The following is a 121,896-nucleotide window of genomic DNA, read 5'->3' on the forward strand; positions in this document are numbered from 1 at the left end:
AGGATTTAAAATATTAATTTTAAATGTTTGAGGCCTCTTGTTATTTTCTGTGCAAGCATCATGTCACTTTCCAGTTGTCTTCTTTCTAGTCTGAAGAGTCCCAGTTCACTTAGCCTTCCTTCGTACCTCAGCATTACCTACCTGTGGTCATCCTTGTTGCCCTTCTTACTTGTGAATAGTCACGGTCTGCTCAGATTCCATCCTTTTGTACATGAAGGTGGGATTTTTTTCCTGATGAGCATCACTTGACATCTGCAGTAAAAGTTAGTGCAGGCAAAAGAGACCAGCAGAAAAAAGCAACCATGAGAGTGGAAGAGTGAGATGCTGCCTTTTGGGGGCAGTATGCACTCGTGTAATAAAAATACCAAGCTGTATTTCTCAAGCACAGACTGTGGGTTTGTTGTTTCAAGAATACTTATACAGGAACTACCTCCCCGTCAGATGTGATCTGGTTCCTTACACCTCCTGTACTCATTAACAGTGGGGCCATTACTTCAGGCAATTAAGTAAATGTTTCTCTCACCACCTCCAGTTCCTAGAGTTGTCTCTCTTTTACTGTAGATTTCTTGTGAGTCATCTTTTTTTCTTTTGTCTCAACATATAAGCATGCTTACTTCTCCCTTATTACTCCTGCTAGTGGATAACTATTTGAAGAGACCCTATAGAGATGCTCTTAGTGGAGGTTAGGCTTTCAGCACAAGTTGTCTAGGCAAACTATTAAAAACAGTGGTTAGAGGTTCTCTTGCTCGTAGTGTGACACATGACAGAAGCAAGTGGCACCTTTAGCCTGGAAAACCTTAATTTAGCTCCTGGGAGCAAAAATATATGCTTTCTGGTCTTTGATTTCTGCCCTGTTACAGTGTACATACAAACAGAGAATTGAATCATTATTTTCTGAAAAACACAAGCAATTAATAATTGAGATAAGATGGTTAGTTGTTGTAGTAGATACCGATGCTTAGACTGTTTTTTTGCAGTAGGAGGTTTCTGAGATGCACAGGAAAAGAATGATTACCTCATAGCTGGCCCATCCTGATGTTAGACCTGCATTAATTTTCAAGAAAAATGCCTTAAATGAATTCTGATAGGATCATGGGATGTACTTCAACATTTTTCTTTTGTATTTCCCACCATCCTTTTTATGTGTAGTATTAAAAGACTGTTTTAAATAGATGATTAGAAATGAATTTTAATATATGCATTTAGCTATCTTGTGTAAATCTGTTGTTTTCCTCAAACATTTCATTGCCAGCTGACAATTTCCCTTCAAATAATTAAAAAATACACAGCTGCTGAGATAATTTCCTAACTGCCAAAAACCTCTTTAAGCTTAGAAAACTGAACGTAAATGATTATTTGTGATTTCTCCATTGAGGTAAATGACACAGAAAAGGGCAAGATCAATTTCTTCTCAGTCTTTTCTGTAATAAGTTTATTTATTTATTTATTTTTAATTTGATTAGTTCTGTTTCTGTAGTGATGTCCAGACATGACTTATTATTGCAACTCTTTTTCCTCTCCTTTTATTGCCATACATCACTGGAAAATCTTGCTGGCTTTTGTAAATAAGTAGCCCATCTCTAAAGGGCTCTGTCGACCTGAGAGAAGACATGATAGCAGGTCAGTAGAGGAAATGATTTATGATAAGAAGGCAGGGTCACCTGCTTCAAGTTCCTAATGTAAGGTTAGATTTAAACAAGGGCATGCAAGCAAATGAGCACAAAGAGGTTTTTTAAAAGCGGAGAGGACAACTAACACAGAAGTTGTAATGTCAAGAGCAGGACACACACATAGTTGAAGCTGACTTAAAGGAATATAGTTCTGCAATGTGGGTAATTCATAAACCCTTAAAGTGGAAGCATTTACTTAGCTAATTAAACCCCAGAGTTAAATACTGTAAAATAATCATTGTGGATGTGGTTTGAATCCTCCGGCAGTCTAGAGATCTTGGCAGCCAGGGTCTTTACACCTGGGAATGATTTATGTGTGCAGTTATTCAGCTTTAGCCGGAGTTGCACATCAGCTAAATATTGCAGTGAGTGTTTGCCGTAGGCGTTCACTTTCAAGCTCTGCAGCGGTTCTGCAGCAAGGTTTGCTGCTGCCGCTAGATGGCTCTCGGCGACGCTTTCTTGAGCACTGCTGAGCATCTCAGATGGTCAGCCGGTGATCCAAACTGTGCCAGGGCGGCACGCAATTTAGCCACAGCAATCCTCGTTTGCACTAATTTTTTGTCTGATTTTTTCTTCCTTGACATAAGGAACAGATGGACCATCTGTCATAATTTTGCAAACTATGATCTTCCAATGATGATCTGTTTTAGTGCTGTCTGTAGGACTAGAGAGCATGCAATGCTGATGCTTGTTTTATAAATGCCAAGTTTCATTGGCAGTGAATTGCAGCTTCTCCTACTGGCCTCTTTTTTTGAGTCAGTAGTAGCAGGACAGTTCCTGTAGGCACTGACTATTTCACTTCCCCCACCTTCCACTTAGATGTTACCAGTCTGTTTTAACTGCAGATAGCTTGTATATTTTTAGTGCTACTTGTTAAATCCTTCCCAAACAGCACGTGCTTCCAAGCCGTGCTGAAAGGTGCAGACAGGTCCTGAAGGTTGCCTGTCCTCTGCTCCTCAGCTCCAGAATCAGCTTGTGTGGGCAGGGTGGGACACAAGTCCAGTGCGGGGTTGGGGGGGCGTTGCTGCCAGTCAGCCTGTGCTGGCACCTTGGAGAAGTTACACTGGAAACGTGAATTCTGCATGTTGCTGTCGCAGGGCCTTGTGCTTGTACTGGTGTAGCCATAAGGCCCCAGCACCCGGTGCTGTGCGCTGCGTATAAACGTTATGCTGAGATGGTGGGGTGGTAGATGCCTGGCAACCAGCAGCCATGGGGAGTAAGTGTTCTTTTCACTTCATACCTCACTTGCTACTGTTCCATCTATAAGCCTTGTAGCTGACAAAGTTTTGGCTGGGAGAAAGGAGTGGGAGGTGCAGAAGGCCAGACCCTCATCTCTGGCAGCCAGATAACCTCCCGCAAGGTTTGCCTGTTAGCAGAGGGACTGAGGCAAATGGGCACAGATGAGTTTACTGCATGGTTTCTATAAGAAGTCTACATCTCTAAATCAGCTATACGGGAGTCGTAGTTCAAACCTGTGTCTATCACAGTGTTTCCTGTACAGAAAGGAACAGATGTTACCAGAGTTTGGACAGTCATGTGTGCCCCACGGACCGGTGCTCTAGTTGGTCACCTTTTCACTTGAAGATAAAATAATGCTTTGTCACTCTTTCTCTGACGCACCCCCCAGTCTATCTTTGCTGTAGGGAGCTGACTCTGCTCACTGCCGTTGTCTCTGGATCCTTGCCCTCCACACATTCTGACATTTTTTGTGTGGGAATATGTATGTAAAATTGCCTTTTGTCTGTCCCTGCACAGTTTGCAGTCACTCTTTGCTTGGGGTAACAGCTAAGGGGCTGTAGTGCATGTGTACACAGGGGCTGTGCACCATCCAGCTGCATGTACACATGCACACCTCGAACATGAGTCACCTTGTCCACATCATCACGGCTGGAAATGCAGCTCTGCCTCCTGCATTCACACGCACTGCTGGGATTTGCAAGTATTCAGGAAAGAAACAGCCACAAACCAGAATCTTATTCTGCTGCTATGATGGGTGTTTGCTCATACTTTTGTGATGTGACATGAGGACATTAAACACAGGAATAAACCCTTCCTCTGCAGCACAGAAATTCCTTAAAGTTTTTGAGGACTTGTGAATGTGCAAATATTTGTGTTTCCACAAAGTCAGGTGTATTTGCCTTCTGCCCTTCAGAGGCAGGAAGTCTGTGTCACTGCAGCCTCACGGTGGTGGATTCTTAATGGGGATCCCAACCCAAACTGACAGATCGTGGATGTATTTTTTTAACCTGTCAAGAACCATCTTTTTTTCTTTTTCATTTTACTTTTATTAACAAGATACAAAGAGTGAAGTACACTCAGAAGCAGCAGCAATAAAATTTGCAGCCACTCCACATAAAAGTGTCGCAGGAGCATAACAAAGGCTTAGTGAGTTTTTAATCGTAAGTGGCACTCCATGCTGAAGGCATAGTTTGGGGGAGAAATCTGGCGAGAGCTGCACATTTAACTCACAGTGGTGCCCAAAATTGAGATCGGTGGGGAACTGCCTGTGTCTGTCCGTGCTGGGGGAGCACCCTGGGTTCTGCCCTGCCCTCGGCCACTGCATGCCTGCGGGGTCATGCGAGAGGCACCGTCCCTCTCTGCCTCATTTCACCCTTTGTGAAACGTGATTTACTTTGCTTATTCCCACAGGTTTCATGGCTGTAAGTGGGGAGTGTAAATCACCGCCTTACTGTTGCTCTGGCTGGGGCCTCAGGCCCATCTTTCTCACTGCATGCTTTCTAACATACAGGGAGATCTGAACCTTGGAGAAAATGGAGAGGCCAGCTACTGGGTGGAGGCTTTGCTGCGGTTCCCAGATACCCTTTTGCTGCATTTGTTGGCTCGGGCTGTGTTTGTAAACACTCACAGGCCCTCTCGTTTGGATTGTTCTTTGGAGCCAGATTTTCTTTTGATGTTAAACAGGATGTGTGTGTTAATTAATTTACTTTACTCAGGGTAGGAAATTGCTGCCAATGTTCTTTGAAGAGTCCTGTGAGCCATCTCTCCCCTCACATAAACATTCAGGCAATTTTGGTTAAAGTGTTTATTTTTTTTAACTATGCATAAATGCTAATCTGGCTGTTTTACAGCAGAGAGGCTTTACAGGCTCCTTTAAAAATGTCAAGGTCATGTTTAAACAGTTACTGTTTAAACTGAGGAGATGAAGCACTGGACCAAGAGGATTCAGAGATAAAAAAAAACGAAAACCAGTATTTTATGTTAACAGGTGTTACTTGAGAGTGTAGCGCTCGTGAAAGTGATGGTGAAATACTTTGGAGGCTGGCTGCTTCTGCATCTGTTCATTTGTGCTTACACCGTAGACATTGCTAATGAACATACACCCTTCCTGCCTTAGTCCTGAGTTGAAAGGACTTCTGCCTGGTGATGACAGGAAAGCACAGACTCTCTAAATGTTGACTTCCTGAGAGGGCCAGGAGGGGCCAGTTCATGCTGATTTCGGCAGTGACGTCTGTGATGTGGATGTATACTGCTTCGTGCTTCACAGTGGTCAAGGAGGCTCAGATGATTAAAAGTTGCTTGTGAGGCCTCTCCTAGTACTCTTATTCCAGGACAATAATCTAGAGCCATTTAAATCCAGACCTAATGGAGAATTTCATGGAAAAAATTTAGAATCTCCCCAAGGACAGTGCCATAAATACAACTGAGATGACAAGAGGAAGGAATTACAAGATTGATAGTATGAGATATATGCAGTTTATCTTTGAGTTGAGTTCAAACAGCTAGTAATGGCCAAGTGGGATGATGACTTTGCTGGTGAGAGTTAAATGGAAAGTTGTTTTCGCAGTGATCTGCTCTCCGTTTTAAAAAGCAAAGAAACAAAATGTGTTGTAGCTGGCACTGAATGGAAGCCTTTTAGCAGTAGCAATAGAAGGCAATGATGGACTGATCCACAGAAACCACACTGCTCATTTCTCATTCCTTTTGGTTATGGGTGACCCACAGCAATGAGGGAGTTGCTTGTGCATATTCTTCTCAACACTCTGAAAGACAGCATTCAGCTCATCAGGACTGTCCATCCATCATCTTTTTTGCAGGATTACCCCCCCCCCCCCCCCCGGACAGATAACTATTTAAAAAAAAGAGGTAGATCCCACCACAGCACAGGGCATTAGTATCCAGTATTCATTCAGTAATCAGCGCCATTCAGTACGTCGCATGTATAATGCCATACGGTGTTTTAAGTTGGGGGAGATATCTGGGATATAGGGAGAATCCGTGTTCATCCTTTACGTAAGAGTCACGCAATCCTGTTTAAACAAACAGTGTGAATCTTAAAATAGCCCCTGGACATTCCATGGCGATGGCCATATTCAAATGAATGTTCAAGATGTTTCCCCACTATCGTATACCAATGCTGTAACCCTTCAGTGACAGCAGAGCCTTCTAGGCAGTATTAAGCTACACTGAGCACTGGAAACACAGATCTGGTCATTTGCTCTGATAAAGCAGCAAAATCTGTTTCTCTGTCGTCTGCTCACCAAGGGAGACAGCAGGCGTGGAACATTTTGAGGCTAAGGCCATCTGAGGGAGATTTTAACCATTACAGTTACTGATAATTATTAGAGCAATTCATAGAACGTGACCGTGTTGCCATGTAAATGGTGGGGCATCCTGCTCTGCACCTGATGAACAATTGACATTGGCCAGTATAAAGAAGATAGGGATGAAAACTTGAAATTCTTTCAATGTAGCATTATTAATGTTGCCGTAGATAGACGTAGAGGAAATCATTCTTGTTGCTCAGAACATTTGTCTAATACCTGTAATTCTCACTGGAGTTTTTTATAAAGTTCTATTCATACATTTCAAAGAATAGTTAAAAATGATAAAAGCATAAATATTTTGTAAAAGCGATCAGTTAAGAAAGCAGCCAGTGGACACTGCAGCTCAGGATTCAGACATGGTTTTATGGTGTCTCTCTAGCAAAGGGAGCTTTAAAGAGGAGGCCAGAAAGGCTTCTCTTGTGTAGCTCACGCTTTCTAACATAGAGTAGTAGATGGAATAGTATTGGATGGACTTGGACTTCCATGAGAAACATAAAATGAGGCTGCTATTGCCCCTTCTGCATGGGTCTGTGGATGAAGTACTCAGGTCTTCAAGACTGTCCACGTGTGCTCTTCTCCATGAGGCTTTGTCCAGGTGTCCTGTGTCCTTGTGCAGGAATCCAGAACAGACTGTGAAATCAGCCAATAAACTTGGCATTGATCAGAGATCAGCAAAGGTAGGATAAGGCTCCAGAGTCAAGACTGTGTGGAGTGAGCTTACGGCAGATAAAAGAGCTGTACATATACTGAATGCTTCCTTTTCATAGATGGAAACCTAAAGCATGCTGTTGAAATCCAAAGTGTCAAGTACTTCAAGCTGAGACCTAAAACAGCTTGTCTAGGTGGCTTGCAAAAGTCCTAATGAGAGGCGTGTGTCCCTGTGAGTTTCTGGGGGAGGTGGGGGACCAGAGGCAGGCCACCAGCAGGTACATGCAGCCTGCTGGGGGGCACCCCAACACACAGAGCCTGCCAGCCCACTGCTGCCCCCTCCTTTGCCTGAACCCCCTGGGGGCAGAGGCCCGTGGCACGGAGGAGCGGAGATGTGCAGAACACAGTGGCCATTTGGACATACCTACTGACCCTGCCTCGTAACAGGAGAGAGCACTCTGTGACATTAAAATAGAACAATTTCGCAGTGCTATCAGGTTATATGTTTTATGAGCCATATAATTAACATGCGACACTCAGTGCCATGGGATATTATTGACTTAAATAGCTTAGTAAGAATCAAAAAGGATTAGGCATTGACATGAAACAGAATAGCATATGTACTGACACAAGCTAGGATCAAAATTACAAGGGCTACCAATCCTTGAGCTTCAGGGCATATTTTGATCATCAGCTTGGGGTCAGGAGGAGAGCTGTGCTCTGAGTAGTGTGCAGTATGCAGGTGGGTCGTACCGATCTCTTTATTGGCTTGTTTTGATTCCTTTCCCTTCTCCTTCTCTGTCTTCCTCTCATCCCCTCCTGTTCTCCAGCCCTCACATTTATCATCTGGAATAGGTCACTGCTGAAGACAAGACACTAAACTAGATGAATGGCTGAATGGTCTGTACTAATAGGCTAATTTAATGTTTGTATCTTTCCAGAACTCTAGAATCTAATGTTTATTTCAAATATAAATTTTATATTCATTGGCTAAAAAGTTCATCTCTTTCCATCCTTCCTTCTATGCGTGCTACTTTTTGTCAGCTACACCTACAAATCCACTTGGACTCATTTGATTCATGATTTTTCAGAGGCAGCAAATGAACCTGATTTTGAAGGAAGGAACAGAACAACCAGACACATTAAAGGAACCTGTTTTTTATGGAAGATACTCAGCAAATGCTTAAGACAGGGCTTATTTTGAGAGAGAGATCTTGTATTGTATAGCCAACATTAATAATCACCTACAAAAATAAGTTATTTTTTTCTGTATATGTGACAGTGAGTCCATTGTCAGTCACAGTAGTATTATGTTTCATTGACGTAACACTCTGCATTCTGTAGAGTCAGAAGCAAACTAGTTGTTATGAATTTTAGCACTATTTTCCCTTTCACCTGCTAAAAACGCTCATTTTAAGATGATACAATATTTTATAAAATTCTTGGGGTGTCGGTGTTTTGTTTTGTATTTTCAGTTGTTACTATATCGTAGTAGCACCAGGAAGCTCATGTAAGAGCAGGGCAGGTTGAGTTGCATGTCCTGTAGGTGCCCTGTGAGCAATAAAACCTACCCTGGAATTACTCACTCTCAATGGACAGCAGAGGTACAGGGACTAGAAATGGCTTGATTCCTCGAGGGACCCCCAGTTAATGACAGAAAACCAGAGGATGCATGTTTTAAAAATATGCCTACTCATTCCAGTTGTTGTTGGTTTTTTTTCCTTCTTGCTTTCAGTCTCCCAGACTCTCTCTAACTCCACCCATTCTTACCCTTCCCAGGTCCTTTATTTTTGCTAACGCCCTCTCTTCATATCTGGCACCAGCCAGCACTGCTCCGCTTGGCTGGCTGATACAAGCTGCCCTTTGGCTCATTTAGCGTTGCTGGAAAGGCGCTATCGTGCAGCTTCTCCAGCAGGTCGACGTTGTACTTCCCATTTTCCACAGCAGGTTGAATTGCAGTTAGCTTCTGTGAACTCATTTTGTAGCCCTTCACTCTGCTTCCCTGAAGACCAAGGCTTTTGTGTTGTTGCCTTCCCACGGACAGTCTTTAACATGCCAAAGCTGACCTTAGGCTCCGTGGACAGATGGGGCCTGATCCAAAATCCATTAACATCAGAGGAAATGTCCATTTATGCCCATCAGCTTTGCATCAAATCCTTTGTATTTTACTTACTTTCTTTAGTGCCTCTTACTCAGCTCCGGTTATTAAAATCAGATTAATCTCTGACATATCCCTGACAGTTCAGCGCACTGTATAAGCAAGGCAGTGCTACTTTAAAAGATAGAGACCAAAACCGCTATTCCACTAATGTGAAATCTGAAGCTGGCCCACTAAAAGCAAGGCATTACTTCCAGATTTCATTCCGGCATAACTGAGGTCAGAATCTCTCTTACTATTCATTAGCTGAATCTCCTGTTACTAGCGCAGAGGCTCTCTCAAGAATGTTTCTTGCTGTTCAAATATATATTTCCTGGTCTCTGCAACGTTGCTCTGCCCTGGCATCATTGAAGATTCACCCGTTTGCAGTTTTATTCTCAGTATGAGTAGAGTGCTATGTCAGCCAGAACATCAATATTTCTTCCTGTTGACACAATACGCTCTCATCCATATTGCCACCCCTCCTCCTGCTTCATTTTGTCTACATTCCTTTTGAAAACTCTACTCCCGTAATTTAGTCTCCCACTCAATACTTGGTTTAATCAAGTCTGTCACTCAATTTATATCCCACTTCTCGCTTCACACAAGTTTCTCAGTTAGCAATCTGTTCTATAGCGCTTGCTATGCATAACACATGGTTAGCTTTTCTTTCCACTCTTGCTTCTCTGTTCCCTTTCTTATCTCCAGACTTCACTTTTCCTTGTAACACTTCAAGATTAGAGACTTCCTCTTCTGTCTCCCTCTTTTTATGTTCTACGTGTTTTTATGAGACCTCTGCATTCGGGGCTTCTCAAATACCATGGGGTGCCTTCTCCCCAGAACAGTCTTTGGGTCCGGTTAAACAGTTTTCAAGTTTAAAAACAAAATCATACCCAAAGAGTCCTCTAGGGCAGGAGCTGCCTTTAGCTGAGCCTCTGGTAAAGTGCATAGATAATAACGTCGTCAAACTTCTTTAGAGTCCTTCAGTGGGTGGCACTGAAACATTCTTTGAAGCAACTTAAGCATCTAACACTTTTTTATTTCTGTTTCTCCATGTCCCACCCACCCTGGGTTTTTATTTTTTCTGTTATGCATCCCCTCTTGTCTCCCATTGTAACCGCCTCATCTGCTATTTGTTTTAGCAGGTCCCAGTTAAATCCTAAGAATTACAAATCTTCCTGCTTCCATGCGTTTCTTTCATCATGAGTCAACAAGACACATGCGGCCTTTTCTGGTGGTGAATGTCTTCCTCCCTGCCTACTGCCCGCACTGTTTAGAGTGTATGCTCGGACTACCAGTCTCCCTTGTGTTCATGCATATCTTTAGGCAAACTTCTCCTGTTGCTGTACTTCTTTGTGGTGCCTTGTGCCCCCTCCCATCTTCATCATCTTTCCTTAGTTTGTAGGAACACGGGACAAACACACAAAAGCTTACATTCTCTCCCTCTGGCTGCTCTGTGCTAAAATCTGGTCTTAAATGTCCACCCCTCAATTTCTGTGGGTAGGAATAGCCAAGGAGCGGAGTACAGTCCTGTTCCAGGTGCATCCACACAGTTTTACATCAGGGACTTGGTTGCATGTCCGACTACATTGCTTGGTGCAACCACATCACAAACTTACCAGCTCGCCTTTCCTGCCCAGCAAACAGAATTGAATTGTGGGCAGTGGAGGCGCGCTGCAGGTTGTGCATCAGCGACACTGGCCGCCACCACCGCCTGTAGGATCTCCCACTTGGGATTTGTGCTTCCAGCTGATTGCTCCCATAAGGAGAGGAGTGTGGCTGAGTCAGACTGCCTTCCTCCTCATCCGCAGCTCTTCTCTGAGAAACTGGTGGGCCACTGAATGAGGCTGTGGGAGCAGCTTTAGCTCAGCACATTTATACCCAGCAGTTGGCACCTGTTGCTTGGGTCATTTGTTGGTCCCTGACTTATTCTGCTGGGTCAGCAGGTTTCCAGGTTTAAGTGCCGGCATGGCGTAAGACACAGAGCGCTCCTGTTTCATAATCTCCTTCTGGAAGTGCTTTGTTGTAGCACTGCTGCTGTACTGCCCTACTTCTGCTCTCTCCTTTCTGCACAGGCTGCTCGGGTTTGGACCCGCCGCATCGCTCAGGTGCGGGCTTTGCCTTTAACCTGGAGGCTGAGGGCGAGGGGGGCGATGCCGACAGATGCCGCCGCCGCTTTTTGTGATTGAGTAACACGACGATTTCGCAGTCCAGTTGCAGAGCGGTAATGCATGGCACTGACACGGTACTTTTCATCTGCAGATCAGTTTAATGCTGCTCCTGGCTTACGGCACGCTCATCTGTCCCTGGCCGGAGCAGAGCCTGCGCTCCGGGGCGCAGCGGAGGCCGGAGCCGTCCTTCCCTCTCGCCTGGCCCGGCGGCTGCCCTACAGAAACCTGCACAAGAAGCACATTTGGCGAGCGTTCAGCCCGAGCCGGGCTCGCTCGAACGAGAGGCGAAAACAAAGTTGCTCGGGAAGGCGCTGCGGGCAGCACTGCGCCCCGGGGGCTGCTCGGCTCCCTGCCGCGGCTGCGGGCTGCAGCTTTGGGGCTGCCCCCGTGTGTCCCGCCGCCCTCCCCACCCCGCTCCGGCCGCCCCCCGGGCCTCGACCCTTGGCTTCCCCTTCCCCCGGGGGGCAAGGGCTGCCTGGGGCTGCCCGGCGCTGCCTTCCTCCCTCTCCTCCTCCTCCTCCCTGCAGCAGGCAGCAGCACCCCTGCCCTGCCGCCGCATGCAGCAAGTTTCCCGGCCGCGGCCCCCCCGGGGCTGGGCGAGGAGGGGGCTGCCCCCGGGCCCCCCCCAAGCCCCGCTCCCCCCGGCCGGGCGGTGCCGCCCCGGAGCGCCCCCGGCGGCCACACCCCGGGGCCGGGGCCGGGGCCGGGGCCGGGGCCGAGAGGGGCGGAGGGAAGGGAAGGGAAGGGAGGGAAGGAGGGGGCCGGCGCGGGGTGTCTCCGAGCCAGTTCTCGCGGTGCTGGCCAGGCTCAGCCTCCTTCCCCTCCCCGGCGAGCGGTGACTGTGCACGGCGGAGCGGGGAGCGCCCAGCCGGCAGCGGGGGGAGCCCGCGGCGCCCCGCACGGCCGGCAGGGACAGGGGGCTGCCGAGCGGCGGGCACGGCACGGCTCGGCACGGCCCGGCCCGGCCGCCCTGCCCCATGCCCCAGCGGCGCTGAGCCTCCCGCAGCCCGAACATGGCCACCACGGCAACGTGCACCCGCTTCACCGACGAGTACCAGCTCTACGAGGAGCTCGGCAAGTACGGAGCCCGCTGCGCGCCCGGCCCCGGGGCCGCGTCCCGGCTGCAGGAGGACGAGGAGGAGGAGGAGGAGGAGGCGGAGGAAGGGGATGAGCCGCCGAGCTCCGCTGCTGCTCCCCGAGCCCCCCGGCTGCAGGGGAAGGTGTCCCCGCAGCCTGCCCCGGCTGCGCGCTCCTGTTGCAGCCCGGGACTTCCTCTCTTCCCCCTCGCCCTCCCCGGGCCCGGCTGCCCCCTTCTCCTCCCCTTACTGCCTCTCCCCTCCGCCGCACGGTGCCCTTCCTTCCCTTCGGCCGGGACGCGGTACTCGGCTGCCGCTCCGCGATGCTTCGGTCCCCACTTCCTCGTCCCTGTGAAAGGACCAGGTGCTGCTGCACCGCGCTTCGCCCTCCCTCCGCCCTCCCTTCCTCCCTCCGCACTTGTCTCTGCATTGGCAGAGCCGCTGCGCCCTCGGACGGGGCTCTGCAGGGGGACCCGGAGGGGCAGCAGAGCAGCGCAGCGGCCGCCAGGCTGGGATTACGGGGACGGTGCCTCCCTGGGTGCCGCCGCTCCCCCCCCTTCCTGCACCAAGCGCCGGGCTCTGCTGCATCTCCGCTCCCCGGTGTCCCCATCCGTCCCCACGCTGCCGCAGCTGTGTGTCGCCAAGCCCGGGCCCCGTGCTCTCGGCGCCGCTTGTTGGTTTGTAGGCAGAGGTTGAGGAAGGGGAGAGAAAGGCAGGACTCCGCAGTGCCGGGAGGGCTCGAGCTATTGCAGGCGGTCTGTAGGGCGAGCTGGCTTCTGGGGCCCGCGAGCAGCTTCAGTGCCCGCTCCTCACGGTGTCACTACGTGCGTTTGTCCATGGACGTGGGCTCACGTTCCTGTTCTAAAAGAACTTGCAGTTTTCTGCCGGCTGTCTTTTATTTGTCCTTTTCCCCATTCCAAGCCTTTCCTGTAAAGCCAGTTGTTACTCTTTTTCCCACCTTTTTTTTTTTTTTTTCCCCCTGTTCTTTTGAAAGAAGGGACCGCTTTCAAGCACTCATCTGTTTAATCCTGTAGATTTTGAGTCCCTATCTTTTCACCTTGGTCTCTGTTGTATTATCTCTTTTTTTCCTCACAGAAATCCTTCTTCCCTCTCTCTCAGACCTCTTCTCCGAGTGGCTCTTTGGAGTAGTTGTAATAATATCAATAGTTCCAGCTTGAGAAAATGTACGAAGCCTCGTAGCTTCCTACTCACTTCATTACTAGGTACATGCTTATCCCCATTTTGCAAGTGGGTAGACAGCTGTAAGAGTAGTAACTTCTGCCAAGTGTTGCAGGGATTTTGTGGCAGAGCTAGCGCTTGAACATGGGCGAGATGAGTCCGAGTTGTCTGATGTACCCGCGGGGGATGCTGTCTTTGGGAGATGGACTCGCGGCTGGTGTTTGCGGCGTCGTTCTGGGCTGCTTGTCTTCCGTTCATCCGTCCCCTCGTGTTCTGTCTCTGTGCCCGTATGGTCCCCTCCCTGTTCCCGCTGGTCTGTCCGTGAGGGGGCTTGAGGGGGCTTCAGGTGGGCGTTGGAGTACTGCATATACGAGGGTTTATTTGCTGAACAGGCAGCATGCACTGTCCATCGGATTCCCGTGTGTCATTTCCCTCCTCTGTATGTCTTCTGTGCTGTCCTTAATCTAGTCCATTCTGGGGATAGAAACTGCTGCTGTTGCATTCTTATTTTCAGTTTCATAGCGCCTATCCTCTTTATTTTTCTTTTAGGGGAGCCTTCTCTGTGGTCCGCAGATGTGTAAAGAAAAATTCGTCACAGGAATATGCTGCAAAAATCATCAACACCAAAAAGCTGTCAGCCAGAGGTTAGTGTCTAAATCTACTCTTGTTCTTTTTATTAATAGAAAATGCTTCGCTGCAGTTGAAGCTGTAATAAGTTTAAGGGATCTGGAGTTGTTTGTCTGGGTCACTGTTTGTTTCTTACAAAGCAATTGAGTTATGTGGCAAATACCAGATTAAAAGGAGGTTAGCATAGGAGGATAGAAAAATTCCTGTGTCTGGAAGTGGGTACTTTGTGAAGTCACGTTGTCTTTTCTTTTGGGGATCTTTCTCCTGCAAGCTGGGCTAGAGGTAGGTTTATAGCAAGCTTATCTTGGTGTGCATGTGTTCTGATCACTTGAGATAGAGACAAGTGTTCTGGAGTGATTTTGCTGGATGCTTTTTCTACATAGGAGATCTGTCTTACCTGAACAGATGTGTGGTTTTGTTGGTTGTTGTTTTTTTTTTTTTTTTTTCTTTCTTTCTTTATGAATGCTACGTAGCTTGCTCCTGTCATGTTGTAGTTAAATGTGGTGGGTTTGGGAATTAACGAGTTTGCCTTCAAAGGCAGAATTTGGCTGGCTGGGTAAATGCCAATTTTTTCTTGCAAATTTGACTTCTCAGTGAAGTAAAACAAGTACTGCTTGCTTTCCTCAAGGCCAGGGTTTCCTAAAGCTGAAAAAGCTGACTGTATTTTTGAGAAGAGAGAAAAAATCTTAACTTTTTCCCCATGCTGTTGGACCTCTGATTTCTGGGAACGTGCGTATGTGCAAAGGGTACTGTATGCTCTAATGTGTAGGGAGTGTGTGTCTTCAAGTGCAGAGGGAATCCTTTGCAGGGGTTAAAGTTGCTTTGGGGCTAGGCAGCCTAATGGAGAGAATGAGAGAAATCGAATTGCAGTAAAAGATGCTGAAAGCAGAGTGCAACAAGTTGAGATGCCAGAGGAGACTGTTTCTAGAAGGTTGCGGTCCTTAGAGGCCTTTCAGATTTGACAAAATTGATGTGTTAGGCCTTGTCTGCCTTGCTAGCCGAATAGATGGATTATCAGGGGGGTTGGCTGAGAAATGAAAATAAGGCAGGAGGAGGAGGCGAGTGATCTTTATAAATGGTGTAGAAGTGGAGAATATTCTGCTCGATCCCTACAAAAGAAGAAAAATAGGATATGCCTTCTACCTCTTGCCAGAATACGAGATGTGATGATAAGAGTGTAAGATGGCTTGGAGAATGGTGAAGAATTTTTGTTTACTCTATTTACATGGAGTGTCAGGAGTACAGGGTGCTGTGATGAGAGAGCTGATTCTTTTTTTCCCACCCCTCGTCCCTGTGACTCGTGGAGGTACAAATACATGACAGTCTTCGGTGTGTCGCCTGAATTTTGGGATCCAACCGGTGTAGCCGTGGATCGTTTAGGAAGTAGCAGCAGATCCCATGTGCATTGGTGTCCCCTTCCTGGTCAGGTGAAGCCACTATTGTCGTAGGTGGGATATCCCATCTTTTGAGCTCAGAATTAATTCAGCTTGGTCTGGGAGAGGTTTGGGGGGTGGTTTTGCTTTGTTGGTGGCTTGATAAACTGATTGCAAAGTAGAAGCTGTTTTCCTGCAAAGGAGGCGATGTTGAAACTAACTCTGGAGATAAGAGAACTGTGGAAAGCTGCAGGTTTAATAGAGTTGAAACAATTCAGAAACATACTAGCACAAACCCCAAAGTAGCAGAACTGATTGAGAAAACTTGTGTTTGAGCACCCAAAGAGTTACAGAGGGAGCAATATATAGATCCTGATTGTTTTTTTGTGGTAAGTTGATAACAGTTTTATGATCCAGGAAGTAGGAAAAGTAAGTGTGGATGAATACAGAATATGTTTTGATCTCCTACTTGCTTTCTATATCTCATACCTTCCTGTAAATGAAATACATTGAGGATGCTAATCTGGTCCTCAGCTTCTTAACTTGGGGCAGTTGGCAATGATTTCCTTAGGAAGGTATTGGTTAGTTAGAGTGCAGGCATGGGGCGAGCCAAGAAATGAACTGGATGTTTCTGGTAATACAGAAGAATAATGTCAGAAACAAGAAGTATTTGATCAGGTTTCCTTCAAGTCTAAGTGAGGAGTAAAGAATCTGTTTACAATGAGAAGCGGCCGGTGACTTGGGGTGAATGTATGGTTTCCTCAGTTACTCCAGCTGTGCTCACTGATGCCACGAGAGGTTACTACAAGAAGGAACCCAATGCTTTGATAGCAACTTAGTGAGTTCACCTTGGAGTAGGGCTTTAAAGGACTGATGGAAAAATGCGTGCTGTTTGGACGTTGCAGCTGTAAATCAGTGATTAGAGAGATTCGATTCAGCAGCCTGGAAATGAAAGTCTCGAGGACTGGCATTTTAGAAAGCTGTCTGCCACAGGGAGAGTTACGGCGTTAATTCTGCAGTACCCTGGCTATACGTCGCCTGATGCTTCCTTGCCCAGAGCTGGCACCTCTCCCCGGGGAGGCTCCGTCTCTGCCTGGCAGGACACACGCGCGGGGCTCCCTGCGTGCCCAGCCTGTCTGCTGCGTGCCTTAACCCACCCCCCGACCTGCCTCCTGCAGAAGGGTTTTCTCCTGGGTTTGGTCACGGTGCCAGAATATTCCCTTGTGTGGGGGGACGCTGTCCCTCTGCAACTTAGGCATTGCTAAATCTACGATTTTGTGCCCTCTCTGGCAAAAACTGAATCTACTTGACGTAGTAACTGCTGCTCCAAGGGCCAGAGCCTTGCTGCTGCTGAGGAGTACGGCCCGTTGTGGCCTCGTGGAAGCGTTGCTACTGCCGTGCCTCTCTTGATTGTCCAGGGAAATGGTAACAAAGCCTCCATCTCCTTTCACAGTACTTGTTACCTTTAGTTTTCAAGGCTCTTGGTGAAGAAATAATAGCGGACTGGGAAATGCTGAATAGCTCGGTGCATGTAGCTGAAAAGGAGGAAGAGGAACACTTGAGGATGAATTGTGTGTATTTGGAGGGCTCTGTATTACCTGGCATGTTTGTCACTGTTCCTCAAAGCAGTGAGGAGCTGAAGAGGCTTGGTGTTGTTACAGGGCATGTGCCTGAAAGCAAGGAGGATGAATGCAGTGCCCCTCTCTGTGAGGGGTGGTTCTAACGACTTCAGTCTAGTAAAAGCTTTTGTAAGGTAGGAAAACACGAAGTCAGATGTTGAGAGGAGAATCTCTCATTTCTTTTTTGTCAATGATTTTCGGATGTCTGTTCTCTCTTTTATTAAATCATGTTAATCAGAGCTGGTCTAGATTAAAATTCATACTTGGGCTTTAATGAAGTATTTGGTATTATTCCTACTGTGTTGATGCTTCAGACTGTCTGGTGAAGAGTATGCCAAGAACTTTAACAGTAAATAGGGGCCAAATGCTTGTGGAAAGGGAGAGGAAGCAGACTTTACCTTAGTCAGCATTCAATTGACGTATAAGAGCAGTGGTTATTACACATGGGGGAAATACAATGCCGCAGTCATCTGAAATTCCTGCGGGACTGAACGCCCGGGCTTTCACCAGAGCTGTGGGCAGACAGAAGTAGTATCAGTAATTTTTTGGAAGTTTTGAGAATGAAAATCTGTAGCAAACAAAGCTTTGGTTTGTGGGCAGCAATGAACTTCAGATCAGCTAAGGTACTTGCAATGGTCAAAAGAAGGATGAAGAGAGGAGCAGTAGCTTCAGTAGCAGCTGGGAAATGTCTGGGATCTGACTCTCCAGTGTTAGTGTCTTGGGTATGGAGGAAGTTTCTTGGGGTTGGTGATGGAAACCCCAGTTATCACTCACCTTGAGAGCAAGCATCCTAAATGTATTTCATGGGATTGTCCTGCACTGGAAGGATGTAGGCAGAGTTCTCTCCTGTGGTAATTCCTAGGACGGTGTTTATACCAAACTGCACGTAGTGAGCCTACAGCAGGTGTAGGGCGACAGCATTTGTGGCCCCTTTTTGTAGGAAGTGGGGGGAGAATTCTTGGTGTGTTACCTCAATTGTTAAATTTTCTTCACTGCTAAAAATCTGTCTTTCAACTCCTGGAAGTGATACCTTTTGAAGAAAAAATTAAAAGCAGCTGCTCTGGAAGTTAGACCTCTTCCCTGCTTTCTCCCTGCTGTGTCTTTGCTCTTGCCTGTGGAATAAAGGGGTGGAATCTCGCCCTGCTTTAAGTCTTTACAAATTTGTAAGTGAGATCAAAATTTGCAGTCTACTCAGTTATTTTTTGTTGTTCCTCTAGGAGATTATGTGGATTGTGGGAGGAGCAGGGAATTACTTCTGTATATCAAATCTCACCAGGAAAAAGCGCTCTTTACAGCTTTAATTCAGCCTTTTTTTTTTTTTTTTTTTTTTTTTTTTCCCATGCAGCTCTCTTGTCCTGGGCTTTCAGACCCAGAGTGGTTGTTGACCTGGGCTTTGTAGTGTGTTTTGTTGGAGATGTCAGTGGTGGCTTCCCTGGCTGCTGAAACACTGAGCTTGCTGCTGCAAAGAAAGTTGAGCAGCATCAGTCGCCAGCCTCTGCTTTGATGTGCTCTGTAGACGCTCTTGCCTGCACTGGGGTTAGGACTCCGGAGCTGCTCCTGTGACCAGCAGCTTTCAAGCCCCTGTGGCCACAGCACTGCTGCACTGCAGGCTGCCACGCCGGCTCCGTGCGGCAGAGCGGGGAGCCCAGTGGGGAGCCCGGCACGGTGATCACGGGCAGCCCGAGCACAAAATCCAACTCGGGTGCAAGCGTCCTGCAAGAGGTGTCCTCTGGCTGCGCCTGTTTGTAGGTTGGGGACAAATGCCCTTTCTTGCAGAGGGCAGCAAATCAAGCTGTGTCCTCTGCGCTGTATTTGCTGAGCAGCCAAATCAGGTCTGGTCATTCAGCGTGGAAGGGGAGCTGCCCTTCCTACGGGGGGCCTTAGACCGAGCAGGGAGTGCTTCGCTGTGCCCCCGCTCCTCCTCCTCTTCCTCCTGCGAGCAGGCTGGGGGATGCTGTGCTTGGGGAGCACGTAGCAGAGGAGCTGCTGTGATGGATGGGGATTTTTGTGGAGGTGCCTCCTGCGATGGGGGCTGTGTGAGGCTGGGGGCAAGGGGCAGAGCGCTGCTGAGAGGGGTGCCGAGGGGTGATCGCTGCATCGGGGGGACACACGGAGAGCAGGCGGCCGAACTGCTGTGCTGGGAGCTGCAGTACACATGCGTGGGGCGGCAGGCTGGCAGCGGGGAGGAGGGGGCTGCCATGCTGCTGTCGTAAGCTGCAGCCCTGGACCTCCCCCTGCAGCGAGCAGCACTGCCTGGGAGAGGAGAGGGGCTCAGGCAGCAGGCGCTGGGGGACATTTCCCTTGAGGCGTGCTTGGAGAACGGGAGGGACCCTGACCTTGGGCTGGAAACGGGGGGACACTGAGGGTCTGCCTGGCTCCTCACCTGCCCCAGCGTGGCAAACGGTGTGGGAGAGCACCCGGGCTTTTGCTGGGGCTCGCTGTGGCCAGAAGCTGGCTTCCTCCCTCTGTGGATTTCAGTGATGGCTGGGGTTACCCCAGGTTGCCTCTCAGTTTACGCTGTATATTTTATAAAGGAGCTGGAACAGAGCAGACAGGATTTCAGCTCGTGTCTGTCTTCTGTGTGGTCACATTGAGTATTAAATTTCCAGCATTAACAATGGGGGGGGGGGGCAGCGGGTACCCAGATTGGGCAGGAGGTCCTAGAGCCGCAGTGAGGTTGGGGAAAGGGGCTTGGCGAGAGAGTCAGGTTTCTTGTTTTCCCAATATAACCTGGATTTGCGTGAGGCAGAGAAGTGATTAGACTAAGTCCTGCACGTGTCCCGAAGCCCTCGGCTCTAGAGCATTTATCCTGCTCAGCGAGCCATGATGGAAATATTTCCAGGTGTCCTGTGAGTGAAGAGCAGGGCGCTGAAGCACCGGAGGAATTTGGGGCAGGGAGAGCTGCCTGAATCCCTTGTAAGCAGGGCCCAGTGCAAGAGATTGTTGTTGTTATTGCCTTTGGAGTATAGCATGGAAATCTCACAGCCTCCCCGAATCCTTCTCTGGGCAGTGCTAAAACCATTGCCACCAGAGAGGACCCGTCCATGGATCATACAGAAATTGCTGCTTTTTTATCCCCTAGGTCTCCACAAAATGGCAGGCTATTTACCCAGCTGTTTTCAAGAGAGGACTGTGGCAACCGTGTCCATTGCAGTCCCCTGAACAATTATTTTGACCCTGTAAATTGGGTGAAGACCATTTTTAAAAGGGAGGCTTGCTCATATAGGATAGAATCTCTCTCCACTCTTTGAGCACCATCTGTTTGCCTTGCTACCCTTAAAACCCAGGCATCGCCCCCCTTTAGTTAATACCTGCATGTCACCTGTTTTGGAGTTCCAGATGTGGTGTTTTTTTTTCCCTCCTCTCCTCTGTTCTTGAAACCTCCAAGTTTTCACCAAGATGCCAGGCTTTACCAAAACCCATGTTAATTTGCCAGTGTCAAAGAAATTGGGAGTATTTCACCGTGCCGTATTCACCTCCAGCAGTCCTTAGAGCAGCAATCTTGGGGGAAGCAGAGGTGGGTGCAGGCATGGTGGTTGCTTTCTGGTGAGCCAATAGGTACTGAATTCTGAGGTGTCACAGGATCTATTTTAATATATGAAGGAAACATCAAGCTGTAACGTCAACAACTGTTGTTGCTGCTGACCCTTAGGGCAATAAGCTTAATGCTCCAAATGCTCCAAAACATGGAGTCCTGCGAGCTAGGCTGCTGGCAGGTTCCTTTTATTTACCTTCTTAAATTTACTGTCTATTTAAATGTCACTACGTGCTGCTGCTACGGCTGCCCAAGCCTTGTGGTGTGGCTGCCTACAGGATTTCTGGAGAAGAGTGGCAGGATGCTACTGAAGAAGTGGGCTGGCAGCATCTTAGAAATCAACATTCACACCACTGAGGGTAGCTGAAGATCAGTGGGATGCAGGTTTAGCCTTCTGGGGAAAAAGGAGTTTGAAGATTTGGATTCTCAGTAACTTTTTCGACCTGTTCACTCCAGTTCTCTTTTCGTTTCTGTTTCAATTTTCCACTTTCTTTGAATGCTCAGTTTGCTGACAGGGATCAATTAACAGTAGTTCTGGCAATCCATGAGGCTTTGATTGGAGACACACCTTCAGTGATGCTGCTTTCTCCTCGTCCTTCCCTCCCGGCTTATACTGCAGGATCCTGGTCGCTCTCACCTTTTAGATCAGTGGACGGGGGAAGCTGCTGGCTGCTGGAAGTGACGTGTTCCTGGCACGTCCGAGGGTAGCTGAGGGGTGTCAGCAGGGCTGGTTGCTGCACCTTGCCTGTTCACCACGGGGTCAGGAGAGGAGGAGACGTGTGCCTTTGCTCCGTGTGTCGGAGGCTGTCTCGCTGTGCTCTGGCAGAGGCAGGGGGAGAATTCCCCGTCCGTGAGACGAGTTGAGTAAATACAGTGACCTTTCTGAGAACGCGCGTGTGCGTGTGGATGTGATACCGTGCTCTCAGCACTTTCGCGTTGTGTTCCTGAGCATGAGTTTTATCGCTCGGGAGCGCTGACCCGCTGCTCTGCTGCTTCCGTCCCAAGCTCCCACCTCGAGCTCGCCGCCTTCCAGGCACCCGCTGCCCCGGGCTGTCCTATCTGCCCCGTGGCTGGGGATGCTGGGACGGGGCTGGGTTCATGTCATGCTCCTGAGAAAGGGGCTGGCCAACCTCTTCTCCTGCTGGAAGCCAGAGGTGCTTGGGCTGCTAAACACGCACTCCTTTTTGCCGGGGTAGCTTCTCCTTTGGAAATGCGATTGTGGACGGGAATCTGTCAGAGGCCCAGAAATTGCACTGAGAGGGAGCAGGCGTTGTGGGAATGAAGACGAAGTTAATTTGAAAGAAAAACAAAAACAATGCAAATGCATCTCTGGGGAAGGAAGGTGCCCGCAAAGATGAGGCTGGGAGCGGGCAGAGCCCTCGGCAGGCCCGCGGAGCCGGGCGCTCGGTGGCAGCCAGGCCTGGGAGCGGCAGTGTGCCTGCTGGGGCAGAGCTGCTGCCGGATCTCTGGGGGCTGTTGCCATGATGACAGTGGCAAACAGGGACTGAAAAATTCACCAGATGCATGTGAGCCAAAGGATTAAACTTTCTCATAGGAGGGGAGGGAGGGGAGGAGGGCGGGTGATGCAGTATTAACAAAGGACAGCATCCTGGTGAGAAATACCAGGCTCGCTGCCCTCGAGCCGCCGGGATGGCAGGGAGGGGACGAGTGCTGACACCGCTCCTGCAGTCCCTGCCCCTGAGCGTGCAGCTAAACTCTGGGTAACGCTACTCAGACAGATTCCCTCGTTGAAGCGGGTGTGAACACATCCTGCTTTACTGGGTGAATTGGCAGGATTTGTATTCTTTTGGCAGATGAAAAGTAAGAAGTGGGAAAAGTCTTTCTTTTTTTTTTTTTTTTTTTTTTTTTTTTTTTCTTTTATCAGCCTCTTTTCACATTCCCTTGCACTAACAAACAGCTCTGTTTGACAACCTCGTGCCCGGAGCTTTTCCGCGGCAGGGCTGGTGCAAGTCATCGGGTTTTGTTGTTGCCTGCAGGTTTCAGGCTATTGAACGTGAAGCCTGCACGAGTGGTATTGGAAATGCAAGGCTGCTGTCACCGAAAGTGTGTGGTGCAAAAGCATGTCAGCACGGTCAGTGCCGTGCTCTTGACCCTGCATGCTGGCTTGTCCGCGCTGTGTGACCGCTGTACGGACTGGTCCTGGCCGTGTCAGGGTTGGTTGGGGAGCAAGGAGCTGGTGATGGAGGTGTCTGCCCACGGCTCCCAAAATCTCAGTGCCCCGTGGCTCAGAAGGTGTTACCGCGTGGTAGGTGGCAATACTGCAAATTAGTGGGGTGCCTTGCTGCAGTCTGCTTTGGGAGAGACCGACCTGGTCTTGCTCCATGAACCTCTGGTCACTCTTACAAGCCTAAAATGTTTGCCTGCAGCATTGCAGTAATGAAAGCTAGTTTCTCTCCAGAAGGGCTTTTTCAGCTTACCTTAAAATGTTTGCTTATGAAAGAAGAAATTATTTTTTATCAAAATTAATTGTATGGGTCTTGCCCACTAGCCCAGGTGTCAGTGGGTTTTTGAAGCCCTTGAGAATTAGGGCTGTGAGAGAGCAAGGATGTAAGGCTCCCAAAGGCCTGTGGAAGGGATGCTTTCCCCTTCCCTCGCTAGCAGTTCCCTTGCAGGCTTGTGAGTTAGCTGGGGTAGGCTGCAGCTGGCCTGGTGCTGGAACTCAGCATCTGGAGGGGCTTTGTCTTCTGCACCACCTCCAGCGGGCCAGCTGGGAGGTGACAGCCATGAGGAGAGAGCTGTCATTTCTTGGTGATGAGGACAAGGCTCCTTTGAAGGGTGGGCTTTTCTCAGTCCCCGGGGAGCAGTGAGAGAAGAAGAAGGAGAAGAGTGAGAAGGAGAAGCGCATACGGTAGCTCAGAGGGTGAGTTTCACTGCAACTTCTCTCTCGAAGCAGATAATTTCCTGAAACTGCTGCTTTGCTCCAAATGTGCCGGGTGTCCCGGAGCAGTGTGCGGTTGGTCTTGCTTCTGGGTGGGGGTCTCCCAGCAGAATACAGCCGGCGTGTGAAGCTCCTGCTGATCTGGGAGGTGTGTGGGACTTGGTGGAGTGCTCGCTGCTGGGGGCCTGGTGTCATACACCTGCCTTGAAATGCGACTTCCCAGGGGACAGCCCCTTCCTCTGGGCCGCCCGCACTAGATGCACACGTGAAATAGCATGGGTGCCCTGGAAGCTCTTGCAGGGAAGCCAGCCTGTTAGACCTCGTCTTGTATCGGTCCCAGCGCCTGCCAAATATACTTAGCATTTCTACTGTAGTGGTGCAGCTGCCATCCTGAAAATGTGTACGTGTCTCTCTTTTTTTTCCACTCCCCTTGTATCGAAGTGTATAACATTTCATGGGTGGTGGGCCAAGAGATCACCCAGGATGGCTGGAGAAAAAATAGATGTGGAAGAGGGAAGCTGTCTCCGGTGCCCCGTAACCCAGAGGGACTTGCTGGAGGGCTCTTGGAGGCCGATGCCGAGTCCAGCCCGGTGATGCCAAGCAGGGCTTCCTCCTGCTCTTTGCCCAAAGAGGTGGTATGCTGTTAAGTTTTATTTTGCCTGCCTCGGGGCCTTTCCATGTAAGCTCTGGGTATCAAATGTCCCCTGTTGCGATTGTGTCGGAGAGATTACGCGTGTTGAAGCTGCACGGCTTTGGTTTAGAGCTAGTGCCAGCGCAGGGAGAGCTGGTGCGTGATGGATGTGCTTCTTCAGTGCAAGTCCAAGTAGTGATTCATAGATCTTGTGTTACTTTAAATATTCCTCTTTTTTGGACTGCAGCATTGGAAAGTGGCTTCCAGCTCTGCCCATCTTTGTCTGATTTGACCGGCATCTGGGATGGATTTGGCCAACTCTGCAGATGAGGATATTGTGTTGCGCCTACTGCTTGTTAGGAAGTTGCCCAGTTTACAATTTTCAGCGTTGCCTGATGAGTGCTGAGCAATGATCCACCCCCTCGCTGCGTCTGCATTAGTCTCGCACTTAGCACGGATGAGGAAGAGCAGCGAAGCGTTGGTCAGCGCCTCTGCGTGTGGGGGCACTCCCACGGCAGCCGCCTGGGAGCCAAGCTCTCGGCGCACTTGTCTTCTCCAGACAGTCGAGTTCAGCATCAGGGATGAAAAAAGAGGAACGAGGTAGTTTGCTATTTTGATAATCATTATCAAATACTGCTGACAAGTGCTGGTGACTCTGGCTGCTGCTGGCAGTTTGTGTTCCTGCAGAGCTGGTTCCCCAGCTCTGAGCAAGCGTTGTGCCTCCTTAACTCTTTGTGGCTGTGGATGCCTGGCTTCCTCAGGAGGCCTGAAGCACAGCTATAAAAGCTTTCCCTCCCACCACCCTACAAATGATCAAGAAGTTTCTTGGCTTTCACAGGCTTTGCAGCCTGCTCTCCTCCCTGGTGAAATGTAAGTGTTAATAGTGGAAGTTTTTCTCATGAAAAACACCTGAAACTCCTTCTCCGTATTGGAAACAGAACTTGTGAAGTTACCTTATCTGAGGGGGCACTGGGGGATGAAATGGGAGCAAGGAAGTATGCAGCTCCATTGAGCCCGAGGAATTTGCATTCTCCCTCCTGCATCCCTGTATTCCTGGATCCTGCATTGCAGTGACCGGGTGCTGCTGAGACCTGCTGCCCTCGGCTGCCAACCAGCTGCAGTCGGACTGGCGCTGAGCGAGCGGCTCCATCCAAGGCACCAGCACCCGATGTGGTCAGGTGGTGGGAGAAGAAAAGAGCTCCTGGCCAGAACTGAGCTCCCTCGGTGGGGTTTCCCTTTGCTAAGCTGTGTGCTTTCAGACCCTCTGCGTGGCAGGCTGGAGGCAGAGGGGCTGGAGCTCCTACGCAGCTCTCAGTCACCCTCTGGAGAGGGCACCCGTGTGGCCGGAGTGGCTCCGTGGCCCCTGTCTCCCTCACGGCATGTCCACTTTAAGAGGGTTCATCTGCAATGCAGCTGTTAGCGGGGAAGTTGTGTAAATCAAGAGGCAGTGAGCGCAGGCGAGCCCGCTGCCTGCCGTTGTGGCTGGGTCCTCCTCACAGCCCAGGGCAACTTGCTGAGAAAGGCTTGCAGGAGGAGGAAGGGGCGGCAGCAGCACGGTGCAGATGCAGGGGCCCCTCCTGCTCGTGTCCCTGCCTGTTCAGGGGCTGGAAGAGGTGAACAAGCACAATGGGCAGCAGCCCCGGAACTGGAAAATCCTGTCCTGCTTTTTGCCTCCTTGCTCCCTTGCCACGGAGCCTAACCAGGTGTTTGCTTAGGGCCGATCCTGTCGGAGGGCTTTATTGCACACTCCCTTCTCACACAGGATGTCCTGTTACCCTTCGAGCCGGTGAGTTCTGCACGTGACTCCGCAAGGCGCAGGGGCCTGGCAGCCGCGGCTGCGCTGCTCTGCTCTCCTCCGCTCGCTGCCCACCTGCGGGGAGGCTGCGCTGCTGCCCCTGGCAGGCTGAGAGACCCACCGGGAGGAGGAGGAAGAGCAGGGCCAAGTGCTGCGGTAGCCCTGCTGCAAGAGGGTCACATGTGTTGGGGGTTGCAGCCCCTCAGGCTCATTGTGGGGTTTTGAGCACGTGGTGAGGAGCAGGGGGCTTGCTCTTCTGCTCCTCCCCTGCCCCTGGGCTTCCCCAGTGTGCAAAGGCCCTGTAAAGAGAGCCTGGGGAATGCCTGTGGGGTTGCCTGCGGCTCCCTGGCCATGAATTTCTGAGGATGTTCCTGTGGATCAAGTCCTCTGTGGTTTCTGCAGCGAGGTGGCCAGGAAGCAGGGTGTCTTCACAGCGACCTCCCTGGAGCCCCGTGGGCCAGAGCTGGGAAGTGCCCCTGGCCCCATCCCTGAAGGCAGCAGGAGATCCCTGCTGCTTCTAATGCCAGTGCTTCACAGCCAAGGCTCCCTCTTTTGCTGCGCTTAAAATCTGGGTGGATTTTGCCATGGCTTTCTGCTTGGGTTCCTTAATTTCCACCTGGGAAAGCAGCTCCAGCCGTTGGTGATGCGGGAGAAATAGCTGTACAACTCGCCACCTGCTTTTTCTCCTCTTTGTTTCCCCTCTCTGCTGTTTGGACATTCATTGTCCCTGTTGTAATAACTGAATTGTGCTAACCATGCATAAGCAATGTGCCCTCCCCTTTTGCCGGGGGACTGGCTGACTTGTTGTAAGAAGTTATTTTTAGGGTTTGCTTCCTGGGATATTCTACCCGTGGCCAGTTATGGTGATGAAAATGTCACTGAGACGCATAAAGGACTCCCAGCTCATTGCTGGCATGCCTGCTCTTTCTGTTGTAAGGGTGCTCGTGGGGGAGAGGAGTCCCCCCGCACCGCATCACCTGCGGCCAGGGCACAGCCCCGGTGGCCCTGCAGCGTGGCTCCCTGTGAAAAGCACACTGAGCGCCCGCGGTAAGGGGGGCGTGTTGCTACTGAGTTGACCCAGGGGGAAAAAAAAAAAAAAGAAAAGGGAAAAAGTTAAAAAGTGAGAGCACAAAAAGGCTCGCCTTGGATGCACTGGAGTTTTTCTGTTTTTTTTTATTATTATGATTTTGGACATAGGGATGTGAGTGCTGCAGAGCCGTGTGTGGCTGCACAGGGCCGACCCTAACAGGCAGTTTGCTCCTTGTACAGCTGTATTAGGTTGCACTGGGGCACTGCCAAATGCCTGGCCCGGACCAGAGGAGGTGTGTGCTTTTTCCTCTGAAGCACCTCTCCCACCTCCCGCCCCAGGCCTGCTGCTCCAGCCCCTGAAGGCAGTGGGTTTTATGGCAGCTCCCAGCAGCTGGCAGAGCCGGGCACGTTACAGCGCCCAGCCCAAGCTGACAACTGTGCCGTGGCTGCACAAGGGCTGGGGGATGCCGCTCCCTGACAAGGTGGCGCCTGTCAAGTTAGTGGAGCTTAGAAACAGGTTTGTGTGTGTTTTTTTTTAGGTGATCCTTACGTTTAAACTTGCTTTACCCAGTGGCAACTTCTTCTGTTAAAGTCTTCTTGCTATCCTGTTCCTGGGCAGCAGCTGGAAGTACCCTGTGCACGTTGTGTGTGCAGGGACAGGTTTCTGGACTCCTCAGGAGCCACAGGCAGCTTTCTTTTTATCCCCCCCTCTATGTTCCTGACTGCTGGGTGGGCTTACTGACACGTGGTGCGTTTCACCCTTTGGTACAAGTGTCTGGGGGCTCAGCTATGCATGGTACTGATGTGGCACATGGATGCATTTCAAGTCCTCTCTCACTCAGGTTTCTTGGTAGCCTGTTCTGTAGTTACAGCTTTCTCTGCTGAATTTAAAATTATCCTAGTATCGGGAAGGGAACTTAGTCTTAAAATAGATGGCTTGGCCTTTTTCTTTAATTATTCTAATCCGCTGAGATGCGGTTTTTCTTCTTGCTGCCAGAGGAGCCTGTTGGACAGGTGTTGTCTCTTCTGGAGAGGAGTCACTCAGCGCTTGGGTGCAGAGCCACTCAGCTGTGCCTTCAAGAGGGCTTCGTGTTTAGTTGGCTCCTCTAGCTCCTGTCCCTCCAGTACAGACCAGGCAGCATTTCCAGCGTCCCTCCCTCTCCCCACTGGTTGGAAAGGCTGAAAGGGAAGCAATGGGTGCCAGCTTGCAGTCCCGCAGACACGGGCCCCACCATGTCTCGTGCAGTGAGGGAAGGCTTTCTGCTTAATGCTCGTGGTAGGAGCATGCAGATGTGCTCCTCTGCACCACTAGGGAAGTGTTCCTGAAGCTTTTTTTGTTTCTTTTACCATGTACCCTCAGTCTTGCTCTGCTGTTCCCCTCACCATCGACCTCATGAATCAGTAGCTGTCATGGAGTGATTTGTGATCTGACACCCTCTTCCTCCCCGTCCCGCTGTTGGGCAGGCAGCTGTTAGCACTGGGTTGCACTTGGAAAAACTGAGGGCGACGCAGAATTTAAGGTGCTTTCCAGAACACTTGACAATGAGCCATGACGAGTTAGGAAGAGGATCCAGGTCTTATTCTCTGCTGTAGCAGTGATACACAGAGCATAGGTAGAAAATGGACTGTGGGCATTTGGGAGGGAGTAATGTGAACTAAAACATACAGTGTGAAGAGGAGTTGTCATCTAGTCTGCTGGGTATTGGAGTAAAGTTTGGGCATATTCCCTATGCTACTTTTCCCTCTGATCTGCCTGTTGTTCATGGAACACATGCTGATGTATGTTGTGTCAGGCAGGCCATGCCAGTGAGCTTGGATTCGCCACCACTCTTATTTTTCCAGCTGAGAAGAGTCAGTTTGGAAGCTAGAGGTAATTGCATTTTGTACAGGAGACTTTTACAGGTGACAGTAGACTGAATGTGTTTGTGAAGACCAAATAGAAAAGTCAAGGAAAGCGCCTAGGCAGAGAGCTGTGTCCTTGTGACTGTGTCGGTGCCAGCTGCGGGAGCTGGGGCGGTAACTTTTGTGCTGGGTTGCTCTCTGAAAGGGTAAAAGGAAGATGGCAAAGGTGAGAAGGTGGAGCCCAGGGATCCAGAGGAGTTGCATTACCCAAAATGTACAACTTGTACCTGAAACCAGCAGCTGTACCTGAGAGAAAATAACATCAGTCTTAGGATGAGAATTCAGATAAACGCTCAAATTGGCTTTGATTCAGGATCTAAGTCATTGAGGCAGTTGCGAAAACATAGATCATGGGATGCTGTTCCCCTTCCCTACTCACCTTGTCCCCAGCTAAGGAATCAGTCTGTGCAATGGTTTCCTGCCTCCCGGAGAACTTGTAAACATTTGAGCTAATGTATGGTTGAGGCATTTGAAGTCTTTCCAAAAGAAACAGCTGTGGATGTACAAGGTATACTGCTGCAAGCCCTCCTGATCATATGATAATGTCAAGCTGGTATGAAGTCTTCAGGAGTGGAACATCCTTTGCCACCCAGGGAGGAATAAAATCTTGGATGGGTTTAAGAAGATTACTGTTAGCTCGTCAGCAGGAATAATTAGAAGTTATGGGACAGAGCTGATGAGCTGTCATTAATTGAAAACTGGTTCAGGGTAGGGAATAAAAAATGGGAGGGAGTGACCGGAAAGCCATTCTGTGCTTCATAATGCGTGTGCCAGGGATAATGCCCTCTTTTCCAACAGCAGGACTCGAGTTTTCTTCAGAAGGCAGTTAGCAGGCCTGCTGCAGAGGTGTGGGGAGGAGTGTCCATGTGGGGGGAGCCGAGGGACAAGGAAAATCCTAGGGAGGGGTGGGATGTGATAAAGGTTAATTAAAGCGTGCTGCAAAAACTGGTTAGATATTCGTGTGTGCCCTTTCTGTAATAAGAGACAAATTTGGTTATGCAACAAATTGAAAATTTATCTTTTCAATAATTCATTTCAAACTTGCTGCCTTGAGACACATATCACAGATTGGAAAAAAGGATGAGGATCTTGTGTGTAATTAAAGTCAGCATATGTGGAGAGGAATTCTTTTTAGGAAGGAAAGGGCTTAAGGACTTATTTCTTCAGGTTATTTATGTTTGGCACTGGGAGATTAATCCCTTTTCCCCTTTATGTGAGGTGACTGGGACAGCCCTGAAACACAGATCCCTGCCTCTGGTATTTGCAGTTGCTCTGTCCCCAGCTTCAGAGACGAAGACAAGATTGCCCCTGTCTCCAGCCTCCCTCTGGAGACGTCCCCTCTCCTGGCACTGCAGCAGGAGAGTGCAAGGTGAGGGGAGGGGTGCAGGTTTGACTCCAGCACTGACAGCAATCTGTCCCACAGCTTGATAGGAAAACAAGAAAATCAAGAAGGACATCCAGTCAGCAGCAGCCTTTTTCAGTCGATCTTTTCTGCCATCTGGCTGTCCTAACACTCCAGCCTGTTGTAGGCTGAAATGTTTCTGCTCTACCTGAGAGAGCAGGCTCCAGCCACTGTCGGTCAGGGAATGCGAGACAAAACGAGCTGGTGATCTGGCACCGAGTATGTATTAAATGCAACAGCTCACAGCGCTGACGATTGCGGTTTGACTTCATCTGCTTTTTGAAATGGTTTTTGTCCTTGCTTGCATCTTAGCTCTGTTTTCTGCACCTTTAGCATGTTAGTGCAATGTAATGCTACCAAGGGCTGCTGTGCACGCCCATGCTAACACTATTGCATGTAACCTCTTAGCCTCCAGGTTACAAGGAACTTTTCAGTGGGATAGCAGTGTGTTTGTTTGGTTTTTCATTTATTTTTAGTCCTGTGGGCTGCTGCATGTGGCGAGTGCTTGGGAAGAACTTCTTGCTCTGGAGCTGTGAACATCGTGCTGCTTCTCAGGGGTGTTACACCGGTCTCCCCCTAAAAGGGGCTTCTGCTCATGACTAGATGTAAGCCGCACTTGAATGGAAAGCACGAAGAGTAAAACTTCACACCTTCTCTGTGGCGAATGATGCTACGGGTTATTAGCTGATTCAGTGCACCAGGCTCAGGAATGCAGGCTGTGCAAGGACCCGGGAACCGCGGTGATTCTGCGGGTTCTGTGGAGCAAGCTGAAGCATGGGAACAAATTGGGCAGGGCCCTCTCTGGCTTTGCGGGTGGGTTTGAACTCCTGTCTAGGCTGCGTGCCAGCAAGGAGCGTGCCAGCTCCTGTGCTCAGCCGCTCTGCAGCTCCGGGGGAGTGGAAGGCAGCTCGGGCAGCCTCCCCTTCCCTTCCAGGAGCACATGGAGGCTTTCAGCTGAAGTTCGCTATCCTGAGTCTGGCTCTTTGGAGAGGGGGATACTTACTGTTCTTTCTAGTTGCCTGTGTGCCTGTAATTTAAGGATGTGGTTGCATATCAGAGGTGAAGATCTGTGTAAGTCCACAAAGCATTTGCTGACCCCCAGTAGCTGTTAGAGTTTGTCTCAAGCAAAAAAGAGTTGTTTTATTTTGTTTCCAGTTGTTGTGTTACAAAATGAAGCGTTGTTCATTTTTAAGTCCCGAGGCGTACCTTAATTGCAAACCGGAGAACTTAAAGCCATCCCTCTCTTAAACTATCAGCTCATTTGGAATAACTGAGAACCCAAATGAAGGGCGAATAGTGCTTGGTTTTGAATTATTGGTGTTGATGGAAAGGCAAACCGTTTCCTTCCCTCCCGCCCTTGCCACAATAAAGGTATTGCTGTTGTGCGATGTAAACTGCATTTAGTAATGGTCTTGTGCTTAAGAGCTTCTTGTTAATGAGGCCTATTAACAATAATGAAAAATGGCAGCCTTAAAGTGCAGAGCTAGTCAGAAAAATGATTGCCCAAGAATGACGGGATGGCTGCGTACTCTTTCTTGGCTTATTTAATTTAGAGGGTGGGGGAGGAGCACCGTCTCGGCTCTGAAACTAATTATTCTCCTACAAATGTGCCCGCGATCTGCAGCTCCCACGGGGGACTTGTGGGGCTGGGGCTCCTCGAGGAGCCGAGCCTGGCGTGCTCTGGCCTTCGCCTTCCCCAGCCTCGGCAGGGCTGGCAGCAGCAAACCCGGCTTCTCGCCTTAGGAAGGAGCAGATCTGACTCAGCACCGTGGAGTTGTTGTGTGGAGTAGGAAAGTGATGTTTTCACATAATTATTCATGGGGCTGTGTTTGTGTTTTAGTGCGTTGCCACCTCCACATCATGTGCTGTTTTAGTTGGGAAGGATGTGCATTGCTTTGCAGCGCGTGAATAATTCTGCTTAAGGAAACGGGAGGACTGGCAGTGACTATATTGGATTAAAAATACAAAACAAGTCCCCACCACATTCCTGCGTAGGAACTGATATGAGAAGACTGCGTGGATGATGCCTTACTGCTTATTCATATGAATAGACATTACAGGGCAAGTCTGGAGAAGTGGAAGCTCCCTTTATCTGTTTGCCTTAGCATCCTCCCACTCTGTGCTATAGCCACACGTCCACGCTAATAATTTCCTTTTGAGATAGGGCAGCCTGTCATGCCACGCTGCAGGCTTGGAATAGCTTCCCCTAATATGGGACCAGCTTGTCCATCCTCATTGAAAAGGATTTCTCCGCTTGTTCTCTTACACTCCTGTTTGTGCCGTGTTCTCCTTAAGAAACAGGAGGATTGGGATTTATAGGGATTGTGTATCTTCGGAGCATTTTCATGCAGTGCAAGGGTTTTATGGCGGAGGAGGGATTGTTTCATATGAAGGGGATATTTCTTCGCCCATTTTGGAGGCAGCATGGTTTGCTGGAGAAGGTTGGAGGGAGATGGGATTTCTTCCCTCTATCCCCTGGCTGCCACCTTGGTCTAAGGGTATCAGGCCCTTCAGCATTTTAATTGGACTTCATCTTCTGGTGAGACACCCTTAAGGCCTCTTACCTACCCTCTGTGGCAGGACTGTGTGCCTGGAGCCCGGTGGTCCTCGCTGGGCAGCTCAGTGCAGGTTCCTGTGTTCCCTCTTTGCAGGGTTTGCTCCCCAAGCAGCCTTTTCTGGGCTGTCACAAAAGCATCTCACACCGCCTTGCCCTTGTCTCTAGCAGCCACATCATCCACATGGAGGTAGAGAGGCTGGGGGGGCTGGTGGAACTTTTCGGGGTGCGTTACCTGCTTGCACACTTGCCCTTGGCAGGAGATGGGGTTGGCACGGTTGCTGCAAAGCACCCCAACCCTACCGTGGGCACTGCTGAGCTCTCCGCGGGAGACGCTCACCTGCTTGGAAGAAAGCTGCTGGCTGGGGCCGTTCACACAGGGGAAGGGGGAACCGGAGGCGTGCGGGAGCGCTGGTGAGCAGCCTGGCTTAGAGCAGAGCCGAGGACAGGACGGTGCGCCCCGAGGAGCGGCGAGGCCGCGAGCTCGTGCGGCGGAAGCGGGGCTGGCGCCTGGTGCAGGAAGTGGCGGGGAGCGGGCTGCTGGCGGGGCAGTCCGAGCGCTGCTCCGAGGGGAGGGAAGTCAGCTCTGGGTGCAAAACCCCTGGTGGGCTGGCAGCCAGAAACACGCGGCGATGCCAGGTTTGTGGCCGTGCTGCTTGGCTGGGTTTTCTCTTCCAGGTCTTGCTGCTGCTGTAGGTTGCCGCAAGGCCAAGGTTGGGGAGTTGGACCCAGAACTGCAGGAGGTGCCGTGCCCCGTTCGCTCAGCCTGCTGCGTTGGCAAAGGTGGGGGTTCTTACTGAGAAATCAACCTCGTGAAGGCTCCCCCAGGCTGCACTGTGCTCTAACACAGCATTGATACAAGGAGGGGAAAAGGCAGTCGCAAAACTGAACCTGGTGCTGTGAGCATGTGCTGCAGCTCAGGCCTTGCGAATATCACTCACTCTTCAGGCTCCTCAGCTCCTGTTTTAGAGGTGGCTGCGCTGAGCATCCATGCTCCTGCTGGGTGTAATTTGCCTTAGCATATCCAGTGTTGCTGAACATCCAGTCTGTGGGTACCCCTCGCAATCAGGTACGGCATCGTGTGTTTGGTAATCACATCAGTGGGGTGGTGGCACTGCCAGCTGGCATAGGCAACACTGATTCTGCTATTCCTTAAAGTGTTTTCCAAAGCCATCTTTTGGGTGTAGAACTGAAGTATTACTTTTCAAATTTTATTTTACATGTGTTATGCCTACAGCACCTAGATAAATATTGTTTTTTTTTTCCTCTGCCTGTTCATTCAGTGCTGCAGCCCCGAGTTGCATTACTCACACTCCTGACTTGACTGTGTTGGCCGGTGCAGAAGGAAGGCTTTTACCTCTGTGAATCCTTCACTAAGGGATGATGTCTTTTGCAGTAGCTGCCACTTCATCTCCTTTTTCTCTCTCTTACTGTGGCTCTTGAAAAGTGTGTAGAAAAGCCTGGGGAAGACATGGCAGGGTATGACAAATGGTGTCTTACGAGGTGCCTAGAACGTCTTCTGACCAGAATGGGTCAATAAGAGCATAAATGGCTGGGTGCCGCTTCAAGATGCCTTTCAAGTGTGGATGTCAGCCCTTTGTGAGTAGCTTGTGTTGAAGAGGAGGTACCATTTGTAGGAAAAAAGTGCCCTTTGTTGGAAGTGCCTGTATCAAATAGGCATCTGAGGCAGTATCAGCCTCTCCCTCGCAAGAGGGTTGTGGATGGTGAGATACACATTGTTTGATCCTGACTTACTCACAGCTTGTGTGGCAATAAGCAAGTAATTGCATTCAGCTGGTTGTTCAGCCTTGGTGTTACGCTTGGACAGAAAAACCCTCTTTTTTTCTTCCCTTTTCGTATCTCCATTCCCTTTTCAGAAGTAGCCGAAGTCTAACCAAAGCGTGTCAGATTGCTGGGCAGGCAGCAGCTATGGAAAGCAGAGTGATGTTGGGCCTCAAAGTGGACCATTTGGAGCTTCTGACTGTGTTTCTGCAAAACAGCACATTCTCCCTTTTGTGCTACTGGTTCTATTCAGCTAAATTCATTACCATTAAAAGCACTTGAAAATGCAGTGCTGTAGGGTGTGGGAAATGCTAGGTGTTCTTGCAGCCTGTACTAGCAACCTGGACCTGTGTTATCTGAAGGGCATTTCAAGTCATTTTTTGGTGCTTAGTCATAACTTGTCTATGTGCTGTTGTGCGTTTACTCTATGATAAACGGTGACTTCAGCAATTTACGGGCAAAGTGGAAGTCTTTTTACCGTAGCACGTGTAAAATATTTGCTAATAAGCTATCAAGGCTTTGGTCATTCCAGTGTGTACTGAGGTAGATGATTAGAAATAGCTTAATGATGCCCTCAGAGCTTTACTAACCGGAATCTTATGAACTAAATCAGGAGCAAATATTTTATCTGTGTAATAAGATCTCATATGTTGAGGGCTCTCAAAGCAAACATCCCGAGGTGACTGCGCTAACAGGACCCCTGAATTGCGGTCTGGGGGTGGGGAATCATGGACCAAGGGCGTTTCTCAAGTTGGAGTTGAGCCTGAGGGTTTCTATTGACTGACTCGGACATGAGGCAGTCAGCGTGTTGGGAATATGATGCTTCAGCATAAAATCAGGAGAAATAATAGAACTTCCTTTTTTGTTGTTGCTCTTTTAATAGTGTGAGAAACTAAGGGAATCAGCTGGGCTTAACTTCCACTGATGAACACAGGAAGATGCAAAATAAATATCTGGGGTCTCTACTAGGCTGTATTTCTGCCCAAATATGACTCATTGTTTCTTTTCCAAATTATGTTCCTGAGAGCATTTGATCACCACAGAGCTACAAACTGATTTTGCCCAGTGGTTAAGACTCAAGAATGCATCTTAGTATCACAAAGGCACGTCCCTGAAGACAGCCTCTCAGAACAGCTGCCTTGGACAGGGTGAAACAGATTGGAGCTTGGCAGGAAGCAGACAGCACTGCAGAAATACCTTGGAGCTGCAGCTCTTGAGTTTTCTGAGAGGCACTGCCCTCTTCTTCCCATGATCTGCCCCAGCTCCTTCTACATGGAGAACCTGCTCATTTGGGAAAATAAAACCACCCCCTCCAAACTCTGGCTGAGTCTTTCCCCGATAATCTGGATGCTCTTCCTTTCTGGATTGAATGCTTGCAATGCCTTCGCTGTGCTGCTGACCAGAGAGGCCAAACCTGGCCTGTGTTAGTCCATGGTACTGCAGGCTGCCTCCAGCGTGATGCTGGCAGTGCCTCCTGCCAGCCTGGGGTCTTGCTCTGGTCTCCTGGATCTCTTCTCAAACTCTTGCCTCCCATGTTTACTGTGGCAGTGTGAGCATTGCCTTCCCCAGACCTGTCTTCACTTTCTGTGTTCCTCTGGTGCCATCTCTGCAATTTTTTTCTTTGTGGAGTTTTCCATACTGTGTAGTAAATAAGTCCTTTCCTTGAGCAGACAGTAATGTGTTTTTCTAGATCTGCTACTCACCACGTTTTTGTACCCTTAAAGCTTCCATTAATTTTCGTCACGGAGCCAAGTGTACCAGCATTTCAATACTCAAATCGTTCTCGATGTGTGGTCTCCATTCTGTCCTTGTAGGGCAAACTGGGAGCCTTAACAGTCTCCACTTTCAACTTCAGATCACACAAATTTTTCAGTGCTCCTGCCTGCTGGCTCCCTTGCCAGCTAGAGCAGGAGAGGGAGTTGCTGTGTGTGATCACAGACGCAGGAGGGGATGCTGCTCACTGCGTCTGGGAGTTGGTGTACTCGGGTTTTGGCTATGCCTCTTAAAGAGCAGTAGCACCCTGGTGGGTATGAGGCACTGGCTGTTTTTCTCCCTGGTGAGCTCCTTGGTTCTGCCTGTCCATAGCCAGCTGCATAATTGCTTTTTGGGAACTCAGCGCGTTTCACTAGCTGCTGAACAGCCAGTGCTAAAGCAGTGCTGTCTCAATAGCCATGTCGTATTTGTGTTGTTATAATCCGGGTCTCCTGGCATTACATTATTGAGTTATGCTTCTTTCTTTTAGGTGTGGGATCTCTAGGGTTGCTCGAGTTGCAGTCCAGGCTGTACTGCTGACTCCTTGGGATTTTCAAATAGATTGGCTTTATTTTCACTTCTGTTTTTAATCTGCAAACTTGGATATTTTTCTTCAGTATGCGATGAGGGGATGGTGAAGATCCATCTTCATTCTGTTCCTATAAAAACGATGACCTCTTACCTGAATGCCAGGAATTACAAAGGGAGAAACCTGAGGGAGCTCTGAACAGTCGTCTCCTGTGATGAATCGAAAATTAGAGGCAGGTTACTTCAGTCAGAAGACGAGAACATCATATGGGCTGACATAAGCCTCTTGTGGGCACTAATTATTGGAGTGTTGTAGCGAGGACAGTGAAGTCACACCATAGCTGCCTGAGCAGTTGCAGGCGGTGAGAGCCGCGTGCTGCTGCTGAAAGTGGCCGCCTTTCTCCTGGCCAGTTGTTCCCTCCTCGCACTAGCACAAATTCTTTATATAGTTCCGTGGTGAACCAGGTTAATGATGGATCAGTTCAGCTCTCCACTTCAGTGCTCTGCTGCACAAATGCTTGCGACAGCATCAGGAGCAAAGAGGATGCAGGGCCATTAGGAAGAAGGGCAGGGGAAGGATGGCACTGCAGTGCCTGGCAGCATGAGAGCACAGGAGCCTCCTGCACCTACCTGCTGGAGCACTCATCTGCACCACGGGCAGTGCCAGAGGAGTGACCTTTCTCAATAGAGATATTAAAAAAATAAAATAAACAACAAAACAACAACAAAAAAAAACCACCACCCCAAACAACAGGATTTGTCTTGGCTCTGGCCTTTTGGAGAAGAGGGGGATGTTCAGCTCATGCAGCTGCACTGCTGAAATCCTTGGTTCCAGCAGCCTGGCTTGGGAACTGGAGGCGCCGGTGCATTTCTGCATGGCTGAGTTACTGAAACGGCGTCTGAAGGCTAGGATGGCTCTTCGGTGGTTCTTCAGTCTGTGGTGTCTTGTTGTGGTGCTGGCTTTGCTGCTGTGTATTTGTCTTTGCTGAAAGAGCTGTTCTGATGAGGTGTGCAGGAATTGCTGTGCCTGTGAAATGTGTCTTCAGGGAGGCGTGATCCAGGCAGCAAGGAGGACCAGCAGCAGTTAGCATCGCCTCTAGCAGGGAGTTCTCAAGGTTTGGAAATGGGGACTCAATGCCATGGTGTTGTCTCGCCCCTCTCATGCAAGCCTCAGTTTTCCTCTGAGGCACAGGTACCGAACCTGAAGTTTGGGGCTGAGTCTGGTCGGGTTATCTATCGAAAGCCATCGTGTGGTGGAGGAGGATGTCTTACAGTCAAATGAGGAGATCTCAGCGGTGTCTCCCTTGCCTTGTCTTTCTGGGGACTCATTGCCTGCGGCTGGAGGAAGGGCTAAGCTCCCGGGTGGGAGCAGGTTTGTGTGTGATCCCCGGTGGTGTCATTGCCCACACGGTGAGTCACTGGTAATGCCTGAGTTCTTATTTTTAGTCCTGTTGCTGCCATCAGGCTGAAGCCATTGGCCAGTAAGAGACTTAAGCGGGGAGATAAACACGTTAATCTCCCTAGGCCTTCCCCCTCAGCTGCCGCCTCTGTGCTTTTGTGCATCTCAAGGCGCAGCTTTTCCTGGGCCAGCACCAGGGCCCTGTCCCCTGCGTGCCCTGGCAGGACGTCACTCGGATCTTGCCACTGCCGGGTGCTGGAGCTGGGAGGAATGCCTCTCCGTGCACGTGGCTGTGCGTGCACACACAGGCAGCGTGCTTTCCCTGCAAGGAAGGCAAGCAGGGCACACCGCTGCTTCCCACCCTGGCACCTTTGCCATCGGGACCTCAGGAAGCTTCTGATCTTCCCACAGGTCCTGGCACCATGCAGCCTTTCCCTCTCTTCCCTCAGGAAGAGTCCTGAAATAAAAACCTAACGTGTTTTTGTTTTCTGTGAGCTTTCTGTACCAATTGAGACAGTGTGCCCCCTCTGAACTTTTAAAGCATCCTGTTGAATTCACAGGCAAGATCCCTGACCTCTCTCGAGGATTCTGCAGGGCTCTAGTAGCAGTTTGTGCATTCGCTCTTACACCTGGTTTCATTGCTTTGCTTTCCTGGCGTGGCAAAGGTGTGAATACGGGAGCAGTGCTGCGTGCTTTCCTTTGCCTGGTGGTGGGCTGGTGGCAGTACCGGCTGAGCAGGACGTTTTCTTCTGCCCCTTCCTTCTCGTTCCCTATTTCCCAGCTACCTCACGTCCTGAGAGGGAACTGTTCACAGGTCCCAGGACTGCAGCTCTTTGCTCTCTGCTGTTTCTATTAGCACGTGCACCTGCAATTTCATGGAGATTTTTTGCACAGATTTACACCGTCTGAATTTTAAAGGCACAAAGGACTGTGATCAGCTGTTCACTACTTTTGTAACAGGAGAGGTTATTTGTGAGGTTATTTATTTTTAAGGTTTTGTTTGTGGAAGAGAAATGAAGGAAAGACTTAATAATCTGGGGGATGATGGGGATTTGCTTTTCCGGCAGCATTACGCTGGAGCCCTCGTGAACCTTGTTTGCCCTCATTGTTCCCGAAGTCTCAAACCACACGTCCAAAGCTGGCAGCAACGTGATTGTGACTGATCTGCTTCTCCATGGCCTCGGCTCCGTGGCCTCAGGTAGCCAGGCGCAGCTCGTGGTTGGAGTTATGCTCAGGCTCCTGAGCTCTTGGCAGTGTGCTGGCAGCGCAGCAAGCTCGTGCTTCACTCGGATGGAGCTCAGTGCCATTGCTTACGGCTGAGCCGGGGTCATTCTTCTGACCTTTCTGGCTGAAATCCTGCAGTTCTGTGCCCTCGTTCTTGTTCCCGCATATTTTAGCGTGGCCCAATCTCTACAAAATTCAGAGGCTGATTTTTGCAAACCTCTTTCTGATACCCTGAGTTTGGAGGGGAACAGATGAAGTCCTGGGTGCTGGAGGCCCCCTGTTTTTCTTCACCATCTCTTGTGGAATTTGAAAGCATTTGGAAAGGTGGCTCTGAGGGATGGTTCGCTCTGCCTAGCTCTCTGCTAAGTGGAGAGCTGAGGCCTGAGCTGATCCCAGTGGCTGCGGGAATCACCCTGTCTGCCTGGCAGTGTGCTGTGAGCATGCAGCTGGAAGGTGGCTGCAGGTTTTGGTGCTCCTGTCGGCATGCTGATAGGGGACCGCTCTGTGGTCCAGGCAAGCGAGTCCTGCGTGTGACCGAGCGTTCCTGGCTCTGCTCCAGGGTGCTGGCTTTAAAGCTGCTGTTTGCTTCCTCCCCTGTAGTGCCGGTTTTGAAACACGGAGCTGGAGCAGGGTGCCTGTGGCTGCCCGGAGTCGTGCGCAGGGACGGCTGTGATGCGAAATGCTGCAAGCAGGTTCATCAGTCTGGGCACTGGCCGAGCTGGGGGTTGGTACCTAGCGCTGCTCAGCTGTGCACTGAGAATGGAGTTGGCTGCAGGCAGCGTAGTTGAGATGTGAGGTGTTAGCACCTCACCCACGCGTGCTGTGGGTACCAGGAGCTGCTCTTCATATGGCTTTCCCTCTTCGTACGCCTCTTGGTTTGGTTACTTTTCGTCTGTAGAACGTGTTTCTGGATGTGTTACGAGTTGGAGTGGAAGATGTACAGGCCTGGGCAAACTAAGCTTAATCAGAAATGTTCCCATGTATGTGTCTGGTTTCCTGCTCTTCCTCGTAGCCCTCCTCTCCCAGTCTGTGGAAGCACTGAGCACCTGAAGCTGACGCCCAGAGTGCTCGGTGTCTGTGCTGACAGTGCAGCAGCATGCTGGCAGCATGAAGGCTGCACCTCCCGAACTTCATGCTCAGCAGTGTGGAGGTGACAGCACTGAAGTCACGGCGGTGTAGGTTTAGGTGTGTGCTAGCAGCTTGGGCACATGTGCAGGTCCCCAGCAGGGCTGTACCACTTGTGCTTGAGTCCCTGAATCCTGCTATTACTCTTCCTGCTAGTGAGTACAGTGCGAACATGACTTTGCCTGTTCATGCTGCGATGAAACCTTTGATTGCAGGGTAGACATCCCCACAAAGCTTTGAGGCTCTCTTGCAAGGACAGAAGGTGCCCAGCAGGAGCAGTACCCGAAGCTGGGTGTCTGTCTCCTGCTTGCGAGTGCCAGCTCCAGAGGAAATTGTTAGGCAGCTTGCTTAGCACTTCGCTTTTACTCCAGCTCTCTCTGCTGCTGCACTTTTCAAGTGGAGGTCTTGGCTTCCCAGAGAACAGCTGCTTCTGGTATCCCCTTGCACGGGGTCTCGTTCACTCAAGCCCGGCCTCCTGGAACTTTTCCAGCACATAACCCTACGGAGGGGAAAAAAACCCTGTGACCACTCGAGGTGTTACAGGCAACAGCTTGCCCACAGTGCCGCATGTGTCATCGTTGGTTCATGGGGACGGTGATTTCTGTCCCCTCTCTTAGGGGTGAGGAGACAGCCGGGCTGGAGGTGCTGCGGGGAGCCGCGCATCCCTTCAGGGCAGCGGAGAGGGGGCAGTGGCAGGCCTGGGGGCTTGGTGGCCTGCGGTGCGTTAGGGACCCTGTGTTCCCAGTGCCCTGAGGGTCAAGGAAATTAGTGCTGTGGTGCTGGTGTGCGTGGGGAGTTGCTGGGACTTTCACAGCTCCTGGAACATGGGGAAAGAGGATGTGAAAGCGCAGTAACCCCCGCGTGCTGCAGCAGGCTGTGCTTCGCTCCTCCACGCGCGATCGCTGCCAGAGCAGCAGCAGTGCAGCTGGGGCGGGCGCGTTCCTACCCGCAGACACGCCGCAGGAAACGGGGGAGCTGCAGCAAAGCTGGTCTCCAAGTCCCAGCAGCTGCCCGGTGCTTTGTCAGGGGGTTGGTTAGGGCAGGTCCTGGTTTTCCAACTCTCTGGAGCCGTGGTTGTTGGGAAGGAGACCGCTCTGCTCTGTGCATGGGCCGGCCCTGCGGCTCCCTGGAGCCTGCAGAGGTTAGGGGAGGACTGGGGACGGCAGGGCCAAGCGCGGGACCGCCTTTGGTCTGATTCCTGGAAGCAGTAACAGATACCTGCTGCTGACGGCGGACAGGTGCTGACAGCTGCGCCTCGCTGCTGCTCCACTCCTGCCATGGGGCTCCCCGGCAGGGCTGGCTGCCGCGATGGCCGTGCAGAAATTACCTCCTGGCCCTGCCAGAAGCCTTCTCCTGCCACCTTCTGTGCCTGCAGTCTCCTTCCTCTGGTTTTGGAGCAAGCTTGAGAGGAGATCTGTGGAGGTATTCCAGCAGTTGGCCTCAGTGACCCAGTAAATCCTCATCACCCACCTTCTGGGTGGCCGCCCAGTTTCCCCAGTTGCTCTGAGCCCCACGGGATTTGTTCCCCAGCTCTGGGCACCCCCTGGGTCTCTCCAGGCTGCTCCTGGCAGCTCTGTTCTCGGGCTCCCTGAAGGCGGGGGGTGGGCAGGGACAGCAGCCTGTCCTCTCTGGGTGTGACTGCCCTGTCCCCACGGTGTGGCCAAGTGATGTCAGTGACATTCTCGCTGACCTGTTTTGCAGCACTCGTGCAGCCTTTCTCTGCGGGTCAAAGGGAACCTTCTGCAGCAGCTGAGATCAGCCTGCATGCACACTGATGCAGCTCCTTTGCTCCAGCATCGGCTCCAGTTGAGCTGCTTCTCCCGCTGGGTCCCATCCCTCGTGGTGCAGACCCCTCTCCCCCTTACTCCTCCACAGCTGCACATCTCCCAGCGCTCTGCTCTGTCCCCTCTGGGGGCCTCCTCTCCGAGCCTTTGGTTCCCATTGTGTCCCTGCCCGTGTTGCAGTCCTGCAGGGGAGCTGCTCCTGCTTCTGTCTGTGTGCCCGTGAAGCTGCCCAGCAGGAGAGAATCCCCCCGGCTGCTGACGGGGGCTGTGGCCAGGAGGGAGCTGGGCGCTGACGTCCGGATGGGGGCCGGTGAGCGCACAGCATCCCGGGCGCCGCGCTGGCAGAGGTTAAGCAGGTCGGGATGGCAAGGCAGCATCTGCGTAATCCCGTGGCTGGTCTGCGTGGAGATGAATGAGTCGCTCTGGGGGTGGGGACAGGCAGCAGGATCACTGTGAAGAGAGCAGACGTGAGAGTGGCTACAGGTTGGATCTGATTTGCTTTTGAACAGGAATGAGTAGCCGTGTAGGACTGCAGCAGTAAAACCTGCATGAAGCTGGCAGCCCTCGGGGCTTGGAGAACTTCTCAAGTTTCCCGGCTGAGCTGAACTGAGATTCCCCGCAGCTCAGAGGCTCCCCAGCAGCTCGTGGCAGAGCACTGGTGGGGACAGCATTTTTGTGCTGGGAGCAGTCTTGTCCTCCGCAGCCTGCCTGCCCCTGGCTCCCCAGCACACAAACCTCTCTGCAGGTGCTGGTCCAAGCACAGCTGCTGTTTCCTTGGTGCTCTCGGCGTGCCGAGGAGCAAGTCCTGCCTGTTCCCTCCTTTCAGGATGCCCGTAGCTGGCACATGGGGGAGGTGTGCTGGGGGTAATGCCTGTTTGGAGAGCTGGGGCGTGCAGGGAAGCCCCACTGGGGTCAAGTAGGGTGTAGTCCAGGCACACCAAACCGCCTGGTCGGTGTAGGATCTCCATGCGTTTTTAGGCTTCCTGCAGCGTGCTGTGACTTCAGGGAGGGCAAGAGGAGCAGCAGTCCTTGCAGTGCCTCTAAGTGCTCGCCTTGCAGTCCCACCTCCCTCTGTGGATGAGTTTTGCTGTGGGCAGTGACAGCTTCTGGCAGCACTGCAGCCTCAGTGTTTCCCTGCGCCCTCCTCCCAGCGCAGCTCGCCGTGCCGCCGCGGGGCAGGAGGCAGGAGGCCGTGCTTCCAGCAGCACTGTGAGGGAGCAGGAGGCAGGGAGGGGCTGGCTGCGGGGCGCCCAGCCCGTGCTGCAGCCCTGCATTTTCTGGAGCGGAGCGTGCAGGAGCAGCGGCTGCGCTTTTGGGCACGGAGGCCTCGTCTCCAGTGCAAGCCAGGAAGACAGAGCCCTCCTCTGCTCCCTCTGGAACAAAACCAGGGGATGACTAATGCACTCATTGTAAATACAACTTATCCTATCAGTGACTAATGAAGGCTTTTTTTTTCCCTCCCCCACCCCCTTCTGTCTCACTAAAATAAAAGCCGTTGCTCGGAGCAAGGCTGCTGATGGCATCTCTTTGCTCTTGTTTCATTTCACTCGTAGCGGTGCCCCTTTTCCTTATGCGAAATGTAATTCCAGATGGTCATTTGTGCATTTGTTTTGTTAGGGTCACAGCACACTTGGAGAGGTCTTCTCTTCCATATGGTGGTGTTTTCTTCTCAGACTGGAACCTGAGTCGTTGCTGCAGATCCAGGTGCTGTAGGAGAACCAAACCTCCCTTTACCTTGTTTCGTTGAATATTGAGTTAGGTGAAACTTCTGTCAGCATGCTGGCAGTCCTGCGTGTTGGGCCGTGCTTAGGATGCCTTCTCCTGGCGGTGTGTCTGGTCCTAGGAGAAGGAGCATCCCTCTTAGGCCTTTTTTGTCCTGGTGCTACCAATAGCCAGCCTCCAGCCCACAGGTGAGGATGCACGTGGGCTTGCTAAAAGCTCTTGGAGAAAGCTTACTGCTTCTGGTGCTGTGCTGCCTGTCCCTCCCAAAGCAGGCAGTATGGTCACAAGCCACCCAGAAGAACCTGAAACAATATTCACCAAGACGTGTGTGGAGATAGTCCTGAGTTGGTAAGGGTGCGATCAAGAAACAGGACTTGCAATTCAATAGGAAGCCGAGCTCTGGATGGAAATGGTGTATCAAATTGGGAATTTGTAGCAGAAGTTCTCCAGGCCCTGCTCTGTGAACTGTTTCCGTGGTCCCAAAGGTTAATCATGGGCTGAGACAGATCTGTGGCAGACCTGAGCAGGACTGCTCTTGAGCGCTGTCTTGGATCTGGCAAGCGGATTCCCTAAAAGCCTGTCTGAGCTTGTCACATTGACCTTTACTGAAAAGAAATCTAGAATACTGCTTGCAAGCCTGGTCTGCTTGTTCTGCCCCTCAAATGTTGCTGTTTTCAAGGCAGCAAGGGCAGAAGGGTGCTGTCCTTCCAGCTCTGCCTTGTGGAACCTGCTGAAGGGAATGAAGCAGAGCAGTGCTTGAGCCCTGCATCCTCCTTGGGGGATGCCAAGTGCATCGTCCTCCTTCCCTCTCTGTGCAAACCCACCTCTGTCTTATTCACCTGCCATTTCTGTGGCTGCTGGAGCAGTAGTTCACATGTCATCGTGATGCTGCAAAAGGGAATTTTCAATAAATTCTTTTTTTTAATTTATTTATTTGTCCAGTCCGTTGGCAGGAGCGTGCCTCATTGTGTCCCCTGCTCTGCTCCCCCCGTCCTGCCCTTCTCCCCAGCCACGCGGTGCCCCGGTCGCTGCAGTCACGTTCCCTGCTGTCCTGCTGTGACCCCAGCTCTCCACCCCGCTCTCCCCCCCTGGATGTCCAGCTCGGAGCTGCCCTTGGCTGCTGCTCCCCTGGCAGGGCTCTGCTGGCTCCTGCTCCACTTGCCCTCACGAGTCCGCTGGGTGCCCGCCGCAGCGCGTAGCCCCGTGTCATGTGTCCGCAGGGCTTCTGTGGCCACCGGTGGCTCTCAGCTGTCTTTTGGGTGCCTTCTGAATTGAGAGGTGTGTGCAGTTACTTGCTGACTTTATTACGAAGAGCTGAAGTGTGCATTTTCTTCTGTAGGCCTTTTCCATTAGTTATATCTGCTTTGAAATGATGCTGATTTAGGAAGAACGCCCATCAGTCACAGTGCGAAGTAGGAAAGTCCCCAAGCAGGTAGAGATGGGAGGAGCATGAGAGGGAAATGGACCTCAGAGGCACGAGACCTGCACTGGAATTAGACGTGAAATCAAGCTCTGGTCCCAAAAGGGAAACATTCACCACCTCTGTTAGCATAAGCTGCTGGTGGCAGAACAGCATTGGCCCCCCAGGACAACGCAGCCGTGCTGCGGGCGCTGCAACCCAGCGGCTTTCTCCCAGAGCCCCTCTGGCTTTGCGTTCCTGTGCTCCCAGGCAGTTCGATGAGCACTCCCTTGCCCCAGCTCCCAGCATTTGGCAAAAGTGATGCCAAAATGCTTCAAATATGACAACTGGTGATTGATTGCCTGAGCAGGACCAGAGCCAGTTGATGGAAATCTGCCTCCAACCCAGATGTATGAGCGCGGGGGCATGTGACGTGCGCTCAGTGCTCAGCAGCCAGATGCTCGGGGAAGTTAAGCAGAGATTACACTGCAGCAGTGGTGGATTGACCAAGTTGACCCATCGAGGGAAATAAAGACGTTTTTCCAGGTCTCTGAGGCCAGTGGTTGAGCTGTCCCTTGCTGCGTTTCCATGTGCTGTTTTGGAGCGCAGCAGAACCGGGAGTTTTTGCCCTCTGGCTCCGCATAGCTCACTGAGTCCCTGGGCCACATCTCAGGGCAGGGATTTGCTGTGTTTGGGAGTTTGCTGGAGCTGGGCAGGAGACAGGCCTTGTAAGGCAGGGCATCTTTGTGTTGGCTTTCCAGGAGACTTCAGAGGCCTCCGTTTCTTGGTGGGAGCTACGTTGACCTGAACACTGCAGAAATGTTCCTCTCTTTGCATTTTAGTATTATGGTACATGGGATCAGGTGTGTTTGATCCCCTGTTTCCTTAGGGAAGCCTGCTCTCAAACCATTCGAGCAATGATGCCTGTCCAAGGTGCTGTGGGAGGAGCGTACAAGTGGTATCGAGCTGTTGACTTTCCCTCATAGCGCTGCTGCCTCACCTTGCCCTGTTGATATTCCTTGATCCTGAACATAGCAGTGACCCTGCCTGGCGTGTCCGTGTGTCCGGCGGGATTTGCTGTCACCGCTCGGGTGGCCGAGCCAGGTGCCCTGAGCAGCACCTCGCCTTCTGCCTCGGGCGGCTCTTTGTGCGTGCTCCGTGCCTTTAGACGTGTGTGGCAGCGCGCTGCGATCCGTCCGCGTATCTCGTGTCCTAAAACGTGTAACCAAGGAAGCTTTGCACTCGCATCTGAAGTGGTTATGGTTTTTGTTTATTTTTATTTATTTATTTATTTATTTTGTGGCAGGGTGTAAAGTAAATCTTCAAACCCAGAAAAGCCCTACAGAAATCAATGGGCTAGGTGAAGGAGAAGCTGCTGGTTTATTTCTTTGCATTCCCGCAAATACTTCTGATACAGCCTGGAAGAGTTAGAGGTGTCTCAGGTGGTTATAACCGAGTGTGAGCACAGCCATATGTTACACAGGTCCTCTGTGGTTTGTCACTTTGTGACAAGGGGAATTAAGGGGTGAGGGAAGTCTTTCAGACCTGAGTGGTGTCAAAGGCAAACTTTACAAATTGGTGTGCCACACCGTTAGCTTGAAACCCAGCGTTGTGGCCTGACCCTCTCTTTTTGCCGTCACTCTCAGCACAGCCAGCTTCTGCTGCAGTCCTCAGCACCCAGCGGCGTGCCACTGTTGCAGACGCAGCAAACAAAACCTTCCTGGGCTTTCAGGGTTCCTTTCCTTTTCCCTCCCCTGTTCCTCCTGGTGTGTTTGTACACCGGTGAAACTGGGGGAAGGCAATCTGTGGCATATTCAGTGGGTGAGGACAGTTAACTTTTAATAGCTTTCCCATGGTGACTGCAGTATGCACTTATTTAATACCCTCTGTTCTCAAAACACCGAATGACTTTACAGCGGGACGTACAGCTGTGGGGCCTCAGCATTTCACCACTTAAGGCTTGCTTTTGTGTTGCAGGGATGTAAGTAGCTGCACTGGCAGTTTCAAACCCGTTCCCTGTCCTTGGTGCGTCTGTAGTGGAAATTTGCTCTTAATTCTCATGCATTTTCTGCTCTGGGGTAGTTCGCAGGCTTGCTGCTGCCCTCTTTCTGAAGCCCATCGCTGAGGCAGGGCAGCCCTGATGTGCTCCATCAGAGCTCGTTCCTCGGGTGGTGCAAGTGGGCAGCCAGTGCTGCAAACAAAGCAGTGTCAGCGCAGGGATGGGCAGCAGCTTCGTGCACAGAGCCTTCATCACTGTAATTTTACTTTGCTTTCACGTTTTTGCAGCCTTTTCCTCTTCTAAAAGGGAGCTTTATGGTGCGTCCCCACCTGCCACAGACCCCAGCCCTTGAGGGGGACATCTGCCAGCAGGCAAAAGGACGAGGAGAGGTCTCTGGTACCACGAAGGGAGCCAGGAGCCCTCCTGCTGTGAGCCCCTCTCCTGCTCGTGCACCCACACAGCGACTGCGGCGCTCAGGGCGGGCTCCGTGCCCGCCGGGGGCTGAGCAGCAGGGATGCTGTGGGCTTAAGGCTTGGTGTGCGGCACCCATCGCCGGCTGGCAGCGGCGCTTATCTAGGCCAGCAGGGATGCAGGGAGCGAGTGACTCATTCAAGGATTCATGCGCGCTCTCCCCCTCGCCTCCCCCCGGCACAGCTGTGGCTTGGTCATCAGCCATTTGGGAACTAGCAGCTTTATTTGGTTGCTGTTTGCAGTGGGCAGTTTCTGTTAAGGCTGTTAATTTTATCAGCTGCCTTCGAAGCTCAGCTGCCTTCAGGGTAGACTTAAAATTGTCTTTTCTGCCTCTTTTTTGTCTTTTCTGCCCTCCCTGCTCCCAGGGCTGCCACCCAAGCAGCTGATCTGGCACTGCACTCGGCTGAGGAGGTGAGAACAAGCAGATGGGCTGGAGGCAGAAACTTCCTAAGCTGATCAGCCAACACCACAGTCGCTGCTCTGGATGTTGGCTGCTGCTCGGAGGCTGAATTTCCCTCTGTGGGCACCTCCTCGGCCGTGGTGATGGGCAGCTCGGATGGCTTTGCCCCAGCTGAACCGAGAGAAAGACATCTCTTGGCGTGGTGGAGGATGAGTGTGGGGGCAGCGAGCAGTGCAGGAACTCCTTGAAATAGTGGTTAAAAAGGACAACTGATGGCCCTCTGTGACAGCAGTTGTGCCCTCGGCAGAGGCTGCCAGGCTCGCTCTCTGTGGAGCTGTGGGTGACGCGGTCAGCGGGGCCGGGGCAGGAGGAAGGCCTCCCCAGGCAGGCACCGGGCTGCCCTCCGCTCCCCTTTGCCGAGGCTGGCAAATCTCATCTGAGCCAGGCTTTCTCTTCCCATGTAATCCTGTTTTCCGTGCACTGCTCTCTCCTTCCCCTGCTCTGTTCTTTCTCTCCTGGCTTTGGCGTCCCTTTAGACACCTCCTGAGTCCTCCTTGTTGCCTCCCGCCCGTGTTCCTGGCTCGGTGTGCCCTTAATGTTTATCTTCCAGAGGCACATCTCCTGCTGGTATTTACTAGCGCCCTGAGGACACGCTTTCTAGGCCTCCCTGCCCTTCGGCGGCTGTCTTGTCGGATCGTGCTCGTCAGATGTAAGCAGCTCAGGGGATGCTCTGTGCTGGGGCTGCAGCGCTCCCTGGGCACGGCACGCAGCACTCAGGCTGCTCTGCTGCCTGCTGCCGGGCCCCAGCAGCCAGGGACGCTGCCTGGAGAGGGGACCAAGAGGGGAGAGGCTGAAGGAGGGGGACGGTGGTGTTGGTGATGAGATGGGCAGGGTCCCGAGCCTCATTGGCTCAGAAGCAGGTGGCAAAAAGGGAGCACGAGGAGCTGCTTTCACCTTGCTGCTCGCTGGAAGCGGTGGCTGCTGGGGAGCCTCTTGTAATAGGGGTGCTGCGGGCTGGGTCCTGGCCTCGTGCAGCACCTGTGGGACTGTGGAAGGCTGCTTGGGCTCTGCTGGTGGGAGAGCTGAGGCTGTCTGGTGGGCAGTGTGGGAGCAGCTTGCTTTCTGCTACTCCTCATTCGTGTGTTCTGGAGAAAAAAGAGGATTTAGTCTTCAGACGTGTTGGCTCAGCTTCGTCCCTAGCGCCACCCCCAAAATGAAAACTCAGCCTCAGGAGAGGAAGTAGCTGTGTAGTACTGATGTTAGCACTTGGGTAATTGATTCACAGCATTGTCTTTTTTCCTCCTGACTCCGCCTTCCTTTTCCCCTCTCTTTTTTTGGTTGAGATAGGCAGCAACATAAGATCTGCGTGCTTTGGGATCCCACGAGAGCTGTGGCCCCATCCCCAAGACCTCAGTCAGCCCGTGCTGCTGGGCAGTGTGCAGGGTGGACTTCATCAGCGGGGACAGCTCTTCATGGGCTGCTGTCTGTCTGTCAGTCGCAGAATTTATCCGTCCCTTGAGGTTTGGTCAGTGTCAGTCGTCTTGGTGTGGTGCGGTGGGATTGGGTGCCAGAACGTACCACGTAACTGAGATCCTAACGACAGCAGAGGACTTTTTGGGGAAGAAGCTGCAGGAGGCCGTACAATTAGTATTACAGTAAAGTCGCAGTGTTAAATGCCCCCAGACAAACAAGATCTGAATCTTCTAGCCAGAAGCATTAAACATTCATCACAACAAGAAATTAACTTAGCCAGGCAATACATCAGAAGCGGAGCACAGCAGCTGCTTTTTTGGAGAAGAGGTGCATCAAGAGCCTCTTTCCCTGGAACTGTGCAAGCAGGCACGGTGACGCGCGGCGTGACGCCTTCCAGCCCGCTCCGTGCCACGCCAGGGCCCTCTTGCCCAGCACAAAGCAGCCTTGGTTGGGCGGCAGTTCCACCCAAACAGGGTAAATGTTGGGCTTTATTTAATTATTTGCACTTCTGCCGAGCACCGGGCCTCGTAACAAAGCTTGGCTAGGTCCTAGCATGGCAGTGAGGTGGGGTTTGGTGCTTCCCGGGGGGAGAGGGGGTGAGGTATTGCAGCAGTGGTAATGCTGCTCCTGTCACTTCGTGCTCTGAGAAACAGCTCCAAATCCACGAGATGTGAGCTGCCTTGGTTCTGTCCTCATCTCTCTTTCTGCAGAAGGGTGAAAAATCTGGTAGCGAGGGCCTGCAGTTCCAAAGATCTGAGCTTGTTCACGGATTTGTCGCTGACATGGGCTCTGGCTTCAGTACCTCTGCTTTGGTTTCCTCCATCCCTTTAAAGACGGGAAAAACCCCTGTGCTGTGGGGCTTGTCGGGCTGCGTGGTAAATGGTACGTGCCTGGAGGTTCCCTGACCAGAAGTGGCTGGTCTCCTATGGGAACTTCTTGTCCGCTTGTTTCCCAAGATGACTTTTCCCCCATGTAAATATCTGTCTTCCAGAACTTCATCGAAACTTCAATTTCCCAAAATCTCTGCTTGTGGTCTGTAGGCCTAGGGACAATGGGAGAGAGCTGCAAAGGGCAGCTAAGGAAAACATTGCCTGGTGCTGTGTGAGCTGAGAGGCTGCTGCGTGTGTTCGGCTCCCCAGCTCCTTGCAGAAAGTGCACGGGACTCCTCGAATGCATCATCTGTTCATTTCACGAATCAGTTTTCCTTTCTCAAACCCTGCAGAAAACCCTGTTGGGTTGCCATTGACTTAACCACGTGCTGTATAGCCGGCCTGCCCGCTCTCAGGCAGTGCCTCCCCAGCTTTCTGACCAAAAACATAGCTCGGTGTGTGCAAGTTGGTGGTGCAGCTGCAGCCTCCTGCCTCCTTGGGCCTCAAGCCCCCGTCTCTGCCTCCTGCTGGGCACGGGGCCGTGACATGGAGACAAATGGCCCCAGACCCTTTGCCCGGAGGAGCCGTGGTGGGACATCAGCCGTGGTTTGTGCTGCAGCATTTCAGGGGGCTCTCCAGCTTCCAGCCGGGTAGGAGAAACCACCCCAGCACTTGTGGAGGACCAGAGCACGTTCCTCCCCTCTGTCTTACTGTTAATACTGGATTTTATCTCCTACTACCAAGCGAGAGCATCTGGGGGGTAGGGAGTGTGAGGGCCAAGTTCTGCTCTTGCTCTCAGCGAGGCTGCTGGGGAGCTGGGCACATGAAACAAAAACTACACCAGCTCCCCTCCCCCATGCACTGGAGTGTTTCTTGGCTCTGCACCCAAACTAGCGGCCGAGCACGTGATTTACTTGCAAAATGCAGCTTAAGAAGCTGGTGCCATTGCGGGTGGGGACCTGGGGTGGGAGGGCTCGACCGGGGCTGCCCTGTGTGCAGCTGGGTCTGGGGACCGGGAGGGGACGGCTGCCCCATGGGTTAGGGGAAGCTGGGGGTGCCCGGAGACGTGGGGCTGGGGGAACGCGTGCTGCAGGATGTGGGGCTGCAGAGGAAAGCGCGAGCTGCAGGAGGCAAAGCGCGGGGGAACGGCTGAACCGCAGCCCCACGGCACGCTGCGAGGGGCGGGGGGAAAGGGATGGGTCTGGGGCAGCGCTGGGGGGCAGCCCGTGGAGGGGGGCACGTTACGACAGCTGGGCTGGACACACTCTGAGCCCAAGGATGTGGGATGGCCTTGGGGGATACGGGGTCGGAGGTGACCATGCACTCATTTTTGCTCTGTTGGTGCAAGGGGGAAATTGTGTGCCTGGCCGTGGAGCTCAGCATCTTCTGGGCTGAAAACTCCATTTCTTTTGCTAGTTGCATTCAGGCTGTGGCAGATGGAAGGAGATGAGAGAATTCCTGCCCTTTGCTGAGCTTTTACCTGCCTGGCTGTGTCTGTGGGCTCTGACCTCAGGCCCAGCAGGACAGGAGGAAGGTGGCTGTGTGTTGGAGGCACGCTGCTGCAGGGAGGTGCTGGGATGTGCTGCTGCAGGATGGCTCCCGGAGCGCCCCGCTGCAGGGCAGGCCTTCCTCCCATCTCATCCTGGAGGACGAGGCAGGAGGAAGCAAGGAGGCGTCTCTCTGCAAGGAGACGTCTTGCAGAAACACGAAGTGGCTCTTGGGCCAGTGCAGCAGGTGGAGGTGGAATGGTAAGGGCAGGTTGGTGGTAGGACTCCTGGGCACAGCAGCGGGCTGGGGTACTGACCTCTGCGGCCAGAGCTGGTAACTCGGCACAGGACGGTAACCTCAGCAGTGAACTGCTGGGAACCAAAATCCTGCTCGGAGTGCCGCAGCAAGCTCAGGAACAGCTCCGTTGCCCAGGTTGTGTTGTTCTGAGTCAGTCTCAGAGCTATACCTACAGTGGATCACCACAGTGGATCACTCGGCTGCTTGCCCATTCCCTTTCTGTATGTTGGTGCACACGAGTAGGTTCAGCCTTCACGTTGCTTGGCAGTGCTGGTGTTGGTGGCACCATGGGGTCTGCTGCAGGCAGCAACTTCAGCTGAGTGATGGGAGTTAGAGCACGCCGAGGGGGCTCGCTCTGTTGATGCCATTTTCAAGTTCTCCAGTGTAGCCCATTTAGAGGTGCCCGTGGGTGGTGTCAGACACAGGTCCCCTCTGCCTCCCTGGAGCCGGAGGGCTGTTGGCAGCTGTTTGTGGTGCCGTGGCATGCGGTGGGTGCTGCTGAACCACAAACGCCCCAGAAGCGCTCAGAAACCCTTGGCCAGAGCATGTGTGAAGGGTCACCTGGTAAAATCGCTGGAGGAGACAAACAATACAGATCAGACCCGTGAGGGAGAGGCAGTGCAATTGCAGTTTGGCTTGATCTGCGCCTTGGTAGGCAGGGGTGGCACGGCAGGCCTGACCCCCGAGGTGCCACCTCAGCAGCAGTGGCTGGGGCAACTCGCCTGTAGGCGCGGCGCTGAGTCAGGGATGGGGCCGCCTGCGACTCGTGAAGTTCCTGGAAAGTTGCTGTGTGTGTGTGTGACCGAGCTCCCCACTTCCTCCTGCTGCACGCCCCGGGCTGCTCTGCCTTTGCTTTGTGAGGCAGACAGGAGCCCGTGCCCGGGGAGCGTTCCTCTGAGAAGCAGAGGATGGGAACTCCTCTGCCCACCCGTCCGCCTGCTGGGTAACCCCGAGGTTATCCGTGTCGGATGGGCTGTGCTGGTCAACGGCAAAACGTGCGTGTGAAAATGAAAGGAAGCCTTGAAGGACAGCAAGCAGAGAAATTGCAATGACAAGGATGGAGATTGTCTTTTTTGATTAAAGATCCATCTATTTTTAATATGTTTAATTTTTTTCCTTTTGCCACTGTTGTACCTATGCTCCTATCTGCCTTCAGTCAAATTCTTTGCTAAGTACAATGTAAAGGAATGCAGGAGAAGAGGCTGAGTTTACCTGGGCGCTCCTCAGGGCACTGGTCAGGGATGCCCACGATGACTTAAACCATCGCGTCTTCTGCTGTGTGCTGTGGGTAACCTGATTGCTGCATTCTTTGAGCAAAAAGAAGTGGTAGCACGTCCAAGTTCATGCCATTTGTTCCTTCCATTTCTTGCTTTGTTTTCCCAGAACAGCAGTACCGGGGGGTTTCCAGTTGCTGCTGTGTGGAGAAGCAGTGTTAGTGTTTGCTCTCTGCTTCTTTCGCGGCTCTTGCAGGGCTGCCGCAGCACGGGGCTTCCCGGTGGGAGCGGGGAGGTGCTGGGTGCCCGCGCCCTTGGGACGTGGTGCTGCCGGGGTCCTCCTGCACTCGGGGGGGGGTAAAAACTGCCCTTGGATTTCAGTACTGTTGTCTGGAAGGAGGGCAGTGCGCTGCCATGGATTTACTCCTGAGAGCTGGTCTGTGAGCTGGGGTCCCAGCAGTACGAGCAGTCCTAAGCTGCAGAGAGCTGGAGGGAGGGCGTGTTTGGGAAGGGCTGTTCCATGCTTGCTGTCCTTACATTTTCCTTTAGGCAGCTGCTGTTAGCAATTGTCAGAAAGAATACACCGAGTGTACTCGGGCCTCTGGTCATACTTAGGGGCTGGTATCATCTGCTTCCTTCTCACGGCTCTTTCAGAAGGGTGGATGGAGGTGCCTGGAGACCTGCTGGTATTTGGGTTTGGGCAGGCGGTGCTGCACGGCTCGCTGCCTCCTGCCTGCCTGACCCCGCTGCTGAGCCCTCAGCGGTGCTGGGGGAAGGCAGAGGCTGAGCTAAGCCTGTGGCCTGAGCTCCAGGAACAGGGAGCTCGCTCCTTCTGCTGGGAATGTCTCGGGAAGCACGACCTTAGCCAAGCACACGGAAGCGTGAAGCAACCTGAGGGCTCAGGCTGGTCTCGTGCTACACAAAGCATCTGATGCAAATTTGATTTCTGTCTTGAAGCGACCCGCAAGATACCACAGCAGCTGGCACCAATTGACTCTCCCGGAATTGGCATGATGACAGCAATCAAACGGGATTTATTGTCTTGGGTTTGATTCCTCTTCCGGCCTCTTCCCCTTCTGAGAAATGCACCCCGGAGCGCATTCCCGCAGGAATGCTGTCTGCAGGCCTCCCTCGGCTGCAGGGGGACAGCGAGGTCCTGGTGTGGGGTGAGGGCAGGTGGGCTGTGTTCCCGAGCAGCCCACGCAACGGGGGCCGGTTGGGAGCAGCAAGGTTACTTCCTGGCAAAGAGAGAGGCAGGGGTTTTCTTCCTAGCACAGTTTTTCATTAAATACAGAAGATCTAAGTGTGAGTTTTCTTCTTTTTCCTGTGCTTGGGGAAGAATCTGCCCTCCCATTGGGGTGCCTAAACTTTTAGATAGCTTGGGAAACCGCCTTTGCTTTCTTTCTTTTTCTCTTTTGAGGCAGGTGTGCTAAATAAAGGGCGAGCTTTGGCCACATGACCTCGGTGTAGTTGTTGTTGGGTAAAGTGAGCAAATAAATAGAGCAGTGGGTGTGCTCCTCAGTGTCTGGGACCATTGCCGAGCAGTGCTGGTTGTGGTGCTGGTTGAAGAAATGATGGTAGAGTTCACTTTTTCCACCATGTTTTCGGGTAGGTGTGAAATTAATTGTTTTCTCTAATAACATGGTGTTTGGCTTTATTTCTGTAACTGTTTTGTCCGCTCTTTCAAGTACTTCTCAATGCTGTCTTTTGCTTGCCAGGAGCAGGAGCGACCTGAAACAGGCACAGTTTTGCTGATGTGTGCTCCTGGAGCAAACCAGGCTGCTCCAGGACAGGGTGAACAAAAGGCAGGGCTCCTAAAACTCTTTGCTCACAGCTCCTTTGGGGAGCTTGCAGCAGGAGGCTGGCTGGGCGCTGTGTTTGTATCGCAGCCAAAACACATCCATCCATCCATCCATCCATCCATCCATCCATCCATCCATCCATCCATCCATCCATCCATCCATCCATCCATCCCCCTCTGCAGCTCTGGGGAGCGTCAGGGCATCAGAGCTTCACCCAGTGATGCTGGGACCTGTGCTAGCAGCATGTGCAGGGTGGCAGCGTCGGCACCAGCCACCTCGCTGCCTTCCCCAGCTCACATTCAGCCCAAACCCTGCTTGCCTGGGACTTGTATCGCTCCTGGCTTGGTTGCAGGTGGCTTTTTCTGGACCCAGCCTTCTGTAAGTGCCTCGCAGCTCCATGCAGACGCGTTTCCCTCTGCTTCCCCTGCAGCCCCCCCCGCTTCCTAACAGGCTGCTGAAGCGCGGTGACCTTTTTCTTCATCTTTTTTTTGGTGGTGTTATATAAATGTTCTCACTTGACAGCTCTAGGCTGCGGCAATTTGTAGGTGTCCTGTGCCCTGTCTGTGTGGCTGAAAATGTTCTTCCCCAGGCCTCTGCTACCCTTGGAGGAGAAGGAACTGGTGAGGAGTAAACGTGCCGAGCAGCAGGGCTTGTAGACAGATGCTAGAGCAGAAAATTGAGAACTGATTGCCTTGAGTAGAACGGAGCCCAGAAGCTGGGGTTTTTCGTTCTCCACCCATCTCTGCCACAGCATCTTTGTGGTAACAGACGGAGGTGGCCAGACACTGAAAGGATTTTCTTACAGAAGAGTCAGAAACGCTCTTTTGTTTCACAACCAGTCATGCTCCCCGCCCTGCTGGAGATCCTCAGTTTGTTGTGAGGGAAAGCCACCTGCCTTTTGCTTTCCATTTCTGTTTGGGGCACCTCTGTTTTACATCACTTCCTATTTTCCTGCTGAAGTCCGACGCATTTATACTATACGGGCTGAATTACCGGGATTTGGGTTTGGTGTCTCTTGATCTTGGGCTGGGTTTTGGATTTCCCCAGCTCTGTTAGTGATGGTTACAGCCGGGACGTGGGCTGAGCACCGCCACTGCTGCCCAGCTGCTGCGTGGGGGCCGCGCAGCTGCAGGGGCTGCGTGCTCACATCACAAGGTGCGGTTTCACTTTTGCAGGTCCTTCACTTGGACCAAGGCTGCAGACAATATTCTTGTTCGCTGTTCAAGCAAACCCCAGACAGGTCGGAACCCAAACCTCAGAAATCCCGGTTCTCTGAGCAGCTCGTTTCTTATCAGGTGTCTTCTGAGGAACTGTGGTGTTACTGGAATGGGGCTGGAGTAACGGTGCACATCCCAGAGCAGTGTTTGCAGAGCAATGAAATGAGATACTCGGCTACATGTAGTTCCAGCTGTTGGACACAAATGCAGAAATCTTACCCCTACAAAGGCCTGATAACCGGGCATAAACATTCGCACCTTAGTTTGCGTGTCCAACGTGGGACACATTGGTGCATGCTGCTTTTAAGCACCATCTCCTGAAGCATTTATGTTTTAAATTTTGCTACAAGATAGCCTGCATAAACTGCGCTCCTCTGTGCAGGTGGATAGTCACCGGTTCAGATGCAGATAGAAGGGCTGTCCAAACAGCAGGAGCCTCTTTTTTGGCTGGAAAGCATGAAATGAATATTAGATGAGTGCTTGTAATATCCTGTACTTAAGTTTTAAGCATCAGCTATTGTTCAGGGCTAGACGGCTCTGGAGCTTAGCAGGAAAAGAGCCTAATGAAATCCAATATTTGGAAACAGAAGATGGGTGAATGCAGACTTGGAACGGCAGCGCAGAGTTCTGACAGGAAGGGTAACTAACGCTTGGAGTAACTCCTGTGGATATATGGCCTTTTTTACCACTTGAAGTCTTGGTTCTGTTTTCTAAAGGATGTTTCAGGCAAGGTGTGGAGGTTGCTGGTGGAAGTTGTGTGGTTGGTGAGAAGCAGGAGCTGGGCCTGGTGCCCCAGGCAGGGGATCCTGCAGTGGCTCGGGGTGTGCTGCTGCACTCACCTGCTTCCACCTTCGCTCCGCAGGTGGCTTGCAGAAATCATCTTGGTCTTTTGGGGAGAGGGAGGAGAAACGGCTAGCTTTGCAAGCTCTTGATGAGGCAGGGATCTGAACCTGCATCTTCTCCTCATCCTTCTCCTAATGCAGTCAAGGAGAGCTGTGGTTCTGGGAGCCACTGCAGAACGTGTCCTCGAGCCCAACCTTCTGCTCTACTGGGCTGGCAGTTTTTTCTGTTTCCTATTGTGAATAACAGCTGTCAGAGCAGAGGGAGAGAGAGAAGAAAGACTTCAACTCTTGCTTATTGCTCAAGTACGTAGGTACCGGGTTGCTTGCCCCAAGCACTGCCTTGACTCTGCCACTGATGCCGGGAAGGGGAGCGCAGTGCCCGTGCTGCCCCGAAGGCTCCGCAGGGGATGCAGGGGCTCTCCTGGGCCATGGGGGCTGTTGGGCAGGTCCCGAGCTGGGCCGTGATGCGGCGCTGCCTGGGAGGGGTGATGCTGCAGGCAGGCGAGGAGCCCAGCCCAGGCTGACCTTTCGCTGCGGGGCTGGCGCTGCTGCGCTGGTGCTGCCGGGCTGGCGCGGCCGCGCGCCGGGGAGCGTGCTTGCTCTCCACGAGCTGTGCTTGAGCTGGCCTGTTTTGTTGCCCTGGAGACAGAGCAGTGTGGTATGCTTTCCCCCGACCAGAAATAGTTTCCTGTACCTTGTGACCAGGGCGCTGTACTCCTCTGCTGGTGCGCGGCCAGGCCGTGCGGTGCTGGAGGGCCGGGGAGCGGGGTGCTGACCTCCTGTCACAAGTTGTGCCGCGCCTGCTGCCCGTGATCGCTGCCGGCCCTGCCCGCTCCCCTCCCTCTGCAAGCGGGTGTAGGGTTGCAGGGGAGCAATTGCTCTTGATTTACATCTCCGGTGGCATTTTGATGGTTATGTCATTTTGTTTGAGCCTCGCTCCGTCAGCTGTCCGTCCTGGCTGTCAGGGCTCGGTGGCTGAGGAGCACGTGATGAGGCCTTACCTCTCCTTCCCCCTTTGCTCAGCTGTTTTTGCCGTCTGCTTCCCCGTGTCCTTGTGCTCGGGAACAGATTCCCTGCGAGTGTAACTGTGCACGAAGGCAACGTGATCTGGGTGGGCAAAGGATCCCCTCCTGTAGGGCTTCCAAGTGGAGCTGGGAGGGTAAGCGGGGAATTTGCGAGCCCCGGGCGTGCGCGCGGGTTCCAAATACCTCGTCTGAAACCGGGGTCCTGCTGCGAGAGCGTGGCCTGGCTGCGGGGTGCTAGCGCAGGCTGCTGCCTTGCAACTGTTCTGCAAAACTTGGGTTGTGAGGTGCTGCTGAAAGGGGAGCCAGGGCCCCCGGCAATGCAGGCGAGGAAGCGCTGGCTCCCCGGGCCCTGGTGCACTGCGTGGATCCTCTCCAGGCTCCTGCCGCCGGCTGCTTTGCTGGAGTGGTTCTGGCACGGAGCTGTAAAATATATGCAACAACAACAATAATTTCCAGAACTGAGAAGGAAGGAGAGATGAAAGGAGTAATTTACCTTCCCCCTCCCTGAACAGCAGCAGATGAGGATGTAAGCACATCTCAGCCCATATAAAATATTAATTGGGACATTTTCTACAGTTCAGCAGTGGGAAAGAAGACAGAAATCCTGCAGTGCCCTGAGCTGCTATTCCCAGCTCGGGAGAGGTGTTCTGAGCTGCGGTCTGCTGTGGTCTGTCTCTTCTGCTCGTGGGGAAGAGAACGGTTACACAAAGCTGCTCTGTGCAGAGGGAAGGGAAGACTACACAGAGACCGTGGAGCTGTGCAGGCTGTGCTCAGGCAGGGCAGTGTGGATGTGGGTCTCCAGTGGGGTTCGTGTAAATCAGAGGATGCTGCACTTCTACCAGGGATCTGCCAAGCAGCCAAGGCCCTGCTTACTCCTGGGGAAAAACTTGGGTGGCCCAGGGGATGCAGAGGTGTGTTTTCAACCCTATGTGCTGAAGATCTGCTGGAGGAGAAACATCAAGATCTGGCAGCCTACTTGGCTGTTCTCTTTATCTGGTTGGGCTGGGAGGGAGGGCAGTCCTCTTCTCTTGCCTCTTTCTCCACATCTGCATCCCCAGGGGTTAAGAGTTCAGCAGCTTCTGGGGCTGCCCCAAACATTTGCCTCCCTCAGCTCCTCTCAGTGAAACTGTGCTTTAATGGAGTACAAATCTCCTGTCTGAGCCTCAGCAGCCAACAGGCCTCTGCTTTTTGGCTGAGATGGGCAGAGTTGCCCTAGCTCCCTCTCCTTTCCTTGCCCTCATGCATATTACATTTCTAAGCAGGAGAAACTATTTTCTGCTCTCCTTGATGTGTTTGTCATTAATCCAGCTGACTGTCCTGCTTAAACTGATACTGCCTTTGGGCTGGAATGGGCATGTTTAGCATTTGGGCAGGGCTTCTCGCCTGGAGGTCTGGAAGTGCTGGGTCAGCATTTCCCCAGCGCCGCGGGCCATGGGTGCTGCAGCACGGTTACCTTTACGGCTCGGTGGAGCTGGCAGCGGTCCCTGCATCGTGTGGCGGCTGTGCCTGAGCAGTAGCTGTGTATTTCTCCCTCCTGCTCTGCCTTTCTTCCCCACTGTTTCTCTGAGGTGGCAGCAGGTCCTGTTCCATTTCATCTGGGCTATTTCTTCAGAGGCTGTTCTTCCTCTTCTCCAGCTTTGGGGAAGGGGTAGGTCTCAGAAGAGACTTCACTAGGAGTGGTGTTGTGTGTTTGTGTGCCTGATGGAAGAGTGGTGTCGTGCTGCTGCTCACTTTGAATCCACGCAGGAATATCAGTGCAGCACTAACTCTGTAGCAGGAGCAGAGGTCCTCTGCAGCCTCAAATGTAGGTGCCTGCACCACCCTTGTCTGCAAGAGGTGTGAGGTTTTGGGAGACGGTTCTAGCAATTCCCGGTCTTACCTGGGCCTCTGGATGTCTGCTGGGTCACCGTGTCCCTTTCTTTGTTGAATATGAAAAAGAGTCGAGCTCAGAGTTGTGGAGCTGAACACCTTGTTTCTTACTCTTTCAGATCACCAGAAACTGGAACGTGAAGCTCGAATCTGCCGACTTCTGAAGCATCCAAATATTGGTAAGCTTCTCTGGGTTCAGAGGGTCAGGGGTGAGACAGGAGGAAAGCATCTCGTGGAGCATGCAGTAAGGGAGCAGATGGATTCCAAATGTTCACCAGAGCTTGTCAAACATGCCTGTTGGCATCACCTCAATTTCTTGTTGACAAATTCTGCATATGACCCTGTCCTGTTCCTTTAGCATCCAGGCCCAGCAGCACACCCAAGTGTGCTGTGTGTGTGTGTCCACTTCCCATGCAGAGCTTCTCCTGCTCTATAGGTGATGCACAATGTGGTTAAAAAAATAATTAAAAAAAAAAAAAAAAAAAAAAAAACAATCAAGGGAATAGTTTTATCTTGAAATACAAGAAGGCAAAAATAAGACACATCTTCAAGCCAAAAACACAGTTTGTACTGAACTGTAGAAAGAGGGCATGAATTTAACATCGTTCCAAAGCACTATGGAATATTTTGCTTAAAGGTTTCTTTTAGTGATGTTTTATGGTGCTGGAAGTTACCTTGAGCAAGGTATTTGCACCATTTATCCTCCCTTTTTTAGGCTCTAGGTAAAACCTGTAGGACACTAGCAAAGGTCTAATTTAATTTCATTTTGGGGGCAAAACACTCAGATACACCAAGTTGCCACCTTCAACAAAACCAATGCTAAATGTGTGGGAAACCTGTAGTGTGGTTGGATGGTCTTCCTTTTGCTTAGCTCTGTCACCATAGGTAACTTTAGGGCATCTGTGTGGTCTCCTCACTTCCAGCTTCCTAATGGTATGCTCCTATCCTCTAACGACCTGGAAGAGGAAAGTTACTTACAGCATGCCTCACGGACCGGTATCTTTAAGCTGTTCCACATGTGATGAAGAAGTAATTTCAACTAGGGTAGGACTTCACGACATGCAAACCACCTTAGCGGCAGCTTTTCAGCAGAAAGCTTGTTGGATCTGAGTGCAACTGTGGAGTTCTGGCATGAGGAGAGGATCAGTGAGCACCTTCTACAGTAATATGTGCAGTGATTGAAGTGATGAATACACCAGCCAGTAAACTTAGTGCTTGACAGTGTTTAGAATTACAAAACTCTTGCTACTAGCTAGTTACTGAGCTTCATTTGCCCCATAAGGCTCGTTGCCCTTAGTTTAGTAGGTGATGTCACTTTATATTTTGGCCTGGACTTAACTTTCATCATCTTTCCTTTTATCAGTTCTGACATCTTTTCTTGTCAGGCCTCTCACAGATTAAATGTTGTACCCAAGAGAATAAGCACTTTTGTAAGTAAACCCAACTGGAAACAGAAACATGTCACGTTCCTCGTTAATTCTACAGCTGGTTCTTCATCTGCAGCGAGTAGTGATGCTTGTCTCCTGCTGTATTGTGGTTTGGAAGAGCGTTTGGGGGAATGTCAGTGGTTCTTGCATTTTCTGCAGAGCATTTTTTGTCTTCCTAGAAAGAACAGTTCTTATTTTAAGAGAAAAGAGACGAGTCATTCTAAACTCAATGGGTGGTTGCAAATAGCAATAACAGAATTGTGTCTTCTGCCTACAACACAGAGTTGAAGTGTGTTGAAAAAGACTTCAGGAAGTTGTGTGGTCCATTCAGCAGTTCTGTGAAAAAATTTTATACCTAGCTCATTCAGGCATGTTTGCTCTTAAAACCATATAATAATAACACAGCCTCTAGCGGCAATCTCTCAAATGTTTAATTCTTCTGTCAGACATTAGAAAAAACATACTTTGCTGCTGTCTTAGCTTGCTGTTTCTATTTCTATCCAGTGTATATGTAGAAAGTAGTTTTTCTTTAGCGTAACTATCTTTTACATATTTGAAGACTGTTATCATGTCTCTTTTTAGTCTTTTTTCTTCAGACTAAACAAACCCAGTTCTTTCATTCTGCTCTCATACGTCATGTTTTTAGACCTCTAGCTCTAGTCTTTTTTTTTTCCCTTTCTCCTTTGGATTCTGTCCAGAGACTTAATGTCTATCTTGAAATGGGATGCCCAAAACTGTATGTGGGAGTTTAAGGCCGTGTTAGCAATAGCTATAGGGGGATAATTGCTTCACCTGTCAGACCAAAGCTATTCTTCTTTTGGCAAGTTTTGCAGGTCATGGATGTTTAAGCATATTGTTGATGCACATTTGTTTTCCAACACATTATTGTCTCTGACTGCTTTCTGCAGAACTTCTGGCAAGCAAATCATTTTTCCATCTTGTACTTTTATAGATGAGGATTCCTATCAAAGTGGGCATTACATTTGTCCCCATTATAATATGAAAGTAAAAGAAGTGTTTTAAAAAAAACAAAACAAACAAACAAAAAAAAAACACTGTGTGGGTTCTCCCCAAATTTGTCAAGACCATTTTGACTTACTTTCTGATACTAAAATATGCTTGCGACTCCCACAGTAACATGACTTTCAATAACAATGCTGTATATTGTGTCATGTAGCTGGTTAATGAAGCTGTTGAATACTGTTGGACTCTGGACAAACATTTCAAGATCTCACTCGATATGTTGTTCCAGTTTGACAGTAACAATTCTGGGTATGTCTTCTCAGTGACTTGTATCCAGAGCTAGCTTACAATCACGTATACACATATTTTCAAAATCACTTATGGAAATAGCATGTAAGATGCTGTCAGAAGCCTCGTTGGAGTTCAGATAGTACGTGCATTGCTGCTTCCATGTTCCTTGCACTTGTTATGCTGTCACAGAGGGAAATTGTGGTGTTCTGATATAGAGGTAGGTTTTTTCCTTGAGTCGTATTGGCAGTTAGTAATCACCTAGTTACTGCAGCTCCCTGTTGTAACATCTTCTGGATGAATCCTTGCTTTGTTGCCTTGGTGTGAGCTGTGCTAGCAACACTGCACCAATCCTGAAGGCTTATGCAGATTTTGCACTCACTTTAATGGAGGAATAAAGTTTTGTTGTTACCATTTGTGTTGGAAACTGCATTGCAGCACGTCCTGCTGCTCTGCAGTGACCCGAGCCTGTAGTGGGTCCAGGGCAGAGGATCGCAAGTTACAGCCCTGTGAGATGTGCTCCCTTTTCTCCTCATTCTGCCTGCACGTGGGATATAAAGCAAACCCGTTGAATTTGTTTCTCACCCATTTGCAGTTGATTCCGGTGTGGTGATTCCAGGCTGCAGCATGCTGACTCTAACACTCCTACTCTGATAAAATAAAGGTTTATTTGGGCAAAAGAAATAGTGGTATTTCCATTTGTTGTAGCTCTTTGTGAAATGACTGCTCTCTGAGTTATCCTCGCATGCCTTCCTCAAACCTCAGCCCTAATTATAGGCTCTTGCCCTGTAATGGGGTGTTTTGCTTGTCTTTAGATGCACATTATGGTGAAGGTAATCACAGTGGAGTAATCCTTCAAAGAGCTTAGTGCTGCAGCGTGGTTAGTCCTTGATCCAGAGAGCGTTTCTGTCTCTGGACAGAAGAAAGTTGACCTGAGGCCATTCTCTGACTGCCGAAGGCTTTTGGGATCCATACCATGCTCTCACTGGGAACCATCCATCTGAAAGCACCATTACGAGTGGTCACATCAGACTTGATTTCGCTAGAGGAAGGATTTCCTTGACTTTCAACTTGTGTTTTCAATACTCCTGACAGCTTTCTAATATTTAGCGTTCGGGCTCAGAGAAACCACTTGCCAGACACGCTCACCAAATACCGCCAAATTGGACAGATCAGCGGCCTGTTTTAGAGGGAAGATGGATGCAGCAGTTACCGAGGATACGGGAGCCTCACAATGAGGCAGAAAGCAGCACTGCTGAAACCTCCATGTCCAGAAGCAGACAAAATGCTTGTGGAAGTCAGCAGCAAGAGTTGTGGCTCCCCGGGGAATGGCTTCACCATGAGCAACCTGGTGTTTTAGTGGTTCGTGTACCTGTGCACCTTGCAAGTGTTTGACATGGGTGTGTTTGGGAATATACAGAATAGAAGGGGACGATATGGCACTTCCTGCCCTTGGTCCCCGCTTTGCAGGAAAGAAGCAGGTTTCTGTAAGCGGGCTCATAGCTCAGCCCCTTCACTTACAGGTGTTTTCCCAGTTGTGCTACTGCAGCTTGAGCAATGGCCAAGATAAAATAAACTTCACCGTTGCTTTCTTCTTGTTGCAGAGCTAAACTTGCAGTGTTTGGAGTATCATCTCTTGCTTACTTTTGGTCTTCTGCTTAGTTGTAAACTTTATTTCAATCAGCCTGTGTGTTAGATTTAAGTCCTGTAATTCAGCCACTACCTAGGGATTCTCTGGTGGAGAATTCAGTTTTTTTCCCTTGCTACCCATCAAATACCAGAGCAGTGACAGCTGGGAAGCCCGGTATCTTCCTGCCCAGATGTGAAACGTGCAGTGCTCTCCTCTTCTAGGGCTCTCAAAGCAATGACAATGCAGAATTGGATAATTCTTATTCATAGTTTGGAAAACTTTTCTCTAGCATTACTGTGCTTGTCCACCGTGTTTTTAGGTGTTCCTCTTCTCCTTTTAAATTCTCTTTATTATGCTAGTCTAAATATGTCCCTCTTCTTTGGACTTGTCACCAGATGATCTGTCCTCTTTCTTGGGTATTTTTAACCCAGCTGTACAAAAGTAGCTCTTGAATATCTTTTGTTCATAGCTCAAACCGAGCACTTCATTATTTTGACCTTCTTCAAAGCAGTTATTGTGTCCCAGCTTACTGCAGCCTTTGCTGTGAGGAACTGCGTGCACTTAAGTCTGTAACAACAAAAACATATTTAAGAGAGGCTGATAGCCAAGTGACAGAGCCAAATTCTGGTTCTGATTTCTGCCTCCATATCCTTTTCTGAACTGCTTCAGAGTTAATTTCTTTGAGGGAATTTATAGCAGCAGTGAAACGCTGTCTCAGCATCTATCAGAATTATTGCTTTTTCAGGTTTTTCCTGCTTCGGAGCTTTTCTCTAAAATACACTTGCAGTTGAATTCTTGTAATTTTAACTTCCATCTTCTTAAATAATGAACTGTGATTTTGGATAATTCCTTATTTAACGTAGGGAGAAAATGGCCCAGAAATCTCGTGTGAATTAGCAGAATTTATTTTGACCCAGTTCAGTTTTATTTCCGTTGACAAGTCTGTCCTCAAGTACCTGTGTCTCGTGGGAGTGATTTTAATGGGTAATTATTTAAAATTAAATAAAAAGCTTCCAGTCTTATAGTCCCTGTGTGCTTACGTGATAGCTATGATCAAGGTGTAAGTTGCTGTAAGGACCGGGAAAGATTTGGTGCTTGTGTCTGCAGCCCCTTGGAGAATCCCCCAGCACTCAGAAGTAGCCTGGGTGGCAAATGGGGTGCCTGGCCTGCCGAGCCAGCACCGGTTGTGCTGGCCTCATGCTGTCAGCTGCCACCAAGGTTCCCTTGTTCCTCAGTTGCTCATCACGACAAACTCCTCTCACTGAGCAGGCCCTCGCTTTTCCCCACCTCCTGGTGTTTTCCTATCACCTTTTTTTTTTTTTTTTTTAACAAGAGATTTGAATTGCTTCCTAAGTGAGCAAGAAAAAAACTGTAGGCTGTGTTTTGCTGTAAACAGCAGATTTCCTTGTTTTCATTTGGCTGCAGACATCCAGGCTGCCTTTGCCAGTGGGACAGGAAGGATGCCGTGCCCGAAGAGTAGCTGAGAGGCCGGGCATTCCCCGGTGGTTTGGCTGCATTTGCTCCCTTGTGGCAGCTCGGTGGTTCCAGGTGGGGTGCTCCCAGACCTGGCCAGCCGTGTCCAACTGCTGCCTGCGCTCTGAGTCGCTGGGGGCTGCTGTTCTCACTGAAACCCAAGTGGGGAGTGGGAATGGTGGAGGGGAAGAGGCCTTGTGGAAGAGTTCTGGTTTGTGGCTTTCTTAGCTGTTGAGCTACGGAGCACAGGTCAAGCCAAGGTGATCTTGGCTTGGCACCTCTAAGTTGCTCTCCTGTGAGCTGCAGGTTGCCATTCACTGCTCACCCAGCTGCGAGGAGGCTCCCCAAAACTCCAGGTTTTTATTAGTCCAGCTTCTTATTTCTCCTCCTTCCTTTTATTTCTTTCACTAGCTATTGCTTGTTTACCCTTTGTTTTCTCCTTTCTGCATCCTCTGCCTGTCATTTTGCCTGTAGTTTATAAGAAGCATTTCTCCATGATCCTGCTCAATTTGGGGCTGGAGTGACAATTGCGTTTTCTTCCTTGCCAGGGAAGTGTTTATTCTGTATGTCTGTGTGGTCTGTGCTAGCGAGATGCTCGGGTTGCATTATTCATCTCTGTAGCTGGGAGATTTAGCCGTACTCAAGCAATTCCTTAAAAAATAAAATTTAAAAAAAAAAAAGAAGTGGGATGCCAGCCAGCTCATTGGGCTTAAACTCAACAATACTGCAGAAGGCAGAGGAGGATTCCCCTGCTGTTTTTTCCCCTGGCTGGAATAGCACGGAGGCAAGGGAAGGACCCTCCCTTGGGGCTGTCCCTGCCCGAGCACCAAACAGGTGGCTCCCCACAAGCTGTTTTGCCCTGATGATGGACACGTGAGTAGCAGAGATGCAGAGCCTTGTGAGGGACCTAAAATTTGTTGTGGTTTCTTTTTTAAAACACTTTATTTATTCTAATGAAGTGGATGTTCTCTGTGTATTTTCTTTGAGATAGCACTGAAGTTGGCTTGTTGTTGTTACTTGATTTTATTTAGAAAATGCTCCAATATAATATTTGTGGTTATCAGAAGTGCTTTGCTTATCTGCTAGGCTGATAATCGGAAGTTAATAACAACAGCTCTGGATGGCCCCGATGGCCCTGTTATCGGGAGAGTAGGAAATCTTCCTGCTAACGCGCTCCTTGGGCTCATGTCATGTTTGTGTAGGGCACAGGGAATGTTATGGATCATGTACTGAACTTCAGCCTCGCACTACAGGCTTTGCAAAATGAAAAAAAAAAAAAATTTATTTGGCAGTGAAATGTTTAAAGGCACTTTGAATGTGTTCTCTTTTTTTACTTTTTATCTGTGCAGAAGGACGGGTTTCTCAGCAGGAAAGATACTGCTCTCCCTACAGCTTCTGTCTGGGCTGTGGATTGCTGCGCACCCCCTGGAAGGGCACTGCCTCGACCTTATTACTTAGGGTCGGAGCGTTAAAAAGGTTTCAGTGTGAACAATGTGGAAAAGAAAAACAACGGCGCGTGTGGCATTTCATGCTCCCGCAGGACTCTTCCTTGTCTTTCCTCGCAGTGTTCAGCAGCCTGGTTCCTTCTGAGCGGAGCAGCGCTAACAAGCCCTTCTTCTCTTCCATTTTCCAAAGCTTTAAAACTGCAATTGGTGTGAAATGCTGTGGGCCTGGGGTGTTAGCAGCAAGCTGGTGGATATCCAGCATCCTCTAACTGCTCTGTGGCAGATTCGGAGGGAGGAGGAAGGAATGGGTGATCCTGAGGGACTGGTTAGCAGCAGCACGCCCCGTCCTGTTAGCTAACTGTCCTGCTGCTGCTGGTTACCGCCGCAGCAAAGCTGGTCATTAGCTGCCGGAACAGATCATTTCGAGAGGATTATTTGCGTTACACAATTTAATGCTCTTTAATAGCAAATTTTTAATTAAAAGGAGAGTCCTTTTGGAAGCAGCCTGAGCAGCTGCAGCTGAATTCCGCGTGTTTAATGTAATTACAGCAACAGCTGGGGCGGGAGCCGAGCACCCGGCTCCCAGGCGCTCGCAGGTTGGCGGTGGCTCCTCGCGGGACGGTGTGATCCCGAGCGATGCGAGCCGTGCGGGAAGGCAGGCTTGGGGCCGGTGGGGCACTTCCCGGCCCGGCTCTCGAGCTGGTGAGCAGCTGGGGCGCGGGGCTGTGGGTGGCTGCCATCTGCGCCAGCTCGCTCGTCTCCTGTGCTGCCACAGGCGGCGGCGCTCCGTTTGCAGCCTGCCGGGCCGTGTGGGTTTGTGTCTGTAGCTGCAGCATCTCCTGGCACAAGGGAGAAGATCTTTTGGAAGAGGACATCAGGCAGCTTTTAGCCTCCAATTTTTTCTGCTACTGGCATGCTCTGTCTCTTGAAATATGCCCCTTGTGGTATCTCTTTCTTCCTTCCGTTCTCTGTGATACAGGCAGATGTCTGGCTGGGAGCTGCTGCGAAGTGAAGCCGTGGCTGTTTGTAATGAGTGGCTGACCTTCTAATAGCATCCTTCAGTCCGGCAGATCCCAGAGCACTTTTAAGTTTGCGCTACTAAGGCCGTGTGAAAGAGTTAGAGCACTGCAATTACCACGGCCCAGGAGACAAGCAGAAATCTCTGTTGCCTTGTATTGGCTCTGCTGCAGGTACTGCAACGAAGGCGACTTAAATTGAGAGCCCCTTAATTTGAGAGCTGTTACATAATCACAGCACGCACTCTTTGGTGGTGCAGAGGTGGTTGGCCAATAGTGTGCTTTATTTTCCAATGACATCCAAATGCTTAACACTCTAGGATCACTAGTGAACCTAGATTTAGCTTCCAAGGTCAACGTATCCTATCCTGGAGAGCTGTCCTTAAGGACAGGGAAAGACCATCGGTATAAAGGAGCAAGTGTGTTTCAGCCCACACTACCTTTTCCTAAGCTGAGATGTACAATTGTGAAGAAAACAGGAATCACCCCGTGAAACTATTTTTCTCCTTGTATTTTTGCCTTGTGTGATGACTTGGGTAACTGCTTGGCTTGCAGAGTTTACTTGCAGCAGGTTGCCAGAAACCAGGGTGCCCGAGGAGAGCCTGTGGCAGGCCAAACCCCCGGCAGCCCCGCTGTGCCCCTTGCTGGGGTCTGGACGTGGCTTACGGGGGAGAGCTCGTCCTGGGGCCTGGGGAGGCAGGCCGGAGCTCCTGGCCTGCTGTTCTGGAGACGAGTAAATGGTGATCGTATTCAGCACAGCAGGCAGAGCAAAGGGAAGATCTGGGTCACATGAAGGCTAGCCATAAGCTGATTGTGACCCCGATGTTAATTGGCCTTTGAAAAGTGACCCTTTAAAAATAAGATGCCAGTTGCCTTTCAGTGTATTCTTATGTTCCTGTTGTTTAGGTGAACCTCAATAAAAATTGAAAGCTGTCTTCTGATTTCTTTGTGATTTGCTTCAACTTTTGCATTCTCTGTCTTGCTTTGCGTGACTCAGCAGCGACTTGACTCAGGCTGGCACCTCTGTTTTCAGGGAGCCTTTCCCCTGATCATCGGGTGCTTTGCAGCATGCTGGGGCTCCCGGGAGCTGCGGCTGCCTCTACAGGGTCACTTCGTTCAGGAAGGGATTGCAAAACATGGTGTAACTACTTCTCACTAAAATGCTTGGCTTTCTGTAGCTAATAGCATTGCTTATTGATGTGTTTTGTTTTGTTTTAAGTGTAGGTGCATGAGGATATTGAAGTACTTTAAAGTATCAGCTTGAAGTTTTGTTCTCGAGGCAAGATTTCCAGGGAGACCCTGAAGACAGGGCAGAGAAGTAATATTCACAGCGTGTGCTCTTAGTAAGTGCTTGAACTCCTGGTGCCAGCTGCTGGGAGGTTCAGTGAGTGTAGCTTGTCCCCCTGAGCCCCTCGCTGTGGGATCAGGCTCTTTGAAATGCTCTGGGGTGCATTAGGGCATCAGACCCACACAAGGCAGAGAAAATGATTTGCATAGCTTACATTTGGCGGGGTTGAAGATGTGGGTTTCTGAGAAAGGGGGTGGCTTGGTCTCCCAGTTCTTCTGTTGTTAGTTACTTTTTCCAAGAAACCAGCGTTGTGGGTGATGCTTTCTGTACTGGTGGTACCCGTTCACGTAGGACGAGACCTGCAGTTTGCTGGTGTTGAGGCTGGAGAGCAGACAGAAGAAAATGAAGCTCAAACCAGCCAGCGAGGCTGTGCCTTGCGTGTAGTGGTGTGTGGCAGCTCTCTACCAGGGCAGCTACAGGTGTGCATCTAACGGCGGGGCAGCGTTATGCAGCAGGCTGTGTTGCACAGGGGGAGTACCGCTCCTGGTTCTGCTCCTTGGCTTAGCAGCTGTCCTGGCATTGCTTTCTAGCACTGTGGTTTTTATTTATTTCTGAAGTTATGAGTAAAGAGTCTTACAGAGTTAATAATGTGCTTGGGGACGGTAGGAGCCCTCTGTGCTTGGTGCAGATAGGGCTGGTTTCTGTGCTCTGACTAAAACCTTGGGCAAAGTCTTTCACCATATCCTGTAACTGATTTAGCGCCTTGCTGTCGGACTGGCTTCTGTTTTCTTTCTTACTCCTCTCTGCTTGTTTGTGCCTGCTAACCTTCAGAGTAAGTGCTCTTTCTCCCACCAGAGACCTTTGACATGGGAACGGTCATAAGGTGACCCCGAGCGCGCCTGGTGCTGGCAGGGGCTGATTTCCTATATCTGTGCGAATTCCTGCGGTAACAGTGTTTGCCTGGGGAGGAAGCACGGTTTGAATTGCTGCTTCTGGGCGACAGAAGCAGCTAGTAGAAATAATCTGCTTCATCCTCTAGTGAATAGAGCGAGGTCAGGTTCCTTTGGCAAGTACTGGGCTCCTTTGTAGCTTGGTCGCCTTTCGGGAGCCCCCACGTTTCTGTTGTGCAACGTCCCTCTTGCTGGGACCTGAGGTGTTACACGGGGTGTGCATTTGTCAGGCCTGCATGCTGGGCACAGGCAGCCCTGCCCCTGATGAGAGCGAGAGGAGGGGTCTGTGATATTTTGGAGGAAAAGAATAGCTGGGATAGGTTTTATTTTTGATTGATCGCTTTTTCTTATGGATAGTCAGCTAGTGTGGAAAGGCACCGTCTGCTCTTGCCGTGCCCCACCAGGTATTGCTTCTGTGTCTCCCCATCAGCACTAGTGTGAAGCAGGTGTGGGCTGCAAGTGAAAGTTTTGGTATGTTCAGCCTTGTCTTAATCTTACTCAACCCCCCATATCACCACTCCCCCTCCACAGTTAAAGCCTGGTGTTTTGAGCTGTTGAGCTGTTGTTAATTATTCCTCCGCAGGGTGGTGGTGCCCGCTGCCATCTTTCCCATTGCTCTTCTTGTTTCCATTACCCCCCGAGCTTTGTTACCTCAGCACATCAAATCCTGGCAGATTCTGTTCAGCACTGCTCGGGGCGGTGGCGAGGAAGCAGCTCCCTCGTTAAGTTAATGGCTCCTCCTGCCCCCGAGGCCCATGCTCCTCTGTGCTGGGGCTGTGGGGTGCTGTGCTGGGGCTGTGGGGTGCTGTGCTGGGGCTGTGGGGTGCTGTGCTGGGGCTATAAATGCAATTCTCCGTCCTGCTCTCACGGTTCCACACCTAACTACACAAACAGCGCCCGGCTGACCTTGAAGGCTCTTTCTGCTGCCTCTGCCAGTCTTTGCCAGCTGAGTTGCTGCTTCCTTCCTTTTTCAGAACGTGTCTGACAAAATCCATTTCCTCAGGACAGAGAAGTAGCACCAATCAGCTCCTTTCTGTGTTATTTTCTGATGGCACTTGCTGTCTGTGTCTGTGTGTCAGAGCTGATAGCTCACTGTCTCTCCCTCCTACCTGCAGACGTGCTCGCTGCTCCTCGTTCCCGGCCCCTGCTCTGGGCACGCTGGTGGCTGCCCTCCTCCTCTGGCAGGGTTTTGTCCGTGCTGCCTCCCCCCAGACTCGCCGTTTCTGGCAGCACTTTGCTGACCTTTCAGGTGCTGGAGGGAGGCAAACGCTTTCTTGCATGCTGAGCATCACCTGACGTGACCTTATGAGCACATTCAGCTTTCCTTGAAGTTTCACCATCTGTTCACCATTCCCTTCTCACAGTGCTCCTTCGCAGACTTCTGCCCGTGTCCCGGGCCCTAGCTCTTGCTGATGTGGCTGTCTCGTGCGTGCACATCAAACAGCCTTCTGCACTGCACTGAAAACCTCGTGGCATCGGGTGAAAACCTGCCCTGTGCTGGAAATCCAAGTGCTTGTCTCAGCCATGTTCTGTCCTGACTGGCAGTCTTTCCCCCCAGGGAGGACCCTCCTACCCCGTAGCTGTGTAATGCCACCTCGGCCGGGCTCTGCCAAGGGCTCAGGAGGCGAGTTTGTGCACAAACACAAAGCGGAGTTGTGAAGAAGTCATTACAAAGCAGACCAAAACTGCTTATGTGGTAGAGATGTTTATTTTAGTTACCTGTTTTGCTGAGAATTATGGAAGGAACTCGATTCTTACAGGTCCTGTCTCTGTTTTCCTGCTGTGGGAGCAGTTGTACCTGGAACTCCTGCCGTACTGTTCTCCAACTGTGCATGCTTGTTCGCAGCATCGTACCCCGTGGGATGCTCCCAAACCCCCCCGGTTAGATGCAAAGGGAATGCTGAGGAGAGGAGTTTGGCCAAGGGACCAGTAGAGAGTTTGCAGATAAAGGCTGGGAAAAACAGGAGCATACAGGAGGGGGGACTAAGGAAAGCAGGACCTGCCTTTAGGGAAGGTACTCGAAGTGCTCTCTGCCCCGCTGTGCTACGCTCAGTCCATGTGTCTGTGCATGTGGAAGTGTGCCCTGGCAAAGGAGAGCTGCAAAGAGGATTAAAGGAGGGCACTGAGAACATCTGCAAAAGCTGTTCCTTAGGAGAGGGCCTGTGCCAAGTGCTGGTTTGGAGCGGTCCCAAGGTGGTGCTGGTGGCAGACGTCACGGGCCGTAAGAGGGGCAGGCTGACCTGCTGCTGGCGGGGAGATCATCGACATGTTGGGGAAAGCCAGGACAGGCCGCATGTGCTTCTTGTGGGGAAGAAGGGAGGACAAGGAAGGGATGCGAGGTGCCGTCAGAGCGCCAGAGCACGATACCCCTCTTGTACAGCTGAGAAGAGCGATGTACTTCAGGCAATGGTCAATTACAGGGTGCTGCGGGGGCTGAGACCCAGCCCAGGCTCAGCTACTTCCGTGAACCCATAGGGAAATCCTGGAGGTGGAGTCCTGTAAATAGCTCCTGGCCTAGGCGGGGAGTTGGGCTTCAGGGACAGAGTCAAATAGGATTGCTCGGTCGGGACTCTGATGGCAGGGCTAACAGTGATGTTTGCCAGCAGGGGAGAAAAGCAAAGAGGAGAGGGGGTAGCAATATGAAACTGAGCTGTTTTTCCTCTCAGGTTGGAATTAGTACCTAGAATTAGGCTAGAATTAGTCAAAAAACATCAAAGAAAGTGAGCTTTTGATTCAGACAGGAGGAAATGACACTGGAGGAGCAACGCGTCTCTGCTGGCTGCACAGCTGCAGTTATTGTTGGTGCCTCCTTGTAACGGGGGGGAGGAGGGCAGGGCCCGAGAGCCCCCCCAGCACCCACGGACAGCAGCCCCTCACGGGGCAGCTCAGTCCTGGTGGAGAAGGGGGCAAGCAAGGGGAAAAGAGCGGTTAAACTGGGGAATGGGAACCAGGACTAGGAGGGGACGGGTAAGGAACCTGAGGGGGGTTGGCGTTTTAAGGGGATTATGATCAGATATGTCTGTGGTAACAAGTGCATCAGAAAAAATAGGTGACAGAGGGTCTGGGTAAGGGTTTGGAGTGTCAGTCAGCATGAAGTCAGGAGAAGGAAGTGAAGGGAAGGTGCTGGATGCAGTGAGCTTTGCGGATGAAAGGCAGAAGCAGAGGGACAGCACTAACATGCAGTTAGGGTTGGAAATGGATTTTGGTTCGGCTGTTTTTTTTTTTTGTTTGTTTTGTTTTGTTTTGGTATTTCTTCTATTTGAAGGTTCTGAAAAGGAGGTGGGGAAATAAGAATGGGTGGGGAGAGACTGCAAAATGTGTGCATGGAGGAAAGAGTGGGTAGATGTGAAAGGAGGGCTCTGAAGCGTTCCAATGCCTTTGACCATTTGCTCTTCTCTGAGTTTGTTTTGACGCTGGGGAGGGGTGGGTGTGTGTGAAGGACACCCATCTGTTCCTCTGAGATAACAGAAGGAAATGGGTCACTAAGTGAGCACACAAAGTGAAGGACAGGGAGGATTAATAGACTGATCGGGTTGAGGGAGAACTTAGTTCTGTGGCTAGGTTTGATTTGTGAAGTGTCATGTTTGCTCCACGCTCAGTACGTCTCCATTTCTTGGTTGTGTTTTCGCAGTTCGGCTCCATGACAGTATTTCAGAAGAAGGTTTCCATTACCTCGTCTTTGATCTGTAAGTGTCTTTATTTGGCTTTGATGCTTCATCAATGACACAGACATGCAGATGGTTGACTAAGAGTTGGAATAAAAAGCACCTGAATTAATATAATTCTCCTTTTCTCTTCCACGACCTGCACGTAACTAGTCCACTTGACAAAAATCCATTTCCTGTGTGGCAGGGAAAAAAACACTCCTGGCAGCAGGTGTGGGATGGCCAAGGGCAGCTATCCTGTGCGGGGTGGCTACGTCTGACCTTTGTCTCTAAGACTCCTCTGCCCCGACTTGGTGTTTAGAGCCCTGTAGAAGGGTGCGGGCAGTTTGGGTGTGATGCATCCTCAGTGCCCTGTGCGCTGCTGGTGCAGTGATGGCCCGGGGGTCGCGTGGCTGTGCCCCTGCTGGCTGTGGGGCTCTGCTGTGGCTCCCCAGTGCCTCAGGTTGCTGCTGGGGCTGCTCGGGGCCTGCTGCAGCAGGGCTCCTGGGGAAAGGGCACAGGCAGGGAGGCAGTGCCCATCCCATGCAGCCTCCCAGCCAGCCCCAGGCAGGCTCTGTAACGTCCCTTCTTTTACACTGCAGGGTTACTGGTGGGGAGCTCTTTGAAGATATCGTTGCCAGAGAATACTACAGTGAAGCAGATGCCAGGTAAGACTGTTTCCAGACCCTTCTGTGCGTGTGCCATGTGTGTTGGCAAGCGGGGTGAGTTTCCTGACCGCTTTGTGCATGGCTTTGTTCTGAAACTCTCGCTCCCTGTCTGGAAAAAGCAATTCCTCTTTCTGCCATTAGCATAAACTATTGTCACCGCTCAGCCTGACTCACTGCGGCCCTAGCCCTTGCTGCCTGCAGATGCTGCTGTCTCGGCGTGCTCTTTGCTGGGAGACCTGTTGCTAGCGGCTTTGTGTGCCTCTGACCTTTCTGGTGGCTGGCGACGGCGTGTCCTTACTGAGCAAATGCAGAGCAGAGCTGTCCTCTGGCTGTGTGAGAGCGGCGGCTGCCTGGCCTCTGCCTTCCCGCAGCGGGGCTTCCAGTGATGTGCCGCTGCTTTTGGGCAGAGCTGGTCAATTTGTCTGTGTCTAGGTAATGGTTTATGGGGTGGGAGGGGAAAGGAGGCTTCGAAGGCTATGGTTCTGTGAGAGCCCTCTGACGGTGAGCTGATGGTTACAGTGAAAAAAGCGTGTGTGCCTTTCTGTGTCAGTGGTAAAAAGACTTGAAGCTGTGTCCTTCTTGTTCTGTGCCCCCTCTCTCCCATGTGTAAGCTTCCTGAAATGGGCTGTGCTTGTCTATGTGCGATTAATTCAGTGAGTGACCAGTGTAGCACAGCTGAGGGTGCCCCTGACCCGTCTGTCTGCCAGAGCACCTGGAAACAGGCCTGGGGTTGGGCAGAGAGAGGTCTGGAAGCCCTGTACATGTCTTCATTGGGGTGCAGCGATGCTGCAGGCACAGCATCTGGAACAGCGAGACAACCACTCAACCCATCCCACCTTGAGGATGGGAAGTGCTGAGGTTATCAGCAGCAGCCTTCCCCCTTGCCCCTCTTGCCAGTGCCTGTTCCCAAAAATGGTGAGGAGCTGGCAGAGACCGACACTTCTCAGGAAAATTTTGGCCAGGCTGGGGGAAAAGGCAAACTGTCTGTAGCTGTCCGAGCCTTCGTGGGGGCGCTCAGCCCTCTGAGTTGCAGCTGGCCAGGGCCCGCAGTGCCCAGGATGACGGAGTGAAACTCCTCCCTTTCTCTCCCCATGCGGAGCTGAATTCCAGAGCAGGCTGGGAGAGCGAGGGAGCGAGCTCTGTGCCAATCCGCCGCGCTTGGCTCGCCTGGGACACCTCACACTTTTGCCATTTTTGGCCAGAAAATCTCTCTCGCTCAGACTCGGCTGTTCTAATTATACATTTTTGTTTTGGGAGCGGGGAGATATTCATGGACTCCGACCCTGAGGGCTGTACTGCCAGCTCCGGAGGGGCGGGGGTAGCAAATACACAGTGCTGCACCTCCTCTCCTCTTTCTCCCCTCACCCTCTTCCCATCTTTTCCAGTAGCCAGTTTCCCTTCCCTGAAATATTTCCAATCAGTTCCCCTTTGTGGAGCAGAATTTGATGAGGGACTGGTCCTGCAGCGCGGACACGAACCCAGAGCCAGCTGAGTTGCCCACGTCTGGGTGCTTCCTGCCCAGCCGTGCGAGGTGCCACAGCCCCTGCTCCTTTCCCACTCACCTAGGAGCTGAGTAAATTTTGGCAGAATGGCTGGTTTCAGCCAGAAAGCTCTCCCAGGGGCACGCTGTGCTGTTGCAGCGCATCAGGTGTGCATCAGCGGGTTACAGCAGAGCGCGGCAGGGACGGGAGTTTGCTGTGAGCCGGGGCAGCGCCACGCACTGTGCTCAACGGGGGCCGAGCCTGCTTTTCAGATCACTAACCCCTTAAGTGGGACCTGTACTTAAAAGGCACCCAGCAAGCGGGTGTGTGCACACACTGTGTATGTGAAGTGCTTGAGATGCTGCTCTGAAAGCTTTGCAAGCTGGCAAGCGCCCAGGAGCCTTCATCCCAAACTTGCTGGAGCGGGCTGCTGCTCTCCAAAGTTTACTCTGCGTGGCCTGGCCCCGCTGGATGCTCCCCGCAGCACTTGGGCCATGCTTGCCTGGTCTCGGCTGCTGTTTGCAGATCCGTGGGGGCCTCATTGATCCTCTGTGGGGTGGGCAGTGCTGGCTGAAAAAAAGCGAGATGCGTGCTGTGGTGGGGAGGAAAGAAAGGAGATGATGGGAGGTAGGAGAGGGGCTCAGTGGTCCTGCTGCAGATGGGATATTTAGCGCCCTGCTGCTGAGCAAGGTGTGGGGGTGTCCAGCAGTGACAGTGCAGAGCTGTGGCAGCCAGTGGGCATGATGAAGGGATTCAGCCTGGGGGCCTGAAGTCTCCCAGGTACGAATACAAAAGATAAGGAAATGGTCAGGGATGAGATGCCAAGTTGGTCTGTGCATGTGTAACTGTGTATCTCTCCTTTTATTTTGCAGCCACTGTATTCATCAGATACTGGAGAGTGTGAATCACATTCACCAGCATGATATCGTGCACAGGGACTTGAAGGTAATATTTCCTCCATGCCACAGAGGCTGAGGAGAGCAGCCAGGGGATCATTGGAAGAGGCAAGACAGGAATAGTGTGTTGCCAGCTGGCAGGGCCTTGTCTCTCTCTTTTTTTTTTTTTTTTTTTTTTTAATCCCCCCTCCACTAGAACCAGGCTCAGAAGTTCCTCAAGTACAATTTTCATTCCTTCAGATTTTTCTAGAGGGTGTACTGAATTCCCAAACAAGTTTTGTGTCTTCATGAACTTTGTCAGCTCTCAGCCTCTCCGAGGCATCTCCAGGATGGGGTAGTTGTGATCTCTGGGGAGCAATAGGCTTTCAGAGGAATTTGGGTAGGATTCATTATAATGAAGGACACTTCCTAGTCGGCTGTTGAAGAGATCTCTAGAGACCTGGGGCACTCTCTGTTCAATCTGCCAGGATGAGTTTGTCTGCACAGAGCATGTATATTTTTATTCTGCACTGTTGCCAACCACATGCCATTGGGCTAGGACAGAGATGCACAACAAGAATTTTTCATGTCATATCTTTCTTCTCTCATCAGTAAAAGCATTTAATCTAAAACCCAAACTGCTGGCCAGTTAAACCCTGCGTGAATCGGCCACTTGCCACATTCTGACACATTTATAGACCCAGAGCCCCCGCAGTGGAGTTGCTTAAACTCCCTTCCCACACAGCGCCAGCTGTACTGGGAGCTGGGCAGGCTCCAGAACGAGGGCTTTGTGCGGGAAGTCTGCCTGCCCTGCGGCCCTCGCTGTCCAAAGTGGGCATGGTGATGACCACCAGCGGCCCAGTGAAATTAATGCAGGACGACACCTGCTAGTTATGTTGGTTTGGGATTGTGCATAACAGAAAGGTATAAAAATACTTGGCCCAGAACAAGGTGGAAAAGTGCTGTGAGCTCAGTGGCAGCGTTCTCCCACAGCCTGGTCTGGGGAAAGGTGTCGGTGCCCATGGCAGGTGATCTTTAGGGTCCCTTCCAACCCAAACCGTTCAGTGACTGTCCCAGTGTTTTGATCTAGCAGACAGCTGTAAACCTGTAGCAGTTCTGGCAAACTCCCGTGCAGCACTGTTGGCTTTTTGATTTGGAGCACTGTGGAAAGGTGAAAGTGATCTGCGGGATGGCTGCCGTGAGTTATAGCTGACACCTGCTTTGGGAAAGGCAACCTCCACGAGGCATTGCTGCCCCAAGTTAGGGCCTCTGTGAAAATAGGTCGTGTTTTCATTAGGGACTGGTAAAAGTTTCCCTCCGCATCCCGCGCTGATACACGGTCTGTTTTGCTTCCCAGATTTTGTTTGTGTGAAAGTTGTGAACATGTTTAAACTTAGCAGTTGCTGGACACTCCCCACTGTACTTAACATGTTTTCTGTTGCTTGCTCCAATTCACTGAAGCTATCCAGGCCCGAGGAGTAGCCATTCCTTTTAGCAATAAATGATCCCATGCTCTTTATTTAATATTCCAGTTCTTTGCCAAAAGCTTGGCCTTTGGGATCAGCATGTAATAACTGCAGAGCTTGCTTCATGTGAAGTTGTCTCTTGCACCTCCCTCTCATAAGCTGTTTGGCTGTCATGCTCTTAAAGAACTTCAAATATTGAGCTGCCCGTGGGGACCATAAAAAATTGGGGAATGCATTCACATCCTTACCAAAAAGTGCTTGAAACCTGAGACAATCCATATGTTGGCAAATGTGCATGGATAAGCACCCTTAGCCTAAGGTGTTTGTAGCTGTATTTTAGAAGCAAATAGTGCTTAGCTAGCATAAGCCTGACCTAAATTGCAGTGTTTGAGGCCAAGCCCAGGTGTGATCTGAAGTTGGAAGGGATTTCCAGAATACTTCATTGGCCTTCAGCTTTAGGGACTTGTTTACGCTGGCAAATTTTCATCAACATGGTTTGCTTAACCCAATCTTTGCCACTTTCCGTATGGTGAAAAGCCAGTGGCATCAAAATGTGTTGAGACCCAGTTCCCCTTCCTTCCATGCTGCTTATGGCAAGGCTGGCCTTGCCTTCAGAGCAGAAGCAGAGCATGTGCCCAGTACTTCAGGGCAGGTGAATGAGGAGAGCCTCTTGTTCCTGTCAGGCAGAACAGGATGGGAGGGTTGCCGAGGGATGAAATGGTGAGCAGGCTGTGCAAAGAAAGACCTTCACCGCGTTTGTGGAACTGACATGAAGTCCTGTTTCTGGATTTCTGGGCTTCCATCTGGCCAGGTTAAAAGCTCAGGTTGATAGGAATTGCACAAGTGATCAGAAGGGAATAGGATCAGAAGTCCCATTTGTCCTTCTTTGTCTCCAAGTTGGGTTTCCTGTTGAGCTGTGAGAGCCACCATCTTAAAAGCTCTGGGGTTGCAAAGGCTCTGTGGTAACGAGCTGCTCTGGTGCTTTGGGGCAAGCTGCTGACTGTCGCAGTACAATTTTTGGCTATGTGGTGAGGCTTCTGCTCAAGTCTTGCACTGGTACTCCACGGTTATGATTCAAGTTGGCTCCATGGTGGGGGACCCACGTCTGTCTCCCATTCCTGGCATATGAGAGAAGTGTCAGGCGGCCTGTATAATAGGTGGCAGTGGCAAGATAGCGTATTTAACACTGCTGTAAATAAGGACTTGTAGCATGAAAAAAACAGCTTACAAGAATATTCTGCTGTTTTCCTTTTGCCAATTTGAGGCTGAGTTTTTTTCCTGTAAGGGATGAAAGCTACCGCCTAGCTAGATGATGCCTTCCTACATTACAGCTCTGTATTTGGCAGGCCTTATTAGCATCATATTTACTTTTCCAGTGCCTTGGGGACTGTGTAATGTTCATGGGGAGAAACATCACTGTAGATTGTATCTGCTGCATCCCATTCTCCCCCCTCCCTCCTCCCCTCAAATTACTTTCTGCAAGGATGACAACAACAAATTTTGGGTCCTGTGTTGCAGGAACTGTACTGTCAGTGCCCTCTGGTGTCAGCATGTAATGTATGGGCTGGGCTGGGAGAGACTCTGGCTCCTATAAAGGATTTTTGTTAGACTTGGGTGTTTTCTGCAACTCTAGGTCAAGGCCATTTGTTACTGTTGTTTTGTCTTCATCTGAACAGCTTTAGTATGTGCCTCCTATCAGCAGATTGATTTTAATGATGTGAATACAGAGGTGGGAGGCTTTGAGGATATCAGTCTTTCATTCTTACCCCTGTTTGTTTTTTTTTTTTTCTTCTTCTTCCCAGCCTGAGAATTTGCTACTGGCAAGTAAATGTAAAGGTGCTGCTGTCAAACTGGCTGACTTTGGACTGGCTATAGAAGTGCAGGGAGAGCAGCAGGCCTGGTTTGGTAAGAACGTTTGAGGTTTCCCACTTCTGCTCACCCCCTTCCTGGAGACTGGTTGAATCACCCCCTCGCTGAGTGTTTTCTCTCAGCTCTTCCAACACGCTTGCATGTATTTGGCATTGCTACTTTTCCCAGCATCCCAGCCCCTAGGTCCTTGGGCATGAACTTAGGTGCAATACAGGAAAGAATATGATAAAGACAGAAAAAAATGGTCTGTGTATTCCTCCATTTTTCTTGTCGGTGTTCAGTAGATATTAGTGTCAGAGATGAATGCAGTTGCTAAGTTTAGACCCTGATCCAAACTTTCCTGCTACTTAGAAGCATAGAGATCTGGAATTTTGTTTGGTCATTTTACAGAAATGCACTTGAACTGACTTTCTCAGGCACGTTTGGATCCGACCGTATCCATGTTTAGGTAAAACATAATTAGAAACGAGACCACCTCAGGCTTAATGTTAGCTCTGAGACTCTGCAGTGCTGCAGAGATTCTGACGAGATGGTGGCTGCTCTCCGTCTGCCCACACCGTTTGGGAACAGGGTGTGTTCCATCAGTGTTTTAGCACTTTCACACTCCAATCCAGTAAATGTAACAATGATAGGAAGCAAGAGAGACGTGTAGCATACAGGGTTGTGCCCAGCTGGCTGACATGGTCCCTCCTTGTTTTCCATTCTTCTTGCAATACATAGACACTCAGCCTCATCTATTTTTCTTTACTTTTTTTCCCCTTTTTTGTCCCTTTCTGTTGGTCTACCTAGATGTAGCTTTAGGAAATATGGGGCGGGGATGGTGGGTTTTGAAATTTTTTGGTTACCATTAGTTGATTTTGTGATACGGGAAGATACCTCTTAAGCCTGAGGATTGTACTTCATGTCATCCCTTCCCTGGCAGGGTTTGCTGGCACTCCAGGCTACCTCTCCCCTGAAGTCTTAAGAAAAGATCCGTATGGAAAACCGGTGGATATATGGGCATGTGGTAAGATTCTGTCAAAACATTTTATTCTTAATTGACACCTTTTCATGTAGAGGAGCAACTCCTTACAGTATATTGCTGGGAGGGCGTGCAGTGCTGCTGCTTGTTGGGTGGAGAGGTGAAGATGCTTGAGAATAAGCACCTTGTGTAGGTGGAGTTAATACTGGAGCCTGCACTCATTTGATTTCTGGCTCCTAATTCTTTCCTTAGGCCATCCATCAGCTGTGTGAGACGCAAGAGATAGCACTTTCTGTGCTTTGCAGAGTCAGTTGTTTAGGCCACTGCAGCAATTTCCTATTACACTAACTGTGTAGAAAATGAAATACTGAAAAGAGCTGTAAATGTATCTGAGACAGATAAGTTCAGAGATATGCGATATCAGTGTTGCCTGACATGGAATAAATGGTTCTCTGCAGGCTGCGAGTGTTAGTTTTGTCAATGACATTTGTCCCAAGACCATGCACAGCAAGTGTCTAAAAACTGATTCCTTCCTAAAAAGTCCCTTGCTGCACAGCGACCCCAGGGGATGTGCCTTCATTTATCCTGAGAGCAGCTGGGAGCTGAGGCTCACCGGCCGTGGTGGCGGGGGAGGAGGGTAGAAGTACACGATGTACCTTGTTCTAGCTCCTGGCAGCTGGGGTTAAGAGCTGAACATGTAGTGCTGAGATGAGGTTCAGCAGAGGAGAGCTTTGTACTGTCTTTTAGTACCTTAGAAAACTAAATATGATGGCAAAAGATGCTACAGAGCAGTGATTGCCTTGGGGACTGTCAAGAGGGAAAGTAGATGGGCTGAAGGAGTACTTGGCATATTAGCCTAACCATAGTGTATCTGTGTCTCTCCCTCCCAGGAGTGATTCTGTACATATTACTAGTGGGGTACCCTCCCTTTTGGGATGAAGATCAGCACAAACTCTATCAGCAGATCAAAGCCGGAGCCTATGACGTAAGGGCACTTCCTTGCTGAGTACCTGCATGGGTGTAGAAGCCATCCAAAACATGGCCTTGTCTTGGCGTCCAGCAGCAGGCCCCGAGCTGCTGTGCAAAATGATGTTTGGCGTGTTCACACACCTCGTCTTCACAGCCTGGGATATGGTCCCGTTGGGGACTACTGAGAGGAGCCGTGGACAGCATCACAGTGGGCACTGAGACGTTGGTTAGGGAAATGCAGAGCTGGAAACGCAGATGGTGGGCACAAAGCAGTGAAAGCATAGCCAATGCTAACACTTCAAGGGAAGCAGAGGGGATGTAGAACGAAGAAGGCTCTTCATCAAGGCCTGATTAAAATTGTTGGGAACTGTTCTGAAGAACTTATTCTAGCAGTGCAGAGTGTGGAGCCCAGTGAGGCGGCTTCGCATGGTGGGAGCCTTTGGGAGGAGTGGCTGTGGTGGGGTCGGTGTGGGGGGTTGGAGGCTCTGGTCAAAAGCCAAGCGCTTCCTGAAAAAACTTCCTGAAACAGCTCTCAGAGAATGGCAGAACTGAGGTGACTGAATGAGGGGAGTAGCAAGGAGATGGGTGCTAGGGAGCAAGGGTTATGCGGGGTATGGTCTAGGTAGAGCAGCTTGAAAGTCTGCCATGAGTTCTTCTGAGTGAAGAGAGGCTTGGGAGGGAAAAAGGAATTCCTGGAAATCTTAGCTCACAGCCTGTAGATGTGTGTTCAGTGGAAGCTGGGGAGTTCATTTTGTGGGCTGCCTTGGGGCTTGTGGGGGGAAGGGGTTGAGGTTCTGCTGGACCTGGGCTACTTCCCAGCTTCTTTGCTTTTTTACCGTGAGAATGGCTGTACTGGTGAGAACAAAGGTCTGCCTGACCCCGTGTCCTGGCTCAGTGGCTTCCTGAGTGAAAGAAAAGTGGTGTCTTTGTATTTGATAGCCTTAAATAGACTTGTGGTCTTCTCTTGCCTTCCTGCCCCTCTCGTTCCTGTGTTCTTTCTGTGTTGCTTGTTCGTGTTTGAAGTGTTCTTGCACTAATGATATTGATGCGGGTTTTCAAAGCACTTCAGGGGTTAAATAGCCAGCTTTTTGTGTAAGTCATGAGGAGTGAAGTGCTGGATCCCAGTGCCTCCAATACTTCATCTACCTGTTGCTTTTGGATTCTTATCTATAATGAGCTAATTACAGTAGGTTCTTCCCCTGTTTGCATGTCAGAAACCAGCTGAAGTTTTACTGATGCTCGTGACCCTGGTGTCCTTACCCCAGCACTGGACTCTTGTGTTGTCTCTTACCCGCAGAGGAAGTGACAATCATGTATTGGGCCTTGTGCTGTAGGATAGGGATTCTTGCAAGGCATTTCCAAGTTAGCGTGTGTTGGGGGGAAGCGTTGTGGCTGAAAGCTCAGTATTGCCATTTCTCAGTAGCCTCCTTCAGTGTTTGCAGAACAAATTGGATGATGCTTTGCTGCTGTCTGAGGACGCAGGAGTGAGATGACTGAACATGATGGCTGTGTTTTTGTGACCCAACGGAGCAAAGTACAAAGTGCAGGAGAAAAGAGATGGGATAAACTTTGTCTCAGTGTTGTAGTACTATAAGGAAGCACTCTCAAGACAGATCAGTCTTCGCCCCTTGTAAAGACGGGACTGTTAACCCAACAGCAGATTCATCTTTGTGGTCTTAAGTTCACCTTTGATAGTGCAGTTGGTTCACAGCAGCGAGACACACTGCATTTAGTATTGGCATGCTGTCATCTGTACCACATACCAGCATCTGGAGGATGGCATAAGTATCTCATCATTACTGGAATTACAGGAGAGAGCAGTTAACCCCTCGTGGATGATCAGCAGCTGAAATACTTGAGATTCTTTTCTTTGTTTCCATGCTTCTGTGCTCTCGTCCCCCCTTGCATCTCTCTTGCTCCCCAAGTAATGTTTTCTGGTGTAGTAGACGCTTGCAAACAACTTGCTGGTGCATTGCTGCACCTAGGTGGCTGGTATTGTTCCAGTATGTTGTGTTTTGTGGCAGGGGAAGGCATACCTGATGGGAGTCCTGTGTCAGTGGTTATTGCTTTCACAAGGTTTTGCTGTAGTGTTTGTGATTTTGCATATGCTGTTATAGCTTCTGAGCATGGTGGAGGAAAAGCAAGGTCGGGTGTAAAAGGTAGTACTTGTGTTTATGTCAGAACTCTGTTTAAAAGATTTATGAATTTACCTTGACTGCTGAGTATGAAAGAAGTTCAAAGGTGTTGAGTGGTTCCTAAAAGGCTTTTTCAGCTGTTAATTTTCCTGCCTGTCTCTGGTGAATGGTAGAGGTGTGTCCTGCTGTCCAGTACCATTCATTTGCTGGATTATGTATAATTTTTATTCAATGTGGGTTTTCCCCAAAATGTATAGTTTTCTGTAAAGATGTTAGCCCTGATATTAAAAGGGCAAAAGCTGGATTTCAGCTGTGTAGGAGGGAGAATTTCTTTTGCTTATAGGAGAAGATATTTTTAGTTCATCATCTCTTCCTTCTTACTCTTTTAGTTCCCATCACCTGAGTGGGACACTGTGACTCCTGAAGCGAAGAATTTGATCAACCAGATGCTGACGATAAACCCAGCAAAGCGCATCACAGCTGACCAGGCTCTCAAACATCCATGGGTCTGCGTAAGTGTTTTTCTGTATTACAGATTGATTTGTGGTTTACTCTGAACTGACATGCCAAGAAGACTTAGCTGCAGAGGAGCCCAGAATATTTTAAATCTTTCAGATTGTGATTTTCAGATGCTGACCTTCAGTAAGCCAACTTTGTCATGCTGTGGTGCTTTTATTGCCACTGTAGGGAGACGAAATGCCGTCTCCTTTGAAAAGTTTGGTGAATATCTACAGTTTCTGTTATTCTCCACATCTTCTGTTCCAATACATATCATCCTAAAACATCAGATGGAGTTTGGCATCAGACAGAATATTTTAGGAATATTTTCATCATCTCTACTTCAGCTTATTGCATTGCATCTTTGCAGTGTTGGAACGTTTCCACCGTGATGCAGCTTAACTGGCTGTAAACCTGACAGCAGCAAAACCTCTTTTGCTGTTCTTCCCATATAGACGTTGCATTGCCAGACCCCACGCAGGGGTATTTTTCTTGTTTTGTGAAGTTGGCGAGGAAATCCCAGAATGCAGCAGGGAGCAGGCGTAGGGAAGGGCAGCAGCGGCACTCTTTTATCTCTGCAGGAGGAAATAGTTCCACCTAAGTCTAACCAGATGCTCTTGTAATACCATAGCATACTTCTGCTTTCTAGGATGTGTCTATGTTGCTTAACTCATTTGTTCTTGAGAAATTGTGGCATTTTTTTCTTCTCACCACAAAACAAATTAGCAATTTAACCTAATTTATGTGAACATCTGTGTAACAGTAGTGTAGTGTGAGCTGTCAAGTGGCGAGTTACTTGGAAGTCAAAACTTCATGCTGTACGCTAGCTGAGGCTTTGTGCATCTGAGTTTTTTTCCCTGCTGTGCATGCTTTTAATTAATAGTGGTTTCTTTATATTTAACTTTTGTCCCAATGCCTGTAACCAAATCTCTACGTATTCTAACTCACTCCTGATTGCAATGTAATGTATAATGGTTTAAGAGAGGCTTTCTGTCTCTTGAGTTATCGGGAGTTTGAATTCACTTCATAGCCATTCCAGTCTCTCACCCAAACTGCCTGTTAAGTCTGCTGTTTCTGTGTGCCCTGCAGCTTCCATATACACAACAGAGATGTTCTTACCAGAGATGTACTGCTCCTCTGAAGTAAAGGAGGTGGCGAGTCTTAACATTTTATCTGAATCACTGAGCTTCTTGGCATCTCTGAAGTGTGTGTGCTGACTCTCTTAAGGCAGGGTTGAACAACTGGGCACCTATGTCACTCCAAAGGAGGCTGGATGAACAGTGACCATTGAAGTTGTTAAAGGGGACGGTTTAGCTACCTTCTCCCTCCACACTAAGGTGCATGCTGCAGCAGGTGACTAGCTTCCATGTCAGGATGGAAGAGATTTCCCATGGAACTAGCTGATCTGGGCATTGTTTACAGTTCTTTTGGGTACTGCAGGTTTTCTTCCAAGCAGGAGAAAGGTAACGGTTGGTTTGAACAGTCTGATCTGCCAAGTTAGTCATTCTTCCACTGTCCTTGTAAAGGGAATACAGGCCTGCAGCTCTGTGCAAGAGCAACAGCTCCTTTGGCATTAGTCTCTGGTTTCTTCATGTGCTCTAAATGCCTGGCACCATCAGTCTCTGGTTTCCTCATGTGCTCTAAATGACTGACAACACTTCTGGGAAGTTCTCTTTTTGCTGCTGATGGGATCCCAGTCTACTGTGGGTGACAGGTGTGCATCACTGGCCAGAGGTTGTGCTAAGGTTTTGGCATTGGTGCAATAGATCCATGTTGTTATTCCTCTTAAACACTGAAAATCTTTGTATGCCAATCTGATGCAAAGATGCTGAGGCCTCTGCTAATCAAGCACTTGGATTCAGGGAGCTCGCAGGATGGCTGCCACTCACTATTATTTACTTACTGCTTGGAATTTTCCCTTAAAGGTTGTTACTAATACAATCTGTATCTTTTTCTGCAGAGCTTCCACCTCAGTCCCTCATAGACATGCTGTTGGTTTGACTTGCCATATCAGTATTTTGACCCGTTCGTGTGTCAGAGAGACAGGGAGTGCTGATACTCATCTGTGCTTGTAATAACCATGCTGACTTTAACACTATTTGCTCTTTTGTGATATTTCTAAGTTAAGAACTAGCTGCAGTGTTTTTCAGCCCTGCAGTGGTGGAAGCATCAGCCGTGTCAGTTTGCATGTTTTGGCTTTGTGCAGGTGGAGAGAACTCCCCTGGCTGATTTGGTTAGGGGAAGCTGCTGATTTTGTTCTGTTCTTTTTTTTTTTTTTTTTTTTCCAGCAACGATCTACTGTTGCTTCAATGATGCACAGGCAGGAGACTGTGGAATGCTTGAGAAAGTTCAATGCTAGAAGGAAGCTGAAGGTAAGGATGTTAGTTTATAGGTGTCTTTTGTTTTTAATTCTTTGAATTTGAGCTAAATGCATTCCTAGCAACAGTGTTTTTTTTATGATTAACTCACTGGTGTTAGGGAAGTACCATTTGTGGTACTCCAGTACTGGGTATGAAAGAACTGTATTGAGGAGCTGTGTAGTTTCTCTCTCTGAGGCTGTAAGTTTCCCCTTTCTCCTCTGCTGTATAATCACCTTTTCTATGTCCCTGCAAGAGAATTGAAGGAGAACAATTTTTAAATTTGGGGGATTTTGAGTTCTGATCACTTACTCTTTTCCTCTTAGTTTATCAGATACGTGTAGCTACTGGAAAGCCTCTGGATTGTGTATGGAGCAGCTATTTGTTATCTGAAAACTAGAAAGCAATGCTGTTTCTAAACACCATTCTTGGTGCCATTTTATGTGTCTTAGACTATATCTTGCCCAGCCTCTGGGCCTCTTGACAGGCCGGACTCTGAGAGGTCCTATGACGGGTCTAATGGCCACAACCTGGGTATGCTAGGTCTTTCCAGGGCAGCACTGGGATGCCTCTGCTTTGTTACCTAATTCTCTCCATTCTCCACAGATAGTCTAGCCCCTTCCTGCAGTGAGTGACACTGTTTGTTATCCCTGCTTTCTCTTCCTCACAGGGCGCAATCCTTACAACGATGCTTGTGTCTCGGAATTTTTCAGGTAAGATTTTACTGTTCCCATCCCTTCCCTGGTTTTGTTTTGTGTGAGTCGTGGCATGTTTTAACCGGTCTGAGATTGAGTAGGAGAGGAGTAAACATGCCCAAAACTTGTTGTGGTGTAATGGTGGTCACATTGTCTTGGCTGGTGACCAGTGTGAAAAAGGGAGTTTTATTTCTGAGGAGCACCACATGGAGCTGTAGTCTGGCACGAGAGAGAAGCAAAGTCAGCTGTTACGATATTTTGTAATTTGGGGAAAATTCTAGCTGGTGTTTGTTAGTTTTCCTGTCTGAAACCAGGAGTCAGGAGCTCTGACTCGGTAGTAATGATTTCTTTAGACCTGACGTGGGGAGACAGCACAAGTAGAAATGTTGCTGGGGGGGGGGGAGGGGGAAGAAGCTATTTGAGTATTGTATTACTTTGACTCGGCAAAAACAGGTCTGAAGCATCCAACTATTAGAATTTTCCTTCCTGGAGTCTCAGAAGTGTTTTTCATCCTTTCAAGCTTAATAACTGGCAGTCTGGCTTCCACCCAACTGCATTACGTAGTGCACTTACCGAAGACGCAAATCTCAACATGCAAATCAGTGCTTTTTGGAAGATGATTGTCTTGGCTCAGCACATTTGTGGTGCACTCTTATCTGTGTTCATTTCCATTTGGGTGGAAAACCTTTATTTGCAAGTGCTTTTGGTTTATGGGGTTGTCTGCTTTCTTTGCCCTCACTGCCATTTTTTTCTCTTTTAAAAAGGATGATCACCGAATCCATGAGTCAGATTTTTATTGCACCTGACTCCAGTTACTTTCAAGTGCGAGTCTGCTCTATGCATTATAAGTGATGCTGAATGAAAAGGAAGCATATTAATTTCATCTGCCTGTTTACTGATGGTGGAAACCAATCCTTACATTGTGTGACATTACAATAAATATCTAAGTGGAATAAAAACCTCTGTGAAATCATCATTCCAGCATTCGAAGGGCACACTTATGCATGCAGTCTTTTGTGAAATCAAGGCAATGTTTTTAACCTCCTATATGGATTCAGGTGATTTCAGTGGTGGTTATCAAATTAAACTACAGAATGTTAAAACAAGGTACAATTAAGGAAGAGCCTTTAATAACTTCAGAGTTGTTTTTCCTTGCTTCTTGCTTGAAATTGAACCGATATGAAATCGAACCTACCTAACTTCTATGTTAGGACAGACTGCAAAAAGTAAATGCGACTACAGTCATTCATTTCCCCTTCACTGTATTTCTGATTGTTTCAATTGCAAGGACAGAATCACTTCCTCCGTTCACTTGTCCCAGGATTACGTTATGACAGGACGTGGAAATTATACATTGTTTTCTGAGAAGGATTTTGAAAGAACAGCTGGGAACGCAGAACTGCAGGGCTTCAGCAGAACCTTAGAAAACATTCTTTTGGGTTTACTGCTGGTATGATCGATCTGATCTGTTCACACAGCTAGCTAGTTTTTACTTCACTTGATGATTCTGAAATAGTTTATTTTTTAAACAGCAGTTTTAGGTTCATTTTTAGTCTAGAAATGTCACTTCTAATGAAGCTGCAGAAGTGCTTGGGTAAGAAAATCTCCTGTGGCCCAGATTTTGAGTACGTGAAATGCCTGAGAGAAGGGTTCTCCTTAATGGTGTGTGACCTATGCAGCCGCTTATTCCCTGAGCTAGTATTAAGGAGGAAGAGGCTTGCTCTGCCTTGCTCATTCTTTTGTCTCAGGGGCTGAAGCTGTTGGATCCCCTTCAGTTAACAGCTGAAGAGAAGAAAAGGAAATCCTAGGTGTTCTGTTGTGAGTCCTGCTGAGTTCTCAGTATGAGAGAGCTTTGCTTTGAGTATAAGCTCTGATCCCAGGTAGAGATGCTCTGAAAAACTGTCCAGAAAGAAACAGGAATTTAGATGCAAAGCATTCACAGCATTTGTAGGTAGTAGCTATTCTTAATATCTTGATGCCTTTTGGAAGTGGAGAGATCAGCTTAATATTGTTTTCTTTGCGTGACTGTGTGTAACATAACCTTGATTATTATTGTGGTTTTTTTGTTTGTTTGTTTGTTTTTTTTTTGTTTTTTTTTTTTTTGCTTGGGTTTCTTAATTGCTGCAGTTGAAATACATACATCTGATGGAACTGAAGAGTAATGGCACTAACTCAAAGTCAAAAGGTAGAACGTCCAACTGGGAGCTTGGGATAGAGCTCAGACTCTTCCAATCATGACGGGTCATCCAACTACACTTGAGAAATCCTGAAGCAGTACTTAATTCTTTCCCTAAAGACCTTGAGGGGTTTTGATTTCTCTAATAGAGTGACATTGTTTTGTGGGCCTCTTAAAAGCTGCATTCCCAGTAGGCAGGGACCTGGATCTATGAAGAGAAGCTTTTTCCTGCCTGGGGATGAGATCTTCTAAAACTTCACAGATGTTTTGAGCCAAGAGGAAAATGAAAGCTCATGTGACCCTGGTATCGATTAATTAGGTGAGGTAGTACTATCTGCAGGAAATAGCAACGATGACAGGATTTAAGAGGGTTTCTCCTATCTCCTCTGTCAAACATCGTGTGCCTAGGAGTTCATTCATTTGACAGTGTAGTTTTAACTTGTGCTTAAAGGGTCTGTAGCACTACTTTTTTTCCATCAAAATATCTTTCCTTTGCAGAACAATGAAGTTTCTGTTTTGTGAGTAATCTGTTGCTTGCTAGGTTCCTTTTGTGGGGTCAGCTCCTAAAGGGTAAAGGAATGTGATCTGGCTCCTTTCCCCAGTTACAATATATTCAACAATTAATATGTGCTGTTTGTGGTTCTTTTTAAAATATTGTTTCTTAGCAGCTGTAGGCTATTTATTAAAAGTAGATACAGTTGCATTACTTTGAATATAAGTCAAGAAGCTGAGGTTCTAATAAGGTTTGTAACTCCTGTCTGCTCTGTGGTGGGTATTTGCTCTGCTGCGAGAGCATTGCAGGATGAACTTCAATTACGGGATCTTTGGAGTCACATCAAGGTATGCACATGCTGATTTGGGTGATCACTTGTGACTTCTGATGTTCAGACAATCCAAGCAAGTATTGATGTGACCTGATCTGCATTTGCTTACAGAATACAAAAGTACAGTCGATAAATCAATTGATTAGATCATAGGCAAGTAACTCCTAAATCATCTTCTGAGAAGTAAACATAAATTTATTGCCAGGAGAAAACTGGCAAGGTTTTCAGAGATCCCAGATAGCTGTAGTCTCTGGGGGAGCCTGGATTCATCTATGTAGATGAAATTCTGTAAGAGCCTGCTCCAAACCTAGTTCAAGGTTGGAAAATTTTGGTTTTCATTTTAGAAACACACATCTTCACGAAGTGCTGAGAAATGGCTTTTCTCTGTAAGACTTAAAGCGGACTGCATGAAATCCTTAGCAGTATTTTCCGGACTTTGGATTGCAACTGTTAGTTTAGAGAGGAGTTGTTCCACAAACTTTCATGCTGCATGAAATTCACTTGTCTCAAATGTTGCAGCATGAGTCATGTGTGCTACCCCATGTTCAAAACAAAGCCTAAGGCAGACGTTCACGGTAATTAAGCCTTATGCCTGAAACCTCTGACTGATGCTGAGGTTTGTCTTTTTTTTCTTCTTCTGGGAATTGTCAATGCTCGCTGAAGACAATAATTTTGTGAGGCAGCTTGTGACAATAACTAGAAATCATTACATGTATCTGTAGATCCTTACTGACTTTCCGATGTGAAGTTTTGGGTTTTTAACTAGTTAGATGAGGTTGAGAAAGGCTGGAGGCAGATGCAGGGAGCCGTGCTTTCTAGCTAAGGAAAGAAGGGCTCAATATGCTTGTGCCTGGCTGGTGTAAACTGTGCAGAGATGTTTCTGAGCTGCCTAAAGAGCAAGAAGAAGGAAATAATACAATTAATGAAGTGGCACTGAAATATTTCATTATCTTGTTATACCAGAAGTGTTTGTAAGGCCAAGTTTTTGCTAGTGTGTGTACATACATATTTATGCTCAGATAGAAGCTTGGTCTCTTTCCTTTAATCCAAGTATATTTAAAATTGTGCAGGTAATATATTTGCAGCTTCTGCTGTGTTGTGTTACTTAGGTAAATATGCATTCAGGACCAGAAATTTATACACCTGTTTATACCTGACTGCTGTAAACGCAAACCTCTTGGTGTGAATTCCGAGGATGAAAAGATGGAGGAGCAGTTTATCAAGAAATTTCCAGAGACATTTGAGTAAATGAGTACGAGAGCAATGGGAGCTACATTTCCCAAGCAGAAGATGAGGTCACATTTAATGAAAAATTAAGTTGTCTTTAGTCACTTCTTTCTTTCTCTGTGAAATTGCCTAAGAAATAGGCAGGGATTTCAGAGTGATGCACAGCTACTGCAGTGTGGGCCTGCTGAAGTGATGTACTTCAATAAGTAAACTTACGTTTTGCAACTTCCCAGAATCACATGGATCTTATGTTGCATTTAAGTGTTTATCATTATAGCCTGAGAGCGTACTGCATCATCAGAAATGGCTTTAAATGATTCCCTTTACTTCCATTCTCCTCTCCCTGAGGTTCGCAAGAATTCTGTGAATATCTTCTCTTGTTGTGTTTGCCCTTTACCCTTTCATTTCTTGGCTTGTGAGAAAAAGATTTTGTAATGCTGTGAGGGTGGTGCTCTTGTAGTTTTTGTCAGCTCTTGAATTTGGGATGGACTGGAGCATTCAGTCTCCAGGGTCTAAAATGGATGTTCAGAGCATCCTGACCCTGTAAGTCTGTTATGTAAATGGCTGTACTTGAGGATAAACTTTATCCTGTTGCAGAGATCTGTCAGATTTCTTTTGATTTTCCCCCTATAACTGCTGATGCTCCTGGATGGGTCACAGTTTGCAAGTAGAAACAGATGAGCTCTGAAGACTCATTTCAGAGTTGGTCTTTCTGACATTCTGATAGTGGGAGCATTTTTGCCTAATTAGGTGGGCAATAGATGGGATGGGTGTTCCTCTGCTACCAGGATAGATTTCATGGTTGACTTGTGTGGTCTTCCAGCACTCTATCTGTTAGAGAGGGATTAGCAGAATGCTAATTAAATTAGCTCCTGAAGTCTCGTGCAGTTTTGTGGAAAGTGGGGAGAGAGGAGTCTTGAAAACAAAATCTGACCCACTTTTGCTTCTCTCCACAGCTGCCAAAAGCCTTCTGAACAAGAAATCAGATGGAGTGAAGGTAAGTTCTTGCTTTCCCATTTCACTTTCCCTCCCACCACCTGAACAGAAGGCAGCCACTTCTCTGGTGCCCATCCCTTTATAGGGTAAAAGCACAGCCCTGTCTCGTGGCTTGAATTGTTCTGATCAGTGTATGGTTATGGAGCCCCAGGTGGGATCTTAATGTTCCTCACATCTACCATATATGTAACACAACCAGCTAGGTAAAAATTTTCTTTTCCCCCTTTCTCTGAAGTATGGAGAGCTGGTTGATGCTATGGATTAGGAAGATCAAGGACTTGCTCAAGTGTGACACGTGCCTGACTAGTCTTGTTCTTTTCAGTGCAGAATGCTTCTGGGTATCAACATTGCCAAGAGCAGTTGTCAGTGGCTGATGATACCCAGCTGATCCGATGGAAATCCTTGTCTCTCCCCTTTGACAGATACCAAACGTTGGGGTGGGGAAAGAAGAGCTTTCAGATGTTCCTGTTTGGACAGAATGGAACCAGAGCCTTGTGTTAGAGTTCAGCCAACATCCCTGAGGTCCAGGCACTCTCACATTCCCTTCTGAGGGGAATTATTTTTTCCCCACTTAAATTTCACTCTCAGTGCACGTGGTCATCCTCTTGTTCCTGGAGATCAGACAGGCTATTCCCAAGGCTGTGTTATTGTAGGCTGCGGATTTTTACCATCTGTTACTGGACTAGACAGGGACTTGAGTACCATCTTCCCCTACCTGAAAGAATAACAGTCCTCCACGCAGTAAGAGTGGGTTTGTTCTCCCTGTTTGCATTTCCATTTGAAGCCAAAACCTTTCTCTACAGCTATTAAATGGAATAGGTCATCTCCTGGTTTTGCTCCGTGTTGTCTTCCTTCTGCCCCAGCTGTGGGGGTTGACCAGCACACTTGTTCTCTCCTCTCTCAGCCTGTTTCCTTTGTAATGAAACTATTTCCAAAGGACTCACAATTATAACGAGGCTACTGGAAAAAAAAAGAGATGGTTTCAGAAGACTGGTGTTTATTTTGGGGACTGCCCTGGTAAAACCTGCATTCCTGCGGTTCTGCTAAGTTCTACCCTAACATTGCCCAAGTCATTGGGATTTTTTGCCCAAAAAGCTATGTGAATTTTGCCCTAGCATACTCATATTTTGAAATGTGTCTGCAAGGGTGAGTTACTGTGCCTTTTTGCATATGCCTGCATCTTCTGTACAGACACGTATCAAACACACACGATAATGTAGTGAGTATGTTTGAGCTGTCACATCTGTCAGTTTGGAAAACATTACAGTAAAATCCCAGTGGAGTAAAAATGGGTGATCCCAAATCTTGTAAACCAAGAACCAACAGATAAGTGCTTCAAAATCCCAATGTGACAGGTGAGAAGCAACTGGAAGAGCAGCAGATAACACATCTACATATTTTTTGTCACCTAATTAGAAATAAGTCTTTCTTAGAATTCTTGATTTCTAATATGCTCTCAGGGGACGTTACTTGGGTAAAGATCTTCCAGAAACAGAGAATATTCACACTGGTGTTGAGGCACAGCTTCCTGGTCATGTAGTCGCAAGGAGACCTGTATGATTGGAAGAGGCTTCCAGTTCATAAGAAGAGTGTGTTGTGAGATTTGGGTAGAACACAGCATCTTCCTCTGTGAAGGGAATAAAACTGGATTTGCTTTTCCAGCTGACTTGAAGTATTCTTCAACTCTTCACGGTGTGCGTTGTTCCTTATACATAAAGGAACAGTTCTGGTGAATTGGATGCTGGATTAGAGAGCACAGCATTTTCAGTACGCAGTGAAATGGGTTGTCCTCTGAGAACCACTTCTACTTCCATTCTACTTCTGCATGGCAGTGGAGACCTGCAGTCAAGTGTATGCAAGAAATTTCCTCCTACGTGTTAGAGCAGTCCTGTTCTGAGGTATGAACCTGAGTGGTGTCCGGGAAGGGCATCGCCTGGCACCACACATGCTCATCTTGAGCTTTGCCTTTTCCCCAAATGGCATCTATCTTCAGGTGGGGCTTTTGAGTCCTTGTTTCAGTGAGCCTTCTAACTCAGAAAGAAACTATATATTTCCTTCTAAAGCTGGTGTTTTGAGTAACCCTGTTGCTTAAAAATGGAGACCGTTTAGAAGTACAGGTCCCTTTGCTGCAGTGCTCAGGTTGGATAGGACAGCACGTAGTGGCCTCTGTGTGTAGTAACTACATTGTGCACTTCTATTGAAGGACTTCTGCAACTACAAGTGTATCTCCTTCCTCTGCCTTGCTGCCTCCTTGTAAGGTGGTGTTTCCCAGTAGCCATACCATGGAAATACAGCCTTTTACCACTCCATTTGCTCATCTGAGTGGCACTGCCACGCTTGACTGCTGTGAAGCAGTCCCTGTGCCAGTCTCTGGTTGGTGGCCTCACTGTTGTGACCAGCCTGCTTTTCAAGCATTGTTTCTCTTGCAGGAAACGTTATCTTAACCACATTGATTTTGTCAGAACTAGCTAGGGTGAGAAAAAACTTGTGCTAGTGATGGGTTCAGCTAAGATCATCTGATCTTGCATTGTTTGTAGTGAAGTATCTTTTTTTTTGTTGTTGCCTTTTGCAATAATGCAGAACCTAGCATGACTTGAGCAGCAGATACACTCTCAGCTTTGTGGTATCCTTTTCCCTCCCACTTCCTACATAAATTATTTTACATAGGATGCAGACTTAGAACAAGCACTGCCTGCTCTATTTTCAGCTGTAGTGTACTACTGACCACGTGCCATGTGGCTAGGCTGTTTCTCATGTTCCCACTAGATATAGAGACATCTGCTTTTCTTTTTTTTTGAAGTCTTCTTAGAAATTAATTCATTGTGTAGATTTGTAAGAAAATGTTTCAGTTTCTCCATTGATTTTATCTGGTCCCGGCTGGCTGTGCTCCAGAAGAGTGTTGTTGGAGATATCCACACAGTAGATGGAATGGAAAGAGTATTTGTGCCATGAACCGATGATTATACTAATGTAAAAAATTAATGGCTTTCAGCTTATTGAGAAGAAAGCACAATCGGTTTGTCTTAATTTGCTTTTTATTCAAGGTATTTTTTCCTATCTTCAGCTGGTATTCAGAAATATCTATGCTAGAGTCCTACATTATTTCACAAATACAGTAGGAATTCATGCTGCATAGTGTTCACTGAGTTTGAGTGAGGGCTGTGTATCTTTCTTGGTTATTATTCCCAAGAACTTCATGCACACGTGCATTAGTGCATATAGGATGCAAGGTGCAGGAGGTTGTTGCTGGTTTAGCACAAATGAGAAGTGATGCACCAGCCACATGCGCTGATAAGAGCAGTGTGTTGATATGATGTTAGCTGTAAGAACCAAACACAGGTTTTACTTGTTTCTGTAGGAACTGACTTTAATACTTTGCTTAAGCAAGCTTAAGATGCTGAAGCGATGGGGATGCATACATTTTACTTGCCTCAGACTTTTTTTGGGAAGGGGTGGGGGGGAGGCTAAAATCAGAAGGTGAGGGCAGGAAGGAAACATTTTTATTCCAATGTAAGCGTGCCCACAGTGGGATTATTTGGATGAATTTCTGTATGGATGACCTTCTCCTCTAGCTAATTCCTTGTGTGTCTATTTGAGGCATTCCTGGTTTTCATTTTGCTCTGCCGCTTCTATTTAAAGTACTAATTCTGCTAATTGGTAGATATTTCATCAGCTTGGTACTTGAGAACTTTTCCGTTATCTTAAATAATGAATGATTTAAACTGCCTTGAATCTTAAATTGTCCCTGCTCATCAAACCTTTGTTGGTAGTGCTGCACTCACTTTCTTCAGGCAGAATTTGGATCCAAGCTGATGGAGTAGCAACAAGAGGAAGGCCCAGGTTTTATACCCAAGGAACATGCTTTTCTGCTTTCAAATCCAGAAAGTGAGGCTAGAAGATACTGGGTGACGAATTGCAGAGCCACCTAACATGCCACCTATCTTGTGGCCAGCACTGTAGGTCCCAGGTATATATAATTATGTATTTTAAAGATTCTAAATTTATGGGCAACATTGTACAGCTGCCATTTTAAAAGTTACTTTACTTAGTTTCATATAAAATCTACTTGCTTCCTTGTTCCCTTTCTCTCTGTAATCTGGATTTGCCATTCCCTGCGAGGTGAGGGAGGGGTTAAGGGATGGGCTGGGGCAGACAACTGGGTGAAGATTAAGGACTCCTTCTGATGAATGGCCTTTCTCTGACCTTGTCAAGGTCTGGGCTCCCTGTGGTTGGTGTCACAGTCCTGCTGTTGATTTTGTCTCTGGGCAGCACTTCAAACAGTTGTTTTCCTTTTTCTTCTAAAGGGGAATTTCCCTTCCTGCTAGTGTGAGAGGATGAGTTTGTTTCTAGTTCTAGGAGGGCCTGTCAGTTCCATCTTTGTAATCAGAATACATTAATGCACAAAGTGCTATTTTTAGTGAAGTATATAATTGTAAGTATTTTAAAATTAGATCTTCTCTAAGCTCTTTGTCAGTTTCGTCTTCTTTCCGTGTTTTTTTTTTTTTTTTTTTTTTTTCCCTGAGCACTTTGGTTTGAGGATACAAAATGATACTAATCATGTTTTTCAGACCCAGCGTAATACTTGATATAAATAGAAACTTGTGTAGAATGCTATGGGATGTAAAAAGGTTTAACAGCATTCATTTGCAATGCTCCACTAAATTTGTTGACTTCTTACCTTGTCTCTCTGCTGCATGCACACAGTTCTCTTGTCCAGTAAAAGCTGACTAGCACAGCTGAAAGGAGAACACAGCTGAAAGAGTAAAAATCCCGATTTTGGTGTGAGAAGGTTAATGCTGTAATGTTGTAAAACCTTCCCATCATCTCGTTTAACTTCAAAGAGGCACCAAATACCATTTGTTCTGCTGCTCATAAAGAGTATTGCTGTAAACATACATCTTATGCCTGGTGGGTACCAGCCTGCCTACCATTTGCCCAATAAAAAGCACGCGGGGAAGGCTGGAATGCTCTGTAAGCTGGCATTGCTGCCCAGAAAGCAACTCGAGAAAGCATGCTTTAGACAGAAGGCACAGTAGCAAGGTGAACCAACAGGGAATCCTCAGAAAATTACCTGTGCTGAAATCTGTAAGGGGTCAAGTAACATCCATGCAGTGATCAACACAAGTTAATGCTTCGATTTCTGTCTGCGGACATCTCGTGATCTTTAAGCTATGCTGTTTAAAGGTGGTTATGCTGAAGTGAAATGAGGAGAACCCAAGAGGACCTGAATGCCACAGTTTTTGCTGAGTTGTTTTATGCAAGATGCTCAGGGAGCCCTTCAGATCTGTGTAAGTGCTGACATCCAGTAACGTATTCTACCCACCTTTGATGCATTCAGGCTTTTCCCTGTATTGTTGTAATGCATGGAAACTGCAGCTGAGATCAAGGGTCCAGTGTGCTTAGCACTGTGGCAGTGCCTAAGCAGAAAATCCCTGCCTCTTAGCTTACAATTTAAATAGACAAGCTGACAAAGGGCAAGAGAAAAGGAGGATTCAGAAACTTGAAATGATTTGCTCAGCATCACACAAAAGGACTAAAGCAAAGTCCTGAAGTGACTTTGCTCTGTGTAGATAGGAATGACAGTTGCAGCAAGTATGGGATTTTAACTTGCTTACACTCTCTTTCAAACTGAGGAACTGCATGCAGACAACTGAAATGCAAAAGGCTTTTATAAAAAGGTATCCCTGTGAGGTGCCTAGAACTGTCGCTGAGATGTTGACTGGAATCACTCTACTTCCTATAGCCTCTTCTAGTACATATTACATTTTCTGTAGGTGCTCAGAGTAGTTTACACTGGCTCTTTCTAGTACTGCAGCTATGCTGAGGATACAGTGATTCTTCGGGGCGTGTTCTGTCATCTGGTGACTTCTGATTATTACCTAAAGCAAGATTCTTCTGTAAGCTTAGTTGCAGAGAATCTGCTCCTCTTTCTGAAGTGACCACCTGACTTCCACACATCAGGGAATTGAGAGACTGGCTTGCTGTTAGTAATTTCCATGTGTATATTTTGACTTAAGTTTTGATGCTCTAACACTTACTGTGTTCCCATCCTTTTCGCACTGCCTAGCTAGTTGTTTTTTCCCTGTTATGATGCTAGCCAGTAATGATGTGCTTTCCGAGGTTTCCAGTCTCTCATGTCATGTTAATACACCAACAGTGTTTTAAATTTAGGTTGTACTCTAATTAAATTCTGGTCTGCAGAGGGTTCTCTTTCCACTTGTAACGTTATTGTCAGTGTTAATTGGGCCTGCAGTTTCTAAGGAGAAAAACAGGAGGGTAAATTTTTTTCCTGTATGGATTGGTTGACTCTCCTTGTTCTCTTGAACTTTCGGTTCTCTCAACATTTTCTACTCCTCTTTTTGTTTTTTGATAACTCATCAAAACTTCAAATGATTCTGTCTTCCTTAGAGAGGAGTTTCCCTACAGTATCTGTGTAGTCTCCCTCTGCTACCACTTAAAGGATACATTAAAAATAACTCAAGTGTTGGAGCAGTTCCTCAGCTGATGTGGATTTCCTCTATTCCCAGTCAAGGATTCCTCTGAGTTGTTGGTGGTCTGAGCTTCGTATTCATGCACTGGTGATTCATCTCATTTTACCCTAACCTAAGGCAAAGCATATGGAAAAGCTATACTGTCTTAAAAGAAGATGAAAGGAATTAGAAGGCTGTAAAACAGAAAATGGCAAGCCCCGTTTTGCCTTTACGAAAAGAAACATTGGTGAACAGATTAGTGGGCTTCAGAGCCTAGATAGCACCAAAGGAGAAGAGCAGGTGGTAAAAGTATGCAGCAATGTTGGGCGGAGGGGGGTGTGTGTGTAGAAGTACCATTGTCGTGCTGAAAACCTGCTGAGTGCAGCATGGACAGGGTGAGGCGCTGAGAGTGCGGTGACAGAACAGAGGCGTGCGTGCAGAGCCTGGCTCACTGGAGAGTGGAGTTTGGTGCGAAGGTGTCCTTGGAGGTGACTGAAGATGTCTTTGAGCAAGAATAAACTCCTGGAAAGATGGGTAGTGCTTAAGCATTGCTCCCTTTTTGTTCTTCTCCCAGTATCTGAGAGCGCAGGGTGTTCTGGCTGTGGAGTGCCTTTTTGCCTTCCTTGCCTTTCCTCTGTGTCTGAGCATGGGTGAATCTTGCCTCTTCACTCAGCCCTCATTTCTGTGCGAGGGAGGCTTTCTGCTTCCTGTGCTACGCACACCAGTTCCCTCTCTTTTTCTTTAGCCCTTGGGGACGCCTCTCCTGCTGTGCCTTCCTCCCCACCCTCCAAGTCTAGTTGCAAAAAAACCACCCGTGCTTCCTCCAAGTGTGCATGCGTGGGGGTGTGCTGCTTACCTCTTCAGTGGGCCTGGGGGAATTGCACCGTTGTCTGAAGGGGGAAAGCACATACAGACGCCCCCTTGCATCCTCTGTCCTGTGCATATCTATTTATATATTCCTCCCTCTTCTCCTCCTCTCCTATCAGTGTGTGGGGCACCTATGCTCTGACCTCGACGTTTGAGTGGATGGGGGCCTGCAGCCCTGCCCTGTCCCCCGCTGTGTAGCAGGGACCTGTCCGCACCTTCTCGTGTGTCTGTGCATTTCTGTTGCTGCTGCGTAAACCTGCCCTAGGGGAGCGTTATTGGCAGGGGGGCCCTTGCTGGCACACTAATGTGTGAATAGTTTCTGTGCTTTTCTTCTCATCTCCTCTCTTCCCTTCTCTTTCCCTCTCTCAATGGTGTGTCCAGAAAAGGAAGTCGAGCTCCAGTGTGCATTTGATGGTGAGCACCTCCCGTAAGCTGCCTGCGATTCGTGCGTCCGCCATTCTCATGCCATGCACGCTCGGCTTGTGCTCATCACCCTACATAGCATGTCTGTGCAGGGGGGCGGTGCGGGGGGCTCGTTGTGCACTGAAAGGTCCATGTCCTCACTAAAAGGGCCCTGTGATCGTCTGGCCCCAGGCCAGCCACACAGTTCCCATTTTGTGCAGAAAATCAGCTGCTGGAAACGCAGTTTGACCTTGCCTGCTATCGGTGTCTGGTCTGAGTGTGAAACAAGCAAGGCAGTTGTTCTCCTGGGCTCAGCAGGGCAGGTGTGTGCCTTGCCTGGACATGGGGCTTTGTCCTTCTGTTGCAGAGGTGCCAAAAAGAGCAGCAGGTGCTTTGCCTGGCGTTGGTGCCGTCATCCTTGGTGGGAGCCCTGCAGTGTAGAGCAAACTGGGAGTCGCTCCAAATGTGGCAGAGGCTGATGGGGCTCCACTGTTCAGATGAAATGTGTGGGCACAGCACCGCCGGGCGGCTCAGAGCTGCCGGTCACCTCTTTTTTTAGCATTCTTACTGAAAAGGTTTGTCAGAGCCTTTATAATCCAAAACTTCCCTTTGTCCTGATCTCATTTATGTGTCCCAGCATGACCAAATACCCAGTAACTGCCTCCCCGCCCTATTCATTTCCTTTTTTCATCCATCCAGATGTTTGACTTCCATAGAATTTGTCAGAAAAGGAGTCAAATCCACTCTCAAGGGAGCAAAGAGAAAATTGGCCAGTGCCATATTGTAAGGAGTCATATACAGCCCATTAGGTAATGCCTGTCCCTCTGACGCGAGGTATGAACAGTAACTCAAGTACAAAAATTAGTGATTGCATTTTCTCCTGTAGACAGAAAAAGAACAGGATATTTTTCTCCCTATTGTGGGTAGGAACGGGAGCATTGTAAGTACCGAGAAAGCAGAATCATTTGTTTCTATGTTACTGTCTGGAAGATGTTTCTCCTCTTCCTCCTTCAGTGGCATCATAAAGCTATGTAAACACACCGAGTAATCCCAAAGTACTGCTTGGAAAATCTGATGCAAGGGACTCGCTTTTCACCAGCCTTGCCTTTACGAAACTCAAGGGCAGGAGTCCTTTGTGCCTTTCTAGCCTTGCTTTTCTGCCCACTGCCAATCCCTCTGCATGTTGTTTTAAAGCAGTTGGGATATGTAAACCATGCAAGTGTCAGCCTCAGAAAACAGAGAAGCAGCGAAGGTGGCTCAATAACCAGAGACAGCCCGTGTGTTGGTACTGGCTTGCTTTTAGTTGGCTAGAATTGGGAGTCCCTAGCGATATGATCACTGGTCTGTTTTCTTTCTCTTGCACCCTCTGTGTTGCTTGTGCCTGTCTGTCTGTCTCTTGTCTAGCTCAGGAAGCACTGCCAAGTGCTGTGCCAAAACTAATCGTGTTACATAGATCTGAAGAACAGCCTGGCACCTTTATAGGTGAATCGGCCTCTTTTAACTTGAGCTGTACTGCTGTGAATCACAGCCTGGCTGGGAGCAGGAGGGGAAGGAGGGGTAAGGGCTGGCTGTGGCCCCTGGGCTCGGGGTTGGGCATGCCAGGCCTTTCAAGCAAAGGGCAATGGGTTAGGTGGCCAGAAGACACAAACATCTGTGTGGGAAACTCAGTACATCAGGCACCTTTATCAGAGGAAGAACTACGAAAAATGTTTAGCTTAAGTCCTCTACCTCACGTTTCCTTCAGACTCTGTCCTGGAGTAAAATACTGCGTGAATCCAGGCTGGGAAACATGGTACTCTGCCTCCTGTCCACTGGATGGGCAGGAGTATGACGAGTGGGCTGGGTGTTCAGTGCAGCTCGGAGGGTAGGCTGCGTGTTTTGGGTGTGCATGGATTTGTGCACAGTAAGACGACATCCCACACCTAAGAAGCTGCTGTCAACTTTTTCCCAGAACAGTGGTTTCCTGGGTGTTTTACCCATTTGGCCCAAGTTACAGTGCCTTTCAAAAAAAATCAAAAGCATTTTTGCACACCTTCTTTCATGGTAACTTTATCATCTTATTCCAGTAGACTAAGAAAAAATGAGTTGTGCTCTTCTCACTGGAAGAGGTTTGGAAGATCTCTGCATTAGGATCACTTTCTGAAGATGTATGGGAACCTTGTACTGTGTGGATGGGTAGATCCAAACGTTGCCAGAAGCCTGGTTGTGTATGCCACAAAATAAGTTGGGATTCATGTTTTCAGGTCAACATGCTCCTATTATACCCACAGCAGCCTGTTATCTCTTCTGCTATCAGGTTGGAAATAACTTGCAGGAAGCAAAGCTCTTGGAAGGCCAAAGTCTTAGGACAATGTGTAGGAAGAGGCAATAACCAGTAACTTGTGCATTTTCTCATTTCTTAGCTTTGGGGACAAGTGTGTTACATATTCTTTTCTTTTCCATGGACTTTTAAAGTATTCATTCCCGTCTGTCTCTCCTACTTCCTCTCCTCTCCACCTGTCCCATCTTCCTCTTCTCTTTGCCCTCTCTCCCTCTCCAAAAGGGATAGCTAAGCCAAGGCATGCTGCTCGTGAAGAACAACTGAAGTATTTGTGGGTGTGTGTGAAGTTTCAGCCTCACAGGATCTGTCTTTGGTTGACATAACTAAAACTTGGCAGATGTTTTCCAGCTCAGCATTTGAGTCCTGCATTCTTCGTGCTGGTTACTGGGTGATGAGGGCCTGATGTTTTGCAGTGTCAGTTTGCTCTCACCAAGAATGGTGGAATCAAGAGCAGCTGCAGTGAGGTCACCTTGCTGTGAGCTCAGCTCCAGTCATCCCCATCTGTCAACCAAGGAGTCGGAGTGAGGCTCCCGCAGAGCTGATTCTGACACTGCTGCTGGCGCACAGCAGGAGAGCGGTACACCTGGAGGGGGGTTACACAGCAGGGTGAACCGTGGGCCTCCTTCCCCAGCAAATGCCTGGATTGGGGGGCTAGGACATGTGTACTAGTGGGCACAGGTTTGTCTTCCCGCAAACAGTTTGCTCATTCCTGACAAGTGACACTTGTGACTCAGTGGGACGGTCCTTTGCAGCAGGCTGGTGACTGCCTCACACTTGTGCTCTGAGAATGCAGGAAATGGGAATTTTATTCTTAACCACAGCTACAAGAAACCGAAGAGAGAAAAGATGGAAAAACTACTGTCCAGAGGACTTGCTGCTTTGGGAACTACACAGACTTCCTTGCGGGCACCCTCCCCTCCCCTTCCCATATTTCGGTCCTGCCAGCTCTGTTCAGGTCACAGCAGGGACACGACACACCGTGCCTCACTTTTTCTCTGCCTCCTCTAGGGTTGACCATGTGTTCTCTTACATCAGTAAATTCTCTGGGAGCCTCAGCATCATCACCTATCTATGACTGTTCCTGTGCACTTTGGGACTTTTCAGTCACAAGTCCTGTTTGTCCCTTGTTTGGGATGGCACCATGGCTATTGTCTCTCTCTCACTTTTGTAGTCTCCTTCTCTTGGGACCGCTGCCATCCCTCATTCTTCTTCACCAAATAGTTTTGCTGGTGCTCATTCCAGGATTTTCCCCCATCCCTTTGGGCTGCTGCCTTTTCCCCTCTGTTTTCCTTCCTTATAGCTCTAGCAGTCCATGCACATTTGGGTTTTGGTACCTCCCTTACAACCTCTGATACCTCTAAGGGAAGGATGATGTCCAGCGACCCGGACAGCACTCCTTCCTCCTCCTTCTTGATGGAGCTGGTGGGGAGGGGTGGGTCTGAGGAGATGGTTGGGGTTGGAGCAATGCTGTCTTTTTCTTGCTGCCTCTGCCCAGCAGGGGAACTAAAACCATGTTTTTCTGTCTCAGCCACAGAGCAACAACAAAACCAGTATAGTAAGCACTGCAAAAGAAACACCCCCAGTGCAGACGTCCATGGTATCTTCCCCAACCACTATTTTTTTTTTCCTGTTTGGTTTAATTTTGATTCTGTCCTCACCCCTTCTCTCCTTACCCCCACCCTGAGTGCTGCTTGTGCTGCTCTGTTTCAGCTTGTGTTTTGGCTTCGTTCTGTCCGTGTCCCTGTGCTGCTGTGGGCCTGGTCACAGCCTCACAGGCTTTGGGGTGGGGGTGCTGAGCAGAGCTGTGGTTGGATGTGGGGATCGCAGCTTGCCTGAACTTCCCCTTGTGCCATCATCCCTGTATAGTTCTGTGTGTCCCATTCAACTGGTCCTGCTGGCTTTGGGGAGGCTGGTTTGGAAGAAGAGAGTGGCCAGCTCCATCTGCTCTCCAACACCCGGGAAGCTGAGGATGGACTTCAGGACACCACAGAAGAAAGGGTTTTCAGAGGAGTCCTTAGGTGGCCCATTTGGCCTGCTCACTTGTGTGCTTGCCCCTCTGCAGCTCGCTGGCTTGCTGGGCTAGTGTTTTCTGCTTCAAAGCTGCGTGCAGCAGGCTCCATAGGGTGCCCTGTGCCGAGTAAGTGTAGTGGCACAGCTCACTGTAGGCTGCTTCAGGAGGCTTGGAAGATCAGGCAGCAGGGAAATGGGTGACAGAGGTGGGTGGGTGAGCCCTTCACAGCACCATCATGGTCCCTGGTGGCCTTGCTCAGCCACCCCGCCAGAGAGATGGCAGCAGGAGGAAATGGTGCAGGACCCTGAAGTCTTGTCCCGGTAACAAAGGGATGAGTGCAGGAGCTAGTTAGCACCCCTAGGCCTGGAAGCTGCTCTTTGTGTCACTGGAGAGTTGGATTTGGCATTTTTTGGGGGGTGGAAGGAGAGAGTTTGTTCTTGCTGTGTTTGTTGCAGAGTGAAGGGTTCTTGGGACACTTCATAATTTTCTGCTCTCCCTTCACTAGCTTTATTCATTAAGGATTTGATACTGAAGAACCCTTTCTAAATTATTTATTATTGTTATTATTGAAATTGGATTCCACTTTAGAGACCTGTAGAAAAATGAGCCTTTTTTTTCACAGCCCAGTTCCCTTAGCAGCTCCTCAGGAGAGCCATTGAGATAGTCTGGCTTATTTCCCTTGTAATAAGGAAATTATGAATGTCCCATTATAAGGGAAAAACACCTGGCAAGCTTTCCAAAAACCTGGGAGACAAAGGCCCCAGCCCAGGATTATCCTTTTCTCCCTTCCAAAGCATTCTCTGGTGAAGATGCTGCTGAGGAGTCATTACTTCATCAACAGCTGTAGGGAGCGGGGGCTGACCAGTGTGGTGCTCTCTGGCATTTGTGCCAGCCTGCTTCTCTGGAGGCAAACTGGGGATTAGGGGCGATTGCAGGGATCCTGGGGGCTTTGTCTCCTTGTAACCGTAGCTTTTAGTGCAGTCTCTCTCTTCAGGAAACCTTCTGTGCAGGAAGTGTGTGCGTGCGCACGCAAGCACACGTGTGCTGTTTGGAGTTTGTGGTTTGATTTTTATGTCAGTCACCTTTTCTCCACTTGCTGGGGAATGAAAGCAAATGAGGGAATGCTTTGGTACTATAGTTTAATGATTCTTCCATCCTTTCCTAGGAGCCTCAAACAACTGTTGTCCATAATGCTACAGATGGCATAAAGGTAAGGGATGGGAGTGTTGCCAGAGAAACCTCTGCTTCTCTCGTCATTCTCATCTGTGTGTCTGAGTTTAGTTTCTGCCTTTCTGGTGTTTGGTGTGTAGCATGCTCCTGAACACTGTGGGCAGCAGTGGACTGGGAGGGCTGTGTTGTGTGGATCTAGGTCCCTAGAAGAGGCTGAGTAGGGACAACAGTTCAAGTATCTCTTTTCTACAGTGGTGTTTAATCACCACTCTCTTATCTGGGGTGGATGAGAAGGTACAGGTGCTTGTGCACTTATTTCTTCTGGAAATGGAGAACTTGTTCCGTTGAGAAAGGTTAGAAGCCTTTCCTTAGCTTCTTGCGGCTGTTCTTCTTCCAAAAAGAAGCAACTCCCATTTGATCTCCCATTTGATTTGATGGTTTGGTTACTTCTGGTCTTGTAAGAGCGCTGTGTGGATGGCTTGAACTGCTTGTACATGCAGAAGTTAAGCAGCGACGCAATTAAGTTCTGCCAATATCTGGCCTGCTGTCATCCAAATCTTCATTTGTGTCCTCCTGTCCTGGCCACCCTTGCCCATGTGTTCATGCTTTCCCTACCTTCCTTCACAAAAAAAAAATAAAAAATAAAAAAAAGATAAAATAAAATATCAAACTACTTACTAACACTCCTGACTGCTGATGCCTGGTAATGCTCTGTTCTGCCATGCAGGGTTCCACAGAGAGCTGTAACACCACTACTGAAGATGAGGATCTGAAAGGTAGGTGTTCTGCCTGTAACTTCTAATATGTGTAGAGTGCAGGCAGGGGTTCCTGAAGACTTGAGAACTGCCCTGATCTAGCCTCCCAGATTTCCGTGTGTGACTCAGTTCATAAATTTGCCATGACACTGTCATTCCTGTCACAGTGGGATGATATGCTGGGGAACCAGCTGACTTGGCCTTTGCAGTATATAAACCCTGTTTGTCCTGAGCTAATTTTTGTCTCAGAGTTGGAACTCTTTCCTTGCAAGTATCTGTTCATCTCCAGTCCATTTCTAGACATGGAAAATCTTTACTAGTCCCTCAAGGTTTGGAAGCTGGCTGTGTTTTTTGTGGTTCTCTGCAGGTTACAGGGAGCTGAAACCTCTCTGTTGTTGCTCACTTGCAAAAGAAGCAGTCTCTCTTCTTGCCTCTTTCTGGGAATCTCTTCGGTGATGTGCACACACCTTTCTTTCCCCTACCCCTCCCCTTTGGGTCTATTTTGGTTTCAAAGACAGATGATTCTCAGCCTGTTGTCTGTCACTGGAAATGATTTCTCATGTCCCTGACAGAGAAGTTGGTAGAGGGAGAGGCTAAGAAGAGAAGCAATTTTGTGCCTGTCAGTGACGACATCATAAATATTCTGTGCTGGTAAAACTCTCTAGGTGAAGGAGCTCTGAGTCCTGTGTCTGCTCATGTTGTTCACGCAGCTGTCCTCTTCCTGATCCCCTAAAGAAGGAAGAGAAGAAAGAAATTTGCCTGAAGTAGGAAATTTTTTCCTGAACGGGTCCAGGATGGGTGAATGCAGTTGTCATTCAGAGGCAAATGTGATAGTAGTTTACATTTTGAGGCAGAGGTATTCTCATTCTCCCTGCAGTCAGTCAGAGTTACGTAGCCAGGGAAAAATCAATGCTGGCTCTGTGGTGTAGCAGCAATGTCACCTCAGCCAGCTGGGCTAATTCCTAGTGCTTTTCCTGTGGTTTATCAGAAGCTGCTGGCTTCTCTTATGAGGAGTTGCAAGGAGCAGAAATTCTCCACAGTACTGGTTGTTTTAGATTAGACCTGGCCCCATTACAGCGTAGTATTCCAGCTCTCACCTTTTTGCCAGAGTAATTTGGGATTTAAGAACCCAGTTTGGAGGGAAGGGAACTGGATGACTTTTGTAGCGTGGTAATGAAACTGATTTATCTCATCTCTGCTGGCTATCTGTCCAGAATAGCTACTTGTCCAGAACCTTGTCTTCTTTGGCAGCTTTTGTTCAGGAGAGGTCCCAGCCTTGAGCCAGTTGAGCCAGTGGGTGTCCTGCAAGTCAAGAATACGAATGCTGTGAAGAGAGGAAGGCTAGGTCAGGGATAGATGGTGGGGGAAGGAGGGCAGCTGGCCAGGACTAAATCTGTGCAGAATTATATAGGGCCGCATTGTTGCAGATCAAAACTGAGATTTCTTCAGAGGTTAAAATATTTTGTTATGATTTTAATAGAAGGGATCATTTGAAAACTTGTTGAGCTCACACAGTACTGGTTTGTGCTATGGCCAGCTCTATCTGGTAATTTTAGTGCTTTGCTTTATAACTACTTCTTTTCCGCTCCCGGCCCTTCTGGTTTTAAGTAAAGCAAGCACTTAAGCAAGGCTAAATAGACGGGGGTTTGGGGATATTGGAGTTCTCAGCGTTCTGGTTAACCATGACTGGGAAAAAGGAAGCGCTTGTGCAGCTCTGTTTTTGACCTCTTGCTTTCAATAGGCGCAGGTTATGCAGATCTATTCTGTGTTGTAGGAGACATCATCTTGATACATCAGTGACAGTTGCCTCAGGGCTATGTTGTTTCCAGAGCGGTGGGGCTGAAGGTAGCAGCCCCCCCGTGTCACTATAAATTGCACAGCAGATCCATGTTGTTGAGCTGTCTACTTGGCTTTGCCCTGGAGGATACTCCTGCATGTTTTGTGCCCAGCATTGTGGTTTCTTTAATGTTCTCCTATTTCCTTTCTCTTTTTTTATTTACTGAACTTGCGTGTTTTGTTTGTGTTTGTGTTTTAATTCCCTGCCATGCTAGCTCCCCCTCTCTCCACCGGGGACGGCAGCTCAGTGCTTGAAGGACGGAGGCACAGTGAGAGCAAAACACAGACTGAGTCCATGCAGTCCCAGCTTTCTCTCTGTTTCTCAGCCAGTAAGTCCAGGGGTGCAGTGCTTCACGGCATCTTTTTCCTACTCCTCCCTCTACCTTTCCCATTTCTCCTTCCCCCAGATTTTTCCTTTCCTCAACTTCCTTCCAAAATGTTGATTTTTTTCATTTTTAGTACTCCAGAATAAAAAGAAATCATCTCCCTTCCTGCAAAATACCCTCCTTTGCACACTGAAAACTTCCAAACTTTTCCTTCCCCTTTTGAAAAGGCAGAATCTCATCCAGATCAATTTCATTCCTTTGCTTTCATCTGGGTGAGGTGTGGGCTTCTTAGGAGAGATGTCTCTTGGGGTTTCCCTGGGCAAGTTGCTGCATCTCTGTAGTTCCCTTCCTGTAAATGGGGTCAGTGGTGCAGTTCTGCGATGGAGGGGGATGTGTGAGGCTGAATTCAGTCTCACTTGGCAAGAACTTAGGAGCTCCCTGGGTGCTGATGGTGCTTGTGAAGTACGGAACAAATGAAAAGCAGTTGTTTGTGAGGATGCTTTGGAGAGAGGCTGTCACTACTGCACGACCCTCCAGCATTTCTGAATCCACCATCAGATGCACCTAGTGAAAATCCTTGAATGATGTTGGCTCTGAGGAGCATCTTTCTCTCTGTTGTGCTTTACTTTGCATGTCTGCTGTGCTTAATTGCTGGTAGCGTGGTTAGTCTGTCGACTGTGGTGCCTCAATCCCTCCTGAACCAGCTGTCTCCATAGAGGAATCTGTGGCTGAACACCTCTGAAAAGGGGTGTGAGAATGCTAGCAGGTCAGAGAAGATTGAGGTGGGGTCTCAGCCTTCCCCCTATACGTGTACCTTACTAGTTGTCTGACTGCTTAACGCTGCGACAGAATGATCCTTAATGTGAGCTGGGAACACCTGAAGTATTTGATTCTGCTCAGGGCAGTCTGGTGGGAAGAGAGGAGCAGGCATGCCCTCTTCTGTCTCCTCCTGTCATCTATTCCTGGTTTCCTGCGCACAGCGACAGTGCCTCGTGATGCAGCAGTCAGAGCCTCCGTGTTAATATTTCTGAAGTAGCTCTAAGAATGTCAAACTGCTGGTTTGTGAGGCGTAATGAGCAAGGTGTTTTGTCTAGCCAGAATGGAAGGGAAATGATCTCGAGCCCGTTTTGCTGTGAACTGTCCATCACCGCTTCCTTATTACCTCGTTCCTCTTGTTCTTGGTGAGGCCCTGCTTGGAGTCCCGAGGAGCAGCAGCGAGCAGTGCGGGGCAGCGTTCTCCCTCCCCGCTCCTCTCCGAGTTGGTGTGCAGTGGTTTGGCTGCCCTGCTTCCTTTCCCCCCCTCTCTCCCACCTCATACTTGCCCTTGTGCTGCTCTGTCACCCTCCTGGCCAGCGTGAGCTCTCCCTCCTCGCCGTGCTCTGAGGGGTGCCCTGTGGGACAGGCCACGGAGCAGAGCAGGGACAGCTCGCTGGGACGGGGGCGTCTCTGTGTGCCCACGGGTTGGGGCTTGCGTGTGTTTGTATTTCTGTGTTGGTCTTTATTTTGCTTTCTGGTTTACGTTTGTTTGTTTATTATTTTAACGCTTACATTTGTTTTGCAGCTACCCAGTCTTGTGAAGAGAAGCTTCTTGCCTGGGACAGCCCAGGGCAGACACTGGAGTTAGAGCGTGCTCGGTCGGAGCCCTTGCTCACTCCAGTAGTTCCCTTTGTGCACAGCAGTGCACCGTGTAAGTTAGCAGCTGGGTAGCAGTAGCCGAGTAGTGCGACTGACTAGCTCCCCTAGGCGCCGGGCTGCCCTTCTCCCCAACACCTCATCCCCCTGGGCGGGCCGCAGGCCTCGGGCCGCCCCCAGGCGGCGCTCCCGGGCCGGGCCGGGCCGGCTGCGGGGAGCGGCGGAGGCCGCCGGGGGGAGCCCCGGGGCCGGGCCCGCGCTGCGCGGCCCCTCGGGGGTGCAGCACAGCCGGTGGGGACGCCTTCCTGCCCCCGGCCGGGGACACTGCCCGCTGCAAAACGTGGGTCGCCTTCTGTGTGTCACTGCGGGCTCGGGACGTGTAGGAGAAGCCAGAAGGCAAGCGCAGTCTGGTGGAGGGGACTTGCGTTGCAGGGGTAGGGTCTGCGTTGCTGTGTGGTGATGTTTGGGAGGTGGGTGCAGGTCTTGAGACGAGCCAGCACGCGGTGGCTGCGGTCTGCAGATTTGTCACTCATCCCAAGTGGCGCCTTTCCCATGGATCACGTTTTACAGGCATGGCACACATTTGGGAGGGGGATCCAATGTGTAGCCATGCTTCGTGGGGAAGCCGTTCCAGGCGATTTGCTTGTAAAAGTGTTCTTCATAATAGGCATAGCCCACTATGTCATTTTGATCCATTCCTTCTATATGTCACTTTGTATGTGGAAATTTATACAGCACAAGCAGTAAAACTAGCTCCCTTACCACCACGAGCCAGTTGTTCCCTAACCAAGATGTTCCCGTGGCTAACTGGGTAGTATAATCCTCTTAATAGATTTCCAGAGTGGGTGCAGGCATCTTTCTGAGCCACTGGGATTATCACCTTGTTGCTCTTCAGCTGTACTTCCCAGTGCTGGGATGATACACGCATGTGGATGAAAGTTTAAGGTGGAGGGGAGTTCGCACTAACATCTTCTGGCGTCTAGAGTGGGAGTCAGCTTTTCTGACTTGGACACCTAAAGATGCTAGGTTATGTTTCAGGGCTGTGCTCCTAATGATAGGCATCTGAAATACCTCAGGTGAGGCTTGCAGAGGTGCTTACTTCTTTCAGGGCCTACAGGAGAAGACTGGTGACTAGTTCCATTTCAGACACCTACACTTCAGATGCCTAAGGGCAGATGAATTACAGTTCTGGTGGTAGGGATTAGAAATTATGTGGTAATGGTGATGGTGAAGATAATGATAGAGCACCTCCTATACGCTTGTATGATGTGTACCATATCCTACCTCAAGGGAAACTGTGGGAAAGGCTGAAGATCTGTTGGGTGTGCATACAGTCATAGACCTTAAGTTGTGTTTCTTCACAGAGCTGAGCCAAACTCTGTCAGTGTGAAGGACTCCAGATATCAGTAAGGGTGATGGAAGGCTTCAAAGGGGATGGGGCATGGGCAATCAGCTGTGGTAAACCAAGAGAAGAAAGTGCAGAGGTGCAGGCCAGAGCAAGGTCGAATCAGCAGTAGACAGCTAGCCTGCTGTCTTCACTTGTCCTGAAGTCCAGTGTGCTGGGGCTGGGTTAACAGCAGTGCTGGTAAGGGCTCTGCCATAGGGATCTGCCTGAGGGACAGAGTGCATATTAGTGTATGCCTAGGGCCTGTTCGTCCAACCCATCCATCCTGCTGCAGTTGTCTTTCTAGCTTGTGGAAGTCATCCCTACATGTCCCAGTTGCTTGTTTGCAGCATTCATAATAGCTGAGGTATTGGTGATGGTGATAGGCAAGTTGTTGGGAGATTTTTTCCAATTCGCTTGGTCTGTGTGGTGGCCATTTTCCCATGGCTACTGTGGTGAAGGGTTTCTACAATTTAAGCTGCTAGACGAATGCTTCACATGGGCAGGTTCACTGACATTCATTGGTCAGAATCCCTGGAAGCACCTAGAGCTGTCATTCAGGAGACACCTCCGGTGCATGAGACAGGCTTTTCTAGAAGAAAAGGAAAAAAAAAAAATTGAATATGACATCTTTATTTCATTTCTCCCTGCATTATGGGATCACCATTCCCCTATCATACCACTGCCCCCCTATTCTCATATGGATGGCTGTCGTTACTGCATATCTCCAAAATGCAGGGAGCAGCATCCTATGAGATCTACGCTAATGGTGCTCTGCAAATTGCTTGTAGGAAGCACCCACTAGCCCCATATTCCTATCGAAGTCTTACGTGCAGTTAAATTGTTCTTTCTTCTTGTTCGCAGTGCGTAAGCAGGAGATCATTAAGATAACAGAGCAGCTGATAGAAGCCATCAACAATGGAGACTTTGAGGCTTATACGTAAGTACTGTTGGTTTGTGCATAGATGCCTTCTGACAGGTCACCAATCAGTTCGTGTGCAAGTTATGTTGTGGCTTCCGGGTATGAGTAAGAGTCGTACAATTGGGTATGATAAATATTGGTGTGCTTCTTAGCCTCTCTCACTTGTAGTCAGGAATACAGTAGAGCTGTTTAAATGAACTTGAAGTAGAAGTCAGGTATCAAACAGCAACAGGAGTGGCAAAAGGAAAATGCCCTGGCTTTGTAAGCTGTGTGTGTGTTTGGGGGGAGGAGGAGAGACAGTGAGATGAGCATAAAGAATAAAAGGTTGTATACCAGAAACACAGAGGCTTGTTTGACATGAAATGCCAACTACCACCAACCCTGTGGTTGCAGCAGTACCCCATCCTCTAAGAGCTTACTCAGACTAGTGAAATGGTTAGGACACAGTGCAAGTCCCATGCCATACCAATACTTCATTGTGTAAGGAGCCTTTGGACTTAGATGCAGGCTGTAAGGCTGTATTGCTTTTCTTTGCAGAAAAATCTGTGATCCTGGTTTGACCTCGTTTGAACCTGAAGCACTGGGGAACCTGGTTGAAGGAATGGATTTCCATAAGTTTTACTTCGAGAACTGTGAGTGGGTAGATTTGGTAACACCATCAGCCTTTTCTCTAATCTTCATTTATTTCACCTTTTTGGGGAAAAATTGCTCTTGTTTTTACTGCCTATCATAACCAGCAAGGACTTGGTTGTACATGGGTTGTGATGCATTTATAAGAGACAGCATTCTTTCTCTCAAAAGCCTTTTTCAGCAACAAGTTCAGTTCTAACCCCCCTGATCCCTTCACTGCACGCATATGATTTGCCTGATGCAAGTGTTTTGTAAGTATCGATAACAGGACCTCTAAAAGTTTGAGGCACCGGATTTCCTACTGATATGGAAATGGAAAAAATGAACACATTCGCGTGGAAACAACCTGTATGTTTGGGATAGATGTACTGAATGGTCAGATGTGAAGTGTATTATGCACAGACTGCTGACATGTGTGAACTTGGAGGTTTCCCTGGGTGGTTTCTGATCTCTACCACCGAATGAATCCCTTAAGTTCATTAGGATACAGGGGTCACCTTTTTCAGTCTGGGGCAGGAAAAAGAGTTGGGAAAAATGCTATCATTTATACCAGTGGATTTGCCTCCCTCCCTGCGTGTTTCCACAGGATGAAGTAACTGAAATTTAAATCCTGAGCTGTTCAATTTCTTTGATTTTTGGGGGATATGTCAAGGTCCTTAGTATAGGCCATTACTAGTGCTCTAACTATGCCGAGACTTTGTCTCTCTAAAAAGCCTGTCCTGGAGTAAGTTTCACGCTTCTCTGAGACCTGTTTGTATTTAATGCAGGCCTGCTGTACAGATATCCTGACTGTTGGCTCTTGCTACATTTCTGATAATTGAAACATTTTTTGATAATTAAATTAAAAATAACATTTTTCTGATAATTGAAACGGCAGTACTGATGTTGAAAGAGTAGCAAGTGTCCTTTGCAAAAGAAGTGAGAACAAAGCAACTGGGGGGTTCTAGGCAATAATAAGGGCTAAGTTTTGAAAGACAGGTGATAGGGAAAAGATAGGCTTGGAATTTGCCTGGAAATTACAGGAGCAATTTTTGTTGTATCCCAGAATCAAGCTGGAGGTGAGTAGACTACAAAAATTGGAGGCTGCGGGGGGAGCTGTTCTCGTAGTGGTAAAATTAAGCTGATGGTTTTGTGTGTTCTGCCAGTACTGTCGAAGAACAGCAAGCCGATACACACCACCATCCTGAACCCCCACGTCCATGTCATCGGTGAAGATGCTGCCTGCATCGCATACATCCGCCTGACGCAGTACATCGACGGCCAAGGCCGGCCCCGCACCACGCAGTCTGAAGAGACTCGCGTCTGGCACCGCCGAGATGGCAAGTGGCTGAACGTCCACTACCACTGCTCTGGAGCCCCTGCAGCACCTCTCCAGTGAGGATCATACATGGGTATGGACTACCTGGGAAAGAATATATCGTACACATCCAAGGCTGCTTTATGTGGGAATTCAGTGCCATACTCCCAGACTATTCAAGGGTGTTTAGCTGTGAGAGAACCATTTTTAGTTGTCTGCAGGCTAAAAATGTCCACTGGTCTGTTGCAGCCTTGTCCTCTGGTCTCTGGAGGATTATCTGACACTCCTGACAAACCAAAGCCATGTGCCAGATGGTTGCTCCTGAGCATAGATACCCTTGTACCTGCAGTACTTGCTCCTGTATATTTAGCTTTGTGCTCAGACAGAGCACACAGAGCAGAGTATCTCATAGTGTGCACGTGCACAGATTTGCTGTTTCCCAGCTGTCAGGGATCTACCTTTCCTGTACTTCATTACAGAAAGGATTCTTCTTTGGTTAATGTAGCATTGCCAGATAAAGCTGGTAAAATCTTCAGCTTTGACAAAAGCAAAGAGGTCAGTTAGCAGGTGCCGAAAAATGCCTCGATCTAACAGACCTGTTCTGATAATGCCAACAGCACAGGTGATTAAAACTACCAGCAAGGGCAGATACAGGCTGTCAGACAGAGGAGTGAATCCAGCCTTGAGCACAAGCTGTAAGTGTTGGTGTACAAGGAGAAAAAGGCAAGCTTGGGAGAAAAACTGGCAGTGAAAGGTTCTTTTCATATAACGTACTGCCAAACCCTGGGGAAATTACTTGTCTTCTTAGGCTAGTTTAATACCTTGTCTATGAATCAGGGAATGGACAGAGCAGGTAGAGTAGTTAGGAGAATTTGAATGACATGTTGGTGATTTCAGAGAACTTTTTAATGAGAATGTCATACTCTAAAGAGTATGTTAAAAAATCTGTAGAGAACAATTTCTATGCCATAAGAATAACGATGTATTTTTATAAAATTTACTACCAATTTGCTGATGAGCAGAAGCTATTTAGCTTACAATGTTGAAAAACTCAGAGGAAAAGAAATCTAAACAAATGATAATGTTAGAGGTTTTAAAACATTCCCCAATTAGCTTGACACAATTCAGCATGGGAGGAAACTTCAATTATAAAATTTGACTTGAAGCAACAATTGTTTCTTGCTCTTGAAGGAGAACAGTATGGTTCCACTTACTTTTTGAAGTATGCTTTTTAGGCATTTTGGTGTCTTTATTACTTTACTCTTATTGAGATGTACAAAATCTTTCTGCTTCCTTTCGTTGTATACTGAAGTATATGACACATTCATTTTAAAGATCTAAGCTTCCTAATCTTAAAACCTTTTTACTCATAATTCTCTATTTCAAACAAAAACAACAACACTTCTACACCGGGGAGGCAAGCTTTTTAAAATGTATTCATTTGAGAACAAGCCACTTGAGTATAGTTACTGCACCATGTGTACTACTAAGAACTAAGCCAAAAGCAGTTTGCATTCATTTGGATTGTGAGGGATTGAGCCCTAGTGAAGGCAATGGAAAGGAATGTGAACTACCACAAGCAGATTGCAGAGGTCACAAATGGAATTTGGGAAGCAGAAGTCAGTCAGGATGCCCTAAAAACCAGGGGAGCTTTCAAGAGAGCTGGACAATCAGCTGATTTTTTTCAGCAGGGAGTAAGGCAATGAGAAGGATAATGCCATTGGAGGGAAACAAAAAATAACTTCTTTTCATTGTTCTTCATCATGGAAGTGTTGAGGGAGACTTACGTCTTAAACATAATCTGCTGTGAAGTCTCAAAAAAAGATGCAGAACAAATTAAAAAATTGAAGACTGGTATGGCTTGGTGACTATGCCTAGAAGTTCTGAGAAAGCTTAGGAGTGAAGTGTCGTAGCTGCTACAGAGGAGTTGTGTTTCCTTGACTCAGCTGCTGAAACATTGCACCTCTTCCAAAAGTATGTACTGGAGAGCTTTTGAAAACTGCAGAGTAGAATCCATTTCCAAACCACAAAATGTTGGTTAAAACGATATTTAAAAAATAAAATGAAGTTGAAGTATTTGTATGCATTTCTGGGTTCTGAAGGAAGTGTAACCACATGCAGTTATGAGTGGTTCAGCCCCCAGTGAACCACATGGAATCATTTGTGAGCCGTGTTGGCCCATGTGCATTGAAGGTTAAGGATGAAGAAGGAATGAGGTGAATAATAATGCTTAAATAGAAATCAATGGTTTGTTCTCACCTGCAAGGCAGAGTTCAGTTTTGGGTAAGTCACCATGAAAAGATACAACAGCTATAAAAGAAATTTGAGGATAATCAGAGGACTGCTGTATGAGGAGAGAAGAGTAACCAAGAAGGGAGAGAACTAATAAGAGAGTTGGAAAAAAATAAGCAAAGTAAGAAATTGTAGAAAGATGATTTTGGCTGTGCCAAAAATCATCTTTCTATATATAAATATGAAAAAAAATCAACCAAACTTAACTGATCAAAATAAATCCAGTAGTTTGACGCAATGAGATCAGCCAGGAGGACCCTTTGCTAAAAGCCATCACTAAGGCTACAAATTTGCAAAACTGCAGAAAAGGTCATACATTTGTTTAGATATTAAGAACATCCAGAGCAGAAAATGCTGAAGACTTTAAAATAATAGTTATAGATCTTTCTATTCAAGGCAAACGCCAATTGGCAGTGAGGTGGAAATTGTTCCTTAGGGCCAGACTCTTTGATCACCCCTTTGGGGAAACTTCTTCAACTTCTGGCACATGCCGCTATTAGATAGTGGACCCAGATATGCTCCAATCAAGCAAGTAATTCGTTTGAGCAAGTAGCTCAATTTTGTTGGCACACTCAGCCACCTGGAAGGGAAAGTGTGTTCCTCATGTCTTCAGGGCTCTGCTAATGAGTTCCAGTCTGATTTAGGAAGGGTTTTTCCCTGCACCAAATACTTACCCATAGAAAAACTTGTTTTATTAATTGAGCTAACATTTGGCTTTATTTCCTTTCATCTTCTGCCCTCTTCTCTCTTCTATCTGGGTGGACGCTACCTCTTCATGACTGCAGCAACTTGTGGAGATACTCAGCTGGAGGGCAATATCTTCTTAGCACGCAGCTCTGGAGTGCCTGAGTGACAGCAACGGTCATGTCTGTTTTGACATTAAAAAAAAAAAAATACAAATTACAAACAGGCAGCAGCCAAATGCACGAAACCCTGCATGCATCTGATGCTCCGGGCGCTGCCTTTCTGTTGTTTTCCATGGATCCATCGTGTCTGTTTCTGCTGTACGAAGGTGTTTTTAAATCTAAAAAAAGAAAAAAAAAAAAAGACATGTTGTTTGTATAAAATAATAAAAAAACAAACAAACAGGAGTAATGCTAAATAAATGACAGATTATCCAACGTGCCCCCTCCCCCAGGGCTAAGAAAATGGCAGCAGCTGGAACATCTTTCGGAAATGAAGTGAGGGGGAAAGCAAAAGTGAAGGAGAGAGAGAGAGGGAGAGCAAAAAAAGGAGGCGGCTTGAGCAGCGGATGGCTGAACTGTGCTCCGCAAAGCCATGGTGGAAGTTAACATCGCGTTCAGGCTGTGCTGTGACTTCAATCAGTGAGTGGTGGCGAGGAGACCCCAGAGGAGCCAGTGTGAAGACTGGGGCGCAAGAGTGAGGAGGCGCTTCTCTTCCTATTGCCCAGCAGACTGACTTCAGCCTGAGTTTCTTCTTCGATTTCTGCACAGCAAAAACGTTATGGAAAGCTGGTTGCTCAGCTGCTGGATCCCAAAACAGACTTTTTTTTTAAAAAAGAAAAAACAAAATGGGATGTTGATATAAAACTAATGGTGTAAGTAAGGGTTAAAAAAAAGTGGGTTTAAGTGAATATAACTTAAATAGAAGCTTGCTCTTCAAAGATACAGGTTTAGAAACAGCCACTACCTGGCCAAACATGGATGTTTGAAGCCAGCTTATTTAATTAAAAAAAAAAAAAAAAGGAAAAAAGAAAAAGCGCTAAAAACAGCATTAAGAGCAGAGATTTTAGAGGAAGAGGGTACATGTATGGGATTTTCTATTTTTTTTCTTTCTAGTAGCATAGTTGGGATCCACAGTGCTGCAGAACACGTGTTCCTTAGGAAGCAGACAAGAAACTTAGTGTTATGTTCTTCATGAAGACTTGCACATACACTCCTATACGAGGCATAAATAGCGTGTGTTTTTTATACTGAAATATATGCACCATAGAAATAACGGGGTTACCTGGCCTCCTGTTTGGTTTGTTCGATCTCCAATGAAAAAAGCAGTGGGAGCCAGCAGCCCCAGCCAGGTGCTTGTCCCCACCACTAACCCATATGATGTTTGTAAGTGTCATGTTTCCTAGTGTTTATTTGGGTAATTTTTCTATTTTTTACAGTGATGTTGTAACACAGAAAACTATCAGATCAGAACCTCAAACCGTAGCTGTAGGACTCCAGGCCGCCTCCTGGTGTTGCCTCTGGGTGTTAGAGGATACCTCATGAAGCAGAGGGGAAAGGGAATTAGCACATGTGATCTGATGTTTGTCCTTTGGGCCAATTCATCTTCCTTTCTTTTCTTTGCTGGAAAGGGAGTCCATTTTCTTTATTCATTAGTTGGGGAATATGGAATTGTTTTGTTGACCTTACCAAGAACTGATCCTAGCCCCAAGCAGAAAACTGCCTTTTTGGTGGACCCTTTCAGTAACAGGGTTTGTCTTGACCAAGGGGAAGGACAGTGTTACTCATTCTTTATATCATCTGGGATGGGCTTTTACCTGAATTTCTGTCTACCCCCTAATTATTTTTTGTATCTTTCAAGGCAATTGATGTGATTGTGTTGACAGCATACAAAATGTGAGGCAACCTTTTTACAGACTACGGAACAGAAGAAAGCTAATTTGAAATTTTAATCCTTATTTAACAGCATGCAGAAAGTAAAAGCTGTTGCACAAAGTGTGGCTGTCTGCCCCGGATAGCTGTCTGCTCCCTTTGTCAGAGAGGTGCTAACCCACACCAGGATTAGATCAGCTAACCCGTGAGGAAGGAAAAGACCATCTGCATGCCCCAGGTTTGTCAGAGTAAATACTCTTTTATTCCTCCCTCCACCATCCTGGGGAGGAATTGTGGGGCTTGAACCCGTAGGGGGCAAACACTAAATGATATTATTTCAAAACATTTTAAAGACAGCACTAAGCCACTGAGTGAAGTGGAAAAACAAGAAGCCTTGATATTTTATTCAGTTGTTGTTTTTTTTGTTTTTTTTCTAAGCCACAAAGAGAGAGCAAACAGGAGATTACAATTATGCCATTTTAAAAAAGATAAATACAAAACATTATGCATGCCTTCTTTAGGTCTGATCTTCCTTGTCTCTTTACCTGATGATGATGATTAATACATAAAATGAAAACCCTCTGTATTACGTACCTGCATCTTTCAGAGAAAAATTAAAAGGAAAAGAACTGTTGGGTTTTTTGGTTTTGCACAGTCTTGGAGACAAACTCTTTTTTTTTGTTTGTTTGTTTTGTTTCCTTTTTAAGTTAATGAGAACCTTAGCTTGGTATGGCCATTATCAAACACAGCTGTACACCTTTAGCATTCTTAATGTTCTCTTATGGGGCTAATATAAGCATCTATATAATATATATTATAAATATCACATTTTAAACAGGAAATGGAAGGCATTTGATGCAGAATTTTTGCATGATATAGAAATAATTAAAGTTAGCTAGTGTTTGTTTGTTTGGTCTGAATGTTGGTAGAACCTTCATAGCTTTGTTACAATGAAACCTTGAACTGAAGATATTTAATAAAATAACATTTAAACAGTGCACAGTTTTGAGTGTCACACTTTTCATTTAAACCATGGGACGATGTGTAATTGGCACTTCTGGGATAAAAATCATTCCACAAAGCTATTTTATATTTCAATATATCATGTGATTAAAAAGCCACGTTTTGAAAAAATAAAAAGGTAAGTGGTATCATTAATGGAAAGGAAAAAATAAAAATAAAAAAACAAAGGGATAGTAGAACCTGTGAAAAC

General features: G+C 48.8%; 1 protein-coding gene across 11 annotated transcripts; it reads left to right on the forward strand.

Annotated features, from left to right (window-relative positions):
• Positions 1–11,948: 11,948 nt before the first annotated feature.
• Positions 11,949–121,683, forward strand: CAMK2G (calcium/calmodulin dependent protein kinase II gamma). Of its 11 annotated transcripts, XM_084290047.1 has the most exons (23): positions 11,949–12,269; positions 13,996–14,090; positions 60,613–60,672; positions 74,605–74,659; positions 75,220–75,285; positions 77,639–77,711; positions 80,910–81,012; positions 81,899–81,982; positions 82,828–82,922; positions 85,431–85,553; positions 87,828–87,911; positions 88,567–88,609; positions 93,775–93,815; positions 101,533–101,565; positions 105,402–105,470; positions 107,050–107,094; positions 107,782–107,830; positions 109,861–109,986; positions 111,533–111,658; positions 113,852–113,927; positions 114,447–114,541; positions 115,685–115,930; positions 118,914–121,683. In XM_084290047.1, the coding sequence occupies exons 1-22, from the start codon at positions 12,205–12,207 to the stop codon at positions 115,915–115,917; spliced, it is 1,839 nt and encodes a 612-aa protein (XP_084146173.1). In that variant the 5' UTR covers positions 11,949–12,204; the 3' UTR covers positions 115,918–115,930; positions 118,914–121,683. The 11 variants fall into 11 exon arrangements, with proteins under 11 accessions (XP_084146173.1, XP_084146171.1, XP_084146175.1 ...); XM_084290045.1 differs by lacking the exon at positions 111,533–111,658 and having other exon boundaries at positions 109,861–109,974; positions 115,685–115,913; XM_084290049.1 differs by lacking the exon at positions 111,533–111,658 and having other exon boundaries at positions 11,950–12,269; positions 109,861–109,974.
• Positions 121,684–121,896: the final 213 nt, after the last annotated feature.

This window comes from Netta rufina (genome assembly GCF_964035555.1).
Source record: "Netta rufina genome assembly, chromosome: 7".
In the NCBI taxonomy this organism is placed as follows: Eukaryota; Metazoa; Chordata; class Aves; order Anseriformes; family Anatidae; genus Netta; species Netta rufina.

What these genes read in the sequence shown, in the direction of transcription:
- CAMK2G (XM_084290047.1), top strand. Translation starts at nt 12,205, where the DNA reads ATGGCCACCACGGCAACGTGCACCCGCTTCACCGACGAGTACCAGCTC. An exon ending in CATTACCTCGTCTTTGATCT is followed by an intron (nt 74,660 to 75,219) that starts GTAAGTGTCTTT and finishes TTTACACTGCAG; the next exon opens with GGTTACTGGTGGGGAGCTCT. An exon ending in ATGCTAGAAGGAAGCTGAAG is followed by an intron (nt 87,912 to 88,566) that starts GTAAGGATGTTA and finishes TCTTCCTCACAG; the next exon opens with GGCGCAATCCTTACAACGAT.